Source organism: Rhinolophus sinicus, chromosome 13 (genome assembly GCF_057876585.1).
Source record: "Rhinolophus sinicus isolate RSI-liver-muscle chromosome 13, RSI-T2T, whole genome shotgun sequence".
NCBI lineage: Eukaryota > Metazoa > Chordata > Mammalia > Chiroptera > Rhinolophidae > Rhinolophus > Rhinolophus sinicus.
In genome coordinates, this window is record NC_142513.1 from 26,510,130 (window position 1) to 26,654,308 (window position 144,179).

Genomic DNA, 144,179 nt, shown 5'->3' on the forward strand with positions numbered 1-144,179 from the left:
TGCTGGAAAATTTGAATTAGTCCCAGCTTTTCAGGCTGTTCTGCTCATTCTCTCTGGAAGCTTTCAGAATGATCTTTGTCTTTGTTCATCTTAAATTTTACTACCTGGCAGTGAAGAGGGATGAATACATTCTACATATGCAGCAACATGAAACAATCTCACAACAAACGTGATGATACATACACTGTATCATTCCTTTTACATAATGCTCAAAACCATGCAAAACTAACACTAAATAGTAAATTGTTTAGGGATGCGTATCAATGGTAAGCTTGTGAAGAAAAGCAAGGAAAGGATACACCCAAAATCCACGAGGTGTTTCTCTCTTGGTGAGGGAAGGGAACACAGCAGGAGGTCCACAGGATGGGGGCAGGGGTGAGGGTCTGACATTGGTCATGTGCTGTTGTCCCAGCTGGAGGTGGGAACACAAGTGTACGTACTTTTTCATGTCTATACAGTAAACACAAACATTTGTCTTTGTGGCTGGTTGTCTAGCAATGGCTCACAGGTCAGGATATCGGCAACAGGAGGTGGCAGGCCACACACCCTATGAAGTATCTGTGGTGGTCACTCATGGCTCAAACTGCTCTAGATGAATCAGGGATGGCGATGGGAATGGGGGAGCTCTAAGTTTGCTCTACATGGAGTATACCTAAGCACCTCTAGACTCACCCTCATACCCCAACGCCTCCGACTGAATGAGCCGGCACTAGTTGCTCTCAGACTTGGCTCTGAACCTTTTCTGGAATCTGCACCTCAGCATTTCCCGTCCGTCTAATACTCAGCCTGAAGCGACAGAGGCTGCTCTCAGAGCCTCTGATTCCACTGTGTGGACACTTTCTGGTCACCACTCCATAAAAGGTCCCCAATACCCAGATGTCGCTGACCTAATAAGAGACTCATAATTTCACCCCAAAGTCCAGCATGAGCACGTCTTCTGAGGTCTCACTGCCCCCTCTGACAGCCTCCCAAGGAGCCTGCTGTGGTTCTCCAGGTGTCTTCCAGGTACCCAACCATGATTAAGTCTGTGAACTTGCTTAACTGAATTTTTTACTTGTCAATTTCCCTTCTCTAGGTGATGACTTTTAATTAATGATGTGTTTCTTAAAGACCAGCCATAGAAGGAGGAATGTGAACAGAAGAACTGTGTCCAGGAGAGCTTTTATTTGTACGGAACAGTTTTAAAAATACAGAATAAAATAGCTTTATCTCTACTATTATTCACAACATCTGGTCCAAATATTACATATTTTTAAAATACTTAAACGTTTAATGAAGCCATGTTAGAAAACAATATGAAAATTCTTTTTAAAAACTCCATAAAAGAATTACACATCTCAAAAAACAACCCCACCCACATACCCTCGCTATGCAACATAAAAAAAAAAAAAAAATCCCAGAAAGGTACATAGCCAAAGTCAGTCACAAAAACTCAAGGAAAATATAGACATCTCCACTGTTTTAAGAACAGTCAGAAATTTATTAATATGTCAAACAGAGGTTGTTACAAACAAAAAATGGTATTACTTTGAACTGCCAGTAAGATGGCCACGCTGGTACGGGTGTACTAAGTGCTGGGAAACACACACAGGAATTGTAAGGATGCTGGAAGTTACTTTGTAGTGATGACGAGGCACAGTCAAGAACAGCCTAGGACAGGAATGTGTGTGAGGCTGCTGAAAAGGGATTCCCAGCGCTAACGTGCTTCCTGGGTCCATGGGCAGAAACTGAACACGGGCAAAAATGGGCGGTCTTCTTGCACTACTTGGGTTGTGACTGGGGGGGGGGGGGGGGGAGATGTCTTGTTCCCTGTATCCAAATCACAAGGGGACAGGGCATAACACGTGCAACACGTGAAACTCCAGGCTCTTCTCTAAAGACCAGGGGCAGCTCCCTGCCCGTGCTCAGGCACGTGCACATGACCACGGTCTGCAGGGGGCGTGGCTGGGCGTACACACCAGGCATCCAGCGACAGCCACGCCAGGCCTGCTATCTGTAGCTGAGTGCACACCACGCACAGCGGCCTGCAGGGTACTGCCTTTCCTCGTGCCAGGGCTCCTTATCCACCTTCCATCTGGCCTGGCCACTCTTGTGGCATCGATATTAAGGAAGATTATAGTTGCCAACTTCAGCTCTAAGTTGCTAGTACCGATACTTCAGCAGGGATATGAATTAAAGAAATAACAACTTAGCTTATGGTCACAAAATATACGCAGGGTAAATAAAGTATACACACATACTAGAGATTCATCAATGGAGAAATTCTATCATCACATGACATTGTCATGAAAATCATATCATTCCCTCCCTGGAAAACTGTGACTATTATCCTGGGTAGAAATGTTATTTTACTATATGGAAATACTGCAATATTCATGCATAAACCAAGTTGTCATCATGAAAGTCAGTATTCTACAGTATAAAGCAAATCCTGTGTGTGAATTTGTTATCATGAAAATGGGAAACCAGCAGGACCCATGATGCTTCATTCTAGTTGACCTGGTTAAGCCACTTCTCTTGCCTTGACCCAGTATAGGAAACTTACTAAAAGTTAACACTTCAAACCCTCTTAAGATTCTGTACCAATGAATCTAAGTGTAACTCCCTAGTGAGAATGAAAATGAAAATTGCTTACAAAGACTAGAGACACTTCCCATCATTCTGTGAACCGTGTTTTTTTTATCAAAACCAGCGGTGGGCGTCTCCTTTACCCACACCCTACTGTGATACGGCTGCATCTACTGTCCTTATACTTTCAATTTATTTTGCACATCAGGATGGCACATGTAAATGTAAAGATGGTGCGTAGCTGGTCACTGTGGAAATTGGAGACTGAACGCCCTGCTCAGGGACATTTATACATAAAGTATTTTAAAACATTCTACTGGCCAAAGCATGGTCGCTGTGCAGCCGCAGCAACACAGGCCAACAGTTAAAAGTGGGAAGTGAACAGGGAGAGACCAGGTATGGCCACCATGTCCCGCAAAACCTCCCCTTCAGGGGTGTGCTTAAATCCAAGCAGCAGATGAACACGTTTTTCTTTCAATTAGACTCATACTGTCACATATTTGCTAGTGGGAGGACCCTTTCCTAAAATGGTTGGTGGTTGCTGCACATACAAGATTTATTAGTTATCATGAGACTCCAACCACTCAAGCAAAGGTGAGTTTCACAGGCTGTACAGAAAGTACCAGACTCAATGGAGCCCCTAGTGAGGCTGCCCTCTTTCATCCCCACCTCCTGTCCCCTGCTACCACTCCCCACTCCTGTCCTTGGACAGAGAATCTAAAGTTGCCCCGGTGGGAAGCAGAAGGGCAATAAACCCTTTCCAAAGGTGGCGTGGGTACAGGGTTTCCCTCCCCATCTGAATGCTTGTAGACACTCCTGGCCCAGCACATCTGAAACCTCCCAATAAAACCTAACTCAAGGAGAGGTTTCAGGATGGAGCAGGTTTCTGGATGTTGGAGCACATACCCCGAGTGATACCCCCTGGGCGGGAGATGCCCGGTTAAGTTAGGTTGAAGGGAACATGTTTGTCTCTGAAGTACTGATGGTTCAGAGGCTTTCATTTGAGTATCTGGTCCTTCTGCTTACCTACAGAGCTAGAGTACTACAATTCTCTGAGATGTGTAACAGCTTTCCTCATTTTTCAGAGCTGAGAAATTGGAGATGCTGAACAAAAATACCAATAGAAGGAACTGAGAGCAACTCAGTGTAGGAGGGCTGCCAGCCTCGAGGGATGGCCATCCTCAACCAGTGTGCTGCGAAATAAACTATGCATCAAATATACTTCAAAAAAGGGAACATATAAAATGACACGTAATTTACAATCTAAGTTCTTAATCTGCAGTGAGGTCTTGGCAAACAGTGAAGTGGCTCTGAAGTGTTCTTGGCTGAACAAGCCTTGAAGCCCCCAACTTTCCAGGAGCCAAGGAGGCTGCACAATGATCCCACTGGTGTAGCAGAGGCAACCACAGGGGCAGGAAATGCTCCCTGGCTGCGTCCCACTGATGGGAGAAAGAAACGCCCACTGCCGTCCAAGGCTCAACCAGGTCAACGGACACTTAGGAAGCACAACCCCAGGAAGCGAGGTCACTACTGTATGTCTCAGACTTTCCCTTTGGCTGGAAAACTTCAAACCAAATTCAACTTTACTCACCTTTTTTATTTATTCTCAAAAGAATTTAGTGTTATCTAATTAGAACTCGACAGAGGGGACCTGGCGGCTGCCTTTTCACCACCTTCTGCAGTAACTTAAACAAGAAAGGTATTTGGCCAGGAGATCTAATTTTCCGCTTTGCGAAATCAAGATCCAGTGGACACGCAACATGGCAACCCACAGAAAGTCTCCTTAAGCCTTAACCGCCGGAAATAAGTTGTGACAGAACTGTGGTGATGAATTTACCAGGATGCCAGACCAGCCACTATGGCAGCTCTGTTTGTTACCTGCCCTGGCTTCCCTTCTTCACAAAACAAATTCACGTACAACATACCCCATGGTTTCTGGGCTCTGGTCCAGTAGTCAGTTTTGATAAATAGATTAGGCATTACAGTATTTACACTTTCATGGTGTCAAGCAATACAAAATACAACCACAAGAATGGTTACTGGCCTTCAAAAGCCATGACGACAAGCTTCCCTGATGGTGTCCACAGCTTTACAAATGCTGGTTCTTTCCTTAATGGGAGGGAGAGGGTGGGGCACAAGTAATAGGGGTGCAAGGTCAAGGTCAGAGGGTCACATGGAAAAACACTGATTTCAAAACTCTGCGATAGTCAAGAACACTCAATAGGAATCAAATCTTGTATTTATAGACACACACGACAAGAACTGACATCCACATGACAGCAGAGCCAAGACTCCCACAAACATCTGGTTGGTGTCCTTGTGTGGCGCTCTGTACCCTTTGCCCCAGCCAGGAGTGGTACATGCCAGATAACGTGTCAGCCACCAGGGAACAAGAGGCCAGTATGACATGTGCTGGCCCAGCCTGGGCCAGTGTGGCACCAAGAGAGAGCAGTTGAGAATCAGATACTGATTTCACGGTCCTTTCCCTGCCCCTCCAACCCCCCAAACAGGCTGCCAATCTAATACGATCTGTACAGACCTTACCCATGCACCAATCTGGGCACAGGGTAACCACGTCACTGTTTTCAATCAGGTCAACAGCCTCTCCCTCCTTCTGTACCAGGGAACACAGAATCCTATTTGACCAGTCAGTTGGGACCATGCGAAGGGACTTGCTCCTTGACCACAGGAGGTCTCTGCAGTTCGGGCCAAGGTCAAGCAAAAAGGTCAAACAAAAAACTAGCGGTCCAGGTGCTTCCAGGACAGAAAGCCCCTGGACCCCTGGGGTGGCTTACAGGCAAGCTAGGGGTAGTGGAAGGGGACTGGAAACAAGGAATTGCTGTGGATTTCAAACATCCACTCCCACAGGAGGGCAGGAACTTCAAGTTCAGTGACCATGGCCAGCAGTACACACTCTCCAGGGCAAGGGCTCAGGGCTTAAATAAGGAGAGAAGCGGACACCATATTAGACATGATCACCACCACAACAAAGAAGCATTTGCAACCTGTCTTAGCTCTGGGGTGCGGGATGGAAATGCAGATATACAAACATATATGTTACTGCTCGTTACTCAGCAAGGAACTAGATTCATGCCTCACTGCGGCCAGGCCACAGGCTGAGCTGCGGCTATACCGTGGCCTGAGAGTCCTCGTCTGAACTCCGGCTGTTCGCACTCTTCCTGAGGCCTTTCCACGTGTAGCCCACGAAGGTTGGGCTGATGGGTAAATAGCTGAAGCATCTGTATTTTTTAATAACGTTCATGCCAAACGGCAAATCGTAGGATTCCATGCCATCGAGCGACTTGCTCCCTTTGCCCACGCCCTTCTTCCATTTCCTGATTCCTCTTTCCTCTGGAGTGCCTATGGAACACAGACACACACACACACACATCAAGACAAAGGAACATTTAGTTTAACAGTTCTACCAAGAAGTTAGACTCCCCACCATGCTGCCCCACAGACCGAACCTGCCGGGACGGCACCAAAGCACACTTGATGGCACTCAGCTATCCGGGCGCCCAAACCAGAAATCTAAGACTCGCTGGCCCATCTTTGTTCCTCTTGCTCCACATTCAAATGCCCTCCCGATGCCTTTGCTGCCACCGTGTCTTTCCACATGACCCATATTCTCAACTTTCACTGTTGAGGTCTGGCCCAGGCCACGTCACTGCTTTCCCGGGTCATCCTATCAGTCTAACTGGTTATCCCGTCTTCAGCTCATCGCCTCCTCCCCCAAATCTGTTCTCAAACACTGTGCAAAACACAACAACAAAATGCAAACCTCATCTTGCAAAATGGGGCTCAAAGTATTTGTTATTCCATACATAATGCCTTCATCCCCTGGTCGCGGCCCCGCCCCCAGGGAGACATACCAAGTTTTATATCGCTTTCCTCTACTTCAGCGCATGTGCATGTTGCACTTGTCATACACCCCCTCTCACCCCCCCACCCCAACACACACACTTGTCAGGCTCCCGTGAGGATGAACTTCTCCTGGTGTAATTCTGGGCCACTCTGTACCCTATTGATGAGTCAGGGAGAAAGATCTGGGCCCACAGGGCTCAGCAACTCCTGGACTTTTTAACAGATCCGGTGCAGAGGAGGGCTGCATGTGCTCTTAGCTGTAAGGATACCTAACACTCCACTTCTGTGCCCGAGCCTACGTGATGGGCGTGAGCCTGTGAGGCAGCATTGAGGGTCCTCGGTACTTTCTGACGTCCAAGCTATGCCCTCCCATCGGTGTTTCAGTAACAAAGCTGATTTTAATTTCCATCTCTCTGACTCATCTGCCTTTCCCTCAATTAGTTCTGACTTAGGAGAGAAAGAGGGTGTTAGTTATTGACTCCATAAATCTAACACTTTCCACCTATTCATACATGTGATTTCCTCTAGCCGGATGTGTTCATCCCGTTTCTCAAGCAACCTCTTGATTGAGACTTTTTGGAGGTGGGTTGTTTTAATGGTAAAATCTCAATAAAACCTTCAAGCTCAAGAACAAGTGTCACCCTTCCTTGATGGCAGGTTCGTCTACCAGGGTGCCTACGGCAGCATTTTACAACGGTGCACAGCAGCCTCCTCTAGGAAGCTGGGAAGGCTGCAAGGCAGACCCGTATCACAGTCTAGTTCACCACCTAGTGCTTTGCACAGAACGCACCCAGCTGAGAAACCAGCGTTATGGGTACTGGAGATGCTGCCTCCACACACCTCTCAGTCAGTCACTCATCCTGGCAGAGGCCTGTGCCCACCCTATTTGCTGTCTTTTGGTCTTAGTTGACTGGGGCCTGCCTCAGGAAGGACTCATTTAAGGCGCCCCAAGGAGGAGACGTGCCGTAGGCTGTTACCAGCTGGCTCAGAGGAGGGTGTGAACTCGATGAAACTAAACTGCAGAGTGCTGGGCAAGGCTGTGCAGGGAGGACAGGCAGCCCGGAGCATGCCCAAGGCACCTACTGCCACTTTACCATGAGGAAGGAATTTACTTGCTGTCTCTGAAAAGTTATTCAGCAAGGAGGAAAGCAACCCAGTAAGTTTATTAACAAAAACCTGATTCATAAAAGGAGGCTGAGTGCGTCATCTTAACCACTTTAGAAAAGACAGTTTTAACCAGTGATGGCTTTGAACTGACTTACTCTTCCTGCTTCCCCTATTTATTTGGCAAAAAAAGTAATCCACATATGTAATAAGCGTGTTTGATATATACCACATACCTGGGATGGTGTTATCCAAAATAAAAGCTACACAGCCTCCTACAAACATAGCAGTTGTGAGCAGAACGTTCAACACTTGATCGATTCCTGTTATCCCTAGAAACAGAAAAGAGCAGTTGGGTCGCTAGCAGCCAGGACAGGCCTGCCCTTCCCTGGAAAGGAGCAGTGGGACGAGCACGAATTGCCAGTCGATGCAGTGCACGGAAGTGTAAATGCCCGCTGTGCCTGGATAGATACATTTTTGCCAGTGATGCTTTAAGCTACTGTGAATACCTTCAACAGTGATCAAAAGTCACCTCCATAAGGAAAATTCCTCACAATGGTGCATGGACGATAAATCTAACAGAGTGAAGTTCACCCTATAATGAACTACGAAGCCATTGATAGGATTTACAGACTTTTTTAAAAAAATGGCTGCTATAAAGCTGAAAAGAATTACATAGTGAATAATAAGACAACAAAAATATTTGTGCTATCTGCAATAAAACAAAGGCTTTTCTGAATCCTGTATTACTAATTTGTGTTTAGCTGCTTTCAATTAGGAGCAACTAGATTTATTAAAATATCACATGAATGTGATATATTAAAATGTCAAAAGCAGCAAGAAATCTCCTTGTTATTAGTTCACGTATTTCTCTATTTAAAATACCAGAGGTGCCCAAAAAATGTATACACATGACTTGTATTCATCTTTTGTTATGGGTATATATATTTAGTATTACAATTTTAATACAGTTTTTTCGTTTCTTAAAATGTGTATTTTTTTTTTTTTTTTTGGCATCCTCCGTACAGGAACCAGCAATTCTACTCCTCGATGTATACCCCAAAGAATCGAAAATAGTCGCTTGACCCAATAGAGTCAATCCTCATTATTGGCCAATTCTGTATTTGTGAATTCACCTCCACACTATAATTTCCTTGTAAAGCCAAAAGGGATACGTGTGGTGCTCTCAGTCATTCACGGACACGCACAGAGCAGCAGCGAAGCCGTGATACGCCTTGTGGAGAAAACACGTGTGTCAGATGAGCTGCGTGCCGGCCCCAGTTTACTGCTATTGGCCGCCTCTCCCCGAGCAGCAATAGCTCAGGATGAGCTAATTCCATGCTCACAGTGACTCCCCAGGACACAACCACCACGAATGAGGACTGACTGTCCTTGCACCCCAATGTTCATAATAGCACTAGTCACAACAGTCAAAAGGCGGAAACAGCCCAAATGTCCATCAATTAATCAATGGATAAACAGATTCTGGTATATACATATAATGGACTATTATTCAGCCATAAAAAGGAATGAAACACTTGTACATGCTATTAACATGGATGAATCCCAAAGACATGCTAACTGAAAGAAGCCAGGCACAAAAGGTCACCTATTGTGTGATTCCATTTATAGGAAATATCCAGAATAGGCAAAGCCACAGAAACAGAAGCAGATGGGTGGTTGCCAGGGTCTGAGAGAAGTGGGACGATAGGGATATACTGCTTAACGAGTATGGAATTTTATTTTCAGGTGAGAAAGTTTTGGAAACTAGATAAGAGGCGGTGGCTACACAACTGTGAAGGTACTCAAATGCTACTCAACTGTTCATTTTAGAATGGTTAATTTTATGTTATGTGAATTTCACCTCAAAAAATATAAGTATACACATATACATAAAATGGTCCCTAATTCTGCATCAAATGTCAGCAGCAATAGCTATTTCTTAAGATGGTTCTCCTTTACTCACTCTTCATGACATTGAGGCATTAAAAAATTTTTTTAAGGGGGTTTAAAAGGTTAATCTTGAACTCAAAGTAGCTACGATTCCAGTAGAAAAACATGTACTTTAAAGTATATAGTTCCAAGAAATTGTACAGTTTTTAGCCTTAGTCAGAGAAATCAAAAGGTTTTACACAGAGGCACTCTCCCAAAGGAGAGAGTCCTGGTTAAAAAAAAAACAAGAGAGAGAGACCTTAACATGCCACATCAGTTATGTGTACACACCAGCTCATGTGGGAAAATACAAAAGGGCTTCCAAACAAACTGAGGCAAAATGAGACTGGAATAAAATACATATGAAGGTCGGACAATTAAGGTCGCGAACTTTCCACTGTGTAAGCGCACAGTGGCACGTTCGCGTGACCTGAATTATCCAAGTTCGTAGATGAACGTTCACCGAGACAGTTCCCGATGCTCCCAAGTCCTCTCTGACTGGTGATGAGCTGTTTGTGACCTGGAGGCTGCAGTTCCCACTCCCAAGGTTCAAAGTGTGTGGCTTACCTGTGACAAGAGGGTTCTGCCTGAGGTAACTTGGAAGGACGAGCCCAAAGAAGATGGAAAATCCAAGCACAAAGAGGTTCCGGGAAGAATTTAAATCAATGAACTGTAGGTTGGAGAGTCCAACAGCTGTGATCATGCCTGGGGAGAAAACAGCAGACAGCAAGTTCCCTCAGCTCACATGGACGAGCTTACAGCATGGATGACAGATTGACTCACAACTGTCAAAGACAGACTCCTTACAATGTGCTTTCTCTGTCCCATCAGAAATAAGAATACCAGTGCAGTGACAGGACGTGGGGGTCGGAATGTGACCACCTGGGTCGCTGATCGAAAGGACCCTTGGCCTAAGCACCCCCTGGGCTTATTCAAGGGCATAAACATCCCACTATGCTTTCTTTAGACCAAACGGAAAACTAAGGAATTGGTTCTCCCCTGAAACCTCTACACAAACATTTCAATTAAGTTGGGAAACCCACCCAAATATCTGGCCCCTGATTACAACTAAATGGCACAAAGATCAAATAGAGTCCCATCTTAAAAATGCTCACAGTTTTAAACAGCCCACTCGGAGGGAAAGACAGGTTGAGTCAAATCAATTAGCAATACCAATTAAAGAGACTAAATTTCATCATTATTTTTCCTAGCCCAATATTCTACTTTTGGTTCTACCTTCAACATAAATTCAACTCAGAGAGTGGGGTTGGTTTTTATGTTTTGAAGGTGTATCCTTTTGTATTTTAAAATAGAAATGCATCGTTATGTCCAATCTTACTGAAGGGATTTAGCAAGAAAACATGATCCCTATGAAAACTTAGCAAATGGGAAGAAAGAAAAGGAGCCTGCGAGCGAAGCTGGCCATCAAGGAAAGGGAATTTTACCAAAGAGCGTGCAGAAGAGGGCGCCAAGCACAGGATCCGGAAGGGAGGCGAAGAGGGCGCTGAACTTGCCGATCATGCCCAAGGCCAGCATGAGGGCGGCCCCGTACTGTATCACCCGGCGACTGCCAACCTGCAGGACACACCAGAGGCAGAGACAGGTGCTCAGCACAAATTCCCCAGGCCTCCTGGGGCAAATGTGACAAAGCCCTCATTCAAATCTAGATTTACTGTTACATTTTCTAATTGAGAGGGATCAGTCTCATTTCATAATGAGGAGTGATCTCAATGCACAATTACTACAAACTACAATAGACATCCAGAGTAAAAAGATTCTACCACCTTTCCTCATTCCCATCCTGTCCCCTTCTCCTCCCCTTCACTGGGGGGGTAGGGATGGGGAGTCGGGGACGGGGGTACCAGGACTCGGCCTTTGCTTCTCTGAGCACTGGGTGACGTCACCTCCACGTGGACCTGCTCCTTGGTTTCTCAGACCCTTGGTTTCTAAGGCCCACAGTCGACGGCTGGGATGACCTAGTGTCTCAAATGCAAAATGCAAAAGCTACCCTTTGCCTCTGCTTCTCTTTTGGGTTCCTGAAATCACCCTACATCAAGTTAACCCACTCCAAAGCAACTCCACCTTTCCTGTACATGAATCAGACAAAACCCCCAAAGTTTCTGGCACTTCCTCCCCTCATGTTGTTTTACTGGTGAGTGCTGGCACAGACTAGAGGACACAGACTGCAGAATTCTTGAGCCCTGCTGCCTGGCTGGCATCCCCACTCTACCTCTATCTGTGTGACCAGCGCAAGCTACTTAGTCTCTCTGGGTGGCAGGACCTTCATCTCTATAAGGCTAACCCACATGTTTTTGCTTTGAGGCTTAAATGAGACGACATGTAAAAAGTTTTGAACAACGCCTGGCAAGCATCAGGCTATTTGATGGCCTCCCACCTGGGCTTGCTGCCTCTGGCCTTTTCTCTGCCCACCTGTCCTCTCCACTGAGGTGTAATGACCTTTCTAACACACTGATTTGGGAGGTCAGTGCCCTATCTACGGCCTCTGGTGTTCGTGAAATAAAACACATTTCTCAAGCTCTTCCCAAGAGAGCCAAGCCCACTGGCGAGCTCCCTGTGCCCTGTGTCCAGCCCCAGCCATGCTAGGGGCTTACCGCCTGCTCCTCAGGGTACCAGGGAGGCCCGGGCCAGTCTGTCCAGAACACCCTTTCCCACCCACGTCCCGCTTCTGGCTGGTTCCCAGACACATCCTTCAAAACACTACCCCTCAGCGAAGCCTTCCTTGATTCCACAGCTAGGCTCCCCTCACTCCGGGCTTCTGCAGCACCACATGCATCATTTCCCATCTGTTAAACCTGATCTCTACCTTCTAGAAGCTTCCATCTAGCCCACTGTCACCCAGGTAGCAGGAGGTGGAGCTGGCACTGCATTACTGGCCCTTATTCTGTGCTGCCTCTCCCAGGAAAACACCCTGAGGAGCTAAACCATAACAGAGGTTCCAGAAACATCCACAGGGCTCTAAGGAGAAGATGACTACCTATCTTCAAGTCAATTAAAATGAAGTGAAATTTAAAATTCAGTCCCTTGATTGCACTGGCCACATTTCAAGTGCTCCACAGGCACCTGTGGCTGGGGGCGCCAGTGTGGTACCCACAGGGCAGAACAATGCAACCACTGCACATGTTCTGCCAGACGATGCTGGTCTCCAGCTTCCAGCAGCTTCTCAAAGGAACCACAGATCAGATGATTGAGAGTCAAATCTTACTGAGCAAATGAAGAGGTGGCTGTCCAGCTAAAACCAGTCACAGTTGAGACTGGAGCTCGGGCTTTATTGTTCCACTCCATAGCTCCTCCTATACACCACTGAGTGCAGGGAAGCACTGGCAAGTCCAGTAAAAATGACCTACGGCTGGCTGTCTTACACGATAAGGAAGTCTTTCATTTATAAATGGCTTGCTTTTCAGCAAACAGTTTTAAGGACCTATTACGTGACTAGCACTTGTTAGAGTTGGTGGGGGGGGGGGGTGGTGGATACAGAGATAAGTAAGTCACAAGCTTATGATGAAATTCTGGTACTGCTGCAATTGCTATGCTGTGTGGGAGACCAGTGCGAAGAGTTGGAGAGGGGTCCCCAGACATAGTTTGGAGGGCTGAGTAAGAGTTTACTGGAGAAAAAGAAGAGGGAATCACCTGTGCCAGGACCACCTCCCAGCAGGGTCAGGCACCCCTGTTAGGTGTGCCGGGGGAGGGCCAGGCTGGCCCCAGGCAGTCTAAAACAATAAATCTTATATGAAAACCAGCAAGGCTGATCTGCCTAAGATGCTGCCAAAAATAAAACAAACAATCCCAAGCAGTAACAAAGCCATTTTTGGGTTCAACAAATATTAACGGAGTATCTGTTATATACTCTATTCCAAACACCAGACATAGCCCTGAAGTCTCTGCTTCCTGGCGCTTACACAGAGCCTTTGCATCTCCCTTCCAGCTGCCCACACCCTGGAATCTCCTCCCTACCTCCCTCCTGCCCTCCTTCCTGAACTTCGGCTCTGCCTCCCGGGCCATTGTTTCTGACGTTCCTAAGTCTTCAACAGTGTGGAATACAGCAGAGGAGAAATGAGCGTCCTCTGGACACCACCAAGGAGATACTACAATCAGGGAGATGGTTTTACTCTATTCCTAGAAATACACTTATGGCTTAATATTGAGGAATAGGGTGAAGAAATAAAATGGAGTCACTATAGTCAAGTCACTAAATTACTTACTAAAATCAAATAGGTTGAGGCATGAGGAAACGATTCTATCATTGTTCTAACTAGCTTGGGAACTTCTGGAACTTTCCCATCCTGTGTCAATGCCTGGATATACATACATCTGGACATACACCAGACCTCCAGATAACCCTCTGATTACTCCGTGAAGGACCCATGCATTCAGACCACCTGACTGTTGGGTGCTACCAGACCTCCATCTTTCACACCCTCTGACATCTGCCTGATAATCTTCCTGGACCAATCCTAGGACTACGAATGCAGGACTGATTATTCTCAAGAATATACTTTTTACTATAAGAATTCTTATCTTTCTTCTTCAGAACACTCCTGGGTTTTTGCCTGGCGGTGTCCCCAATTTGCAAACTCTAAGACCCTTGAATAAATCATTTATTTCTAGCCAAAGTCTCCAAATTCTCTTTGAGTTTGTTCAACAATACTCCATAAAGACAGTATCTATAGCTTACTGTGTACCTACCACAAGCTGGGCTCTCTGCTAAGTGCTTCACATCAAGTTATTCATTCCAATGCCCGGCATGCTATCTTGTTGACTAGGGCATGGAGGCTCAGGAAGGTGGTCACCTTGGGAGAAAGTGGTGGAGCGAGGGCTAGACCCCAAAGCAGCCACCTCCCATCATGTCTGCCCGTCTCTGTGGGACAGTCGTTGGCACACATTCAGCAGGAGTCCTGCACATGGCATCTGACCCCCTTAGAACTTCAGAACAAACAATGAGGTAAGCAGCCTCAACTCCTGCTCAAACAAATTAGACTTTCTATGGACGTGGAATGCCGTAACTGGATTAAGGACAGCAAATACTAAAGTTGCCAGGAAATGGAGGCAGATTCCTTAGAAGAGCTGAAGGTCACCCTCTTTTCTAAATGCCCAGGAAGTCTGATACAAGACCCAGACCACTGTTGTTCCCTAGGACTTTCTGCAGTGATGGAAATGCTCTGTATCTCTGCTGTCCCTTGGCAGCCACTAGCCACAAGTGACCACTGAGCCTTTCGAGTATGGCTAATGTGACTGAGGAACTGAATTTTTCATTTTAATTAAACAGCCACATGCCTTGGCTACTGACCACCATATTGGACAGCACAGATCTAGAATCGTTGGATTTCAGACCTCAGTTCTATTCAGAAAAGCGACTTACTTGTTCCAAGTCCTTCAGCCGGACAACAGGCAGACAGCCCAGAACTTGTGCCTCCTTTTCTCCCATCAGCTACGTGACTCAGGCCACAGAGAAATTTCTGCAGCAAGCTGTGCCTCCCCAGCCCAAGGCACTTGTGTAGATGGCTGGATTATAACCCCTTGTGAGTCAGGGCAATGGAACCCAATGCCAGGCTGAACGGATGCCACCTTTGCTTGGGTGAAGTGATTCAGAGGGAAAATCAATTTAGTTCATTAAAAAGCGCTGGCAGGTGGCCTTTCAGGATAAGCTGGCACCATTCACGTTGTAATAAGGGGAATCATTCTCCAGACCACCTCAGTCTTGTTTCAGACGCGAACCTCAATGAGCATCACCTTTACTCCCTACAGTGACCCTGCTGGGGACGAGTTTCAAAGGGATGCAGAAAGGGAGCTGGCTTGTTAAACTGTCTTCCCCGAAGAGTTCCTCCATCTATAACAACTTTGCTTGAGTTCAGATTAGTTATATATCTATAGGTTCATGCAGCAAACTGGCTAAAGACTGAGTGGCTTATGCTCCATTCTGTGTCCATGTGACGGACACTCCGTGCTCAGCGTGTGCTTCTCACCGCTGGCAGCAACAGGACCCAGGGATGGCACTGGAAGTGCCCATCAGCAGCCCTTACGTGCCCTGTGCCAGGAGCAACAGGCAGCAGGTGGAGCCATCTGCACACATGAGGCTGAGCTCTGTGAGGAACTTACAGGGAAACCAACTAACGTGTCAGGCATGTGCTATGGAAGCCCTGCTCCCTCTCACCTGAGTGTGCAGTCAAGACTAACCAAACTTAGTATTTGGTTTACCTTTATCTGGCTACAAAATCTCGCAGAGAGCTTGAGGGAGAATTCTAATTTCAGGGGCCAAACAGTGCCAGAAGGCTGCGGCTTACCCCCAAGTTCTTAGGACACAGGGCTCAGGTAAGGGAGACCTGTGACCCATGCCAGCTGTCCTGGATGGTGCACCAGTTCTAAGAGTCTCTAGCTGCACAACATACAATGGCCGGGGGCTGAGCTGCACGCTTCAACATACTGGCAAACAGCATGCTTTGGCCCTAGGTAACTGGGATATAAAGTTTATTTGCCAGTAATAAATGTGAAAGGCCTAGGAACAGGCACCTTCTCACAGAAGCTGGACTGTGAGGTGGGGCAGCTCCAGGGTTACATGTCCGTGTTTGAAGTTGGGTGGGAAGGAGAGGTAAGTAGATAGGACTCTGAACCCTGGCCCTGTTCAACCTGAGTGACTCACTGTGGCTTATCTAACCCACTCAGTCCACAACTGAGTTCATCTGAGAGAGAAGGGTTCTGCTGCTGCGGTTTGAAAACCATGTTAATTCTTTACTGGAAGATGAATATTTTTCTGTAACAAGTGGTACCATCTCTCATACAGAACTAATACCATCTCCTAACTGGTCTCCCGTTTCTACTTCCTCGCCCACTTGCCATGGTCTACTCTCGTCGTAGCACCCAAAGTGATCCTTTAAAATCAAAACACACAACAGATCAAACAGAGTCTCCCAGGGGCACCCCGCCCCCCCCCCCTCCACTGTCTGTAGCAGCCTACAGGGCCTGCGTGACCTGGTTCTCAGTTATCTCAAAGACCTCACCTGCTCTTACCTGCCCTGGCCCCCACTGGCCTCCTTGCTGATCTGCAACATGCTGACCTGCTCCCAGGGCTTTGCACTGCCTGTGCCCCCGCCCACTCCCCAGGTACCTGCACCGCTCTCTCCCTCCTTGCCTCCTTCAGGTCTTGGCTTCATGCCATCTTCTCAATGAGGATTAGCCTGACCAGCCCACGTAACATTCACCCTCACTCCCCACCACCCACCCTGCCCAATGTGTCTGTCATATTAGTGTGATTACTGTTTCTTGTTTGTCTCCCCCTGCTAGAATGTAAACTATACAAGGATGGGGATATTTTCCTTTTTTATTCACTGACGCATCCCAAGTGCCTGGAACGTTAGGCTGGCACAGGGTTGGTGTTTAATAAAAATTTGTAGAATGCATGAAGAAATGACAGCACCCAAGAGCCTGCCTCCCCAGGCCAGCCAAGGGAGGAGGGACCACCACCAGCATTCCAAACACCCATAAACGAAAAAAAAAAAAGAGGAGGGGGAAGAAGATCTCAGAATTGAAGGCCTTCCTTTTGGAACTCAGGTGGACAGACCAATCAATGAAATGGACCAACGCGTAAAGGCCCAGTCATTTAATTAAAAAAGTATTTGTACCTTAGTAATTCCCAAAACTCCAATGTTGGGACTAGATGAAGTAGAGCCATTCCCGGTACCGAATATGCCATCGAGAACACAGGAGAGACCCTCCACGAAAATCCCCCTAAAATGTAAAGGAATGGGGGAGAAACATTCATTCAATGGGGGAGACACTCTGGAATATGCTCTAAATGGCTGTGAGCCAAGAGCCTGCTCCGCAGATTGGCAGCCTCTGCAGCCCCAGGAGGGGTTAGCAATGCAGAGGCCCAGGCCCCTCCAGACCTGCTGAAGCAGAACCTGCACTTTACCTGGATCCTCCACACGCACTCAATTTTGAGAAGCACCTCTGTGAGCCACACATTAGACACAGGTGTTTAAACAGTGTCCCAAATTAAAGGACTTTAGCCAGAAAGCAGAGGCATTTGTTGGGATCTAAGACAAACATGTGCTGTCCACTGATTTGATTCCTTTACTATTACTACATATAGCTTCATTGGGAAGGACATGCTTTGTAATTCTGTAAACACCGACACTTTTTTAAAAGAATCAATATACAAGTTATATAATCATATGCACAGCTCCACTGGAGAAGGACATTAAACCCAGGGCTGTAACACCTCACAGAACCAATGCCAAGAGATGCTTACAGCAGCCCATTTGATCTCATCACATACAACCCCTTTTGGAGGGGCAGCCGCTGCCTGGGAAAGGGCTGCGGGGTGGTGATGTGCCTATTTTCTCTGAAGCCTCCATAGGGTTCAATTCACTCCCGGCATCCAGAAACTAAAGACCAGGTCTGCTGAGAACCTAAACCCTACAACTCTTAAACCTCCAGATTCTGCAGACTTCATTTATCCTGCTTTTATCTCTCTATATATAAATTGTAATTGTGAATAGATGACACAGCATCTATGCTCAGAACAGTTGGGAAAAGAAGAAGCAAAGGGGACAAACATTCATGACCCCAAACCAAGAAACAAACAATGGCAGTGTCTGATACTTGTTTTGGTGAGTTTTAAGGTCTAGAATGGTCTCATAGAGAATGTCTTACGTGACTGTCACTGTGAGGAAGAAAGGCTGAGAATTCTGCTTGGCGTTACAGAATAGGAAAATGGGCAAAATGAGGGCAGTGACTTATCTAAGGACAAACAGCCAGGGAAGAGCCCTGATGCTTGGCTGCCTTCATGCTGGAACTCTTGGTTTCTTCTTCACGGTTATCCAAACCAAAGAGCAGAGGAACGAGGTCCGGGGCCCAATGAAGAATGCATTTGCTCAGGAACGTACCTGTTTATTGCATGGATGGGAGGTGGTGGGGCACAGGACAGCCTTGCGCAGGCATAGTAGTCCCCGATAGATTCAATAATACTGGCAACGACTGCGCTCAGCATGCCGATGACACCAGCGGCGGAGATGGTGGGCAGTCCCCACTGAACTGTGGCAGGAAAACAAACGTGAACTCCTTACTGTCTTAGAGGGACAAGCAAACGTTATCAGGACCTCAGTGTATTCAGAACATCAGGACTCTTATCAAATCCACTCAGATTTCAAAGCTCACAGAATCTGTTCATATTCAAACCTGAGTCACCAATGCACTAGATGCCTGGGAATAGTATCTGAGTTGGATGACGATGGCCATAAGCAGGATTGGTCTGTTCTCTATCCTTATCTAAAATAAATTGTTTGGCAGGAAGAGGTGGGTGCTTCTCCTCCTGTTTCACAACCAGTGTCACCTAAATTACAATGGAACACAGCCTGCCGTGTTGGGATAGCAATTTGCATGAGAAGGATTTTTAACTCTGCTGTGCAAAGCATGGTACAAACTGATGGTGGCATCAAATGAAAAAGCAGTGAACAGTCACCACCTAAATTTAAATCCCAACAGTAAAGCATGGCACAAGGTATAGTGTTACAGCAGCACTTTTTTTTAGTAAACCATGTTATAGAAAATTTAAGACAGTTTCCTTTAAGCAAAAAGAGGGGGCAGCCGCTGGTTGGCTCAGTTGTTTAGAGTGCAGTGCTCATAACACCAAGGTCGCTGGTTCGATTCCCACATGGGCCAATAAGCTGCGCCCTCCACAGCTAGATTGAAAACAACAACTTGACTTAGAGCTGATGGGTCCTGGAAAAACACACTGTTCCCCAATATTCCCCCAATAAAAATTAAAAAAAAAAAAAGGAAGGAAAAAGAAAAAAGCTTCAAATCAATAAAAATGCGGCTGTCTTTAAAAAATAAAAAAAGAAAAAAAAGAAAAGAGAAGTCCCCAGGTAGCTTCATTTTGAGTATCTGGATTTATTTAATTTTTCATTGGATACACCTTTGGAGGAAAAAAAATCTCGTTTTGGACCTTGAAAGCCATAGATCTTATTTAATAAAATTGCATGAGGAACTTGCATTGTTAGAATGAACAGACTTCTTTGATCAAGTCCCTAGACCTTCCTCCCTTGAAGCCCTGGTTAAAACACAGCCACTAAGAATAAAGCAAAGTGGAAAAAGAAAGATGGACAGATAAAATGGTCTCTTGTGCAGGGGCCAACAACGTAGTGCAAAGAATGGACACTTAAAGATCTAGGCAGTGTAATGGTCAGACATCAAATGAAGGTGACCCAAACGGGTCATAAGAGTGCAAGTTAGAGGTCAAGAAGAGGACAGTCCCTGCCCGGGGAGGGTCTGGAGAACAGGAGACACGTGGAGAGGATGTTCTGAGTGGGTCGCCGCCTGAGCGTCAGCAGACGGGCAGAACCAGGTGAACAGGAATGGGCTGGTGCTCAGCAGAGGGCGAGTGTGGGGTGGGCCAGGCAGGTTTAGGAAGGGCTCGACACGCCCTAGAGGGGTTGGCTTCTGTCTCGTTGGTAAAGGGGAACAACCTCAGGTTTGGGAAGAAAAGATGACACATGAAGTTAAGATGTGCAGAATATGCCTGGAGTGTGTATGAGGGCAGAACTGCTCCCACCTGGGGCTATTTCACCCCATGCGAGCAGAGGACAGAGTCGCAGCCTGTGGTCAGAGAGTCAAGGTACGTGACCACAGATGACACCTCGGCATGCTCTAGGCCAGCAGCAACAGGCAGGTCAACATCTCATCTCGGGTGGGTTTGGAACAGGTTTTCCTCATGCATATGATTTCTTTATTGAGCAATATTCTGTATTTTCTAAATAATTTTTTATAGTTAACTTGTTACTGATGTAATGTTGTGGCTTCATTTTAGTGTCTTGATTTAGGGGAGATAGTCTTATGTTTCCATTTGCTATTTTTCAGAAATTGCCTTTTACTTTCTTAGTTTCTTTTATTGTTTTATTTTTTCCCCTTTCGCCTAAAGTCCTTAATTTTGATTTATAAAATCTTTATTCCATCTACTTCAACATTTTAAATCTGTAATCTCAATTTTTGATCCCTTTCCCTTTAGCCTATATACATACATATGTATTAAAAACCTTGTTGGCTTCCAGCCTTCTATTTTTACTGTTATTTTATCTCTCCTTTACAACTAGACCCTTTAATTTATGTTGTTACTTCACAGCAGGGCTTCTCAACCTCAGCACTGTTGACATTTTGGGCCACAAATTTGTATTTTAACAACCACTCCAGGTAATTCTTAGCATGCTAAAGACACAGAACCACATACTATCTGAAAACTGGTCTCCAGATTAAGCCAAATCATCAGAAAGTCAATAAGACTACATCTTTCTGGCTCTCTGGGGTGGCCTTTTCCAAGGGGGGCTAAGTGTAGAGCAGCTCGTGGTAGTGAAGGGTTGTCGTGACATGGAGCTGGGCAGCACTGGTCTCTCAGCACACGCATAGCTGCTTCTCCTGGGCAGCCCATTCCTGTTTGAGCTCCTCTCGGGAGCCCCCTGCACAAGTGGAAGACCACCCAGCATGTGCCTGGGGGCTTTCTCCTACCTGTCCTCCCATGCCTCCTCCTGACTGCCTCGCCAGTGGGCTTTCAATCTCATTTTATCTCAGATTATAGGTATATTTACAAACCATGTATTTTTCTAAAAGGATAGGTATACATAAATATATATTTAGATCATAGGATCTGATGACAATGTTATTTTAGAAAGACTAAGTGTTTGTAAATGTGTCAAGAACAGAATGAACAACTGCCAATGTTGCCATCATCTGGCATGCTTAGAACACTTATCTTTGACCCAATCTTAAATTCTTGGCTTTTCCTGCTTTCTCTCCTTGTCATTGTAAAGTGCAAAGATGTGACTGCTATTCAGAAGAATAAATTAGCACTGTCTGACTAAACTTGGGCTTTAATGTTAATTAAAACCCCAAGTGTCGGAACAGTCTTCACAACAGAACCACCAAGTATTAATAACCACTGGATTTACATGAGTCACTTCTGGGGAGGGGTCTAAAAGGTAGTACATGTGAATCCAACTGGTGCCTCAGCTGGGGACTGCCCCCCCCACCCCCACTTTGCCAAGAGTTATTCAAGACTTAAATTATAACCAAGATCCATCTTCCACCCACTTGTGAATCAGTTTACCTCTGACAGCTGTGACCAAATTTTTAAAAAGATTATAGCTGCCCATTCAAAGATAATACAAATTTCATCATACTTAGCAGTTTTCTTGCTAATCTCCAGGCCCCTCCCAATCAAGTCTGTTCATTTCGGTGGCCTGGGTCCTGCGTAGCTCTACACTTGCCTTTCTAAGCAGCTGCCCTTGAATCCTAGCCACCAGACCTCACACCTGGCTAGAGACCCTTTGTCCAGGATTTCACCCTTGTGAAACCAAAAGAACCAGTTACTTCCGAGAAGGGAACCGGTTAGTCTCCCTGTGTTAATTATGGCCTTTCAGAGACAGGACCTCCCTTTTTTTTTTTTTTTTTTTGGGGGGGGGGGGTGTCAAATCCTCTAATGACCAAGACCTTCAGGGACAAAGAAGGCTTTTCCTTCTGCAGAGCCTTCTGCCAACTTCCGACTCCTCTCAGTCGGTCCCTTGGGAGCTGCTGGCCCCTCTGGCCACCAGAATACTTACACGGGTACGGGACCTTAAACCACGGGGCTACGAGGAGCACGCCCTGCCTCGCATCTGTTCGAGCGTAGAAGCCATACTTGGCGCTGTCAGGCGGGAAGACGTCTGTCACTGTGAAGATGAAGCAGAGCAGCCAGGACACCAGGATGGCCAGGATGATCTGAGGCAGTCAGAGGAAAAGGCTCCGTGAGGCCCACAGAGGCGGCTGTCGGCGCATCACGTGCCTTCCTGCAGTCTGAGTATCACACCCCACAACCCACCACTGTCAGTGCTTTGCAGACAAAACCTGCCACCGATCTGCTGAAAACCTACTTCTTGAATGGAATTACCTTTAACGAGAGCAGTTTTATGCAGGTAAAGTTACTTTAACCCTAAGTCTGGCTACTAAAATAAAAATAATGGACAGCGTGCCTATAGAGGCAGCGTGGAGTCAGATCTCCCCCAGTCCCAGGAACAATCACTTGTCCTCCTTCCCACTGCTAAGAGGATTACAGAAGCAGAAGCTTCCGCCATGTTTACGTCCATGACAACTTGGGTGATGTCACCTGGGTGATGTCACCTTGGGTGATGACCCTGATGTCACCACACAGACATGGTCCTCCCAGGAAGATCTGCTTAAAACCCTCCTTTCACATAAACATTTTACATAATGAACCAAAGGTGATACTGTCAGGAAAACAAGGTGACTACTCACAGGGAACATTTTGAAAAGCTGTAACTTATATGCAGTCCATCCTTTCTTGGATTTGTAAATTGGGAGAGGAAATTTAACATTTCTGGCATATTGAGAAAACAGTAATACTAGGAAAATTGTCCTGAGGAGAGAAAAAAAATAAACAAGGTTAAAGTTTGCATGTCTGTGTTTTAAAATATTACTCAAATCTTTAATGGCAAAATGACTACATGTATTTAACTCATTTCTCTAGAAAGCTGCTAGTCCTCTTATTTAGGAAATCGTATCTCTTGGCAATGCCATTTTTGGAAAGATATTAGAACTCTTTTTCTTAGCATTAATTGATACAGAAATGAAATTACCATGTAAACGCTTTGGCTAAATTTTCCTTAATAGAATAAGAAAACCCAAAGAATATACACACTGATGAGAAAAGCTCACACTATGTAAGAGAAAAGGACAGGCTACCAGATACACATAGAGCACAGTGTAATTACAACTACAAATTAACTAAAAACAAGCAGCAACCGCACGAGCATGCACGTACACCCATACGCATACGTGAAAACAGTAAAGATGGGATCCAAAATGCTAATAGTGATTGGCTTCAGGTGGCAATACATGCAAATTTTTCCTACTTTTCTGTATTTTCTGATTTACTTATAAAGAGCATAAACTACTTTTAAAGAGCAAATGTAAAGCTTCGGTATTTAAGAAAGCTATACACAGCAGAAGTGGATATTAACGGTAATATTCTTGAGAGGTTTCTGTGTGCCAGACATTACGGGAAGGTTTACCCCCCATCATCTCAGCCGACTGCAGTAGCCTCTATGATCATCCCCCTTAGAGACACAAAGCCAGCAGTCGAAGACCATCCAGCTACAGTTTGCAGGGTGGGGAGGCAAACCAGGCGTCTAGCTCTACAGCCTGGGCTCTGAACTACTTTGACACACGGGTCATAAGGGCTGGGATGCCTGGGCTGGCTCAGAAGTCCCTTTACCCTGAGCCCCACACTCCTAACCCAGCTGCACTGAGGGCTGCAAGAGGCAGCGATGTCAGGTGACTGCCTTGCAGCAGGACCTGACTCAATCTCATCAGTCCACGGCCCTGAGTGTGGCAGGTGTGGGATGGTTTCCCATCACTGAAACAATAAAGGTGTACAATGATGTGTTTCATCACCCATTGGCACTTGCTCCTTTACTTACAACCCGAGGCAGAGCTGGCAGAAGAGTGAGTTCTCCGTCAAAGCTAAGCTTAATTGTTCCTGGGCACAGTTCCAATTACTGAGATGGAATTATCGGCTCCATTGACTGCCGGTCAAGTGCAGCTTCACTGCCACATACCTAATGAGGTGTGGACTGCAGCCAGCTGGAGTGGAGGCTGCTGCTGCTCCCCATCTCCCCACCTACTCGGGCCCTTTGCTGGCCTGCTGATGGGGGTCTCTACCCCCCCATAGAGTCACTGGGTCAGTACTGACTGAAGGTGGAAAACACACACAGTGCTCAAGTTATTCCAATTTTCCTGGGGTAAGTGAAGTTTAACAAAAAAACTATATGGCAGTGAGGGATACTAAAATTGGTTTATTTTAAACTTAGAACATGAAATTTTCATGTTTTAAAAAATGCTACTGACTTATTTCAAAGTGAACACGCTGAGATCCAAAAACACCCCAGGTCTGCTATTATTATTTTAGGTGACACCCCTCCTGGCAATGAGACCTGCACTGTGGTGCTCGCTTTTCAAAGCATGTTTTAAAAAGGACAGGGGACATGTACAGAATCGAAGGAAGGACACCCAGATGTCAGGCCCAAATCTGGCAGCACAAATTAAGTGAGTGGACCGGGCAGATGAGAACTCCGTTTTCTTCCCTCTCGAAAATCCATCTACTTCTAATTTATGTTTATTCTCAAATACAGCTGTGGGGCAAGTAGGGCAGGCGGCCCCACAGCAGAGGCAGAAGGTGGGGGACATGCCCGTGTTCGCAGAGGAGAGAAAAGGATCTGAGCCCCAGATCCTCAGGCCAGGGTTCCATCCACCACAGCTGGCTCTGTCTACCTCACATTCACATATCATTTGCTTGTTGACCTTTCTTTTACTTTTCATATACTATTCAAGAAATGCATACTAAAATGTAGGGAAATTATAAAGGGCAGATAAACAAAAAGAAAGACAAAATCCTGAAGATCACTCATTATTCTATCACTGGGTAACAACCCCACAGCACGTTGGTCTATCAATCCCACACGGTTTCCATTACCGGGCTGTTTATGAGTCATGCTGGGGGTAGAGAGTGAGACTGGACCGCCTGACACCATCGTTGCCCTGGAGCAGCAACTAACCCGAGGTGGAGTCATACTTGACATGCTGCTTCCCAAACAGCTTGAACCCTACTGATGCCATGACCTTGACAGATGGAGGTCTGCACCAGCACCTCACATTAGTGACTGCTTAGCATTCCATCTTATAGACGTACCACATCTTGTTTAACAATTGCCATATGGTTGTGACAACACAAACAACTGTGATGGATCACCCCTCCCTGGCACTTGCCTCAGTATCTCTGTACGACAAGTTCCTAGGACTAGAACGGATCTGGCAAACAGTAAATACCTTATTGAAAAGCTTCTAAGACAATACAAACTGTCAGATACGTATGGAAAGGCTGGGTGAATTTACAGTATCAATCGGGAACCAAGAACATTCATTTGCTACTCTCTGTAATATAGGGTCTTATCGAACTTTTAAATCTCCACCAATTTGTCATCAATTTAAAAAACGTTATCGTTATTTACTCTAATAGTCATTTTTTTACATGTATTACGTAGTTCAGCATCGTTTGCAACAGCAAATATTTTATACAACTGTTCAGGAGTCTCAACTGTGGAATGGTTTAATCAATTACAGACTATTTCATACTGTTTAACATTGTGCAGTTTTATAAAGACTAGATCAAAGCATTGTCTTGGAGAGGTGAGCCCAACAAAAATTGTTGGGGTGAAAAACAAATTATAAAATTATAATAGTAAAGCTGTATATGTACATGTTTGTATTTATGCATAAACAATATAAAAATATGGAAGGATAAATATTTACTTTTTACTAGTTAATCATAAGCAGATTTTTTGAGGGGTGGGATGGAGGAATGGACCACTACTCTACTTTAGATTTGTCTGTTTAGCTACTGCTGAACTTCAAATGACTGGAATTTAAATGTACCGTATTTTGCCACGTATAATGTGCACCCACGTTTTTGGCTCAAACTTTCAGGGGAAAAAAATCTTTCGTTTTAATTTTTTAATTCAAATTTTTATTTGTTTACATTCAGGTAATTGTGTTTTGTATTATAAAGGAACTTGAACATTTATTCTTTTTTTAACATATTAGGGCACAAGAAATTTTACGTAACAAATAATTACAGAACACAAGAACAGATACAATGTACAAGAAATTTTATGTACCAGTAACAAACGTAGGATATTTACGTATCATAGAAGGCCAAGAACGCTTCCTCGTTGCAAGTTCATCAGAAGTTCAACAAAACCAATTATCATATTCCAGGGTATTATTTTGTATATGCATATCATTGATTTTTAGAGTTACACTTTTAACTTATAAGCATAAATAAAAGAATTAAAAACATTTACATAGATACGGAATTAGTACTACCCATGTATAATGCACACCCTCATTTTCCCCTCATAAATTTTTTTTGGGGGAAGTGTGCACTATACATGGCAAAATACGGTATTTGGGGGTATAGATAAAATGAGACTTCTCTTGAGTATTTGGTGATGGTATAGGAGGGCTCATGTTATATTATTTTCTCAACTTTTGAAAACAGGTTTGAAATTATCCCTAAGAAAAGTAATCAAAAAGTCAGTTTTTTCAAGAAAACCAGTTCCCATCAAAGGCCTATACATGATGTGTCAGAAATGAGAATCTGCCTCTAAATGCCACCTCTATTGGAGTGATTTAGGACCCATGTTGTACAAACTAATCCCCCACCACTACACTACTGCTTACAGAATCCCTGTGAATATGCATTTTCATAACTGGGGAGGGTAATCCTTTCTACACACTCATTGGCTGTTTGTATGTCCTTTTTTTGTTAAATGGCTGCTCATATCATATCCTTCATCCATCACTTCACTGGGACCCTCCCTCCTTTAAATTAATCAGTGAAACTATGAATCAAGGACATTGGCCTTTCTCGTGGAATTTGTTTTATTTTCCCCAAATTCATTTATAATTTAGTTTCAGTGGCTTCTGATGTGAGTTTTAAGTGTATCAGAAGTAAAATTTATCAATCTTTCTCTTTTCAATGTCTGCTTTAAGATCTTCCCTATCTCAGGATTAAATATTTATGTAGGTTTTCTTCTAGCACTTTCATGGCTTTATCTTCTACATTTCAGCCTTAATTTAACTTCTTTATCTAAGTTTTCTTCTAGCACTTTTACGGCTTTATTTTCTACATTTCAGCCTTAATTTAACTGAAATGTAATTTGATATAAAGTAGGAATCTAACTTTTTTTCCAAATAATTATCTAATTTTTCCTACATAATTCTTCCATTTCCACTGATCTCAAATATGACTGCATCATATACGAAAATGAATTTTTTCTGGGTTCTATTTCTATCCATCCTGTTCTGCTCTACAAAAAGTAGTCCTGTCCCAGGAACACTCTATTGTTATTAAGCTCTGGAATGTATTTTAATTCTTATAAAGACAAGTCACCATTCCCTCCTTCCTGATATTTTTGGTATTGATCCATATTATTTTATTTTCCGATCTTACCCATTGATTAGCACATCCAAGAAAACTTTAAATCATACTGGTGATAATAAACATGCTTATCTTTGTTTCTGATTTCAATCGGCAGCCCTGACTTAAGTCTTTCACCATTAAGAATGAGGTATTTTAATTAAAATCTTATTCATGAAAGATCCCTAATTTATAATAATACAAGTATTATGCATAGGCTTAGTAAGTGCTGTCTGTTATTAAATAATTACAGAACATTTCACAAAGCGAAACAAAAACAACTGGAAGTCCTCTTGTGTCATTACTTGTTTTAAAAATTTTACTGGTCGGCAAATCAGTCTTGGAACCATTTCTCTATTATGTGATCAACTCTTACAGATGCTCTATAGACACACAAGAGAACGTCCATCCTGTGTGTGGGGTACAGAAGAGTCCATGGCTCTAATAATCAATCTTACATCATTATCAAAGTCTTGGATGTCTTTACTGTCATAAAGGGGTAAGTGGCATCTTTCATAGGCTTGAAGTTCTGTGCAAAAGGAGTGGCGGTAACTAGCAGGACTCTGGCCTCCTCACACACAGGTGTGCACAGCTCTGCCTGGCCTGGGAGCCATGTCTCCTTCAATGCCAACAGATCCCACTGTCAGTCTGGAAGTATTTTTGAGTCTCACCTAAAGGATTCGGCTTCCTAGTATTTCAATTCATGTGCAGGAGGGTTGGCATGGCCTCAGAGGTCAAGAGCTAATAACACCACCGTCTTATCCACTCCCAAAATTTGAAACCTTCCTCTACACATCACTGCCAGATCTGTCTTTGGCATACCTTGACTCTAAGTTACTTTCCAACCTCCAGGTCTAAAACACCCTTCAGTAATTCCCTGGCATGAAGCAAGTAAAGTTTAAACTGGCAGACCCCTCTTACTTACAAAAAAAGGAAACCAAAAACAACAAAAAAATCTACCTCCTAAGTGTATGTAAATGTTCAAAGTGTTCCAAGAGGCTGTCTCTCGATGGTGGGAATGGGGGAGATGGTTACCGTCCACAACTGAGTGGTGCCGGAATACTTACAGCATGGCGATGCCCCAGTGCTTCCCTGCTCTCTCTCCCGCTGCCTGGAAGCCAGAGAGGCCAATGAGGGCCACCGTGGGCGTAATGGTCAGGGGCCCGATGTATTTCAGCAGAGCCCCAGGCAGGCCTAGGAGGCCGATGACCACTTCTATCAGTGAGGACATGATGATAGCCCCCTGGATCTGGAACAAGCGAGGGCACAGACAGGAGAGTAAGCTGCTTATCCATCACGTACCCTAAATGCCACCTCCAACTACAACTGATAATTCTGCAAGGCATCGAGGTATTATATAACAGGCATGATACAGCTGGAAAGTTCGCGGAAACTCCAAAAGAAACCAATGGGTGTGACTGGGGCCTAAGTCTGACCTGACTGACGTAAGACTATTACAGAACTGAGCACTGGACACAAAGCCAACTGGTGTTTTCCACTGATAAATGAAACAGGAGTAACTTATGATTCATTAAGCCACACGACATTCAAAACCAGCTTCAAAGGAACACTATACTGAGGCTTCTTGACTTTAAAAAGTGAGCCGTAGCAGGACATTTAAAAGATACTGTTATTGACAAAAACTCTAAAGGAATGTTTCTATAGTGCAGAATGCTATGCTGGTTCTGAACTAATGGTGAATGATCTTATAGGTTTTGAAAGAGTTGGATAAATTGTCAGCCAGCCATTCTTCATGTCTGAGGACTCCCATGACCCATTCTGTTCAAGTGCACTGTAACTAGACAATTATCTTTAAGTCTTTCCACAAATGCAGGCAAACACTGAGGCCAGAATGAATGGTTCTGCTGCCTGTTGACAAGCCTCTGAAGCTTCTTTCAAGGGAGCCATGCCCCTCGGCTGGTTACACTGGAGGGGGTGAGTGGGCAGGTCTGTGGGGGCACCAGAGCAAAGACAGAAGGAAATAAAAGATGAGAAATAATACTGTCTGGCTGCACAAAGCATTTCTGAATGCTTTATTTTATAGTGATGTCATCTAAATTTAGTTTAACAGAAATAAAGATGTCAGTAGGTGAAAAGAAAAGGGCTTAGTGCAAGCAACTGCAATTTTTTGGGCACAACCAACACTGAAGCTGTGAAGAAACACAAAGCAGCCACAAGCAAACGACACTCATCTTTTACCTCACGTATCCGAGGATACCAGATGTGCTCTGTGTGTAACAGTTCTGTTGTTCCGTTGGCAACTGAAACATCTTGAAAACAAAAACAAAGACAAAATTTTTCTTGGAGCGACACCGATATTTCACAAAACACATTCATTTTAGTTTTAAGAAGAATTTTCTCCCTGTTTTAAGTATATTTGTATCAATACCCATCCCTAAAATTCAACAGTACGGCTTACCATACTGAAAGGTAGATTCCCCAATGCTAATTTAACCAAATTTATTCATCGACTGAGAGCTCCCAGCTTGTCAAAAGCTGACTGAACTGGTGATGCACAATGCTAGTGCCAGCCTCACACAAAGACCAACCTTTGCAAGCAGCTAATTGAAATGCCCAATAGCAAGGCTGCCTGACTGAGGGTGTAAAAACCTAGATAAAGCAGAGGGCCTTCTCCAGTCCCCAAATCAAATCAGTGGTCACAAAGTAACTCCTAGGAGCAAGAAAGGAAGTGAAGGCTGGAAAAACTTTGCTCCTAGAACCTAAAATGGAAGTTTTTTGAGTACAACGGGGTCTGGCTTTTCTCAAATCCCCTATCTTATCTTTTCCTGACCTTAAAGGGTTACTTAAGGATCTTTGCAATCACTATGGGGGTAAAGGGGATGAAAGTCATTTGCAGAAAACCAAAGCAGCCAGATCCTTAAAAAGCAGAGATGTTTCAGAGAAGGGATGCTGACGCAGCAAAGAGAGTGATTACTGGTGGTTCATAAAATCCACTGAAAGAAAGAGGCAGAAAAATAGCACAAATATTTTTCTCTTCCATTTCCATACTTATAAATTTCATTAGAGTAGAGAAATGAGGTCCCTTCTGGTCCTTACTTGCTCTGGGGTTAGGGATGAACGAGTGGATAGAGAGAGAGACAGAAACACGATCCACAGATTGGAGTGTTCTAAGCTGTTTGTTGGTTTGTGTTTTCTGTGCTTGATTCCAGAAAGGATTTAATGCTGCCAAGGGCCTCCCTTTTATCACCTGCATTAAAGGACCCCAATGACATATGTGGAAATAACTGCAATTACCTGTGGTGTTACATTTCCATTTATCTAAAGACAGGATGGCTCGAGCAGGGGCCAGAAATGCAAAAGCACTGGCCTGAAACAGGGGTAACCTAAAAGAAACGAGACCAAAACCATGATCACGGCATCAGGAACTACCGAGGTAGTTCACTATTTGACAGCTTAACAGTCTTTTCCATAGACAAACAGCACATGAGTAAATGCAGGCACACCTGGAAGAAAGAACCCCAGTCTGCAAAGATCTCTTCTGCCATGCAGCCAGGGCCACTGGCTTCTCCATCCACCCCTCCTGCTCTCCCCGAGACAGCCCCAGGGTGGGCCCTGGGGGAGCCCTGCAGTCAGCACTAGCACCCCAACACCGGCCCCTGCCATCGCCACCTTTCCCCTTGGGGTGGGGCATGTTGGCCATTTGGACATCTCTCTTTCCTGCCGAGTTTGTGAGCTCCTCATTAAACATCACTGTATGTCTTCTATTTCACCACCCTCCACCTCCTCCTCCCTTTCAAATTCTTAATGGTTATCAAACAAAAAAATTATCTTCCTGTGTGGTTCCATTTTGTAAGTCAAAAACTAAATCATAGAGGATAAGCATTAAAATCACATTAGTGATCGAGATCTAATGAGGAAAAGAAAAGCTGTAAGTTACAAATCAACATAGATACAATATTCTGCTTAATCATAAAAAAGATTCAAGTGTTCTAAACCTTATTTTTAAAGGACCCAGAAAGAATGCACTCTCCATAAAATCTCCTGCCCATATCCTCAAACTAAATGCAGATACTCTTATGTCATCATTCAATTATATTATAGATACTTCATATTAACTTTATAAACACTTGAGCTACTGAAATTCAAAAGATTTTGTCACTTTTTATTGGGTATGTACAGCATTTCAGCTACAGTTTTATTAAGGTGGCTTTATGGGCTCACACATGAGAACTTAATCACTACTTTTAACATTACTTTCAGGGTAAAATATAAAACTGGCTCTTGCTTGCTGGGCTGGGAACTCCCAGACGTCCAGCTCCTTCTTAAATTATCACCAAGCAGCCTTGTATCAGGGTCCTGGCCAGCAGGACGGGAACCCAGCTGGTTTCCCCCGAGCTGCCCGACAGCGTGTCCTGCTCTGACTGAGAGAGGAACTAGGCTGAGCGGGCAAGCAGCCACTTTACAAGTCCAGAGTCAGCATGTACCATTTTGAGGCAGATGAGGGTCAAGACCCTCTTGTTCTCCTGGCCATTTTTATCATGCAATGATATCAATTGAGTAGGCAGGACGATGACTTTAAGACATGGGAGCAGGCTGCACGGTGCACAGCAGATGCACTGCTGGCGGCCATTCACACGGGCGTGCCCTCTGCCAACCATCCATTTATAATTAATTACCTGTCGGAGGAACCTACGGCATAGTGCTGTCAAAGTGGAAGTGAAGGTCACCTGAAGTGGGCATGTGTATCAAAGGGGAAAACACTGTTTCATTTCAACACAAATTCCTTAAGCACAATTTTTCAGCTATGTACAGAAAGGGTAAAGGGAGGTCAGCATCTAGTTAGGAATGGACGCCATCTCAAACGGTCCAAACGCCATCTATTTTACTGTTTCAAATGTCAAGCAATGCGTCCTGCGGCAATGTAATATGGGTTGCACTTAGCAAGCTCGTCCTTGGGAACGCTGCCATCAGCACTGCACTGGTGACCACTGGATGTGGGCCAGTGAAGACTACTCTGGATCCCACTCCTGGTGACATCAATTATTTCTGACCTCACTCTGAACCTGATCACAGCCTGGACACCTTTCAGGGCAAGCATTTTATGGCTTCACCACGACCAGAGGCCCTGAGAGCACTGATACACAGAAGCTCACTCGCTTTCAAGCCAGGAAGACCCTGGTTCCTTTGAAAGTGGGTGATAATAGGAAATTCCCACATGTGCTGCCCCAGGCAACGTCTCCCGTGATGACGGCTTAGATGTTCACCATTCAGCCATGTGCACTGCCTGCCACCAGCAGTCCTGGCTGGGGGACAAGCGACTGCTTTACAGTAAGCAGTAGTCAGTACCCTCGCAGTGAGGTGTGGTCTCCAGAACTGGCAGCATGAGTCAGTAGCGTTCCCTTTCTGAGGGAAAGTTGCAACAAGAGCATATGACTCCATTCAACAAGAGCTTCCCTAAAAAACAAGCAACAAAGCCAATTTTCCAGGAGAAAGACTAAGTAAGCATGACAAAGCACTTGATAGTCTCATCTCATAAAGTGGCTTTTCAGGCACTTCTCCAGCATGAAGATGCTGGCTCCTCCCTCTGCACCTGACTCACATGTGCACCCAAACTTCCGGTCCTCGGGCTCCCCGAGTAGACAGAACTGCCTGCTCCTTAATTCTGTACTGACGACTGGAAAGGAAAAAAGTGCTCTGCCCTTCTCTACACCTGTGAGCCAAATCTGGCAAACTACCTGCTTTAGTGCATCAGGTTTTCCTGGGACACAGCCACCCTCATTTATTGAGGAGGCATCTACAGCAGCTTTCGTGCTGCGAAGGGAGCGTGGAGCGGTCACAACAGAGAGCACGGAGCCTAAAATACTACTGCTTGTCCTTTTCCAGAAAAAGTTTGCCGACCTTGTGTACAAGGAAAGTTTATCTTAAATATGTGAAGAGGTGATGGGTTTTTGCAGATGAAAAGTTTTTAAAGTTAACAGTGTCACTAGATGTTCAGAGACAGTCTGAGCCTTTGTCATGATGCACTCTCACGTCAGGCTTTAGCCCCTCGACAACAAAAGAACCTAACCAGCCCCAGACAAATGCTTACTTTGTTCAAAGCCCTGCTGGAGGCACCCCATTTCCTCCTCGGTACCCAGGTGACCCCAACCCTTCCCTAGCCTGGCCTCTCACTGGCCTCTTCACAAATCTGCACTGCAGACAAAATGGTCCAGGTTCTTGCCTCTGGGCCTTTGCTCATCCCTTCTGCCATCAACCCATTTCTCATGTTCAATTTTTATTTATCATTCAAGGCACAAAGCAAATACCACCTCCTCCAGGAAATATTCCAGGATCTCCTTCTTGGGATTTATAATGTGTTTCCTCTATTACTTAGGACTTTCTGACCACGATTTCTATAAATCACCTCCAAGTTGCCAGGAAGCTGCTTCATGATTCCTTGAGAGTCACTAGTTAAAAATGGAAATTACTGCATTTCACCCAGCCCTGGTTAGTCAGAGCTGCGGGTGGAGTCCTTGAATCTGGATTTTGAACAATAACTTCTGGGTGAGGCTGAGGCACCAGACTGCAAAGGCTGACAACCCTGGGGCTAGATGAAGGGATTATTCTGGTCACTTAAGAAGCATTTCTTGAGCGTCTGCTTGACACAGACACAATTAAATAAGCAGGTATGACTATGGAAAAAACTATCCCTGGGCCCTTGAGGGGTTTCTGTTGTGTGAAGGAGAATAACCATAGCCACCGTGAAGGGCGGTGAGGTGGGCGATGCAGGGTGCTGTGGGCATCTGTAGGAAAGTCACTTAAGCAGAAGGAGGACGAAAAGCACATCACCACATATGCAAGGGGTTCCGAGTAGAAAAGCATGTACAACATGAGAGTCAACAAATAGACCCAGGAATCCTGGAGAACCAACTGAAGAGACTTTACTGTGGGTGGCAGCACGGGGGCTGATGTGATGGTCAGAGGGGACCAGGTAGCAAACGCCCTCTTCCTGCAGGCAAGAGGAAACTATTGAAGGACCTGCTCTGAAAGGACCGCTTTGGCGGAACTGGGAAAGATGACCGTAACTCCAAAACTCTTCTCAGAAGGCATTCCGACAGGCTGTGGCTGGCTCCATTTGCGGTCTTGGTTTGGCTGACCCCACTAATCCTGCACTGTCGGCTCAGATGACCTGCCATCCCAGGGCGGGTCTCCGTGAGGACATCTTCGTGCTGACCTGCCCAGGTGCCCGAGGACTAGAATTGCCCTGACAACAGGAACTGGGACCGTTTCACCCATCATTGTATCCCCAACACCAACTTTTACTTAATAATTAATTGAAGGTGCTATTTACAAATACTATTTGAAATTTTATTAGACTAGAAATAAGAGATTAAGTCTTTTGGCCATGTTAATTTTAACTGCAAATTTGGGAGAGGACTTTTAGATTTAAAGCATTGGGGAGAGAGAATAAGGAGTAAAAAGTGCATAAATTTTCCAGACAAAACCAGGTAATGCTCCCAGGCACCAGGGGATTGCTGTCCTCTGCTGGTACCATCAAAGAAAATGTCTTAAAAAGTTTAAAAGGCAATGGTCCTACAAGCAGCAACATGAAGGTGTGAAATGTATCTGCCCAAAAACAAGCCATTTAATGACAATAAACAAAAACAGAATTCGTCAACACAGAGTATATACTCTTGTACCTGGCTTCCTCCACCTAGCAAGAAAATCAAGTTGGTGCAAAACCTTTCCTTGCCAAATAAACATTTGAGTCTAAACTGTAGCACAATTTAAAAACAATCTCTAAGAAATGTAGAGCTGACCTGGCTCTGAGGAGCTACAGTTTCATTTTTGAATTTGCTACCAGGAGTGTGTGTCCTAAGTGCTTTAGAAGAAAAGCAAAACACAATTTGTCAGAGAAAACTCTTCTCTTGATTTTTAACATTTTCCAATTGTTTACTGCATGTATATGCCAATCTGTCAGCTGAGCTGTTGGAAAGTAGCTTGCAGACGTGATACACTTCACCCAGTCATTTCAGCAAGCATAAGCATTTTCTGTCCCATCATCGCCTCTCTGTATCACACCCCAGAAATGTGACACTAATTTAATAACGTAACCTAATATTCAGGCCATATTTAAATTTCCGTTTATAAAAGTGCAAATATCTGCCCCACTCCCCCAATCTAATCAGTCCCTATGCTGTGTTTGGCTACCATGTGTCATGTTTAGAGCCAGGTTAAAAATTTTTTTTGGCAAGGAGCCTGCTGGGGTATCGTGTACATCTTACAGCATCACATCAGGACGCATGTCACCTCAGGATGTCCCCCAGACTGTGGGAATTCTTGGTTAGGGTAGTGACTGCTGGAACTCTCCATTTTAAAAGTACCTTTACCCTTCTGTAATTAATAATCTGTAGGGTGAGTTCTTAGACTGTGCAATTATTATATCCCACTAGCTTATTAACATTCTTGCATAGTGGGCTTAAAAATTCTGAGTTTCTAATTTTATCATTCCTTTTGTAAAAAACAGCTTTCCTCTTTGTCCCAACTCTATCTCCCTCTTTTTCTCTTTGGAAATTCACTGTAGATGCATGAATTCCTTCTTAGCTATTTCTATAATTCACTTCCATGACTATCCCTTTCAATAATTAAATTGTCCCAAACTCGCCCAGAGCTGCTCAGTCAAGTAGGTTCCCATTCTTTTTGACATTAACTACCCCCAGGTCTCCTCACTTTTTTGAGCAGTTCCTTGCTTTCCGACACAAGATGTTCCCAGCTCAACTTGTACTTTTCTCAGCTCCGGCCCTGGCGTCAACCACTTCTCTAAGGAGCCCTGGTTCATTCTGATGGAACATAGTATTTCTAAACCGAAATCTGAGCACCGGGGGGAGTCACTGTTCCTGGGTGTCATTCAGCGACTAGAGGTACAATTTTTTTTTAAATTATTAGTATATTTTAATCACGGGTCCTAATGATACCTCCAGTTCAACCCAACACCACTGGATTACCTTCTTTCCAGATTCGTATCTCTCCTCCTGCACTGAGCATCCCGATTTCTCACACCCCAATGTCCTCATTCAGTTCTCCTATCCTATGTCATCATATAACACGTCCCAGGATTATACCAATATCACTATTAACTAGACTACTAAGTGTAAGGTTTCTATTTTTTGTCCTTAGAAAATATTCCATTCACGGTGTGCAAAGTACTATCTTAGGAAGTCTGGGAATTCCTTCCTCTGTGTGGTTAGCAATTTGACATACAGTTAGGTTCACTTGTTTCTGTGCATATATATTCAATTTTAGGGTTTGCTTTTTGTTCCTCCTTTTAGATTTTATGTTTTGAATATGTTGAACACGTGTACAGTTTAAAAATCAAACCATATAAAGAGATATACCAGGAAAGTCTCACTCCCATACAGGTATCCTCCAAACCGCTCCCACTTACCCACTATAGGTAACCACTTTTATTAATTCCTCCCTTATCCTTGTTATTTCTTCTTTCTTACCAAATGTGCGCACGCACGCACGCGCACACACACGCACACATTTTTTGCCATTTGTTTTTTTTCAATATATCCTGAAACTCATTCTACACCAGTTCACAGATTTTTCTCCTTCTTTCTTAGGGCTACATAGGACTCCAATGTATGAAGTACCATAGCAGCCAGTCTCTTATAGATGGGCATTTAGGCTGTTAATATTTTGCAATTACAAGTTACACAGCATTATTTTGCATTTGTGAGCACGTATCTTCAGGGTAAATTTCTACTAGAAGTGAGGTTGCTGGATCAAATAGTAAATGCACATGCAGTCTAGACATTGTAAAATCCCTCTTCATAGGGGTTGAACTATTTTTGCTCCCAACAGCAATGCATAGGAAAGCCTGTTCTCCCACAGCCTTGCCAACAGAATGACTTGTCAAGATTTTATTTTCTGTCAATCTGACAAAGGTGAGAATATCTCAGGGTGGCTTTCATTTGTGTTTCTCTTATTGTAAGTCAATTTGATGATCCTTTTACATGGTGAAGAGCCATTGCATAACTTTTTTGTGAACTGTCTATGTCTTTTGCTCTTTTTTCTATATGATTTTTGATATTTTTCACTTCGACTTTTAAGAGTTCTTTCTGGGGCCGGCCCGGTGGCTCAGGCGGTTAGAGCTCCGTGCTCCTAACTCCGAAGGCTGCTGGTTCGATTCCCACATGGGCCAGTGGGCTCTCAACCACAAGGTTGCCAGTTCAATTCCTCGAGTCCCGCAAGGGATGGTGGGCTCTGCCCCCTGCAACTAAGATTGAACACGGCACCTTGAGCTGAGCTGCCTCCCGGATGGCTCAGTTGTTGGTTGGAGCGCAGGCTCTCAACCACAAGGTTGCCAGTTCAATTCCTCGACTCCCGCAAGGGATGGTGGGCAGCGCCCCCTGCAACTAAAATTGAACACGGCACCTTGAGCTGAGCTGCCGCTGAGCTCCCGGATGGCTCAGTTGGTTGGAGCCTGTCCTCTCAACCACAAGGTTGCCGGTTCGACTCCCGCAAGGGATGGTGGGCTGCACCCCCTGCAACTAGCAACGGCAACTGGACCTGGAGCTGAGCTGCGCCCTCCACAACTAAGACTGAAAGAACAACAACTTGAAGCTGAACAGAACCCCCCACAACTAAGACTGAAAGGACAACAATTTGACCATTGTTCCCCAATAAAGTCCTGTTCCCCTTCCCCCAATAAAATCTTAAAAAAAAAAAAGAGTTCTTTCTGTATTAGAGATATTACATTTTACTTGTGATATGATAAAAATACTTTCTCCAGTTTGTCATTTTTATTTATCGTGTATTTTTATAATGCAAATGTTTCAAAAAAATGCTTTTATATCTGCCATCAAATTTATCATCCTTTGATTGTTCCTGGAGTTTGAGTCCTAGTTCAAAAGTTTAAAAACCCACTTCTACATTAAAAAGAGAATTTACTGTTATTTCACGCTAATAATTATATAGTTTCATGACTCTTGCATTTGGATCTCTAATCCATTTTGAGTTGATTCAAAGAAAACTTAACTAAACGCAACTGTAACCTTTGTCTTCAAGTTCATGTTATTCTGGCTTTACAGATAAATACTAAAAATTACATGAACTATTTTAATTAGTACTTTAAATGAGAGAGATTCCTTGAGAATCTCAGTAGGAAGCAGCTGACAGGCGCCTCTCCCCTCCCAAGCCACACAGCAGGAGGCTTTGTCGAGACAGAGCCCAGGAATTCCAGAGGGCTAGCTGGATATGATTTTGATAACCTCCTTTTCAAACATGATGATACTATCAACTGTTTCAGGTCAAGGGCTATTAGCCTAAAATACTTTTATTACTTCAAGATCTAGCCAGTCACAGAGACGCATGAAGGAATTCCTTGGGGTGTGGCAGTGTCCTGTTGGTTGTAGTTATGTGACATGGGTAAAAACTCATAACTGTACATGTAAAAAAGATAAACTTTACTATATGTCAATTACCCCTCAGTAGATATGCTTTAAATTATGCCTATAAAGTATCTTTCTGAGAGTGGAAATGGGGGAAGGATGACAGCATATACCTTAAAATACTAGCGTTATATTGAATAGCTAATACAAAACACAACATTTAAAAAGGGAAGCGCTTCCCTCCTGATACTTAGTGAGAAGCTCTGACCTTCAGGCCGTGGAATGCTGCTCTAGCCCACACAGCTTCGCCACGGAAGCACCTGCCTGAAAAGGAAGGAGAAGGGGGAGACACAGTGGGGCATGAAGAGGAGGAGGAATTCAGAGCGCGCGGGCAGGGGCAAGGCAAGCGGGACTGGACGGTCAGAGAGAGAAGAAAAGACTGTGGAGAACTACATTCATGAACCCCACGTATACGAAGAGGGGCTGTCAGTCTCCTAGTTCCCGGGAACCTCAGAAACATGAATAGAAACGGTGTGTTAACCGAAGCGGGAAACCACCCAGAAAAGCACACCTGACGGCAGGGTGGCAGGGTGGCCGTGGTGAGCACCCGACGGCCCGCTGTGTCCATCAGGCCCGGCTCCACCGGCATCCCAGCCGGTGTCCCCGCCCACGGCACTCCTCTGCCTCCCCTGTGCCTACCTGCCTCCTTCCCTGCCGGAAGGCCCACTACAATAACACCAACAGGCGAGTGTAGACAGGTGCCGAGGATTAGCTCATTTGATGCTCACACTTTTATTACTAATACCACCATTTTACAGACGAGGGAAGGGGGCTTTGAGAGATAAGGCTGCCTGCCTACAGTCACATGAAAATGGAACGAGAGCCATGCGCCCTGTAAATTCAAAGCTTCCCAATGCAACTGGTTAGGGAAGTGAGGCAAAGCTCCTCCCTCCTCCAAGGTCATTACCTCCAGGTTCTCACTAACCGCCATTTCTTTAATAGCCTATCTAAAACATTTTGAGTTAAATGCACAGCAATTTTTATTATTTGGTGGGAAAAACCCACAACTTGATACCACGTGCCTGACTGACATCAAAGAATGTGAAGTCACCTACGTAGAAATTTTGGCAAAGTTCACCCTCAATCAACCACGCCTATGGCCCCACCTCCTAGTTTACAACAAATAAGGGGGGACTATGGAACAAATCAAATAACACCAGGAAGACACAATCAGACAAATTCAGATCATGGGACACTTGATGAGACAACTGGCCTGGATTCTTTCAAAGAGGGGTGATAATGGAGGGAAAAGGTGGAAACCATTTATTATTGAGACCGGAGCGACACAACAAACAAATGCACCCCATGAACTTGAATGGATCCTGGTTCCAGAAAGTGGAGGGAACAGCCATAAAAGATATTTTAGGGACACCTTGGGAAATTAAATACAGACTGTGTATTAGATGACGTGGTAGAATGATTGTTGTAATGGTTACACAGAAGACCCTCCTTCCTAGGGGAGTATTTAGGGGTAAGCCAGCATGCTGTCTGCAACTTTACTTTCAAGGCGGTCCAAAAAAATGATGTACATACACCCCACATAAATACATATAGAGAGAGAGAATGTGGGGGGAAACCCAGACTCCCTACCTCCATCCCTCCAGTCCTCTAAGTTTTACCAATAGTTCAAAGCACCAAACCTGAGACCTTGGCGAATCCTAAAGCTGCCCCTGTACTCAGTGAACACATAATATGTACCGGGCCCCCAGAACCCAAGGAGATGCAAGACAGGGGTGGGCTCTCTCCTTGAGGCAGACGACTGTTACAGACAGGTTGCTCCACTGGCTACAATGACTCTTTTGTCCCAAATCCTACCTTTCTCAGCAAAGGAAGGTTCTGCGTGTGGACAGCAGGCGTGAGATGGCCTGGAGAGGCTACTCTGGGAGGGGCCACCCCCCCCTGCAGCCTTTTCTTCTGCTGGAGAGCTCAGAGTGATGTCTCCAGAGGCACCTGGAGCAAAAGGCTGGGAGTGTCCCCCCCAAAAAAAAACACAACACCTGCCCCTCAAGGAAGGTTGGGGAAGGTCAGCATGGCAGGTGAAGGGCAGGATCTGGGACGGCCCTGCTTCACCCCCAGCTCTGCAGTGACACCCAGGGACAGAGACCCAGGAAGCTGGGAGCTGCTACCAAGACATGGTCTCTGTTGGGAAAGGGCAGCCAAGGAGAGGCATCAGCGGAGTCCTCTCTGAGCCCTCCCGGGGCCGAGGAGGCGAGGCTACTGCAGGCTGCCAAATACCCTGCCCTGATCTCTCGGGATTTTCAAGGCTTAGGACTAATTCTTGGAACAAGCCCGCGGGGTGGCTGGGATTGACATCACAAATCAACCAGAACCATGAATTGCTGAATCCTCATTCAAGGGAGCTCAATGAAGACCTAGTTGAAAGCAAAGTGCAAGAGATCGAGATCAAGGGACAGGATGAAACGGCGAGGTGGCGGGGAGGAGGAGGAAAAGGCGGGACACGGGGAAGGTGGAAGAAGCAGGCCTGGCAGAAGTCATCTGCCCCCTGCAGGCGGAGGCTCTGGGCAGCACTAAAGCCATGCAGGTCACACAGCTGGGGCTGAGACTCACAACCTCCATTTCAAAACAGTCATGGTCCCCAAAGGAAAGGAATCACTTTCATGCCAAGGGAGAAGGAAGGAGGGTCAATAGCCTGAGCTGCACTAGACACACTCCGTGTGGCCTCAGCCCAGCCCGTAGGAAACATGTCCCCAAAGGAGTGTTTGTGACGTGGTGACATCTTACAGCTGGCAGTCTGAGCTTGCACTCAGGTTTGCAGAGGCATACATCTGTGTCCCCTCCACTGTTTTCCTATCAATTTTGGTTATTTTTCTGGAGAGGAACAGGTGTCCAGGAACTGCACGCCCCTCTCCACCAGGCTGCCCACAGGGAATGAGGAGGAGGAAAGCCCTGGCCACAGCACACAGGTCGGGACGCGTACACTTTCTTCCTTCCTCTGCTCAAGACCTGCAGGTGTCTTAATTTCCTCAAAATAAAGGGCCCACTCTTCACAAGCACGGACCACAGTTGGGTTTTAGGTCCCGGGCACCCACTAAATCCAGTGCGACGGAGTATTAGGTACTCGGCAGGTAAATACACAAAGAAGTGAACAGAACTCACATGCAACACCATAAACCACCCCGCGCTGGAGAAGTCTGAAAATCTGTCTTAGAAATCATGGAAGCTGACCATTAAACCTTTTTCTTCTGCTGCACTAAGCCTAAGGAAATGAGTGCTGAACTACCCCCCAAATACCCACAAAACCAACCAACAGAAATGCACAGGCGATCTGCAATCCTATGGCTGTGACGCTGGGAATAAACCCCACTCTTGGCTACAGTGACACTTCCCTCCAGCACTGTCCCATCCTCTATCCCCTCTGCCCCAATTGCTTTGTCTGTTTATTTGATCCTGTGGTGACGGGGAAATAAATAAATACGTAAGTCTGTTGAAATGATCATTCACAGACTGTGATGAGGGTCTATGTTAGCATTTATCAAAACCAGAACACTTTTCTTACTATTCATACACTGTAACTTCCCAAATGTATTTTAGGAAGTTTGCAATAATCTACAAAATCGCAATAGGTCCATTAAAATAATGGCAAAATGTCATCCCCAGGATACCTTACAAAGAGCCTCCTCTCACTGTCACAAAAGGAAAAAGAACCGCAGAGGTCATCTGTCCAAGGTCATAGAGTTGTGCAGGTCCCTCTAATGTCTCATGTTTGCTTGTTCCACTTCCCCAGGTACGAAGGACAAGAAATCATCCTTGGCCACACACTGTACGCCATTGCTTTACCCTGGCAACGGTAGGTTCTGGCTGCCCATGGGATTACAGTTTATCGTTAAAATAGCCAACAGCTTGATTTACCCAGCACTGGCAATGTGGCTGCCTATGGCTGACCTTGGCACGAGACCAGGGCACAGGGGCACACAATGCATATTTTACCATAAGAAAGGCATCTTTGTTCCCTCTTGAGATAAACCAACAATTCTTAACTACAAGCACTGCCCAAAATTACCTATAGTTTGTGCTACAAGTTCCTTGATGAGTCAGCTGTTTAGGAAAAATAGAAAAATAGACATTTCCCCAGAGAATCAGTGTCCTATGTACAAGGTAAGGTAAGGCTCCTGAGTCAGCCAACAAAAGATTTTTTTAGTCCACTCTGGACTTGAAATATGGACTTTTGAATGCAGTATCAACAGAATGAAAGATGCTGCCAGCCAAATTTAACCACCTGGCTCTAATAAAATGAATCGAGTCATCCTTGGAATGGCCAGAACACATCTCCTTCCCCCAGCAGGTCAATGGTACCCCTGACCCTCCCCTCAGAGGACCCCCAAGGAGACGCTCCCTCTGAGTAAGGGACCTGCTAAGTGTGGTAGCTGCAGGAGGTTCTGAGACCTCCAAGAGCTGGCCATCCCCACAGCCGTGAGTCCACAAGACTCCCTTCCATCAGCAGACCTGCACGGCAGCTGCCATTTCCCTTCCCAGGGCACTGCCTGTGGAGCAGCCAGAACACCCTAACACTGCTCACGGTTCTCCCCATATTCTCCCGCCCCCCAAGTAAGGACAGGCCTCTCGAGGTCCTGGAGGATCCTGACTCATCAGAACACAGCCCGTGACTCCAAAGCCGTCTTCTGTACTAGCTCCTTATTCCCCCAGCAGGAAAGGCAAAGCCCTTCCTCAGACTGTCTCCAACAGAGCAAGTGACAGAAGCATAAGCTTCCTCTGCTGCGCTTCCCTTGAAGACATTCCCATCCCCTCAGGCTCCACCCTATGAGCAGAGCCCCGGGCTAAGGAAGAGGCTGCAGTGTGAAGAGGGCGGAAGAGGGAACAGGAGAGGACAAAGCAAGCCTGCAGGAGGAGGCAGGAAAGAACCGATTCTCTTCCTTCCTCTGCCAGCTCCATACCCGTTTAGGCTGGGGGCAGGGATGCAAAGGTGAACCAGCCAGAGCCCTGGTACCAAACAGGGGAGCACAACCCAGTGGGACAAGACACAAATACAAAAAAGGACATAGTGGAAGAAGAGCCACATTAGAAGAACGGACACAAGATGCATGTGTGGGAACTCAGAGGGGAGAACAAAGGAGGCTTGGGGGCGTCAGGGATGCTTCACAGAGTGGGAGGGACAAGCCAGACCGGAAAGATGAGCAGGGTGCACCAGTAATTGGGGAGCATAAGCACAGGAGGATGAAACAGCAGGGCGGCCGGGGAGGGAGCTCACCCCAGGGTGAGTGCAGGGAAGGGGACAGCAGGGATCAGACACGCTGGAAAGGTGGGGCAGGGTGGGGACACAGAGAAAGGGAGAAGACTAAAGGGTGGATTTATCCCGTTTTTTTTTAACAGGGGAGGGACTACAGCCTGGCAGCACTGAGGAAGATGCAAATGTTGGAAAAATGCACAGGGGGCGCGAGCACAGAGTGGGGCAAGGAAAGTAGCCCTGGAGGCAGGGAGACCAACTGGGAAGCTAGTGGAACAGTCCAGGCCTGAAGTAAGGAAATGGGGGCGGGAGGGGGTATTGGAGAGAGAGCTTGCCCTGCCAGCGGCTGGGATAGAAGCTGAGAATGAGTCTGAGTTTCCAGCTTGCACAACTGGGTGGGAAGTGGTGCCATCCACCAAGAAAAGAAACACGGTGGGGGTTGGGGGTGGGGAAGGCTCAGTAGGAAACCCTCCTGCCACTCCAGTTAGTCCTTCTAAGCAGCCCTAGGTGAATGGCGTTGCTTATATGCCTTCCAGCAGCTTCAGCATCCCAATTTAGCAACCCAATCTCACCTGCATCCAAATGTTGTCTGCAGCAAAGTTGTGATTCCCACGCAGAAGAAAATGGTCCCAATGAGCTGGCTGGTGGCCCACTGGTCGTACCCCACACACATGGCATCGGCCAGCAGAAAGGGCACTGCAATCGTGCCACTGAAGCACGTCAGGTAATGCTGTGGGTGACAGAGAGACAGAGGGGAAAGGGTAAACCCTTCCTCGTCCTTTTTCTGATTTCATTCTAACTCCCTCCTCCATTGTTTTCAAAAAATAGCCCACACGAAAAAACTCTGGTTTTTTTAAGTGCACACTTACATGCCAAATCATATTTCTTTTTCAGCATTTCTCCTTTCTATTACATTTCCTTGTCTTACTCCTCACTCGTATTATTACTTACTACTCACATGACTCTAGCACAGCATAAAGGAAATACTCAATACAAGCACTGGCGGTATTTTACTTACACAACTCTTACTGGGATTATTTGCTTTTTTTCCAAATGTTTTTCAATATCAATTGCTAAAATTATAGGTCTTTCTCCCCTGACCTGTTAACATGAATTGTTTTGCACTGAATCAGTCTTGACAAAAACTCTTGCTGTATCTTTCTTCTGGGATTTGACTTGCCCATACTTAATGTAAGATTTTACCTCTGTATTCTTGAGAAAATCAGTCGGTTTGTGTGGGTTTTTTGTTTTTTTAATTCTCTCAGGTCTGGGGATTAAAGTTACACAAGCTTCATTAAACAGGGGATTTTCCATCTTTTTCTATGGCCTGGCATTGTTTCACAACAATCGGGGAAGGGTTTTGGGAATATGGGAGCTGTGGCAATGCTCCAGGAAAGCCAATCCCACTCTTCCTTTGGGGACCCCACCTCCACTCCTGCGGCTCTGGCAGAACATTCCCAGAACCACTGTTCACTTCCCTTCCTCCCACAGGCCTGCTTATTCAGTTCCTACTTCTACTCTGCAAACTGTAATTTTCTGCCCAGTAGTTCCCCATCTCTGCTCCTGTTTGCCACAATGTATTGCTTGCAGCCCATAAAGCCCAACTACATAACACTAATAGGTGTTTCATGCAGGAAACAGGACATTCCCATCCAGGACTTCTCAGGGCTGCTCACAAGCTTAAGAACACTGTATCGCCAAGACGGGCATGATCCATGCAGGGTTTCCCAATCCCATTTGACTAAGGGTGATTTCTTCTAGAAACATCTATAATATAATGTTTCAAAAAGCAGGTTTCCTGAATCTGGCTCGGGATGCTCAACCCAAGGTCAATTATCCACCAAGACCACTCAGCTCCTTTGGTCACAACTCCTCCTTTATTAGGCACCTTTCAGGGTAGGTTACCAAGTTATCTGATACCTAAGGGTGGTTAGGGGCTAGAAACTAGACCAAAGCATCAGCTGTCAACAGGTACAGCCTCACCTGCAAGTGAATAAACCCATCTGGGCAATAAGACGGACTTTCTCAGCATCTGAAATACCCCAGATTGAACTGCTCAAACTTGAGAAAAGAAGAATGGCAAGTCAGACCTCTGAACAGTCATGGCTGAAACCACCAAGGCACTCACAGGCCGGGGTGTGCATCCTGGAAAAGAGCTTCCCGTCTCGTGCCCTTACTCCCTACAGCCCCACTTCAATCTGTAAGTGGGAAAAGGGTGCCGGGAGCTGGGAGAAAGTGCTGAAGACAAGGAGTCCTACACAGGCTTGTGTCACCTGTGTCACTTCCCACCCCATCCCCAGCCCATTCCCCTTCTGCTCCCCTGGCAGCTTCCCTACTCTATTCCCGCTGGAAACTGCGTCAGCCAAGCAGCTGCTACCACAGCAAAGGTTGCCTTCCTTTAAAAATAAGACTGCACCCTCCCATTTATGCCTAGCCAACAGGGCACTTCTCAGTGTCACCCACAGTCCATGACAGAATTGACCATAATTGTGGATTGGTTAACTATGCCAGGAATGAGAGATGAAATGAACCCTTTTTTCTCTACTCTTCTACTTTTCTCCTCCCTCTATTCTTCCTTTCTGTATCTCTATGATCTTTTTGTCCTTCCTTTCATGTCATTTCTCTTCCTTAATCCCCGAACATTCTCCTTCTTTCATTCCCTGGTTAACCTATTCCTCCTATTTCTTCCTTTCACTATTAAGAAATTGATGTGAATTCGCATTCATCATCCTTAAAAGAATTACTTTATAATAAAGTTGTCAATATATAAAAATCAAAATGGAATTAAAAACAAAACTCTGGACAATTCAAGTATCTGTCGGTGGTTACATCCTAAGGGAACCGTCTTACCTGTAGCCCCAGAAATATGCACAGGTACCAGGGAGGAACATCTTCTATGGTGTAAATCATGTCCGATCTCTGGGGGTCTAGACTGCCGGTGCTATCCAAGGTCTCGGCCAGAGAGCTCTGTGAGCGAGAGGGACAAAGGAGCTGTTTAATAAAAGCAAGGACTAAAGTTAGCTCAGCTAAATACAGGTCGCTGCTACTAAAGAAACAACTTTATAAGGTGGCTGCCATTCTCCCATAAAATTAAGCCTTGGCTACCGCAGATGCAATGCTCAAGCACACTCACTCAGTGGGACACTCAGCCTTCAGAGTGTGGGGATTCAGTGTCCGTTGCCATCGACTCATCCCCAAGAGCACCCAGCTTGCTCAGAGCTTCTCCCCAGGCCTGGGGACCGCCTGCGTGGAGAGGATGCGGTCCCAGGTTGAGACCACAAAGTGATACCTTGGCATGAGCAGTCCTTGGGTGGTGCCCCGAATGAAGATGCAATATAAAATGCTAACCACTTTCAAACAGAAAGCATTAATCTGCCCTACCTAACCCATCCCATCCCTGCAAGGAGAGAGATCTTTGTGCCTAGACGCTGAGTGAAAAGAACACAATTCAAAAGTATACAGATATGTGACTCAATTTTTAAAAAAACAGACTAAAAATGTATTTATAGTTTAGTGGGCAATTTTATTTTCTTCTTGTCCTCTGCCATTACTAAAATTTTTGTAAATGTTAAGTGTTGCATGCTTTTTAAGTCAAAAATCTTTACCAAGACCAGACACTTTAAGGTTATAGTCTAGATATTCCCGGTCAGCTTCAGCATCGCTTCTGAACTCGCCCAGTACTGAACCAAACAGAAAACTCAAAGTAACTTCACGTTCCCCAGTGTAGCCTCAAAACTGCTCTGGATTCTAAAACCCTATGAACAATTTCTTGAAATCTGAGATGTGTGTTTTAAAAAAAGTCTTTTATAACCTGTCAAAGTGCCTACCAGAGAACAAAATTAAAACATGTTTCACACACACACACACAAAAAAATGTTAACGATGACAACATTCTGACCCACGACCGTAGTGCCCTGTCATCTGATGGATTTGGTCCACAGAAAGACGCTGACTCCATGTGTTTACCACTCAATTTTCCATGCACAGGGCAACAGGGATTTTCAAGGGTCAAATACCCTCGAACAAAAGAAGTGACGCAAACTCAGGCTCAACTTCTAAAGCCTAAAGGTAAATGTCAGATGTAAGTTGATATATTTGATCTAATCCAAATGGGACTTGAAAAGGACCTTTCTGAGAGAACTTTTTCTTCCATTTAAACAATGGATATTGGCAGATTTGCACTGTTGAATGGGTTGAAATGGATTGTGTCTTTTAAAAATGTGTTGGTAGGAGTGGTAGAGAAAGTACAACGTGGGTGAGGAATTTCGTATGTGGTGATGCACAGTAAAGAATTAACTCAGCAGGTCTGGGATGTCCAAACCCTGTACATTTCAGAGATAGGTTTGGCCCTTGCCTGGGAGGTAACCTCTGAGTTCTTGGACCATCCTGCCTATTAGGCTGTATTATTTTACCTGAAGCTTTGGACTGCCCCAAATAGTTTATACCAATGACATGATCTACGGTGGGGGCCTTGGGCGACATGGTATCAGTCTGACCTCTGGTGCGGCTGGCCACTAAGGTCAGCCACACAGTGGTCAGTCATACTTACATGACTGATCCCTCAATAAGTAAAACCCTCGACACCAGGGCTCCAGTGAAATTCTCTGGTTGGCAACACTCCTGGAGAGCTGTCACACACTATCTTTGGGAAAATGAGGTGCTGCCCACACGACTCCACTGGAAGAGGGCAACTGCAAGTTTGTGCTGGTGTCTATCGGACCCTTCCCCACATGACTTCTTCCACTGATATTGATCTGTAGCCTCTCTCTGAAATAAGCTATAACTATGAGTATAAGAACTTTTCTGAATTCTTTGAGTCCTAACGAATCACTGAACCTGATTTGGCAACCTCCAACTCAGGTCTTGGGAATCCCTAAACTCAGCTGACCATTCTGCTGACACAATGCAACCAACTATGGATATTAGAGGACTTAGTAATACAAAGGACAATTTAACACCATCACATTATCTACAGTCGCAGAAGTGGGGAGTGTTACTGCTCACAAAGTAACAAAGAGAAATACCTAAAAGTAAAGTACAGTAACACTACAATTAACAGATTAGTATAATCTGTTACAATAATATTGTTAGCAATATTATTCTAATGACTCCAAAACTACTAGTTTTAACTACTATTTTGATTAACAGAAATGAACAGATTGATCTGTCCTCTTTCCAGCCTGGCATGCTAAGATTAAGACAGGTACACATATATACGTTCTCTCTCTCTCTCTCTCTCTCTCTCTCTCTCTCTCTCTCTGTTTTCTCAGTAATGAGGTGGTTCTACAACACAGAAATGGAACTAATGTAAATGTTCATAGGCGGTATTAAGAGGACATTGAATAGGGAACCGTGTGGTCAAGGGCATCAATCAACCCTGTCACACAAATGTTGCACTGCCCCTCGAGACAGAAGGAGCGTGGCCATTGGAACTATGGTACCACATTCAGTTATCACTGCATGAACAATATGAATCATTTTTAAAAATTGCAAAAACAATAACCTCCAACAGCAAGGTTTCTTTAAAAGATGACTACATTAATAGTTTAATGATGTCATTTTGAAAAGCCTTTTCCACCTTATTCTATGGTCTGAAATAATCTAAAGAATGGGAAGATTACCTGTCCTTCAAAGATTAGTACACTCAGAACTCAGCTGTCTGGCTGGAGCCTTCTTAAGATCATTACTATCCTTTCCTATCCCTTCTTTGGTTATTTATCTAGTGTGGCATTTGGGGCGGTCAACTGCAGTCTCTTTTTCTCCAGGAAATAATTTCTTCTAGAGCAGGAGTCAGCAAACTTTCTGTCAGGGGCTGTATGGTACAAATTTTAGGGTTTATGGGCCATGATAGTTCTGTAACAACTACTCAACTCTGCCACAGAGTTTCCAATTGATTATCACAAAGTCACAGTTCTTATTCTCTGGTATATTTCTTATATCTCCTTTTACATGGCTAATGTGCATTTGTGCTTTCTCATTTGTTTTCTTAATCAGGTCCACCAAAGATCAATTTCATCAGTTATTTTTCAAAGAACCAGATCTTGAGTTCCAGTTAAACGTGGCAGATTGGCCACATGTGTCATTTCCTATAAATCCTAAAAACACACAGAAGGAATATGAAACAAAGGAAAAAGAAATGACCTTAACACATCTCTGAACTTTGGGAAGCACGTGCGTGTGTTGTGACCCATTTGGGAGAGGGAAGGAATCCACAGCCTGCGTGCTTGTACAAGCAGCATGTGGAGAAGGCAGCCGACTGCCCAACACAAGCCCAGAAAGGTCCTAAGCTTGGAGGTACAAGACAGAACGGGCATGGGAAGAGGATGGGTTTTACTCCGTGTATCAATCAGACATCCTGTTGTCTACTGCTATCCTCATCCTTCAAGACACAACAATGTATTTTTGAAGAATATAAACCAGAAAAGCATCAGACTCAGGAATACTACGTGGGGTTAAATGCAAGCAGAACATGGGGTCCTCACCTGCTTCCAGAATGCCAGAATCCAGGTTACAGAAGCCAAGCTTATACACATAGGAGGAGATCAGAAAATGCCTTTCTAAAGGAACTGTGATCAGCCCTAGAGACAATATGTTGACATCTAGACCCCACAGTGACAAGCTTTCCGTCTGGTTATTCAGTGGCAAGGCCCACCAGTACACAAACTTCACTCACACACAACGACCCCACAGCCCTATTTTTTATTACCTCACAACGTGGGACAGTGAAGGAAGCCTCCAAAAATAAGAGCCAAGGAAACAGAACAAGAGCAATGTAGTGTGAAGAAAACATGTTAAAAATAAAAAAGCAACCAGTATCTTCACAAAAATAAAAATACTTTGAACCTGAGAGGAAAGAGATACCATTTTTAAAAGCTTTAATCGGTAAATCAAACCAAAAAGAAACAGTAAAAGATGTCTTAGAAACTAAAAAAAACAAGACAGGAAAAAAAAATTCAAAGGAAGGGTTGAAAGTCAAAGATATGTCCCCAAAATAACACAAACAAAAAACCAAATATGGATAATAAATAACAACAGTTTTTAAGTCAGATTAGAAGAAAACAGAATACAGAAATTCATCAAAGAAATAAGAAAATTTCTAAGAACTAAAGTACATGTTTATAAACTAGAAAGACCCGCCAAGTACTGAGTGAATTAATGAAAAAAGATTCAGATATTTTGAAAATTCAAAAAAAAACATCAACTTTATTAAGGAAGACCTTAAAACAGAAATTTAAAGACAGGGAAATAAAACATGAGTTGACAGAATTTGGACAGAAGTAGAAGAAAAAAAAAACAAAAATGAAAGTAGTAAGAGTGCAAGAGAAAATAGCATGAAAAAAAGTAAGAGTCACACAGGCTAAAAATGAAAAAAAAAGAAAACAATGTAAGCGTATAAAATGATTAGAGAAGTGATAGCTAGAGAAAGCAGGCAAAAGAGATCCAAAATATGCGTAATCAGAGCCCTGAAATAAGAAAACCAAACTAGACTAGAACAAAAAAATAAAGATATAATTCAAGACAGCTTTCCTGAAGCAACAGGAGCGTTCATGCTAAATATTGAAAGTGCCAGAAAAAACTGACCCAGAATGGTCAGCATCAAAATATATGTAGCTAAGTAAAGTTCTTAAATATCAAAGATAAATAAAGAATCTGTAAGACAGGCAAAAAGACCAAGATACTGGTAAGAAAAAAAGACTGGCCTGATTTCCTCACATTCAATACCAGAAAATGGGAGAGCAGCAACGACAGGGTATGATTCAATCGTTTTCATTTGCTTTGTATTATACAATTTTTCAAACACATACAAAGGTAGAAAGAATATGGAATGCCGGCCCAATATCTATCCCCAGCTTCCAAAATTATCAACATGGTGTTCTTGTGTTTACATCTGGCCAAACTCTCCTTCAAGCCTAAATGCTATGCTATAGTTAGTCTGAGATAGGAATTTATTCCCATGAGCTAGCCCTTCTCTTGGAAATGACTAGTGTTACTTCTTTAACTTCAATGAACATCTGAATCACATATAGAAATTGCATGACAATGCAGATTCTGCTTCAGCAGGTCTAGGCTGGGGCAGAAATTCTGCATTTAAAACAAGCTTGAACATTTATAAATTTCAACCATAAGAAATACTTCAACACATTCCAAAAAATAATACAGGTAACATTTCCTGATCACAGTAAAACTAGAAATTAATAAAATAATCAAAAACCCTCCTCCACCTGGAAATTTTTAAGTGGATCCCTTAAGGAGCAAAGAAATGCAATCCAAAATAGCAGACTATTTAGAAAATAGGAATAAAACATTAATTATATATGAAAATCCATTGGTTAAAGCCATGCTTAGTGGAAAATTCATAGCCATTGGATTTAAAACTAAAAGACAAAACAAATAAAGCATATGCCTCAACAAATTAGAAAATAAAAGGAAAACTGAAAGAATAAAGAAAAAACAAACTGATGCATTAGAAAACAGGAAAGCAGTTATTTAGAAGACTAAGTAAATCTAAAATTTAGTTCTTTTAAATTGAAAAAAATAAGCTGATCCAGGGAAATGCAAATGGGGCAATGTGGGAGGAGAAAGGGTAAACATACACAATCTGAAACATGAAAATAATCACAGAAATAAAGGTATTAAAAGCATAAAAAACCTATTTTGCTCAGTTCTATGTAAATTAACTGGAAAATCAGAATAAATTGATTTTTTGGAAAAAAAATACCAAAACTGATTTCAGAATAAAATAAGCCCCAAACGGCCAGTGAAACAGAGAGATGGTATTAAAGGAAATGCAAATGTATCAATGTTGAGACAATGAAAAACATTTTCACCCCAACAGGGAAATAAATGTCCAGCATAAATGTACTAGACACTTTTCTTGCCAACCGATCACTATCGTCAGTGAAAGGCACAGCTACAGACGTTTAAAAGCCCCAAACTGTTAATGCTACTTACTATTCATTTCAAAAGACAGTCATTTTTGCCCTGAATAATGGAGGAGGAAGTCCAAAAGCATGATAGCGTATAGCCTAGAAATTCTGGTGACTTTGTGATGAAGGACCCAGGATCTGAGGACTGGATGCAATCCAACAAGTCTATGAATTCAGAAGCGCTTTGCTATAAAGATGTGCTATTTGGATGCTGAGACCCAGGCAAGCCAGGTTGTGGTCCCCACCAGGACCGTGCCCTGCGGGCTGCGTCTTAGCTGCAGACTGTGGGCATGAGTCTACATGCTGACCGTGGCTGCTCTCATCTCTGCTCTCGTCTCTGTGCTCTGAGGAGCAGTTTGGAATCCAACACCACAAGAATTTCACCATCTCAGCATGGCTCTAATTAGCCTCCATAAAATTTATAATAGCTTGACCAAACAATAGCAAATTGGTCAAGATAGCCAAAAATGAAATTTCCATCTCCCAGACTAGAAATTTAAAAAAGAAAGAACCCACACAGACCTAAAAATTTGATTATTCCAATATAATTTCTTTGTCCTTTATCATTTTAGGGATTATACTATAACTTACTGCACTAATACCAAAGATGGGTATTATATTTGCATGTATCAGCTTTCTATTGGTCTGTGACTAGAATATACAGTATACACTATCTATAGTACAATACAGTGGTTCTAGAATTATAATGCCTCGTTATGTAAGTTGATTGTCTTAGTAATTTTCACTGTAACTTAGTCATTTTTAAAAATAAAATCTATTTTTAAAGTCACTCAAATAAAACTCAAATGAAACTGAGAAGTCAGGGCGGTAATGCAATCTGGAAATGTCACATTATTAAACTTTTCATATGTGTTAGGCACAGTGATTGAGTAAAAAGAAAAAAGAAATCCAGGCATCTGGACCCTCTTTGGGCAACTATCTCTTGGTCTCTATGAATATAGTCACACAGACTGACCTGTCAAGGAGATGGGAAATGGCAAAAGATTCTCTCACTTTAGTGACCAAGCTTTGGTCCAAGAGCTTCGTCAAAGGCATTTTCAGTCTACATAAACTATCTGCTAGTTTCTCTCATTCCCTTAGTCACTGTAATTGGCACTGTGTCTGGGACATACGATGTATACAGTCACTTCACATGTATTATTTCATTTAATCCTCACAACAACCCTAGGACAAATGATGTGTTCAGTCCCATTTTAGAGGTGAAGCAACTGATGCCCAGATAGTTTAAGTAATCCCCTCAGGGTCTGAGTCATGATAGCATCCCGACCCAAGCTCTTCTTTTTTTTTTTTTCTTTTTTTCCTCTTTCACAGAATTTACTTTATACGTATTATACCAAACATCTTACACCCTGACACATAAACTCCCTAATAAGATAAAGCAAAGACAAAAGTGTTTATCTTCTGAGAAACAAGATACACCATCACTTATAGTCTTCAAACATTATTGCACTTTAACTTTCATAATTTGACAACGCACACATGAAACAATCTGCAGACAACTAGTTTTAACAGCCAGAACACTTTTAAGCAGACATGACTGTCCTTGTCCTAAATCGTTTATTAGGTAAGAATTTTACAACCATTACTTATACTAGCGGTGACGGTGGAGCTGGAGAGTATCGCGCCTTCTCCAAGCTGCACGGCGAGAACCACCGATGGTATGGTGGAACTTGTGGCCCTTTCCAAGGCCACAGCTCTTGCGGCACGAGGATGTCGGCCTTCTCATCACCCTGCGCTTGGGGACTGGTTTGGTGATCCACTGGGTGTCAGGATTCTGTCTGACAGCTTTATGGAATGGATCAATGACGATAAGCTCACAGAATTTGTACATGAGATCTTCACCAACCCAGTAAGAATTCAGGACTCTCACAGCCCCACAGTGGCGTCCAGCTCGCTCCCACGTGCTTTATTGGGCCAGGGGCCTGTGGTGCACAGAGAGCTAGTGGTACTGCAAGCAGTGCACCCTGAGAAGAAAGCGCATTAACATTGACTGCTTCTTCCTCCGTAGCTCCGGGCTATACTTGTAAGCGCCCATCTTGGCTTACCTGATGGCTGTGGGCAGGTGAAAAGGTAGACCCAAACTCCTAACCACGGGCATCCTGGCTAAGGCTTTTAAAATGTACAGAGATAAGGGCCTCTATCTGGGATGCGCCTTAATTGCCATTAAGACAATTAAAAATTAGTAACTTCTATTCCTCATCACTATTTCCGTTATATGGAGAACACCCCCACACATACCCACACCCACACAGGAGGGTAGAGATAAAACCTCAGACGAAGGACACAACATCCTGACAACAGCAGTGGGGAGTGGGGAGTGGTGATGCAAGTGGGTACCTTTTCCGCGATGCCATTTTCTGTCGTGTAGATTGCCATCAGCTCGGTGTCTTCATTGTCCTGTTCACCACTGGACGTGGCACCCCCATTTATCACCACCTGAAGAGAAACACTCCATTTAGAAGCTGTTTCACCATATACCTCTCGGTTATACGGAAACATTTTTCCCCACAGTCTTTCATGGGTAATTCTCACAAGAGACAAAAACTGCATTTTTCACCTACCAAATTAGCCAAGTATTGGGTGTTCTTAAATGAAACTCTCAACAAGTGTGTGCTTCATCAGTGACCACTGCATGTGTTTTTGATGGAGGAAAAACATACCATGTGTCCCACAGAGGGAGAATGGAGCATCCAAACAAACTACAAGGAGGATCCACCCCCACCCTCGTGCCCTCTAAGGGCAGGGGAGGCTTGGCTGAGGGGCCAAAGCTGCTGTTTCTGGGCGAGTGAGAAGCACCCTAAGCTGCCTTGGTTAAGATCCTTCCCAAGTAATAGCTTGATAAGGACTCCTAATGCGCCATGCCTACAAAAAGGAGATGTGCTCGTTACAGCACTCAAGCCCTGCTCATCACCTGACTCAGCTAACAATGCAGCGGCCTCCGGTCCTGGCTGCCTGTCTTGAAAAAAATAATACTAGAAAGAACTGTATGTGTGAATAACAGCACAACTACCTTTTTAAAATACAGAGGGGGAAAAAAAAACAAAGTATATAAAAATTTTAAATTCTAGTACAATAAAGAGAAGTAAAAGATGGGTAATGGCATAAGAAAAAATACAGTGCAACACATACCGTGTTTCCCTGAATATAAGACCTAGTTGGTCCATCAGCTCTAATGCATCTTTTGGAGCAAAAATTAATATAAGACCCAGTATTGTATTATATTATATTATACCCAGTCTTATATTAAAATAAGACCGGGTCTTACATTATATTGAACTAAGACGAGATCTTATATTAATTTTTGCTCCAAAAGATGCATTAGATCTGATGGTCCAGCTAGGTCTTATTTTCGGGGAAACACTGTAGCAAAGGATCAGTACCAGAATTTCATAAAGAATACCTGCAAATCCATAATACAAACAATCCAAAGGAAATGGGCACAGGGTAGGAGTACACAATTCACAAGAGGAAAAAAATTAAAATATCCAACAAAATACATGAAAAGCTCATTTATAATTATAAAAATGACAATTAAAATTTCATTTTTAACATAATTAGAAGGAAATTTTTTAAAGGTGAATCCGGTGTTGACCAAGGTGTGGGGAAAAAGCTAGTCTAAGTTATCAGAGAGATTATGTTCTTGGTGAAATGGCCTGTGTGAAATGTACATAACTTACTAGCACTGGGATTTGAAACAGACCTTTTCTTGAGGCCAGCAGTTATACTCATAGAAACCTATCCTTCAGAAATATCCATGCTGAATACTTGGAAACAACCTAAGTGTTCATCAAAAAGAAATTGTTAAATTATGGTATATCCATTTCAAGAATAATATTCAGCGAATAAAAACAAACTGATATACTGACAAAGAAAGAACTCCCAGAAAAACTGTAAAAAAAAAAAAAAAGTCATAAAACAATAAGCCTAGAATTATCCCAATTATGCTAAAAAATAAAAAAAATTTAATCATTCCCCCCCCCATCCAAATGCGTTAGTAAAGGATCCAGAAAAGTCACAAACCAATATGAAGGTTGCCCTAGGGGCATGACGTAAGGATGGGCACCTTTCATTTTTTACTCCCAACCATTGTTTAGCATTTGGATCTTTTGTAATCAGTATGTATTTGTGTTATTTGTACATTGCTTTTGTAAATGGATAATAAAAAAGTGTACACCAAAATATTAACAGTGGTTGTCTTTAATCAGTGGGGCCATTTTTACCTTCTCTTTCCCTTTATATATATTGGTAATGTTCTATAATGAGGACAGTTTATTTTTACAACAGGAAGAAATTAAAAAGACTAAAGATCCAAGCAGTAACACTTGGATTGTGGAGGTCCAGAGAGATTTAATCCACTTATTTTTGTAGTTGAGGAAATCAGGCCAGAGAAAATTTTAATTTCTCATTCAAGGTCACATAGATTATAACCCAAGTCTGAAGTTAGTTTTAAAGTATGCCAAAGATCTCGATTAACTGGTACATAATGCTTACAGGGCAAAATGTTCCTGTATCATTTCAAATAAAGAGCTGCTTTTAAAACTATCTCTCTGATGTGCCATAGCTTTTTACATAAGACAACTGGGTTTGTGGTGTTCGTCTGCCTACAGAACTGGCTGCCAGCAAAATACTCCTTCCCAGCCAAGAGCAAGCCCATGACATGGAACTAACTCTAGTAGCTCCGTGCTCCAAGTTATACACAGCAGCACCCAACACACTGAGAAGCCAAGAGGTACACACATGCAGGATGAATTGTCTTAAAACAACAATGATTACTTACTAACTCATCGGACAAACCCAGATCCGATTGAAGGTCCTAGCCTAGTTAAAACTAACCTTCACCCGCATGCATCGCCAGTTGCCGCAGGGAGCGACTGCTTCATGGGAACAGGGTTTGCTTTTGGGGTGATGGAAATGTTTTGGAACTAGACAGAGGGTGATGGCTGCAAAACACTGTGAAAGTGGTCCATGTCAATGAACTGTACGCTTTTAAATTGTTAATTTTGTTGTGTGAATTTCACCTCAATATTTTTTTTTAACTGTATATGAAGCACCAAAGAGGAGATTCTGGCAAGAGTTAGCAACTCCCATTCTTCCATTCACAGACACAATTAAATAAATAAGTACTATTTACATCAAATGCTCCCTATACTAGGAAAAAGCTCACATATTCATTCAACAAACCTTGTTTGGGCAGCTGCTATGCAGAGGTAATGAGGAAGCCGTCCTGCCGCCCCTCACCCTCCCTGGGCAGCTCCACCCAGAGTGGGTGCCAGGTTAATTCTGACTGAACACAGGATGCAGCAGGGCGCCAGGGAGTAAAACACTAGTTTGTTTTACTACTATTTTCCTTTGGTTTATTAAATTAACTGTTCTGATGGTCTGTTTTTCTAAGAAAACATAAAATTTAATTTTAAAAATCAAATGTTAAAATCAGTTTCAGAAAGGTATTGAGCTTCTTTTTTAAGAGAAAGGACAAGAAATGTTCCTGACACTATCAAAGCTTCACATTTTTGAACCTCTATGTATTATTTCAACTGGGAAATAAAACATATCTTGGAAAGTTTCTAAACTTAATAAAAACAGGTTTTCTTTTGTGTTATTCATAGCATCGCAGATAACAGGGAAATCTTGGCATCTTTCATCTCAGGAAATTGATCAAGTTTTCATAAAAAATAAAAAAAACAGCAGATTATTTAAAAATCCAACATGTACTTTCTCCCCCCTTCCCAAATTATTTGAAACCAAACTTGTGGCCTTAAATTTCCCCCCCTAAATTAATATTGTATAATCACTCAATCAGCTATGAAACCAGGTTTTCTCTTCTTAAATTTATCCAGTTGATTTTGTCTCCAACATGCAGGGCTTCCTTGCCTTTGGGTACGGGAGTATATCTATTGCTCAATAAATATAATGGCTTTGTTTTTTCTAAGCTAAGACAATAACGCTTAAGTATGTGTTTCTGAACAATAATAATCTTGAGATGGTCAAATGTACAGGACACAGGAGTGACAGGAGCAATAGCAAGTGTCATGCTAGGAGTGGATGAAAAATTTAGAGATAAGGGGGGTTCAATAGGCATATACACCTAGAAGAAAAGGAAATCTTAAGTAATCGAGGAATGCAAAAGACACGGTCAGAAATGACCACCAGGGGTTGGAAAGGAACAAGACGGGGAGACAGGGAAGCTGTCAAAATGATCCAGGCAAGAAATGACCCAAAGACAACAGTGGCAGCAGGGATGGTGCTGACAGTGGGCCTTAGAGAGTAAGGAAGGCAGGAAGCTTGGGCAACCACGTATGCTGCATTCCTGTCACATCTGGTTCAGCTTGGAGCACAAAGCAAGCACTGAAAATGAGCAGAATGGACAAGATTTCCTTCATTAAGGCCCTTTCCAGGACCAAGAGTCTGTGACTCTGGTCTCACACAAAAGTAAGAGCTAATCAGAAGAAATGCCAATCAACTTTGTAAATCTGCTCTAGGGAGTGGACTGCAGCAGCTCTGTTACTTGATAAACATTCATACCAAATTGCACATGTCCCAGCTATTAGATGGCCTCGCCATTTTGTATCACTAATACCTCGCATTTCATTTAAAACTACCAAAACTGTACTCCAACTAAATGTGAGCTGCAATATAAGGTATGTGTAACCTCCAAACCAGAATACAAAATTAATTTTTAAGAGCAAAAACTCTAGAAAGAAAGAAGCAGGGAGGAAAATAACCTCTTACCATGCATGAAAATCTCCATCTGCATCCCATCTTTTCAATGTTTTTATTTCAAAGCATGTATGGGCATATTCCTTTTCTAAAAAAATTTTCCCAACTGATACATTTTAAACAGAAAGGCTGCTCATCTTTGCTGTTCAATTTGAACTGTCAAGAGAGCATTCCCTGACCTAAATCATGGCCATTGTTGCAGTAGATTTCAAGCTCTTATCTTACAGAAAGAGGGGACCTGAACCAATTGTCTGGGCGGGCGCTAGGAAACATACTCATCTTCAAACTCTTCTCACAATCACATTCGGTTGATTCCAAGACCTAATTATTCTTACAGAGAGAGAACATCTTCCAATCTATTATTACATCCAACTGAGACTTTTGATTTTAAGATCCAACAACTCCAAACCCTCTATTTAGAAACATGCACAAAGGAACTCCACGGCACCTGGTATTAAAGTTATAAGAACAAGAACGTGTTTTAGGCTTCCTTGCTTGGTTTTTTCAAACAGGACTATTTGCACCAAAAAAACTGTGTGCCTTCTTTCCACTGCTGAGAATGAGCATGTTCAAATCTGCCAGCACAGAATCAGGGGCCTACAAAAATGAACGTTACCATTACAGTGGTACCTCAGTGTTCTAACATAATCCGTTCTGGAAGTCCGTTCGCGTTCTGAAATGTTCGAAAACCGAGGCACGGTTTCCCCATAGAAAGTCATGCAAAATTCCAGACCTTTAAAATCAACCCCTAAAACTGCAAATTTAGCATGAATTTTACTATCTAATGATACCATAGATCCATAAAATTTATGGTGTTCATAAACCGAAATGTTCGTCAACAGAGATGTTCGAAAACCATGGTACTACTGTACAGGGTTTCTTCTCCCACCCTTCCCTATGTTTGCCAAGGTCACTTCTCTTACAAGAAGAGAAGGGAAGTGAAAGAAATGGAGGCAAAGGGTGGAAAGGAGAGGAAGAAGAGGGACAAGAAAGAGACAAGGAAAGGGGCATCCGTCACCCTTAGTGCATTCCTACATGGGCACAGCTCTGAGCTGGGGCCTCCCGCCTAACAGCACACCCATCTGGCCACTGCCCCTCGGGTCCCAGGTCGCTTCCAGGAGGGCAGCTCATTCCTACTTTTTAAAGCTCTTACCCCCATCCCCTGCCAGCCTCCATCTTGGCTCCATCCAAACCTCTCCTGGGTTTTCTTCAGATACTTTTTCTATGCCTGGTCCAGGGCTCTTTTTCTGTCATCATCTCCTTTTCTTTCTTTATAGACTTTCTCACACTGAATCACTTCCTTCTATTACTTAATGTGCAAACTCTCCTGTCTTTACTTGTAATTCAATAGACGGGCGTCATCTTTACTGATGCCGATAAAATCCCCCAGTGTTGATGGCGAACAGGGAAAGCCCTCCATTTCCCTGGCTTGCTGGATTACAGAAGTGTTCCAATCTGGCATAAGTGTAAATTCACAGGAAGAGGACGACTGTGGTAACTAGACAAGGTAGGAGGGAGGGGACCCAACTCTTTCTGATCAATTCCATAATCACCCAATTCAAAAATATTCTGTATCTTTTAAATGCTTTACTGTATTTTTCCAAATTTCCCAATATGAGCATGTATTACTTTTATAATCAGAGATGTGTGTGTGTGTGTGTGTGTGTGTGTGTCTCAGAATTTTCATAAAGGATTTTTCAAAAAGTTTCTCTGAAAGAAAAAATGTTTTCAGCTATTTCATACGCTTAAGTTTGCTTGTAACTATGGTGACCATATAATTTATCAGGCAAACCAGGGCCATCGTGACTGCAAAGGGGAACTGTCGTCATATGAACAGTATGAATATGCAGGAAAAACAGGCACGACGCAGGATTGCCCTGGCAGCTCAAACATTGTAACACCTGTGTGTGCCCACTTTACAACCCTCTTCCTAACTGGTGATTTAGAAAACTATTTTCTGTGCTAGCAAATGCCAATGTAAACAGTGGTCAGATCTGATTTTAGCTGGTTATTCTCAGCAATACAGCAGGAAACCTGCTTCCTGGCTGAGGGAAAAGACTCTTCCTTCAAAGGCAAAGGAATGAGTGCTTTCCTGACTGTAAACAGACACAATGTATCACGAAAGAGTAGAATCTTTAATTCTATATTCCTTCAATTCATTACTTCCCCACGCCAACTTGAAAACAATCAAAAAACAGAGTTGGTTAGAGCGTGATGCTGGTAGCACCAAGGTTGCCGGTTCAATCCCTCTATGGGCCACTGTGAGCTGTGCCCTCCTTAAAAAAAAAAAAAGAAAGAAAGAAAACCAAACAAAAACAGCACCCTGTGTTTTATTTGTGTGTTTCTTATTTCCTACACCCAGGTGCCCAATCCCAGGCCTTCTGGACTTCCATTGGCCCTCGCCACCCACATCCAACCCAAAACCAAACCTGGTCAGACCTAGCCCCTCGCAAAGCTGCCTATTCTTCGTCTGCCTGTTTTTTCTCCTAGGAGCCCAAAGACCCCAATTCTCAGTTTCCTGACCCCAACAGGCTTGCTAAACCCTTGACCTGAATACCTTTACACTGTTTGGAGCCCCCACCCCCAGCACCAGCCTCGTTCCCTCCTTACCCCGCCTCAGGCCCACCGTGCAGCACTTTTGCACAAACCTCAACCGCTGTCCGCTGGTACTCACCAGGCAAAGGCCCAGCCCTGGATCAATCTGAAAGTCCATCCTTATTCCTCAATCAGCTCGCTCTCTCAATGCCTTAGTCACTGGCTGGCTGCCTGGGCAGAGCTTCCTCGGTTCCCCTCCTCCCTCAGCAACTAGCCCCTCTGCTGGTCCTCCCCAGCTTCCACACCTCATCGTGCAGCAGAAACAAGTCAAGATGCAGGCATGAAACTTTCCTGTTCACTTTTCAAAGATGAACTCATTTAAACTTGAAAAACTGACTTGTCTCTTCCCCTAGAAAAACTGTGTCGACCTTAAGCCTTCAATAGGACAGAAAACCCATTTTCAAAATTTCACTTTACACAAAGAAAGAAAACAGTAATGCCAGTTGTAAAATCAGTAGAGCGTCTCTCTGTGAATTAATATAGCAAAGACCAAAATGTGAACGCAAGTCAGGTCAACCAGTATACTTAAAGACGTCATGTTCAGTTTACATCCTTCTTACTGAGTGACACTGCAGTGAGGCAAATTCCAGGACCATGTTTGAAGGAACCTGGGAGAGTATTCTTGCCATTAACCTCATTTCCAATATTAAGAGAAAAACCCCTGAGGCAAGTTCTCTCTAAAGAGTGTTTTTCTTTTTTAAACCAACACTTTCGATAACTTTATACACATCAAGTCATAATCGTGTACCTGGAAATATATTAGCACTGAGTACAATGAACGTCCATCATCAGCCTTATCTGACTGATTATCGCTTGTCCAGGCAAAACTACGTGTCTTGGGCGCTGCTGCCGTAATGCAAAGCATGGACATTTGGATTCCAAACAAAAAGTCATTCATTCATTCTCCCACCCTGCAATACAAGTCTGAAGTTGGGTTACAGGCTATTTCATAGGAACACATTGATGGAGATAAAATTAGGCCTTCAACATCCCTCAGGAGAGAGTAAGCACTGAGCTAATTGTACAGCATTCACAGAAATATATGCTTCCTTCCGGGAGGTAATCCCATCAGGTGACTCCAGACAGAGTAGGGCCAAAACCAGAGTCAGCCAACAGGGCTCTCAAAGGCAGACTGTCTCACATGAAAACCTTTTGGTTTTCAAGTTAAGCTTCACTGAAAACATGAGTATTAAAGCTAATCCCGTGCTGATTCAATACAGGAACTACTTGAGAGTGATTTGAGAAGAAAGGAAGACAGGGAGTACTCTTACCGGAAGGGTGAAGAAAGCAGGGTGCTTCGCTTCGTCCTCATATTTGCCTTCGGTTGAACTCCCAGCCTCCATGGATTTGGACGTAGTGTTCTTACCAATACCCATCATTAAGAAAAAATGAGTAGTTTGACCGTTGGACTGGAGTGGCTCAACGTGAAGGCTTTTCAAGCAGGGAGCCCAGGATCAGAGTTGGCTCTTCCAGTGCCTGAAGCACCCAATTCTCAGGCAGAGATGAGCCCCACAAGCACCATCTCTTAGCACCTAGAAAAGAGAAAGCAGCCAAATCACTTCAAGCACACACAACACAGGATACATGGTCATCATGTTTTCTGGATGGAAAAATCAGAGTACAAGTTATACCCAACCATCCAAGAACACATTACTCAATTAATACTTTTCAAGACCCCACTCTCTTTATTCCAGTTATTCACTGATTCTGAATTGTCCCTAGGAGAAGAGAACCATAGTTCAAAAATACCAGAACAGTAAGGATAAAAATAAGTCTTTCTTTGACAGGCATTATGGTCTATGTATAGCCCAGCACTGTTCAATAGAACTCTTTTCTGCAATAATGGAAATTTTCTACACACATCTGCCTTGTCCCCTACTCGTCACTTGCCACAAGGATACTGAGCACCTGAGATAGGGCTACTGCAATACAGAGAACCTGAATTTTTAATTGTATTTAACTTTAAATTTAAATACTCACTTGTAACTAGTGGCAACCATACTACACAGTGATTGGATGGATATTAAAATTCTAAGTTCCCGGGGCGGCCGGATGGCTCACATGGTTAGAGTGCGCGCTCTGAATAACAGGGTTACTGGTTCGATTCCCACATGGGCCAGTGAGCTGTGCCGTCCACAACTAGATTGAAGACAACGAGCTGCCGCTGAGCTTCCAGAGGGGCAGCCGGATGGCTCAGTTAGAGTGCGAGCTCTCAACAACAAGGTTCAATTCCTGCATGGGATGGTGGGCTGCGACCCCTGTGACTAAAAACTGAAAACAGCGACTGGACTTGGAGCTGAGCTGTGCCCTCCACAACTAGACTGAAGGACAATAACTTGGAGCTGATGGGCCCTGGAGAAACACACTGTTCCCCAATATTCCCCAATAAAATTAAATTTAAAAAAATTCTAAGTTCCCTGTAAGTGCCGAATTAAAGGCAGGTGAAGACATTCAAAAGTATAAAAAGAGGAGATAAAACCAAAGTAGAATTGAATGACACACAGAATTCCAGGACGGTGGCAAGATGAACTTTAAATAAGCTAGAAAGCCGCACAGAACATAGTGCCAAAACATTTGATATCGATCAAAATGACAATATAAACCTAAAGAAAAAAATCCAAGCAAAAAAGGGGGGCGGCAAAAAAACGGGCGGGGAGGGGAAGGAAAAATGATTAGAGGATACCGGGAGAGGGGGAACGACATCAACACTACTAGCCCCAAGATGTATCGGACATGCTCAGAGAATCTGATCTTATTTAACAAGGAAAAGTGCAATGCTCCAAGCTAAGAGAAAACCTCAGCAAAAGCCGAAAGCAGGAAATTACTGAAACAATTCTAGGGGGCCAAGTTTCTGTGAAGAGGAGGAAAATCAAAACCTCTGTATCAAACAACAGAAGTATGACTTGGACAATAAAAGAGATCCACCCAAAGAGTAACAAGAATTTGGCTTCAAAAATGAGAGGGCACGAAGAAGCCCTATAAGCATTGGCACATGTACGATAAAAACGTGCCTAGGTATGCCTACATTTTTATGGTGGAAAAAAATACCACAAGCAGGTAGGGGAGAGAAGGGACAGAGAACATTTGCTGGCACTCATTAGAATGATGTCAGACCTTAGCACCAATTAATTTCCTACTGAGAATGAATGAACTTGGCCAAGCTGTTCTACAAATGTGAAGACATGCCTAGAAGTTTAGAAATATAAGTAGAAAACCTCCTGTTCAAGGAATTCTGTTAGGGACACTTTTCATTCAATAAGTACTTTGGATGAGCTAGAGAGGAAGGAATTGAAATATAAACAAATAAGAGAAAGAATTACACCAAATTTAAGAGTTCAATAGTTTAGAGGGCAAAAAGCAAAATAAAATAGTTACCAGAACATTAAGTTCTGCCTCGATGTAATAGAGGAGCTCGGTGTACATATCATATTTTTCTGAGGTGGCTCTTTTGGTTTAAATGTTCATGCACATTTTGCATTCTTGTTTAAAGCAGTGACTCTCAAACAGGAGTGATGTTTCCCTCCAGAGGACATGTGACAATGTCTGGAGACATTTCTGGTCATCACAGCTGGGGGAGAGTTACTAGCATCTAACAGGTAGAGGCCAGAGATGCTGCTAACCACCCTACAGTGCCCAGGACGGAGAGCACAATAAAGAATTATCTGGCCCCAAATGTCAGTAGTGTCAAGGCTGAGAAACCATAGTTGAAAGGTATTTCCCTCCTCCCAAAAATGGCAGCCCGATAGTGTCATGTGGGTCCTTGGCACAATATCATGCTCCCTAAAGGAGACAAGTGCTTGTCTGAGAAGCAGGGACATGCCTGTCACCAGATAGAGCAAAGCCCATTAAGAAGTCTATGGGACTTATTGTAGTTTAGTGACCTTTAAAACAATTTTCCCTTTTTGGGGGCCGGCCCGGTGGCTCAGGCGGTTAGAGCTCCATGCTCCTAACTCCAAAGGCTGCTGGTTCGATTCCCACATGGGCCAGTGGGCTCTCAACCACAAGGTTGCCAGTTCAATTCCTCGAGTCCCGCAAGGGATGGTGGGCTCAACCCCCTGCAACTAAGATTGAACACGGCACCTTGAACTGAGCTGCCTCCCGGATGGCTCAGTTGGTTGGAGCGCGTCCTCTCAACCACAAGGTTGCTGGTTCGACTCCCACAAGGGATGGTGGGCTGTGCCCCCTGCAACTAGCAACGGCAACTGGACCTGGAGCTGAGCTGCGCCCTCCACAACTAAGATTGAAAGGACAACAACTTGAAGCTGAACAGCACTGCCCCTCCACAACTAAGACTGAAAGGACAACAACTTGAAGCTGAACAGCACCCTCCACAACTAAGATTGAAAGGACAACAATTTGACTTGGAAAAAAGGCCTGGAAGTACACACTGTTCCCCAATAAACTCCTGTTCCTCTTCCCCAACAAAATCTTTAAAAAATAATAATAATAAAATAATGTTCTCTTTTCAAGAACAGGGACAAGTGGGTCATTATATTTTTTCTTTATCTTTTCTATTGCTTGTAGGGGATATGAGGACCCACTCTACTAATGCATTGGAAACGGAATCTACTATGTATTGGAAAATACATAAAGTGGAGGTTTTCTATATTCAGAAGGGAAGTTACAAATATTGCTTAGCTCAACTTGTAACCCTGACATACATGGTGTATGTTAATTACTTAGAATTAATCCTTTTCCTACATTCTTAAAGAGTTTTACAACAATTAAAAAAAACAAAAAACTCTTAGCAGAGGCAAAGTTTTCAAAGGGGCAGAATGTCCCTTCATGTGCTCTTCACCTGCTCTATGGCTACTGGTGGGACTGTCGCTTTGTGCGGCTACTCAGATTCCTAGACTAGGGACCTTTTCTTCAGCTATTTATTGGTCCCTTCCTTAAACACGTATTTCAACCTTGGCATCAGCAAGGTCTGTCCTCTTCCTAAAGAGCCTGGATACAGCCTTCAGTGATTACCTCAGGCTCTTCTTCCTTCACCTGGGGCCTCCTATGCCTGACACTCCAGATACAGGTGTTGCCAAGACAACCACCAACAGGTGAGTCCAATGATGCCACTTTCCTGCCACCTCCATACTGACCCTTCCCTGCAACAAATCCCAGCCACATACCAAGGTGCATGACAGAGCATGAAAATGAGTCACCGAGCAGCTCACCGCACAGGCGGTGACGAGCACATTAGCTAGGAGCAGCTAGTCCGCGAGGGTGCCATGTGAGAGGGCTGACACTCGACTCAGCAAGAACACGAGGAGAATCTAAGGGGGCTCAAAGACGATACGGATAATGGTCTGATTTGTGCTCTGGGAAAGTGGACAAAATAGAAGGCTAAGTGAAGACAGGAAGATCAGAAGCCTGGAGTACCTGTGCAGATGAGAAATGGGGGGCTGTAGGGCCACAGCGATGTGGAAGGGGAGGTGTTAAGAAAAAAACTGGAGAGCGGGAAGGCATGTCTCCAGCGTTCTGAGAGGAAAGAAGGTAGCCCTAAAAGTCCACATCCAGACAACCCCCACTACCTATTTTAGCACATACACATCTCATTCTTTAAAACTGTGCTATTTAACAGTGATGTGAGGCTCTACTGCAGAAATTACCACAACTCTGCTGGTGGTCACTTGGAGGGACCATGTCTGTAACGATTACAAATAATGGTGTTGCGTGACAATCCTTCGCACACCCTGATCCCGGAAGATTAAAGGGTCAGCAGATTTTTAAGGCTCTTGAGACGTAACACGAAGTTCTATTCCAGAAAGACCTTCCGAACTGGCAGTCCCACCAGTGGTAAGTGGGACATCTCATCAAAGTCTGACAGCGCTAAATCTGTGCCAGCGGATAACTTTTCAGAGATTTTGCAATGTGTTGATTCGTGAGCTTCTCATGTGTGTTAGCAAGAACAAAGACTCTTTTGTGGTTTCTCTCCTTATGCCCTTTGCCTATTTTTCTATAGTGTTTACCGATCTTTATTTTTTTAAGGATATTAATCCTTTAAGTCTTTATTATATTTGCGGCAAATATCTTATCCCAGCTTTTTGTTTGCTCATAAATTTTGTAGGTGATCTTTCAGAATTATTTTTATTTTTACATAATCAAATCCATCAATCTTCTACATCTTGATGATATAGCCACTGCCACCCTTCACCTCCCCAGAACTGGAAAAAAAAAAAATACAGCATGACAATGAACATACCTAAAAATAAGATCTGCCTGAAATAGCCCTGCCAGACCTTTACCTTGACCACCAGGAGCTTATATTTTCTAGAAGACGACAGGCAAAGAAGATGGTGAAATACTGCTAGATTTTCACAAGACCACATGTCTCTGTTCAGAGACACCAACAAGCTTTGCCGCACCTCCAGCCCCATCACCATCAGCAAGCCAGCAGCACGTGCCCAGGTTAACTTTAGGGAAAACGATAGGACTTACTCATGGAGAAGACATTTACTCTCCTAATCTTATCTTCATGTTTGTTTCAGACACGGACATCCATCGCAGCAGCAGCCACCTCCCCCTACTATCCCATCACTAGGAACAAAGGAGGACAAGTTTCATTCGGACAAGACCACTTTCCATCAAGTACTCTGTACGTTTCTCTACCAGGCGTTTAACTGACCTTCACAAGCTCTACTGGGGCACCCACCCACTCCCTGTGCAAGTCAATACACAGCAGCACCCTCTGGAGGGTCCTGAAGACACAGACCCACATGAACACAAGAGGGGATGGGGCCAAAGGCCACGCAGGGCAGGAAGCTCTGAGAAGGGTTTCTGGGCAGAGGACTGCAAAGCCTGGCAAAGGTGGACACCCTGCTGAGTAAGAAAAATGGAGGAAGCATGGGAAAAGACAGTGAAAGCTACACAAAGAAATGTATCTTTGCAAGTCCCAAAATAACCGAGCATTCCACAGCCAAGTACTCAAGGCAAAGGGGAAAGGAGGGGCTGAGGGATGAAAACTCAGGTTCAGCAACAACAATGAAAATGGTAAGGACAACACAATGAGAGCAGTAACAGCGGTTTGCAGCGAAGCGCCATTGTGTGCCAGGCACATCTCTTCCTTCTCATTATAGAAATGGCAATGATTGCTCCCTAGTAAGCACAGTATTACTTGATTTGCACACCTAACCCCACAAAAATTGAAACTGAGCATCAGAGAAGTTAAGTAACTTGCCAAAGGATGCACAGCTATAAGCAGGGGAAGACGCAAACCTTAAATCAGTCTTCCTGTCCTGACAACGTTTATAGGAGCAAGACAAAACTGTCCTTTTAATGTTCAGTTTACAGCCAACCTCCCCAAGCAAATACAGCCCAGGTCCGCTGGCCTGTAAGCACTATCTGAGTCTGACTTGCCCCGTAGTTTCTGCCCTCCTGGTGATTTCTGAGGGGCCTCTGAGGGGCAAGGACGATTGAGCCCATGCTCCTAGGCCAAGAGCTCCCAAACCTGTGCGGTCCGGCCACTCTGCAGCACAAGCCATCATCTCATCAGCAGTACAACTGCCTCTTGCCCTTTTCTTGATCCATCTTAACGGCTCTACCACTGTCCATACTGCAGCTAGCACAGCCACGCTACAGAAACTATCATGCCGTTTGACGATGATTCACCTCAGAATGGAACCCAAACTCCTTCACAAGGCTGCAGGGTCACCGTATGAAGCTTGGCCCCCAGTATCCCCTCATTTCCCATCTTTCGGGACCTGAAGGGATTCGGTTCTCTTCTCGCCCTCAGGCTCGTGCACATGCAGTCCCTCCAAACTAATCACCCTTTACCTTACTCCATTCCCTTGGGGCAACTCCCATCAGCGTTTCCTCTGATCACCACCTCATTGCGTGTCTGGGAACCATGAAGATGGTTATAACACAGCGAGATAATGTCGGCCTGCCCAGCCAGACAGCTTCAGAACAAGAGGCAGTACCCACAACCTGTATCCTTGGCCCCGAGGGCCCCACCTGACCCCCAAACTTTGTGGCGTGAGTAAATGATGCTTAAAAATAAAGGTAACTGATATGATGTAACGGTCTTTTTTTTTTTAATTTTTTAAATTGGGAAATATTGGGGAACTGTGTTTTTCCAGGACCCGTAAGCTCCAAGTCAAGTCAATGTTTTCAGTCTAGTTGTGGAGGGTGCAGCTCACTGACCCATGTGGGAATCGAACCGGCGACGTTGGTGTTATGAGCGCTGTGCTCTAACCAACTGAGCCAACAGGCATGTAACAGTCATTCTTGCTTAATACTCTGACTAAACTGGTTAAGGAAATTAACAGCCAACATAAACCCTATCTGTCAGTGACACATTAATGTCAGTGGCAAGGCCCAGGGCACCGACATCACTGCTGTCATTCGACTGACAGAGAAGGGTGAGGAAAAGACCAAAGTGTGACCACACCAGGAGTTAAGAAAATGTGGGAGAATCTAGACGCAGGTGGCTAGGCACAAAATAAAGGAGCGAACCTTCTTCGGTGTGGACTGAAACACTTCCCAAATGCTGGCAATAAGCACCTAGATCAGAAGCTGACAAACTACTGCCTGGCCTGGTTCTGGACGGTTGCAGCTAAGAATGGTTTTCACAGTTTTTAAAGGGTTATAAACAACAAGGAAGAAGAACACGTGACAGAGGTCACCTGGCCCACAAAACCTGGTATTTACAAAACAGTCTGCCAAGCCCTAAAGATAAGAGGATGAAAGAATCCTATTTAAAGTGACAATAAAAGCATTAAATACTTAATACATTGATCAAATAAAATGTACATGGTCTTTATGACTAACACTATAAACTATTACTAAAAGCCATAAAAGAGAGTTCAATAACCAGAGAAATAGACTATATTCTTCGATAAGAAAGCTGTAAACATATTCATTTTCCTATACACATAATGTGTGTAAATTTAATAAAAGTCCATTAATACCCCAAAAGGGGAGGAAAGGGGCTTGCTAAAATTCCTGTAGGATAACAAAGAATAGTCACATGTATTTGAAAAAATAAGAGTGTGCTCTATCAGATAAGGACCCTAACGTCAAGTTGTAATAAAGAGCTCAATATAAGCACAAAAACAGACAAACAGATCAGACAACAGAAAACCCACAAGTCAAGGAATACATGAAATGGAAGGCACTTCAAATCATAAGACGAAGTATGGATTTTTCAATTCAACGTGCCAAGACAACCGGCTCACTATTAAGTAATAAAATCCAGAAGTAAAACCTAAAGTTAAAAAAAACAATAAAGGCACTAAATGATTGTATAATGTTAGGGTGGGGGACTCCTTTCTTAGCATATCATTAAAGATGAGAAAGAGACAAGAGGCTGATACATTCTGCAAAAAAAAAAAAAAAATTTTTTAAATTTCTGTATGGTGAATAATCACAAACAAAATTAAAAGGCAAAATATAATAAAACATAAGATAACGTGTTGATATCTTTACTATTTGAAGAGTTTATAAGTCAATAAATAGAAAACAAAAGTCCTTAATATAAAAATGGGCAAAACACATGAACTTCTCATCTTCAATCCCCACCCCAAACACAAATGACGAAATAAATGTTCACTCCTTGTTTAAAAACAATGTATATTGAAATAAGGTACATTTTTATTTTTATCTATGTCGGTTATTTTTAATACCCTTACTTATAAGGAGGTGGAGCAATAGACAAACTCACACTCCTAACAAAAAATAAATTTGCTCATGAGAAGGCAAGTTGGTTACATGTATCAAAAGTTAAAAATATTCATATTCACTTCTAATATTTGACCTAAGAAAATGCTACTTCTAGGAGTTTATTCTAAGGAAATAATTAGGACACACAGATTTAGCTATAAAATTATGCACGTTAACATTTTTAATAAGACCAAAAATCAGGAAAAATCTAATATCCAACACTAGGAAACTGAATGCTATAATTGTGACATGTTAATACAAAGGAACACCATATGTGATGCAAGGAAACAGGTTAAGAAAACAGTATATACATTATAGTCGGTGAAATAAGCTACTGTTTCTCCGAAAATAAGACCTAGCTGGACCATCAGCTCTAATGCGTCTTTTGGAGCAAAAATTAATATAAGACCCGGTCTTATTTTACTATAAGACCCGGTATAATATAATAAAATACAATACAATATCATACAATATAATATAATATAATATAATGAATATAATACTGGGTCTTATATTAATTTTTGCTCCAAAAGACGCATTAGGGCTGATGGTCCGGCTAGGTCTTATTTTCGGGGAAAACACAGTAGTCACAGAAGGACATACACTGCATGATTCACTTATACGAGGTATCTAAGATCGTCACACTCATAAAAGCAGAGAATAGAATGATGGCTGCCAGGGGCTGGGCACGGAGGGTGAAGTGAGGATTTACTATTCAACAGGTATAGTTTGTTATGCAAGATGAGTAAGTTCTAGAGATCTGCTGTACAATTTTGCCTAAGCGAACAACACTGCGGTGTACACTTAAGTTTGTTAAGATAGATTTCAGGTCAAATGGTCTTACCCAGTAATAACAATAGAAGATACCAATTTTTTTAATGAGGCAATGAGTAAAAGGAATTAAAGGCAATTTTATACAATAAAAAAATAGTATGTACAGCACTAACCCACTGTGTATGTGTAAGTGTGCACACACGCATATACACACCAAAATGTTAACCAAAATCCTGACTGGTGGGACACCAAAGAACTTCCTTATTTTCCCCTCCTCTATATTTTCTAAAGTTATTTACTTAACAATGCAAGCTGTGCCCACTTTCTCCTCCAAGAGCCTGACGATGTCCACATCAGCACTCGGGTCTTCCCCCACAAATCCAGGAGCGGCCGGTTCCCCTTAACACGGTAACACAAAGCAGTTCAGTCCTTTCTGTTGAGAGATCAGGACACAGCCCGATAGTTACAGGGCCGTGCTGAGTAAAGTTCTCAAGTCTAAAGTTGTAAAATAACTTTTGTTGTCGAAAAGAATGGAGAAAAGCCAAGATTTTGTCAATTATACTTCGCAGGTAAAGAGAGGAACTGACAATAAAAGAGGTGTACCAACAAATGACCAACACTGCCCCAAAGAAGTGGCCCTCCATGTTGACTCCATGTTGGAACCACCAAAGAACTTTAAAAATACTGCTGCCTGGGTCTCCACTCAGAGAGTCTGATTGAATAGGTCTCTGTAGCCTGAGCATCTAGATGTTCTAATGCACCGGTGCAGCCATGGTTACAAATCATTACCTTAGAGCAAGCAGAAAATCATCAGTCTTAAAAAAAAAAAAAAAAAAAAAAAAAAGTCAACCTCAAAATAAATGTAAGCCTGACAAAGTGAAAGACAGCAATTTGGGAAATTCTACTATAAGTAGAAAAGTAAAATATTCAGATCTTTAACAAACTTTCAATTCCCTAAGCATTGAACCACTACCAGTAATCATGTACAAACGCAGAAGAGCTTTTAATTGGTACTTATTTCATCAGCTATTCAGCCAGTGAATTTCTCTTGTACTTAATGTTTACTATCTGACCATTTCCCCGCTGTCCAGGAATATGTCAAGTCCCTCACTGTGGCTTACCACTGCCACCTGACTTGGAAGGGCTCGTATGATGGTACTATTTAAAGAGGATTTAAGGGCTGAGTTGCTCCTAAAGTTAAATACCAACGAGACCTTTTGTGTTTCTTGGAAGCACAAGCAAACCATAAGAAAACATGTCCTCCCATCCTCAGCACCCAGCAGGCCCCAGTCCAATGCCCTCAAAGACTGAATGAACCAATCACTAAAAGTCCTCCTGAAGGGTAGAATCCCCTTGTGTACAATTTCATCTTTATATTCCCAACTCTTAGCACAGAACAGATACTCAGTAAATGTTAACGATACACACATTTACCCCAAATAGATGTCACTGAATGACTACTACATCAAAAGCATAAATGCATGGCAAATCTTTTAATTTATACACAAAACCCTACAGTTCTCCAAAATGATACGAGAAGAGTAAGAAAGAACAGAGAGAATAAGAATCAGTGGTTCACGTGCCTAAGACTCACTTGGGAAGCTTATTCAAAATGCAGATTTCTTCTACACAAATACTTGTAGACAAATGTTCAAAGCTGTTTTTATTGTAACAGCCCAAAACTCAAGACATCCAAAGGTCCATCAGTAGGTCAATGGATAAACCAACTATGGTGAGTCCATACAAAAACTACTCAGCAATAAAAAGGAAGCAGCTATTGACATATGTAACATAACAAGGAGGAATCACACCGATACTACCTTGAGTGAAAGAAGCCAGACTCAAGACATGCTGCCTGATTCCCTAATCTATAGTGACAGGTAGTGGTGACCTAGAGCAGGAATGGAGGGAGGGACTCCAAAGGCAGAGGAAGGAGCCTTTGGAGTGACAAAAGTGTTCTATACCTTGGTTGTGATTCTGGCAGCTCCATTTGGATGTATATCCATTTGCTGTATCTAAACTATGCCTCAGTTTTTTTAAAACTTCAATTTTGAGGGGAAAAAAAGAATTTAAAAACTCCCATACCCCACTAATTTCAAAAATGTCCTCTCCCCAAAATCTGATGCCTAGACCTGTTTGGGAACCTACATTTTTTACAAATACACAGCGTTCTCATGTTAGTGGTCCTCAGATCAGCCACACCTTTGGATGGGCAACCTGGGGTGGGATAACGCCATTTCCTCAGCTTGCACAAACCGATCCAGACAGGTAGGTGCGAGTATGACTAAGCTAAGAAGGAAGACTTTGGGATAAAGAAACTCAAAACCTCAACTTGCCAAGTGGGAGTTTGGGCCTTACCAAGATACAAACAAGAGCTTTCAGAGGCAGCCAGGTTCAATGATAAAGCACAATTTAAAAGCCAATCTATGGTTCTCTGCTTAAATCCCATCATTAGGAGATTAGAGGGGAACTGCAGTGGCTCCACTAAACTCTGCTCAATGTGAACATTTGACCTAACCGCTTTCAACCCAAGCCAAAAAAAGATTATTGGAACAAATGTCCTCAACTTGTACATGATCGACTCCCTTGAAATGTAATGACTTAAATGGATGCCGAATGCACAGGATCCTGCGTTAAGGAGGTTACACTCCTGATGCTGAGCCTAACTATCGTTACTCCGTTGAAGCAGCAATGAATGAACCTGGAAGACGTGGTTCTTGTTTGATCTTATGATGATGGTTATGCTCACAGGGTGTTAACTGAAAAAAACCAATCATCCTCCATACTTTTCCAAAACACTCTAAGAACTCTCACTCTTTTTTTTTTTTTTCCAAACTGGAAGTCACTACCCACTAGTGGGCCATGAAATCGACACAGTGGAGCTCATCCAGAAATTTTAAAACAATGAAATTTAATGGAACAAAAAACGCCAGAGCACACCTCACAAGAAAAGGGCCACCCTGTTTCAAGGTCAAATACTTTGTACTGTGGGTCAGTCGGAAAAAAGCCTAAAAGTCACCGATGTAACTAAAGCTCTGCCCAGGAACATAAAAGGTATATTCCAAGTACCCCATTGATATCAGGTTATTTGCTGAGCCTTAAACTAACATAACCCATAGAAATAATTTGCTAAATTGGTACAAATGATGGCACTGATAACGCACCACGACGGAGCAAGTACCCAGACTCATGACCTCAGAGTAGCTTTCTTTAAAATCTATCGAGCCCTAAACCAAACCACCTCAATGATGGCAATCAAGAAAACCTCCACTTCACCCCATGAGCTGTGTGAGCATTCTGTCACTGTCCTGGTTTGTGGACTTGTTCTCTTCCGAGGAAGAAAATTTAAAAAGCTGCATAAAACCTGGATTTCTGAAAGAGAACCCTGAGATGGTTGCCAGGTTCCACCTCAGAAACCATCTGCTGAGAACCCCAGGAGGAATAGTCCTTTAGAGGCCGCACCCCTAGGATCCACCAGGCACCCCAAGACAACCACCCTGCTCTGAAGGTGGAAGAAAAGGGCCCCTGGGCAAAGACTGCTAGACCACTTAGGAATCACCTAAACATGTTGTCAGGGACCTCAACCGTGGGCGGGAGAAGACACAAAGCTACTGGATAGATGTGGCAAATATTCCTGGACCATCCATGGGGTGAGGTGGGCAGGAAGAATCATTCCTTACTGAAAGCAAATATTTTACAGAGCATCGAGCCAAGTGCACCAGTGATGAAATGAAACAGAAGATGTTGATGAATACACCCTGCCTGCAGAAGACCCCTTCAGTCTCTTCTAGAGATTTGGTCCATGAAGCCCTTGGTGTAGAATAAGCTAAACTCTAAATCCCAAACTAAACTCTAAATCCTAAAACAGCTCTGAAATCCAGTCAAGACATGTTGTTTTGCTGATGTCACTTTACACACAACCTGAGCCATGAAGAGCGATAGCCATCTATCTAGATGAGAAGACACTGACTCATCAACTGCTCAGTTAGGGGAGAGAGTCACGTGCACAGTGAAAGCTCAAAGCAGCTGACATCTTGTTGATTAGGGGCTTTAAAATACAAAGTTATCAATGATCTTTGTTTTTCTGACCTCATATTGTAGGTATCAGATGCTGCGGCTGATATAATCCGGCAAAAATCTCTTACCCAAACTGCATTTTTTAAAAATTATGACAAGACCTAAAGACTCATCCTTGCTATGCTCCTCCTGCCCCAGGTACCATCCACACAGACCACCTCCTCCAAAAAGCATTCCTGGGTTAGCTGTCCCTTTTCCATGTTTCCATGGCAGACGGCTTCTTGGTCCAGAAGAGACAGGGCATGGACACGGTGTCCATTACATAAAAGGCATTCAAATACTGGAGAAAACCTGAACATTTTTCCATGGGCTAGGCATGCACCAGAAAAAACACCTAATCCCTGACCTCCAGACTTATTCAAGGAAATCGTGAGGCTGGGACACGAAAGGGGAAAGGGAAAGGCGGTGCAGCAAAAGGTAGAGCCCGTGGGCTGGAATTAAAAATGGATATTTGAGGGGCAGCCAGATGGCTCAGTTGGTTAGAACGTGAGCTCTTAACAACGTTGCGAGTTCAACTCCCGCATCGGATGGTGGGCTGTGCCCCCTGCAACTAAGATTGAAAACGGCAACTGGACTTGGAGCTGAGCTGCGCCCTCCACAACCAGATTGAAGGACAATGACTTGGAGCTGATGGGCCCTGGAGAAACACACTGTTCCCCAATATTCCGCAATTAAAAAAAAAAAAATGTATATTTGAGAAAAACTCAAGCAGAATCAAGATGGGTTTTACTGCATTTATTTCTATTTTGTGTTATCAAACATATCACTTCTTGTGCAAATGTCTTTTTCATTTAAACACTTTTAAACGTACTGATCAGTCATTACAGGGGCCACTGAAAAGCTAATTTCATACAGAATTTTAATGACAAGATAAAAACATGCAGAATTGACTGCCTATCATATACAAGATACAAACATGATTTCACTTGAGCCTTACCAAAATTCAGGGAAGGATGCTTATTATCGCCACAGTTTAGGAAACTGAGATATACAGAAAGGCTGATTTACCCTTGGACAAAAGCCAAGGACAAGTGGCAAACGCAGCAACTATTCCGAGAACACGAAGCTGCTCCTGTTTCCTTACAGACTAACAGAACAAGGCTCTGGAGATGAGCAGCCAGAAAAGGCCTGAGTGGTTATGTCTGAAGGTCATTCTGGAAGAGCCAAGGAAAACCCCCCAGTTACTGTCAGGGAATGGAAAAAATGCAGCTTTCTCCTCCTTCACAGCTCCAAATAACCATTGTCATTTGATGTCTCCCCCACTTTCCAGTACAAGAACAGCCTTGGTTAACATCCAGGGGATGGCTCTGCCCTGGCTAAGCCTGCGCCCCCCAGCTCCCAGCTCTATCTTCTCTTATCCAGCACAGCTGATGGCTCATTGGTCACCTTCAGTTACTACTGCCACTCTGCTGGGAGAAGCATTTCAAATAACTGTTCACTCCATGCCTCGAGCTCAATGTACTTAGCAGCCCTCTCCCTGAATTATTCTTCAGACCATCTCTCTTTGGCACATTCCCATCCTTTCCTCTGCTTCAAGGGCCAAAGTCAAATGTCCTTCTCTTACCTGCAGACTGAGGTCAAGCTCCATCTTTTCCTTATTTCCTAACTACCCATTACACCTGCTCAGTTTTGCTGGACTTTGGAACATTGATCGTACTTAGTTTCTTCAACCACATACTTTCTTTCTATTGTCTGGAAGAAATTCCATTTGCAAATCTCTTCTACAATATCCGTTTCCTCCCCATCCCATCCCCACTGCCCCCAAGTCCATCTACCAAGAGTTCCATCTCCTTCTCCTCCCAGATTCTCCCAAGATAAGGAAACAGGCATTCTGAAATTTCACCTACCCTGCTGGATTACCTGCTGGCTGAAGAGCGGACGTGGCTAAACTGCACTGCAATTACCTGGGGCTGGGACCCTGTAATGATTCTCTAGGTTACCCCCAAGTACACAGTGATCGAAATAATGGCTTTTCACTAATCTTCAATAAACATCTCATGCCTGTATGCTAGACATTATTTTTCTGCAAAGGAATATGTTCCTCCTAATTAATAAAAAAAAAAATCCATTCAATACAGAGACGGTAATCACTTAGAATCCTAGCCACAGGTGTATGCGTTTTCTGGTGTCTGAACCTGACATTTTCACAACCCCCAAACCTTAAAAGAATTAAAAAAAAATAGATGTATTCAGCTAGAAGAGACTCCAGGCTCTCCATGAAGTTTGTTTAATGTATGTTCCTTTTTGCTTGTGCACTTACTTTCCCCCAAATCCCTAAAATTCTGCATAAAAGAAAACATAAAAGAGCACACAGCCTGGGAAGTCCCAGGACTGCACCTCACTCAGAGTAAGGTAGGTGAGCACCTAAAAACCACTAAATCGGACGTTAATTGTTGCAGATCAGGTCTTTACCTCCACTCTTTTCTCAAATATTTAATGAAGGGCGCTGCCTTCTAAGAGTTGCATAAATGTTAATGTTCAGTGATTAAATGTTTAAATCACGTCTGACCGCACTGAGAAAGCCTTTGTAGATTTCCTGGTAACCCAGCTCGGCAAACTGGAGCCATAGGCTCCTCACCCACACACCCACACAGCCACAGTCACAGAAAACCAGACCCACGGTCACTGACAGGCGCACACAGTCACAGATGCACACACAGAGACGGACACTCGTGGATCCAGATGCACACAGACAGACACAGACAGACGTAGACACATGCAGACACACAGACACTAATTCCCCAAAGCAGAGCTTATGTACCAAGACATGGTCTTACCTGCAGGGCGAAATCTTTCCCTACAGACAAAAATATCCTTTCGTCGGTGTCCCACCCATCAATTCTGTGCTGGCGCCAGAGCGAGCTTCTAGTGCTCAGCATGAGACACTTCAGGTGCTGAAGGAATTTCGGCTTTTATAACCCACGGGCTCGCCAAAATTGTATAACCACACCACCTCGTCAAAAATGCCATCTTCTGTGTTACACAACAGCCACCACCTGGTTACAAACGGTCACTGCAGGCCTCGAGCGTGGCTTGCTTCCAGTGTCCACCTCTCCAAAGGGCAGGCTGGATATTCTATTGTGGAAACCAAGCTGCTGGGTGATTACATTTCTCAAACCCAAACAAATAAGGGAAATTAAAACCTATCTTTACAAATCCTTCCATTCAGACAAACCAGTCCACCAACACTGCTTTCAGCTTCAGTGAAAAGGGCGATTAATTTTGCTCCCTGGTAATTTTTCATTTCCCCAATTGGGGCCCCAAAGACAACTGTTTTCAAAGCTCAAAGACTTTCAGAGGTTAAAAATAGATCCCAAGGTATGACCTCTTCATTAAATGATAGGCAAAGCGAACAAATCACTGTAATATTGAGAGCTAACTGCTGGAGCCCAGTTGAACGTGGTGGTATCTGGTGTGCAGGTGACAGCTGCAGAGGCCCCAATAGTGAAAGTGCCTATGAAGACACAAAAAAAGGCAAATACACACTGACAACCTAGTATCAGTGAGAAGGAAGATGCCACACCTATCGTCAGACTTTGTCCTTTCTAGTCATGACTCCAGGGCAGAGCCTGTAAGCAAACTGGGCAGTGGGCACCTCTGCCCCTCGGGATATGCTATGTGAGGGCAAATCCCTGCCTCTATCTCCCCAACACCAAATCCAGACAATGACCATGACCATGAGACTCAGATGAGAAACAGCCAAGCAGAAGTGGCAGCAAAACACAGCTTGGAAAATAGAGTCTATGGGATAAAGGCAGAAGAGGAACCAAGAAAACTGGAGAAAAGGAGCTCTAAGTGTCACTTACTTATAAATAATCTTAAGGAAATCAGCAGTGAGCATAAGACGAAGATGCCACTTGACTGGAGAAGCCATAGAAGCAGCTGGGAGAAGGTTGGAAGCCAAGTGCTTTAACTGTGCAGGGGCAAGAGATTCACCACCTCAAGTGCCCAGAACACAGGTCACACATGACTCACCCAACCCATCAGGTCAACATGCCCAGATAGACCAGAACACCCCTTGCTCCAAGATGGGCCAAGAGGAAAAACCCAACATGAAAGCCTATGGAAAAAACAGTCCCAGTTTCTATATCCTGAATACAAGAACTGTATTCAGTACGTCCCATGAAGACATTCATCTCAGAAAGATTCTACTACAGAAACCAAAGAAAATTTCAATTTGAAACAAAGGAGAAAAGAATGAAAAACAAACAAAACAGTTGGTATTTAAAAAACTGGGGTGGGGGGGATCAGACAGTTAGATGAAGAAAATGTACCGAAACCAAGAAACAACAAGCTGGGTTGGGAAAGAATTAATTATAAGGAAACTAAAAGCACAAAATTAACTCAGAAGCAATAAAGAGAAGTGAAACTGTGGAAAACAGCAGAAAACTGAAAGATGGAGGACAAGCTTGAGAAACTCGGGGATAGCCAGAGTTGCTGCCAAAAGGGCTGTGTGAGTTCAGAGACCAGAACCATGGAGGGAGGAAAAAAAGCAAAGAGCAAAGCCAAGGCATGAACAATCAGTGTTTTTCTGAACTGGACTTAAAAAGAAAAAGAACAGGGGCCGGCCCGGTGGCCCAGGCATTTGGAGCTCCATGCTCTTAACTCCAAAGGCTGCCGGTTCGATTCCCACATGGGCCAGTGGGCTCTCAACCACAAGGTTGCCAGTTCAACTCCTCGAGTCCCGCAAGGGATGGTGGGCAGCGCCCCCTGCAACTAAGATTGAACACAGCACCTTGAGCTGAGCTGCCGCTGAGCTCCCGGATGGCTCAGTTGGTTGGAGCGCGTCCTCTCAACCACTAGGTTGCCAGTTCGCCTCCCGCAAGGGATGGTGGGTTGTGCCCCCTGCAACTAGCAACGGCAACTGGACCTGGAGCTGAGCTGCGCCCTCCACAACTAAGACTGAAAGAACAACAACTTGAAGCTGAATGGCACCCTCCACAACTAAGATTGAAAAGGACAACAACGTTACTTGGAAAAAAGTCCTGGAAGTAAACACTGTTCCCCAATAAAGTCCTGTTCCCCTTCCCCAATAAAATCTTTAAAATAAATAAATAAATAAAAAGAACTAAGCAGCCAGTCATGTTGTATGATTCCATTTATATGAAATGTCCAGAATAGCCACATCTGTAGAGACAGCAGATTAGTGGTTGCCTAGGGCTGGGGTGGAAATGAAGACAGGAATGGGGAGTGACTGTTAATGGGTTTGGGATTTCTTTATGGGATGAAGAAAATGTTCTAAAATTTGATTGTGGTGATGTTTGCACAAGTCTGATTTACTAGAAGCCATTCAACTATGCAATTTAAATGGGAGAACTTTACAGCATGTGAATTGTATCTCAATAAAACACTGTTATAAAGAACAAATGGAACAAACTTAAAGATACAAAAATAGAAAAAAACAACTATTCTGAGATAAAGAAAATCCGAGTCTAGAGATTATAAAGCCATACCAGATTCACGCAAAATCAGAGAAGAAACTGATACTTGGACATATCCTGGCAAAATAATTTAACTACAGGATGAAAGTCATAGAAGTATTCAGGGAGAAGGAGAAAATGTTTGGTTTACTTAAATAGTAGCAATAATTAAGATAAGCCCCAAGATTTTCCAAAGCAGCATTAAGTGCCAGAAGTCAATAGAATACGCAGATCTATAAAGAACTAAGGAAAAGATTTTCCCAAAGAATTTTATACCCAGACAAGTTGCCCTTCATGTGGGAAAGCCAAAAATTGCAATCTTAGATATGCATAGGTTGAGAAAAGAAAAAGAAAAAAGCTTAAGGCCTTATTCCAACCACATAAGAAGCAAGATTCAGAGAGACCGCTGATATACAAGGCAGATAATAATGTATGCCAACCAAAACCATGATCAGACAAAACTAAATAAAGAACATAAACCCAGTTATAAAACGGAATGCATGTGTCAAATCATCCTCTAAGCATATGCTATGTAATGTAAAAAACATAATTGATAATAATAAAGCAGATTAAACAACAGTATATCTAATAAAAATTGAAGATGGAATAAAAAGAAGTTAAAGTCTTTCTCCCAGAAAGGAATGGAAAAATACCATTAGATCTTAGCTCTGACAACTGGAGAAACAGGTTTGTTTGTTTTTTATTTAATTTTTTTTACTTAAAGGAAACCACTATTAGAATTTGAAACTGACTACAGGCTACAACAAACCAAACTTGTAAATTAAATTTGTTTTATTAAAAATATTCTCAGATGTGTCAAAAAATAGACCTTTAACAAAGTGAAATAAAAATAAAGCAATATTAATACCGCTTTACTGTTATTTTTTGAATGGCAAACACAACGGAATTCATGCCAGAAAGTATAAAACGAAGAAAAGGTCACTTTAAATTGCCAAAGTATAAAATTCACAATAGAAGTACATCAGTTTTTATGTTCTAAACATTTCACTGAAATAAGACACATAATGGTTAGCAACATAAACGAAATGATCAACAGGTCATAAAATACACCTATTTGTATCCAAGGAAATCGGAGGCAAAAGTATAGAGGGCTACAAACACAAGCTCGATCTCCATATTAATTTTATTTTGTATCAATCTGACCAAAATAATGAATAAGGTTAATAACAGGTATCAAACTTTGCACCCCATAGAAAAGAGCTTTATTTTCAATGAGCTTGTGAAAACTGACCATCATGGCAAATGAAAATTTCAACCTCCACCAAAAAAGTATTTATATTTATCATTGCCTGATCATAATGCCAAAAAGAGGAAAAAAATAATTATCAATCAAGAAAGTCTAACAACTTCAAAATTTTCAACCTTTCTCCCAACTAACTATGGCGCTATAGGTGAAGTCGGAACTGTAAAAACACCCTTACAATTAAGAAAGAATAAGCAACAAAATATCCTAAAGAAATTAAAGAGAGAGAGAAATTATCTAGGAAATAAGCAACAGAATTGATAAATTTGATAAATATATCAAAAAGGGCTCTTAATTAAACAAACCTCTCAAGATCACTGTAGACATAGACCGTCCATTCAAATTGCACAGGGCCCAGACGGCTTCCCAGGCAAGTATCTCCAAGCCTAAAGGAACAGTTACTATGCTACTCAGACAGCTCCAAAGGACGGGGGAAAAAGACGAAAAGCTTGTCCTTTCCTTCCTTTTAGAAATCTAGCATAACCCAAAGTTGACAAATCACAAGGAAAAAGGCTAGTGTGTATTACAATACACATAAACAGGTAGAAGGAAGAAAAAATATAAGATCAACAGAAGTCAAAACGGCATTTAATAAAACTCAACATCAATTTTTGAACAAAACCCTTAGCACATTCTGACATAGGAGAAAAATGTCCTCAAAAAGAACCCCTATCTCATGCCAATAGCCAATGAGATACTTACACCCTAAAAACCCAGAGGGGGCCCATTAAAGCCAGAAACAGAAAGAAGGAAATCTGGTGGCCTCCATTATAGAAGATTGTTCTGGAAGTTCTAACACAGTAAGAAAAAGATTTTAAAGTTCAAATAATGGAAAAGGGAAGACAAAAGAATTATTTACAGGTAATGAATGGTCTATTTACCCAGAAAGAGTTGTCCTTTTTTTTTTTTAAGGCACTAGAAAAGATACTTAAGAAAAGTAGCCAGTTACAAAATGAACATAGAAAACAGCATCTGGTGCAGTAAGTAGCACTGACTCACACAGTGCCCCTTAAAGCCGTGTGCGTATTCATATACATACACGTGCAAGTGTGCTCAGAAAGCAGATATCACTGCACCAAGCACTTTACAGTGATTATCTCTGTCAAATGCGATTACAATTGGTTTTTAATTTGTGCTTATCTGATTTTCTAAGTTTTAGTTACGCTCTAAGTTTTAGTTATGTATTAGGGAACAAAACTAATAGTAGCTCAATTCTTAGTACCTATATAAGGTTAGTAAATTTAGGACAAAAAATAAGGCAAAACAACTAACAAGCTGAATTTGGCCAATACTAAAAGAAGTTTAATTCTGCAGAAATAATCGTACATTTTAAAATATGTACTTTGAGTAATGCAATCTCTGATTTATGTTTTCCCTTTAAGGACAAAATCTAAACTGTAGTTAAAAAAAAAGTTGGTGGTTACTTATTTCTGCTTTTCCAAATAAATATTATATATTGACATTTCAATTTCACCAGAGTAAGGACACTGTAAATTAGCAAAGAAGATTTGGGATTATCAGATGAACAAAAACTACTCTGATTCTATAATAAGCCATCCTGGGGAGGAATAAAATTCTATAAACACTAAAAGCAATGTATTAACAGCACCCTCTAGTGTTACAATATTTAAATGGAACTTGGTAAAGGTAAGAAATAATAAAATGAAATTGTTTTTAAAAAACAATTTTTGGAAAATTTCAAACATACAGAAAAGTAGAATTAAAATACATTTTCATTTGCTAGATGTGACTAAGTATTGGACAATGGGATGTGAGTAGAATGCCCTCTGTTCCCTCTTCCCACTGGATGCAGGAACCATAGGAGCCAGATCACACAAGAAAGGAGCCTCTATTTCACACATAGGTATATGGAAACAGCCATAACTATACCCTAAGAAACAAAATAACAAGAACAACAAAAAACCCACATGTAGAGAGAGAAATTTTGGTAGGACGATACACTGAGAATAGCCTATTACTGAATTTTCAAAAGGAAATGGATCAGTACGTATTTCAAACCTGATTGAATGTTATTTTCCTTCAAATGGAAGGATTGTGATAAAGGGTAAACATCTTGATAAGATGAATAAATTCACTGTTCACGTTGACTATCAAAGACTTTATTAAATTGGCTTCTCTGGCAGACACTTAAAGGATGGCCACTCTTTCTCAATCTCAAAGCATGACCCGGAATGTGTTGACAGCACGTGCCAGAATCCAGCAATGAAAGTAAAAACAAGATTATCCAACATTGAAAGTAAATCCATTGTGAAAACTGTATCCTTCAAACTCAAGATTCACATTACAGTGTGTCCTGGTCAGCACCGTGCAGAATACAAGGGACAGTGGAAAAACGGCACTGGCCTGGGAATCTGGGACCCACGCTGCAGACCATGCATGGTGGCGCCACGTAAGTGCAGGAAAGTCATTATCCACTGGGCCTCAAATGTCTTGCACTAAAAAATAACGGTATTGGCTTACATCTGTGGTTTCTACATTTCCGTTTTTAGTAATGGAAGAAATCTAAACAAAAATACCACCTCTTTATCATTATTTGGTTGCCCTGATACAATGCTCTGATTTTGAGTTAAGGGGGGGGGGGGGATCATTCAAGACCAAGGAGGGAAAAAAAAATCAATTACTTTAGATCATTTTAAAATAAAATCAATTTTTAATTTTAATTCTTTGGGTTTAAAAAAAAAAAAAAAAATATATATATATATATATATATATATATATATATATATATATATGACATATCTATCAGAATGACTAAAAAAAGAAAAACTGCTAAGACAAAACCAAGCGCTGAGAATGACACAGAGTAACCAGAACTCTCATACACACCTGGTGGGCATGTAAAACTGCATGACCACTTTGGAAAATAGTTTGACCATTTCTTATAAAGTTAAAACATACATTTACCTAATAATATGACTCCAGGGTATCTACCCAGAGAAATGAAAACGTATGTTCAAACAAAAATCTGTACATAAATGTTTACAGTGGCTTTATTAATAATAGCCAAAACTGGGAAACATTCACCTTTAACTAGTGAATGGGTAAACAAACTGTGGCATATCTCTTTAAAACCAGGTATCATTTCACACCCATCAGATAAGGCCAGCATAAAAGAGTTCAATAATACCAAGTGTTGGCAAGACTATGGATAAATTCTGTTCCCAGAAATGTAAATCAGTTCAAGTACTTGGGAAAACAATTTGGTAACATCTAGCAGGTTGGAGATGTGTGTGACTGTGATTCAGCAAAACCATTTCTCAACAGACTCCACTCTGTTTTTAACAGTATACAACCAACATATCGATAGGAGAATATAGAAATAAGTTCTGGTATGTTTAAATAGTAGAATAAAACAGCAGTTAAAACAAATGAACTCTAGCCACTTAGGTCAACATGGGTTGAAAATACATTCCTGAATGAAAACGTATATCCTGAATGAGCAAGCAGGTTATAGAACACATACCACACGGGATATTTTATTTAAGGTTTTAAAGCATGCGGTCAGTATTTACATGAGTTTATGGACATATAAACATGTAATACAAAAGTAAACTATGGACTACGAATTTACCTCTGGGGGAGAGAGGAAGGGAAATGAGATTAGCAAAGGATAAAAACAGGGTTATCTAAAATGTTTTATTTTCTTTTTTAAAAGAAATCCCAAAGCAAAGACAACATGCTTAGGTTTATTAGACATGGTTATGTGGTATATGAGTGTTCCTTCTTTCATTTTCTTTCCATAAGAATTTTAACATTTAAAAACAAACTTTTGGGGCCGCCCCGGTGGCTCAGGAGGTTAGAGCTCCATGCTCCTAACTCTGAAGGCTGCCGGTTCAATTCCCACATGGGCCAGTGGGCTCTCAACCACAAGGTTGCCAGTTCAATTCCTCAAGTCCCACAAGGGATGGTGGGCAGCGCCCCCTGCAACTAAAATTGAACATGGCACCTTGAGCTGAGCTGCCTCCCGGATGGCTCAGTTGTTGGTTGGAGCGCATCCTCTCAACCACAAGGTTGCCGGTTCGACTCCCGCAAGGGATAGTGGGCTGCACCACCTGCAACTAGCAATAGCAACTGGACTTGGAGCTGAGCTGTGCCCTCCACAAATAAGACTGAAAGGACAACAACTTGAAGCTGAACGGCACCCTCCACAACTAAGATTGAAAGGACAACAACTTGACTTTGAAAAAAAAGTCCTGGATGTACACACTGTTCCCCAATAAAGTCCTGTTCCCCTTCCCCAATAAAATCTAAAAAAAAAAAATGTGGGATATACATAACATAAAATGTACCGTTAAAAAACAAAAAAACAAACTTTTAACAAAGACGATCTCTGGAAGGATACACAATACACACACACAAGAACTGGTAAAAGTGGTTGCCTCCAGAGAGCAGGACTGAGATCAGATAGGAGGGCGGAGACTTACTTTTCATGTCTGGCCTCATGTACCTTTCAGATTTTGTTCCATGTACATCCATTATCTACGTTTTTAACTATAAATAAATTTGATATCATCGTCACTTCCAATACCACCTCCTCCCAGGAAAAAAAAAAATCTACCTCAAGTATTTTTATTTAAGATAAGGAAAGGCTACTGATTGAGATTCCAGCCCTGACTGTGCCATGAATGAGCAATGCCATCTTGGGAGGTGATTTAACCTGCCCCTCTCTGGGCTGTGCTGATTTAAACACACAAACCTATCTCTATAAACCAGAGATCAGAAGTTCTAACCACGCCACAGGGAGCAATCAGCAATCCTCCTGCAACCCTGGTAGGAAAACATTTAGAATCTCTTAAAATAGTTCCACATACATTATCTGTAGTGATTGCCTCATATCCTCTGGCATAAAGTGGGTAGAGATGTATACAGATAGTTACCTGTTTCTCAATCCTCGATGAGGTAGGAGGACAGGAAGTTGAGCAGGCAGTTATCTGATGACTTATTTTCTTAATGAACTAAGAAGTGGAGGTCATGGTGGAGAGGAAGAAGACTGAGGATGAGATTGGGGAAAGAATGACATAACAGAATGACAAAGAAAAACAAACAACAACAAAATCAATGTTCTAGCTAAGCCTAGAACTTGTAAATGTGTAACAGAGAAAGTCACCTTGATATCCAGTTTCTCTCCAGCAGAGTACAACTGACGAAAACAACAGAAAAATTAAACGGTAGGACTGTGCCACTGAGGAAAGTTGGCAAGTTATGGGGCCAATTGAGAGAGAGGAAATCAAGATGCTGGTAAGATGGCAGTCACATGACTTCCTGTGGAGTCCACTGGAGTTAAAAAAGAAGAGGGTGGCAAGAGCAAGTCAAAGAACACCCAAGTGCCCAAGGAACAAGGACATCTGGAGGAGAACAAATGAGAACTACGAAGGACAGGGTGTGTGCAGAAAGGAGACTCTCCAAGCTCAAGATTCCAAAAGTGTCATCTGGGAAATGACAAGGCCCAGGAGAGCTGACATGAACTGGAAGTAAAATTCCCTAGAAAAGATCAGGCAAAGGGACAGTGAAGTTTGGAGACTGGAAGAGCAAACAATTTAGAGATAATGCTAAACAACACAGTAGAAAGAAAAGTAGTGAGCCAGGAACCAACATTCTCAAGAAACATCAAGAATGGCCAAGAAGTTGGTAGATGATGGCAAAAAAACAATAAAAAGAAGGTGGTAACGCAGATGGGCGTGGACTTCAAAAATGATCGGCATGGTTGAATTAAGGCTGGAGAACACAGCCTACTATTCTCTCTACCTGGAATGCTATAATATCTGGAGAATTCATATCCATATTTCAGATCCCTGTTTAAATTATAAATTCCTCAGCAAGCCTATCCAGACCCCTCAAAATCCAAATCAAATTGCTCACCTCCCTTCACTGTTCCCTCCAAAGCAACCACCACAATTCATACCAAGTATCCTTCTTTATTCAAACTTATGCTCTTCTTGAGTTCATACATGTGTTCAGTAGGTTTGTGAGGCGTCCACATTTTTCTGAATCTATTTGGTTCCTAAGTTTCGGCTAGCAAAAAATAAAATTTCAGAGAGTGAAGGGTATACCTAAAAACGTAACCAGTGAGCTACCAGGTCAGAAAGACAGGGTCTCAGGCATACTGGCTTCAAGACACCTGAGCCACAGACACTTAAAAGCAGTCTGTCTGGCTGTAAAAATTCTTAATATTGTCAAGATTCCTTTTTTATTTTAATGTGATTCTCACTGTCTTGCTGATGGAAATATAATCATGTATAAGCTCTCTTGTAAAAAATGTGACAAATCCAAGGGCCTAAATAAAATTCTAATGTATCATCTACAATTCACTCAACAAATCATAAGACTACTGAATAATTTCTTTTAAATTCCTTTAGCAGGACAGCACTTGTATATACTATGAATGGGAGCATGATTGGTCATTTAACACCACCAATCAAAAGTTAAAAAATACATATAGCCTTTGATCCAACAATTCTACCTTTAAGGAATTTATTATAAAAAAATATAATTAAAATAGGCTCACATTTTTCACTCTGAGAATGTACGCTAAAGTAGTGCCTAGAATAATCCCAAACTGGATTAATGTCTAAAAACAGAAAACTGGTTGGCTAAATGGTAGGTACATGCTTATAAGAGAATATTGTGGGGATTAAAATTGGTAATAGAAGTACTCACTGACATGAAAATGTACTGAGTGTACCATTAAGTGGAGGAAAAGGTAGGTTACAAAGCACACGATAATCCCATTATAGTATGTGTGTACACACACACGCACACACACAAAATGAAGGAAAAACACCAAAATGGTGATCATCTCCAGATGATAGGATTGTAAATGGCTTTTTGCTCTTATTTTTCTACAATGTGTGTATATCATTTTAATCTTTAAACCTAAAGAGTCACTGCCTAAGGACAATACTGAAATAAATATGCAGGCAAGACAAATTAGAATATATGGCACTGAAGACTCATACTTTATTGATGCAGTCAATGTGCTCCCCAAAACAGCAGCAGGGTGAGTCAGCGTTTGCCTGTAACTAGATGTTTAAGTCCCTTATTTCTGAGGCCTTGCTGCCACACCTGAGTAACTAAGGATACCAAAGGTGTGGTCAGAAGGTAGGCATTCTTAATGTTCTACAAACCTGTGTTCAAGGATTCCTGGTTTTCCTGTGTTTCCTTGTATCCTTTTAGTCTCAACTCTTCCAAAGGCCACTTTTATCTGACAATGGTACCGTACTTCACATTTTCCTAGGTCATCCATTCTTTATTTTAACAGAAATGAGAAATAGTCATTGGACCATAAACTTGAACATGTCGACAATTACAAGCTACAAAATATTTGTGATTCTTGGGTAAAAGAGAAAATTACTTAAAAAAAAATTATGTATGTGTATGTGTATATACATATATAGATACACACATACATGTAAAATATGTTAAGAAGAATTTGTTTTCTTCTCAAGCCAGGGAATGAATGAATTAACATCTAGAAACACTGCCTATCGATTTACTTGTTGAAATAGTTCAGAAGCATTTCCAGGCAATGAGAAACCTCAATTTGAGGCAATGAGAAAGGCAAACTGATAGAAGCATCATTCAACTATGAGTACCTATGAATGAAAGTGACTTACATTATGGAATACCCAAAATCCAAAAGCTTACAAGCTGAGAACACACTGCTCAGCCATAGATAAAGCAAATGCAGGCCTTGAGCTGAGCCACCAGCCCCATGTAACTTATTGAGCACTTGAAACGGGGTCAGTCCAATTGAGATGTGCTATAAGTGTAAAATACACAGACTTCAAAAAGAGTTACTATGGGGAAAAAAAGTAATATAGCTCATTAATACTTTTATATTGATTACTTGAAGTGATTTTTTTATCCATTAGATTATAAAATACATTACTAAAAATTAATTTTACCTGCTTCGTTCTACCTTATTTAATATAGCTACTAAAAAAGTACATGTGTGACTCCCATTATGATTGTATTGGACAGCGCTGGTCTAAAAATAGTGGATACCAGGAAAAGAGAAAAGTAAATTCTATTTCAGAGTACACAACCATGGTCATCATGATCAGACCCCATCCAAAGAATGTGTTCTGATACTTTGAGTTCGCTAACACACATACACGGCCCTGTATCTTAGTCCAAGCATCAAAACAAACCCTGTCTTACTCTGCTACACAATTGGCTCTGCGGCCTGCACGCTGATGGAGGGGAGCAGGTGCCACAACCTAATTTCTCACACTCCCAGCACTTGGAGGAGGAGGGAGGGAGCCAGATGTGAGAAAGGCCAAAGCAGAAATCCACGTGCTAACAACAAGCACAAGCTGAAAGGTCATAAAGGGAGCTGAGGCTCTTTGCTGGAAGCTCGGAACCAGCAACGAGAAATCTTAATCAAACACAGGGTCCATCCAAGGGTAACTACTACTCAAATCCAGAGGGGCTTTTTAACTATTGAATTGCAGGTTCCGTTCTGCATGGCAAACCTAAAAAAAGTAATACCTGTACTTAAAAAGAATTACCCTCAGAAAGAATAGGACAGACTTATCGATGAGATTTCACCATACCAAACAGAAAGTCAGCAAACCACTTAGACAATTTATAAACATCTGGTCTTAATCCAACACTAACATGTTGATTGTATAACATATCCAACTGAAAAGGCTGGAGTTATTCTAATATGCTTGGAATTACTTTCATAGTAATCGTTACACAACAACTCTTCTTTACCTTCTTATATAAGCTCTGCAATCATCAGTGTTTACATAGCGTTTTGAAACTACCCAATTTTTCCTGTAAATATTTAATTCTCTTGTTGCTACTGATCCAACTATAAACAACACAGCATTTTTATATAACATGTTTAGTAATGAGAAAGTGGGACAATGACGTCAACAGCACAGTCTATAAACCAAAAACACAAGAATAACAAGACAGCCTCTCGGAAATCCGCTGCCAATAAAATAGAAATTTCTCCCCACTGCTCAAAGTTTTTGGTCCAGCTTATACCCAAGTCCCTCTGCATTTGTGGATCCACTTCTAAAATGAGCCTGAATCAGGCACCTGGTCTGCAGGCTCCAGGAAACGGGCAAAGCCGTGAGTGCTGTGAACTATCACTTACATACTCCTGATAACAAAGATAAAAGGTAGTAACTAGCAAGCCTTCTCTTTTCTGTTTAGGAAGAGCTTAATATTTGGGGCTCTGTAGTGATAATGTCAAAGAAAATGGAATAAACCAATCATTCGGCCAGTTTCCTGCACAGCCACAATAGTCTGAGCGCTGAGGTAGAAATGGAGTACACGTGAAGCAACTTACCATCTAAGTGGACCGACTGGGACAATTAGTGAATTACAGAAACACAACAATTACCGAACTGTGCATGGCAGCTCAGAGAAACAGGAACTCAACAGGACTTGAAATGGTCAGAAACGACTTTTGGGAAGTGGGATCCAGGGTCAGCCTCCAAGGATGGAGAATCCTGAGTGGGAGGCCACCATGGAGTCCAGAGCACACCATGGGAGGCAGAGTAAGTAACCCGTCGCAGGGTCGAAGGACCCTCAAAAGTCCAATGTAAATGCAACACGACTTTAGGAAACATGAGTTTCTGGGCAAGTGATGAGAACAGAAAGAGCCAAGAGCCACTGCTGGACAATATCAAGATGGAAGATCAGGAAGATACTGTTTTAATCCAAGTATAAGGAGCTTGGCAACTGGACAATGGAAGTGACAAAGAAAAAAGGGGATGGACAAAAGGAACGACATCAAAAGAAAGCAAATCAAAGACTTGGTGTCAAGGATGACCTCTAAGAAAAGAACAAGAGGGGGCAGCCGATTAGCTCAGTTGGGTAGAGCACGGTGCTCTTAACAACAAGATTGCCGATTCGATCCCCACATGGGCCATTGGGAGCTGCGCCCTCCACAACTAGATTGAAACACCTACTTCACTTGGAGCTGATGGGTCCTGGAAAAACACTTAAAAAAATAAATTAAATTAAATAAAGCAAAAAAAAGAAAAGAACAAGGGTGTACCCTTCAGAAATAAGTAGGGAAATGAGCTTAATGAGGCAAATAATGACCAAGGTCTGGACATGCTGAATCTAAGCTGGTCTTGGCATGTATGTTTGACACATACCCACCAAAGACCACCAGAGATGTGAGAGACAAGCTCTGTGAAAGAACAGAGCAGAGAAAAGAGATTTGTGAATTGAAATATAAAGCTAGTAACTAAAACTCTGAGAGTTGGGAGACCATTTATTTTTTGGGTATCCCTAGACAGAACTGTCTTCCCCTCATTACCTCCCTCATCGTTAATAAATAAATATTACTTCTAAGAATATAACACATACACTTTGATGATGATAGCTTGAGAAAAGAAAGGCTTTTCTCAAGACTTCAGAAAACAAAAAAAGTGAAATACACAAAAACATTCACAGGGTATCATTAGGTGGTAGGATCCAGAATATTTTCTTCTTCCTAAACTTTGGAATTTCCCAAGCTCCATTTATTTTTTCAAATAGCAAGCATACACTTCATTAGAAAATGAAATTGGGGCGGCCGGTTGGCTCAATTGGTTAGAGCACAGTGCTCGTAACACCCAGGTTGCCAGTTCGATCTTCACGTGGGACACTGTGGGCTGCGCCCTCCACAACTAGATTGAAAAAAACAACTTGACTTGGAGCTGATGGGTTCTGGAAAAACACACTGTTCCCCAATATTCCCCAATAAAAATTTTAAGAAAAGAAAAAAAAGAAAATGAAAGTAAATTATTTTTTTGAAAGAAATGATCCCCTCTAAGCACTTGTGAAAGTTCTTATAGCTATACACCTAAATGGTGACTTTTATTATATGTAAATTAAAAGTAAATAAATAAAAATACCATTGACATAACGTTTTACATCCACTATGCTGAATAAATTTAGTTTTGACAAGACAAAGTGTTTGAGAAAGTGTTTATCGGTAGGAATGCAAATTCCTACAGCTTCTCTGCAGGACAATTTATCAATATCTATCAAAATTTAAAAACTGAACAATCTTATGCCCTATGTCCAATAACTTCACTGCCAGGAATTTACTTATGGGCATTCTCCCTGAAATATGTACAAGAAAGTTCACTGCAGTATTGTTTACAACAGCAAAACATTTAAAATAACCAAAACGTCCACTGAGCTTTGGGATGAGGGAGCAGGAAGGAGGAAAGGGAGGGGGGAGAAATGCTCCTTAGTAACGTATACCTATGTACTTAGTCTCCCTACTTAAATTGCAGAATACCTGAAAAAGAGTGAGAACAGGTCTTACATCTCTTTCCACCCAGGGCTCCAACCTGTGACCCTCACTAGGAGTACCAATAGCAGGACACACTCAAGTGTTTGCTGATTAAAAAGTCAAAAGCACGTAAAATGAAAATATTTACCTCCTACCTTGTAATTAGTATGAGTGGCAAGACTGTGCCTGTTTATTTTCTAGTTTAATCTGTGTGGAATGTGGCCTAAAGAAGTCCATTACCTTATCATTAGCGTTACCCTAACAATTATTCCCAGGATTGCATTTAGACCGTGGCTGACATGTGCAAAGGGTGAAGTCAAGCACAAATGAATTCAAACACTACAAGGCTACAAGCTGTCAGCACAACTCGATCATGAAACGCAGAACGAGAAAGACTGTGTTTCAGACGCACCTAAATGCAGGGACGTGGGCCTGTCCATATGCTTTCCGTTATACACCGCTGAACTCCATTTTCTTGTGCTGCCGAGGTCCAAGCTTGAAATCGCACAGACAGTCCCTGTTAGCCGAGTCAAGACCTAGCGAGAGAGAAACAAATGGTAAGTAAAAATAAAGAGGGATAATAAACCCAGCAGGAGGCATGCCGCAGGAATGGCATCCACTTCTCACTCCTCCATGCCCAACCCTAGAACTTGTTCTATTACTTCTCGCTCTTAAGGCACATCTCCAAGGTCCAAGCCTATCCCCGGGCAGGATCACAGACTGCACCTCTGGTCCCCTTAAAAATCAACTCTCCATTTGGACAAAAGATTTTGGAAGATGTTAGTTTTAGAACACCTAGAAAAAGCAATTTTGCACTCAGTTGGGCTTTCTTCCTTGACAATTTTAAAATTCCATATTTCTCAGCACAGAGCCTTCATTTAAAAAAATGTTGGGCCGGCCCGGTGGCTCAGGCGGTTAGAGCTCCATGCTCCTAATTCCAAAGGCTGCCGGTTTGATTCCCACATGGGCCAGTGGGCTCTCAACCACAAGGCTGCCAGTTCAATTCCTCGAGTCCCACAAGGGATGGTGGGCTCCACCCCCTGCAACTAAGATTGAACATGGCACCTTGAGCTGAGCTGCTGCTGAGCGCCCAGATGGCTCAGTTGGTTGGAGCACGTCCTCTCAACCACAAGGTTGCCAGTTGGATTCCTCGACTCCCACAAGGGATGGTGGGCTGCACCCCCTGAAACTAGCAACGGCAACTGGACCTGGAGCTGAGCTGTGCCCTCCACAACTAAGACCGAAAGACAACAACTGAAGCTGAACAGCACCCTCCACAACTAAGATTGAAAGGACAACAACCTGACTTGGAAAAAGTCCTGGAAGTACACACTGTTCCCCAATAAAGTCCTGTTCCCCTTCCCAATAAAATCTTAAAAAAAAAAAAACAATGTTAAAGATTTCTTTAGTTCTATGTGCCAGATACTGTGCTCTGCTTCACATGTGCCTCATTTTATCTTTACCACAACCCTTGGGACCCACTGGGCTCACACAATACAAGTAAGAAAACCAAGAGCGGTGAGGCCTCCTGGTCAAGGTCCCGGAGCTTGTCAGAGATGTGACAGTACAGGGGCCAGAGCCCATCAGGACTATGACAGCAGAGTCCTGCCTTCAATTATAACTACATTGCCTCCAATGCCACTGCTAGAATAAACTGAAGGTACTGTATTTGTGGAGAAAGCAAAGATTTAATTACTCAAAAATCACCTTCTTTTAAAGCTTCTTACAAATGTATTAATACATTGGGGCAAGGGGGTGCTTCCAAAAAAGCTGGGTCACACTCTGTGTAAGCTGGGTTATCAATAGGTACATATGTTCATTTTATTGTTTATTCAATTAACATATTTTACAAACTCTTGCACCTATGCATACATTTCACAATTTAAAAAAGTAAAAAACAAAAACTCAGAGCCTGACTCCGGAGGCTGTCTCTGCAACAGCCAGCCTGGCACCAGTCGGGAGCCTGGCCCTCTATTATAAAGAAAAACACACAAGGTGATAACAATTTAGCCAAACACCAACATGTTTCTCATTAGAAAATACTTATGCTGTGAATCTTTCTATTCTGCTATTTGTTCTGGGCAAGTTACTTGCATCACCATTCAGCAATGGCCCGGGGGTAGGTAAATACGCAAATGCCATCAGACTTGTACCAGTCAAGCCTTCAATGAGCCTCCAGTGTATTCTTTTAATTTCACAAACTAAACATTGGTGTTTTGCTGTTTGGGACGAAAAAAGATTACTACTCATTTTAAGTAATTAGAATATGAATGGAAAAATTATGTTTCTTCCTAAAACCTGTTTTTCATGCAAGGCAAAAAATTAAAAAAAAAAAAGATTAATTCCCAAAATAAAATCTTTATAACATCAATTCCTTTTAAGCTGTTTATTAAAAATTTACAGAGTCAGAGGGAGGCACAAAGGCAACATCCATCAGTGAAAATTAGTCAAGAGGAGGAATAATGCTAAGAACATGAAAAAAAAAGGAACAAAAGAACAGCTTATTTTCAGTTAAATAAAATCTAATCATATATATTATTCTTTCAAAAACACAAGTTGCACAATATGTATAGTATAATCCCATTTTCATTAAAGGTATAATTATATAGTATATATTTGTGGACACAGGAAAGGGCTAGAAAGGATAAACATCAATCTGCCTTGAAGGGCAGAGGGCATCACGGGTGGTGTGACTTTCAAAATCTGCTTTATACAATCTTGCCAAGTTAGAACTACTTTCCACTATGCATATGCTTTTTTTGTAAATCCCTTAAAGAGCCAAAAAATATTAATTTTATTTAAAAAAAAGAAAAAGGTTCCATAACAGCAAAGCTGCAAATTAACAAAATGTCATTTTAGCTACAAATCATAAAAAAAAATCTGAAAGGACAAAAGTCATAGACCCCCATGAAGATTTACTTTGGGAAAGTATTTTTTTAAGCGGATTGGTAAGTTGAGTGTCTGGAAGGACTGGCTTTCTACTCCATTTAACAACTACTGCAGATCAAACCACAGAACTGGGTCAGAAGTTCTAATACTGGAAAAACACAAATGTATTTTTAAGAAAAGAGTTAAGCTGGAGTCACACAGCAAAAACAAGCCTGAGTTATCAGTGAGCATCCTTGAACTTCTATCAGCACCAGGGGAGCACCCCTCCCCTTCAGACGTTCCATCACACTCTGGAAACATGAAAACCTGCCCTTTGCACACAAGGCTACAGAGCAGAGATCAAAAAGCCCAGGCCCCCCGTAAGCAAGTCAGAGGACACTCAGTCACTGGAGCACAATGACACACCACCTGACTTCCCCCCAGAAAGGCCAGTCCCAACTTACAAGAAACTGTTCACAGTGCCTCTGGCTGTTTAATTGGAGTTTGCAGAAGTACTATAGGCTGTGGCTCCCAGAATTTGACTGCATAGAGAATAAACAGTCACTAAGAAATTTGGGGGAAATAATACGGAATTGTCTTCTTTGTGTTTTACCATTTCCTTACAAAGGGATGTTAACACTTCAGAAATAGGAAGGATGTTACCCCAGGGCCAAACCACCCACAGGCCAGAAACTCTGAGCAGCCAAATCATTATATCAATTCAGCAGATGTCCAAAAGGCTGACAAACACCTACTCCTGATTTTAAAAACAAAAACCTTTACAATGAAAATTAAAATGATACTTGCTGACTGAATATCACAAAGAACATCTTCCGAAAACACGGCGCAAACACAAAACGCAATGTACTCACCACGCTTTTACATTTAGTTCGTACTTTTTCCAAGGGTTTGTTCATTTATATATCCATTCATTCCTATTGTTTATATTGACATATATACCAGATATACTGGTTTTCTAATTTAGTCTCACAACGTACTGTCGACGTAAGAACATCCAAACCTGTAGAGAATTTTTGAGAAATTATTTGAGCCAAGCTGATGACATGCTGGGAAGCAAACTCTCAAAGGCTCCCTAGTTCGTTCTTTTTAAAGGACTTGCAAAAGAAACACATGTATGCACCTGAAAATCTTGATGAACTGGGCAATTTTTTTTTTTTTTTTTTTGAAAACCTGAACAAAAGCAACATGTGAATAGAGAAAGTCACAAAAGCAAAGAACTATGCTTTAAAAAGGTGCCAGGTTCAGACAAATTCACAGGCCAGTTATTCCCTAACATTTCTGGTGAGAAATGGGAAACCTTCCCAATTCCTTCTGGGAAAACTGACAAACAAAGAAAACCCAAGAGAAAAAAACTGTATGTTAACCTTACTTGCCATTCCTAGATTTCTTTTTTTTCAACTTCTGCAAATTTGACAAGCAAAGAATGACATCTGGTTTCAATCTCGATTTCTTTGATCCATGTGTCTATAGTTCTCTTATGAAATGCAAGTGTCTTTTGTCCATTTTTTCAGTAGGTTTCGTTTTTTTCTTATTCATTTATAAGAGCTCCTTGGAAATTAAGGACATTAACACTTGGTCGTATTGCAAACATTTTCCTCCAGAAAAAGCAAATGACTACTTTTTCCATTCTGTTTATACCATTTGAAATAAAGGATTTTTAAAATCTCTCTTAAGTCAAATCATAATTTCTTCTATCACTTTTGTGCTTCGAAGTCCCTCCCAATTCAAGATCAGAGAAATATTCACCATCATTTTTAGCTAGATGGTTCTGGTCAAAATCATTTAAAAACGTTTAACAGCCGTCCCTTTAAAAATACATATCCAGGGCGGCCAGTTGGCTCAGTTGGTTGGAGCGCAGTGCTCATAACACCAAGGTTGCTGGTTTCATTCCCACATGGGCCAGTGAGCTGCGCCCTCCACAACGAGCTGCCGCTGAGCCACCGGAAGGGCAGCCGGATGGCTCAGTCGGTTAGAGCGTGAGCTCTTAACAACAAGGTTGCCAGTTCAATTCCCACTTGGGATGGTGGGCTGTGCCCCCTGCAACTAAAGATTGAAAACAGCAACTGGACATGGAGCTGAGCTGCGCCCTCCACAACTAGACTGAAGGACAACGACTTGGAGCTGATGGGTCCTGGAGAAACACACTGTTCCCCCAAATTCCCCAATAATTAAAAAAAAAATTAACAATGGCTTTCCTTCACTTAATATATTTAATCCCATTATTACAAATAGGATAACAAACATTTAATTCAACGAAAGTGCTCTTCCTAATTACCGGAAGATCTAAGGAGTAATACTTGATTTATAGTCCTGGCAAAATGACCAAGTTAAAAATACCACCCAGTGGCAATTAGTCAGTGGTAAGAAGTCAAACCGTGCTAACAAAAAACGGATTCATTTCTCCCTTAATAAACTGTACCTCAGCATGTGTGAACAAGCAATATTTGGTTCAACTAAACTGAGAAACCTATTTTATGTACTCTTATCCAAAACTTCCTGAAACCTTTCCAAAATTTCTATGAGCGCTCATGATTAGATAATAATCAAATTAGAGACTGGATGTCATAACTTTGAACTCGGAACCAGGGAAGATGTGGAAATGGACATGCTGGAGTTCCAGACAGGCTGCTTCTCCCAGACAGTGTCCCAGCATCTGACCCAGCACCTCTGTGTGAAGACGAAGGTAAGTAAAGGTGGACGGGAGAAAGAACACAAAGGGTTTAGAAATACCACAGCCCTACCCTGTGAGGACAGTGGGGGCACAGAGAGAAAGCAGAGACTCTACCCAGTTGGAGGCTGCACCCAGTTGGAGGCAACCAGAGAACCAGAATCCAGACCGGACATATTTCTCATTATAATCTGGAGAGGAAAATACTGCCAGGAAATGCATAAAAGGTACTTAGTGCCTACTCCCTGCTGTGTGCCACACACATTAAGTTCCTGTCCACAACCTCAAGGTGTGTAACAAGACTAATGAGCCCTAAAATCTAGTTAGGACAAGTGTTTCCAGAAGCCTGGAACACAAAAGGAAGCCCATCTTTTGGAAAAAGCATAAAGGATATAATTAGAAAGTCATTTAAGACTATTCTCAAAAAGTGGAGACTTTTGCATCAAGCTTAATTTTTTGAATACTACTGGAGCAAAAGTAAGAATTACGGCACAAGAGTACCATCAACCCTAAAGAGACATCATATGTGCCCAAAGGGAAAAGCACTAAACACCTCAAGTATCTATCCAAGCTGAAAACTTGAGTGGAAAGCCTGGAAAGACACCTTTCTGGCTATTTAGAGTAAGAACACCCAACTTGCAGGCCATTTCACTTAAAGCTCCCATGTATTGGGGCCATGAGGTTAAAAAAGCTTCAAGTTCAAATGTTACTAATTCAAAGTTGGTGGCTGATTACTTCAAGCATATTTTAGCAGACAAACAGATTTGAAATTAAAAAATAAAATTTTACAAAATCAACCTCTGATAGATTTTTGTTCATCTTTTAGAAAAATGTTTCCTTTGAAACTTTAAAGTTTGAAAAGTGAGATTTTTATTTTGAAAACTGAACTCCAAGACAAATGATCTACAAATAAATCTTACTTCTTGAATACATCATAAAATTACAAGACAAAATGGGAAAATATTTGTAACATGTATTAAAGTGCCAATATCCTTAATGTAAAAAGATACTATAAATCACTAGGAAAAAGACAAACACAAAACTAGAAAAATTGGTAAAGGAAATGAATAAGCCAAACAAAATATGAAATGACCAAAATCTCACTAAAAAGTGTTCAAACTCACTAGTTATCAAAGAAAAGCAAAACAGAACAACGATTCTATTCTTCATGCAAACTGGTAAAATAAAGTTTCAATATAGCGTAATTCCCAGTGTGTTAACTGGGATGCAGTAAGTATCCTGCATGTATGTTATGTATGTGTCAAAGCCTTAAAAATGCAAATGATGACCCTTCCAAAAATGTGGTCTACAAAATAATGAGAAAAATGCACATAGATTTCCGTACAAAGCTGTTCACTATTGTATTATGTTCACCACAGCAAAAAAACGTTCATAAGCTAAATGCCCAACAATAGAAGGATTTGTCAAATAAAACATGATGGATTCAGCACAAATGAGCTGTTAAAAACCATGATTAAAGGGCTATTTAATGACAGTCATTTGCCTAAGATACATTGCTAAGAAAAAAAACAGATTTAAAAAGCTCCTGTATGATCTCTATTTTAAAACAAATACAAATATATGTGTGTGCATATATACATACAAAGAAATTTTACTTTCAAGTAAGCCACACACACACACAAATGTTTAATAAGTAAAATAAGGTATTTTAGGTGTAAGAGTTTTCACCACAATCCTAATATTCTAATACAGGACACCAGTCCCACTTCTAGATACTTTTCCCGTAATTCTGATCACTTCTGACCAATATCCTCTTTACTTCAATTGTAATTCTAACCAATAGCTTCTGTGTTCTTAAATAACAGTCCTTAAAATAGCTGTGAATCTCCTGCATATTCTTCCCAAATCACTCCATTTCCTATAGCAAAAAGGCAGGAGACATAAGAATTCCTGAGACATGAGGAGCAGTGTCGTGCAGGAGACCCTGCTCGCTGCGCCATTTGTCGTGCGGGGAGGCCTGCGGGGTCTCTGCTCCCGCTCCCCATACAAGAACGCAGGATATGGTGAGGCCAAAAAGGAACACCCACGGAGACATAGGTAGGGGAGTCATACCACTATATTCTCTCTGGCGGCACTATACTCTCACTGGAGGCTGGATCCACACTGTCCGCAAACCGCCATCCACACTCGCCAGCCCAGCCGCCATCTTCTTGCTAGGCCCCATTCTTTCTCTTCTCCCTTCTCTCCCTCCTCGTAGCCACAGCAGTTATATTGTGGCCAATGGCTCACTGGTTACAGCTGACGGCCAACTAGCCACAGCTGATGGCCATGCAATCACAGTTGGCCATTTACTACCTGAGCCAACACCTTTCTATGTGAGGCCGAGAGCCTGGAAACTGCTTTTTGGGGCTCTGCCCCCACACTCCACCCCTACAGGCTCTCGCCTCACAATCTACGCGACAAGCGTCTTCCGCGAGGGGACCTGTGCGAGGAGCCTGGGGGTGAATGCAATATCCTGGACACAGCCAGGCTCTCTGGGCACAGCCAGGGTCCCTCAGGGCACCACCAGTGCTTCTGGGCACGGCCAGACTTCCTGGACTTCTTAGGGTACCACCTGTCTTCCCGGACACAGCCAGGGTTTCTCAGGGCACCACCAGTACTCCTGGGCACAGCCAGACTTCCTGGACTTCTTAGGGTACCACCTGTCTTCCCGGACACAGCCAGGGTTTCTCAGGGCACCACCAGTACTCCTGGGCACAGCCAGACTTCCTGGACTTCTTAGGGTACCACCTGTCTTCCCGGACACAGCCAGGGTTTCTCAGGGCACCACCAGTACTCCTGGGCACAGCCAGACTTCCTGGACTTCTTAGGGTACCACTAGTTTCCCCGGGCACAGCTAGGATTTCTCAGGGCACTGCCACTTTCTCTGGGAACAGCCACACTTCCTGGACACAGCCAGGGCTTTCAGGGCACTGCCACTCTCTGTGGGCCCAGCCACACTTCCTGGACACAGCCAGGGCTCTCAGGGCACTGCCACTCTCTCTGGGAACAGCCCGACTTCCTGGGCACAGCCAGGGTACCTTCAGGGCTCAGCCAGACTTCCTGGACTCAGCCAGGGCTCTCAGGGCACTGCCACTCTCTCTGGGAATAGCCCGACTTCCTGGGCACAGCCAGGGTACCTTCAGGGCTCAGCCAGACTTCCTGGGCACAGCCAGGGTATCTTCAGGGCTCAGCCAGACTTCCTGGACTCAGCCAGGGCTCTACTCTCTCTGGGAACAGCCCGACTTCCTGGGCACAGCCAGGGTATCTTCAGGGCTCAGCCAGACTTCCTGGACTCAGCCAGGGCTCTCAGGGCACTGCCACTCTCTCTGTGCCTCTCAGGGTACCCTGCTGGAACAACAGCGACTCACAATCAAGGTGCTTACATATTCTCAATGGCGGCCAGTCAAGAGACAAAAGCAAATATCCCCCAGTTCCACTAACAACAGTTCCCAAACAAACAGTCAAGCGGTCCATTAAATTAGGAATGGAAGGCAATTCCCCATAGTCCACAGTCATTCACCAGGGCTGTCCTGGGGGTGAGGGACGACCTTGACCTCACCCTCATCTCCCACAGAGGACTCAGCAAGCGTTACCTCCTGGGACTATAAGTCCTGCATCCGGGCTGCCTGAGCAGGAACTTCCCCGGCCCACAGGGCTGCAACGACCTTTGCTTTCTCCGGCCTGTGCTGGTTGGGGAACCGTCCACATCTTTCCACCTCTCCACGGGGCTCCATCTCTCCAGCAGCTGCATGGCTTTTCCTGTGCTGGTGGGAGAACCGTCCACCTCCTCCCACCCCTCCACGGGGGTCCAGCTCTGCAGCAGCTGCATGGCTTTTCCTGTGCTGGTGGGAGAACCGTCCACGTCCTCCCACCCCTCCACGGGGGTCCAGCTCTCCGGCAGCTGCTCCTCCTGGTCTTCCTCAGACTGGGTGTTCATACACACAAACTGCTCCACCGTCCTTTGGAGAGCTTTGGCCGGCACCATACCCTGCTCGCTGCGCCATTTGTCGTGCGGGAGACCCTGCTCGCTGCGCCATTTGTCGTGCGGGGAGGCCTGCGGGGTCTCTGCTCCCGCTCCCCATACAAGAACGCAGGATATGGTGAGGCCAAAAAGGAACACCCACGGAGACATAGGTAGGGGAGTCATACCACTATATTCTCTCTGGCGGCACTATACTCTCACTGGAGGCTGGATCCACACTGTCCGCAAACCGCCATCCACACTCGCCAGCCCAGCCGCCATCTTCTTGCTAGGCCCCATTCTTTCTCTTCTCCCTTCTCTCCCTCCTCGTAGCCACAGCAGTTATATTGTGGCCAATGGCTCACTGGTTACAGCTGACGGCCAACTAGCCACAGCTGATGGCCATGCAATCACAGTTGGCCATTTACTGCCTGAGCCAACACCTTTCTATGTGAGGCCGAGAGCCTGGAAACTGCTTTTTGGGGCTCTGCCCCCACAAGCAGTCTCTAGGGGCTCTGCTCTACCCTTGCTCTCTCTACAGACCCGGGACAACTACAAATAACCAGGGGGAAGTCAACAGCAAAATCATTTTATTTTTCGGGAGAACAATGTCAGTGATCATATCAAATGAAGAGAAAGTGCACAAACAGACCTGTAATACGTTCTTCACCAAAATGACCAAATGTTTCACACATGGGGAGCTACAGCTATGCACATTTCCATCCCATATACGTTCAGTTAACTAAGCACAGGCTTTAAAAAGCAGTAAATAGCTGCATTTCAGTTTTTTGAGAGCAATGGTTCTCAACCCTGGCTACAAACTGGCATCACCTGGGAGATATTTAAAAATCCCAACGCTAATTAGGCTGTGCTCTGATCAACTGCACCCCAATCTCTAGGATGAGAGTAGACAGTAGTTTCTTAAGTTCTCTAAATGATTCCAATTTGCTCTCAAGTTTGAGGACCACTAACTTGAAGCATTTTTTCAAACAATAAATAATGACCCATAAGAGTGAGTAAAGAAATCAATTCAGTGGTCTGGGGCCAGCTTTTTTTTTTAGATGGAGAGGGGAGAGGAGAGAGGGACAGGAGACAGGGACAGGGAGAGGGGAGGGAGAGAGAAAAAGAAGGGGGGGAGAGAGAGAGACTAGATCTCACGAAAATTTTCAGTTAAAAATATACAATTCTTGGCAATACTACCCAGATTAATCTACAGATTCAATGCAATCACTATCAAAATCCCATCTGCCTTTCTAGCAAAAAATGACAAACTGATCCTAAAATTCAAATGGAAATGCAGAGGACCCAGAATAGCCCCCCAAAAAAAATCTTGAAAAAGAAAACTGGAGGAGTCACACCTTCCAATTTCAATACTTAATACAAAGCTATAGTAATTAAGACAGTGTATTTACTGGTATAAAAATAGACAAATAAGGGCAGCCGATTAGCTCAGTTGGTTAGAGCGTGGTGCTCTTAACAAGGTTGCCAGTTCAATCCCCACATGGGCCACTGCGAGCTGCGCCCTCCACAACTAGATTGAAACACTATTTGACTTGGAGCTGATGGGTCCTGGGAAAACAAACTTAAAACAAATGTTTAAAAAAAAACAAAAACCCAAGAATAGACAAATAGATCAATGGAAAAGAACGGAGAATCCAGAAAAAAACCTTAACATTTATGTCAGGTGATTATGGTCAGTTGCTTTTCAACAAGGGTGCCAAGACAATCCACAGGGAACGTACAGTCTTCAACAAATACTGCCAAGACAACTGGAAATCCACGTGTACAGCAATGAAGTTGGATCCCTACCTCATACCATACACAAAAATTAACTCAAAATGGATTTAAGACAAAAAACTATAAAACTCTTAGAAGAAAACATTGGGGTAAATCTTTGTGACCTTGGTTTATGTGATGGTTTCTTAGATATGACATCAAAAGAACAAGCAACAAAAAAATACACAAATAGAACTGCATCACAAGGTAAAACTTTTGTGTTTCAAAGGACAGCAGACAGAATGTGAAAGGACAGTCCATAAAACAGGAAAAATTATTTGCAAATTATCAGATAAGAGAATGATATGAAAAATATTAAGAAACCTTGCAACTCTCAAATATATGGTGATGGAAGGAGAACTGACTCTGGGTGGTGAACACACAATGGGATTTATAGATGATGTAATACAGAATTGTACACCTGAAATCTATGTAACTTTACTAACAATTGTCACCCCAATAAACTTTAATTAAAAAAAGAAAAAAGAAATCTTGCAACTCAACAATAAAAAGATAACCCAGTTTTAAAATGGGCAAAGGATTTCAGTAGACATTTCTCCAAAAAAGACATAAATAAATGGCCAATAAGCACAGGAAAAGATGCTCCACCTCATTAGTCGTTAGGGAAATGCAAATAAAAACCACAATGAGATACCTCTTCACACCCATTAGTATGGCTATAGTCAAACAGACAGACAACAACTCGAGTTGGTGAGGATGCAGAGAAATTGAAACTATCACATATTACTGACGCACCACTTTGGAAAAGTTTGGCTGTTCCTCTAAATGATAACATAGAATTTTACCCTCACACAGTAATTCCACTCCTTAATATTTACCCAAGAGAACTGAAAACATGATCAAGCAAAGACATGTATACAAATGTTCACAACAGTATTATTCATTAACAGCTAAAATGTGAAAACAACCCAAATGTCCATCAAATGATTAGTGGATAAACAAAATGTGGTATTGTTACATGTTACAATAAATCACAAACACATTACGCTAGGTTAAAAAGTCAATCACAGGGCCAGCCCGGTGGATCAGGCGGTTAGAGCTCCATGCTCCTAACTCCAAAGGCTGCCGGTTTGATTCCCACATGGGCCAGTGGGCTCTCAACCACAAGGCTGCCAATTCAATTCCTCGAGTCCCACAAGGGATGGTGGGCTCCGCCCCCTGCAACTAGGATTGAACACGGCACCTTGAGCTGAGCTGCCACTGAGTTCCCAGATGGCTCAGTTGGTTGGAGCGCGTCCTCTCAACCCCAAGGTTGCCGGTTCAACTCCCACAAGGGATGGTGGGCTGTGCCCCCTGTAACTAGCAACCGCAACTGGACCTGGAGCTGAGCTGCACCCTCCACAACTAAGTTTGAAAGGACAACAACTTGACTTGGAAAAAAAAAGTCCTGGAAGTACACACTGTTCCTCAATAAAGTCCTGTTCCCCTTCCCCAATAAAATCCTCATTAAAAAAAAAAAAAAAAAGTCAATCACAAAAGACCACATAGGATATGATTCCATTTATATGAACTGTCCAGATACAGCAAATCTGTAGAAATAATGTAGATTAGTGGTTGCCAGAGGCTGAGGGAAGAATGAGGAGTGACTGCTAATAGGTGTAAGGGGTTTCTTTTGGAGGTGATAAAAACGTTCTGAAATTAGACAGTGATGATGACTATGCAACAGTGAATATACTATAATAAAAACAACTGAAGCAAGCATACCCTTTAAAAGAGTGGATTTATACCTCAATATGACTTGTATCTCAAGCTTTATGTGAATTATTTCTCAAAAAATCTTTTTTTTTTTTTTAAGGTTATTCTGTGTCAAGAGTCACTCCCGTCAGTCCCACAGAACCTCATGTGGTTCCTTTAACATAGGATAGTATGAATAAATAACCTTCCCAACTCAAAGGCCTTAATTCAGAGCCATGTATTTCATGACCAAATCACATCATCAACTTAGGGTACCACAACTTATTTTTTTATGAATTAGGAATAGAAAATATCGGAATATACAGCATGTAAGGTTACGTGTGAGTTTTGTGGAAATTTTTTTAAGATACACACATGAATATATACACACATCAATGGAAGTCATTCAAAACAAAACCTGAAAAATGTATTTTACGAGTTAACCAGTTCAACAAACAAAACAATATGTATAAGATCTCAGGGTTGAAAAGAGAAATTGAAAAAAAGTTGAAGCCACTTTGAAGGCTCACCCTAAGCACTGAACTAAACACTAGAAAAAGTGAACTGGCTGAGTGAAGTAATGAGATTCCCTAGCCCGCTGCAGGGTCTCTGAGAGGGTTCAGAGGAGCTTCCTGCTCCCACAGCAGTCAGGGCCCCTGCTGGTACAGTCTCCAGCAGATGGACTGCGAACATAGGAGCTGAGGGTGCAAACACCACACTCTGCACCAGTCAGGCCGTACAGGGAGAACGCAAGCTGCAGGATGGGAACCTGGAAATGCAGGGCCTGGACTCACGCTGCGTATCTAGAAGCTGGTGCAAAAAGCGGAACTTCAACAGAAAGGGTAAAATCGGTATTGCTAACGTATTCAGTTTATCTTCACAGGGACAAAAGAAAAAAGGAAGAGAAACAAGAACCCACAGAACTTCTTAGGGAGAAAACACTTTCAAAGACTTGCGGGTCAGAATCCCTGACGCAAAAGCTATGCCAGCAGTTGCATAATATGACAACGTGGCTAGAAAATAGAAGTCCTTGGAATAAACCTGAAAGATATAACTCATATAATTCCTCCTGGCAAGAAATTTGAGGTCATCCTCAAATCAGAAGGGAAATTGGACTTATTTGGAAAATTACCACAATAACAGGGACAGATTCCACCAAGAATTTCTGTGGTGCACAAAATTTCGGGGTCAGTATCAAGGTGACAAACTTCGTTCATTCAAAAATACCATGTATGATACTGTAATTTAGTGAAAAAAAACATTGAAAACAGGACACTTCTGTAATATTTTTAAGGATTATATACAGTATTTCATTCCAATAAAAATTGAGAAGGACCACTGTCACATTTAAACCTGTTCTCTAAGTACTGTACAATAATAAGAAAAAGAAATGTATAACTAAAAGAAGAAAAAACCAAAATGATCGTTTGCAACAATTATGATTACTAAAAAACTCAAGAGCATCACGACTCTTCTCTGAGTTTGCCCGCACTTTCCTCTCAAGTGTGTACCTTTATTTTCAATAAGTCACTTTCACTTTCATGGAGAAAAAAAAACTCAAGAGAATCAACTACAAAACAAGAACAACAAGAGTTTGGTTAGGTGGTACAGCAGATACAATGCTGTTCCATTTTCCTCATGGACACACAAAATGGCTGTTTCCCATTCCCCTGGCATCTAGGATGGGGCCAACAGAGTGGGAAACATACGACTACTTCCAAGCTTGGCCCATAAAAAAATATTCCATGCCCAACATTCCATGGCAAACTTAGAGGCCACATTTGAAGTCAGTTGTGTTCTAAGATGTAAGGAGCCTAGTTCTCCAACTCATCACTTAGGGAAGGAACAACCCACAAAAATGTGAACAAGAAATAAATTTTTATTTTGTCAGGACACAGATTTTGGCTAGCATTAACTACCCTGAATAACACAGGCGGTCAGTTATAAGATATACAGACTGCCAGCGGTATACTTTCTTTATCCTTGCCCTGTACCAGTTAGGAAATAGTACGTGTGGGGGGAAGGGAGGAGCAAGGGGAAATATTCTCATTCTAAATAGCAAACATTTTTAAGGAAAGAGCAATAAACAAGTAATCTGTAGACCATATATTAAAAAAAAAAATCTAGAAAAATGAGAGATATAAAAGATCTGCATAAATCAAAAGATTTGTGCTTGTGACAGAACAATTCAGTATTACAAAGATGAGAAGGTCTCCTCAAATTAATTTAAACATTTAATGAAATTTCCCATTAAAAGTTATTTTGAAACCTTAAATTGAAAAACACTGGGACAAAAAAAAAAAATCAACAACACAAAAAAGAAAAATACTGGGGATAAAAATTAGGCACAGGCACTAGCAGATAGTAACGCTTACTATAAAGTGATTATAATGATGAAAATAGCAAGGTATTGGCCAAGGAATAGACATAAATGGAACAAAATAGTAAGTCCCATGACAGATCTAAAAAGTCAGCATGATTCAGGTGCTATTTTAAGTTAATAAGAAAAGGCTGAATTAATGAATAAATGGCGCTGGAATAAATGTAGAGGAAAAAATAATCCTCACTTCACACATAAATAGGTATTAGATTAACTGTAGCCAAATATAAAAAAAGAAGTAAGAGAAAATACAGGTGAATATTTATAAAATCTTGGGATAAAGAAGACACGGGAAAGAAGAAGATTGACATGTTTGAATTCAAAGCATAGAACAAATATTTGTTAACAGTATATTTCTCAAACACAATGAAAGTAGGATCAAATACAACATAACTAATAGCATCAACTTTACTCAAAGATGAAGGAGGAAAAATGTTTCATATTAAACCAAGCACTGATGTTTCTGGAGTAGAATTTTAAAATTCTCATTATTTTTAGATAAAACAAAAGATTTAAAAAAGAAGCGTCATGCTTGCTATACTCCCTAACACTTCAAATTATGCATATATTTCCCCATGCCGTACTTTTCTGGAATAATATGTGAAGCAGTGTCTTAATATATAAAGAGCTGTTAATAATAAAATATGAACTCAATAGAAAATTTTTAGCACTGATCGCATACATATATTACTATGAAACGGGTAAACAAACTTGTCCTATAAAGGTCCAGACAACAAATATTTTAGGCTTGCAGGTCAAATGATCTCTTGAATGGGCACGGCAGTGTTTCAATAAAACCTGGATTTACAAAAATCAGAGGCTGGTGGTTCCCCCACCAGCAGCATTCTCATCACCTGGGAACTGGTTAGAAATGCAAATTACCAGGCTCCACCCCCAGACCTTCTGAATAAGAAACTCTCTGGTGTGAGATATATCATCTTAGGTTGTGCCCCCCCCACCACCACCACCATCACCACCAGGTGATTTGTCTTTGGAGACAGCAAAGGATGTAAGCCAGCACTACAGAGGGGACAAGAAAGTCAAGCCAAATTTGAGGCTGAAATCCCAACTACAGAGGAATGTATGAGAAATCACGTTTCCAGCAGTGCTTTCCATCAGAAGCGGGGAGAAAACCATCCAGAGTTGTAATGCCAAGACCTCTGTGATGAAGTGATGGTCCAGAATGAAAGTTAATGCAGGTTTAATTAAAGGAAGTTGGCAGGGAGTGGGCGGGGGCTGTGTGTGGGTATGTGTGGGTGTGTGCTCACGTGAAAAAAGATAAGCCACCTCAAAGATAGACAATGCGTTGAGGTGGGAGGCTATGGAAGGTTCCTACAAGAACAAATGGGAAAACTAAATGAAGGAACCAAGGACCCAAGCTAGGATGCACAGAGGCAAACACTGTAGCCAGGAATGAACAACCTGCGGGATAAGAGGAAGGCAGGAGAGAGAAGGTTTCCGCTCTCCTTTAGCTTTCAGCCTCCTCCCAGTGTACTCCCCTCCAGGTTGCCCCGGAGTTTTCTACAATTCACATCTCAACAGGTCACTCCCCTCCAGGAATCTCTCCCTGGCCTTCCAATGAAAATTCAAGTCCCACAATAGAGTGTCAAAGGACCTTTATGCTCTGTACACTCCCTTTCCACCCACTCCATCTTCAGCCTCCCTCCAACCATCCCGACACACTCCACTCCTCTCACATGCCTCTCCACCTTTGCTCGTGCTGTCCCCGCCCCTCCGTCTGGAATGTGGTTCCCACCTTCCCCAGCCTAATCCTACCTTCAATCCCAAATCCTTGAAAAGCATCCTGGAACATAGAGGCACAGCACGATTAAAGTCTCACTTGGAGCTTGACAATCAGACAAGCCTGGGGTCAAATTCTGACTGCCACTTGGCAGCACTATGACCTTGGAGAAAGGGCTGCCCTCCCACCAAACCTCAGCATCCTCAGCTGTAAAATGGGAAGAATAATAACACCTACTCCACAGAGCTGCTGTGATTAAACGACTTCAGTGAACACAGGAAATGCCGGCAAAACAGCTGGCACCCACCTAATGCTAGCGTCTCTGCCTTCTTCCATGCCAACAGGAACTTTAGAAGCCCAGACAAGACCTGAAAATAGCGGTTCTACCATCGAGGGCCCCACAGATTAGGAGAGCATTAAGAGCAGACTCAAGACCCAGAAGTTAACTTAGGGAAGTTAACCAAGCTCCAGTTCCTTCGCTGATAAAATGCAGACGAGAACCACCTGCCTGCCAATTGTTAGGAATAACAATAATGATCAAAGTGCCCAGCACATAACCAGTGCCACTGGCGCCATCATTACTGCATTGGTTCTATTACATGGGACTGTCTAGTCTTTCCTGGGTCCCCTCGGTTGCTTGGAGAGGCTCCTAGAGAGAAGTACATCTTTCAGATGCTCTCACATTCAGCTTAGAAGACAGGGGGATTCGCCTCTAAGAGTCACACACAGATGAAAGAAAGAGGTGGCTGACTAGTTGGGTGAGCCTACACCAAGCACTTACTGAGATTCCCCAGAACAATTGAAACGAGAAAGCCTGAGGGATCCGCTGTTTGGGGCAAAACCTACAGAAAGAACCTGTGAATGAAGGCTTTTCCGACCACTGTCGAGAGAAAGCCATGGTTTGGGGCGGCCAGGCAAGCAGAGTCGCAAGACAACTCTGACCTCCCCACTGGAGGTGGAAACTGAAGAACTCACTGACGCTGAGAGAAAAAACAATGAATAAGGAAGAATTTGAGTCAACGCGATGGCAAATAGGAAGGGCTGCGAGCTACAATCTATAGTTGCTGAAAAGTTCACGGCAGTGAGAACACTCGATCAAAGTCCCAAGTGTGGTCCTTCATGACATTACACACTGCTCACTACTGCGTCATTACACATCCACACTGAGTCATTTCTGTATGGAGGGTATCTGTCTACCACCACATTGCGTGGGATTTAGGGCACTGGCAAAGGTCATTTTTGATGAATTCAGTTTTGCTTTTTGTGCTATCTTTAGATTCTAGGCCTGCATAACATGCGACACCACTAAACCGTGCGAGAAACGGTTAGTGAAAAAATGAGTAGATAGAACTCTCCTTCATGGAGTACATTTTTATGGAGAGCTTTAAAGGACACACCCAGACCTAAGGTCAGGTACTTGCCTGAAGTCAGAGGCGAGAATTAAGCTAAATAACAATGAGTGTTCCCAAAAAAAGATGTACATTTCCATGGAGGAGAGCCTCCCCAACATACCTGCCCCTCCTTTACCGGGGCATTTGATGTCAGGCTAGCGTGTGACAACGTAAATGCCCTAAGTTGCTCCACAGGCATCAGGGCTACTTTCATTCTAGGTTCCCCGGGTCAGAATTCCTCAAGTCTCTTTCTCACCCTCCACATCTGGTCCATCAGCCATCTCCTCAGCCCCACCTCAGAATCTGATTACTTCTCAGTATCTCCCCAGCCCCAATCCTCCATCTTCCAGGTCTGACCCACCACCCTCGGCCCTGCACTAGCTGGTAGTCCTGCTGCCCTACCCTCCACTCCCTGCCTTCAATCTGTCCTCACACAGCAACAATCGGCACGTCCACGTGAAAAGCTACAGAAGTCCACATCACTCCTCTACTCAAAACCTTTCAACCGCTCCCATCTCTCTCTCAAAGTAAAATCCACAGGCCTTACACCACATGCCACCACATGCCACGAGGCCTTCCACATCTAACTCCCACTGTCTCTCTGAACTCCGAAGTAAACGCTCTTCTCCTGCTGCCTCAGGACCTTTACATTTGCTGTTTCCTCACTGGGAATGCTCTTCCTTCCCAAGATGACTCACTTCCTCCACCTCATCACTCCAAGATGACTCAGGTCTTCCCTGGCTACCCCTTCTAAAATTTCAGCTCCCACCCCAACACCTAATAGCCCCAATCCTACCAGATTCTACCTCAGAGCACGAAGTCTCACCGTCTGCCTCCCTAGTAGTGTGTGAGCTCCATGTGGGCAGGGAATCTCCATCTGGAGCACCCAAAACATGGCCTGTCACACAGTAGCCTCTCAATAAATGCATTAAATGTGTGAAAGGCCTATGAAGAGTATAAGCTGCAAGCGGACCTCAATTTATTGGAGAGCCGACAATCTCAAACCTGTGACAAAATAACAGGGTAGAAACAGCGAAGCCAGGGAGAAAATGAAGAGAGTGCCATAAAGCACACAAAGGGGTTTGTTTAAACCCCATGGCAGTAATGCACAGCTTAACCTGGAGCAGGAATGTTTCCTAGCAAAAGAATAAAAGAAAGCCCAGACACAGGCTCTCTGAGGAGAGAGCATAACTGGAAGAACAGCAGGGAGTGAAAATGAATTAATGAGGTTATCCGGCTTTGGGACTAGTGTTGGGAGTTTTATAGGCAAGGCCTGGAAACAGGTCAGGGAAGAACTGTAAAATGTTTAAATTAAAAAAGCCTAAGAACTGTAAAATGTTTAAATTAAAAAATAAGTTTTTAAAAAGCTTTCATTTACAAGTACAAAGCACTATAAAACTGCAAATTATAACTACTGACTTTTAATTCCCTTAACCAAAATGGGAAAATTCCTTACGCTACCCCGTGGTGCCAGAAATGAGTCCCTAAATGGATCCCAGGTTTGTCTTTAGAGACACTGAAAAGGACAGCAATAACCAACCCAGGATTTCCAAAATTAAACAAACTAAACCTTGGGCTCCTTGAGGGCAAAAGACTGGGTTTTATCCACAATGATTTGATCAGCAGCCTCTGGCACCAAATTAGTGGATGGACCAATGTAAGGCTATGTGAGCTTGTTCCTGGGCTACCTAGTAACTCATTTCTGCAATGCTAAATCCACCAGCCTTTGTTACACAAATGGGACAGCGAGAGTAGCATGAAACCCGGCAAAACGCTTTCCAGTATTCCAGCCAGGTACTTTCACAAGCATTTCTGAAACATCCTCACAAACACAAAAACTCAGTTCAATTAACTGTGCCACAGTCAGAAAGCATAAGTGCCTTTCGACCATGAGGGCGGGGGGCGGGGGGGGGGCTGTCAATACGAAGTTCTTGAAGTAACTAGTTTCTTTAAAAAAAAATAAAAAAAATCATTCCCCAGTCCGAGCAAAGAAACCAAAAGAAAAATGCCCTCGTACTCAAAGAAAGAAGCCATTTTGGCAAAAGAAAGTCTAGAAAGCAGATAGCTCACGCTCAGACTGTCAGGTGAAATAGGCAGCCTGCTGAACACGCCCGCTTGTCTTCTTTTAACTAACAGGTGTGCCAAGAGGGCTTATCCTGTGCTCGCCCACTGCTGGCCTTTTAAAAGGCCAGTGACCAAAAACTATTAGATTTTTGGATGAGTGAAAAGAGACCAGTAGTGATAGGTACACAAGTGACCCTGACAGAGTCAACCATAACCCAGTGCAGAATTCAGAATTTTTGAGCTTAAAGGCAACAGAATCAAACACCAGGGGTAATAAGGTGGGCAAAGTCAGGTGAGAAGGTTGAAAGGCAGGTGCAGACAACTGGAAATGGTGAGGCCCCTGGCTAACAGCATTCAAATGCAAAACCATAATAAAAAAACGGTCCAGCCATCCCTGATTCTAGCCTCCGCCTTTAGAAAGGAGAAACTGGTGGAGGGAGGTCACATGGCCAACTAATGACAGCTCAAACCAGACTGTCTCGGGACTCTAGGTCCCATGTCCTCGCACATCCCCAGCCTTCTCAGCACACTGGATGACCCAAACGTCAGCAAAAACAGCATCTTCCACCTCCTGTCTCTGAGCACTGCAAGAATAAAAGTAGCAGCTACTGCTAACGCCCCAGACCCAGAAATCCCTTATGGGTGACTTTCCTCCACCTCAGTTGCCCTCATTTACCCTTTGCTCTGACAATCAAGAATTTCCCATCAGTCATGCTTAAAACCCCCAGCCTGCAGGCCCAGTTCCTGTCAGCTACCCATCCAAAGGGGAACACAAGAGTCAAAGGAAGGAGAAAATTCTGCGCCCTTAAAGTAGTCATACTCGAAAATGTCAATTTCTCTTTCCAGCACGGTGAAAACAAGGGGAACCCGCGACCCCCGGGGGACAGGCCAGATGGAAAGGGCCTGGGGTCGGAGCAGCTGCTTCTAAAATTACTTGGCGCAGCCTTTGTAAAACAGCAGAAAGCAAAAATGGAAAAAGAGGCACTCACACACATACACATACATACACAAACACACACACACACACACAAACACACACCCCCGCGCGCGCGCACCACCGCCGCTCGCTGCCCCTCTGGATGGCCTTGAATTCCGGGGGGCGCACGGCGCCCTGCATGCCTCCTGCGGAGGAGCGAGGGGAAAGCGACCCCAGAACGCGCGGCCCGAGGGCCAGGGAGGAGGCGGCGGCAGCCAGCCGGGTCCCGAGGGGACCCCACTTGACTCCCCGCGGCGCGGCCTGAGGGCCCGAGAGCGCTGCAGGTCCCGCGGCGGACAGGGGTGAGCGCCCGGGGGCCCGGCCGGGGCCGGCGGGGACTGGAGGTCGCCGGGCATCCACGGGCCCCGCGGCGACCGGCCTGGGTAGGGGACCACAGGCCGCGCCGCGGGGCGGGTGACAGCACGCGGGGGTCGTGCCAGGCCGGCCTCGTGGGCGCGGCGGGCACCTCTCGACCCAGCCCGGCAAGCGCGGCCCCATGGGCCGGGCGTGGGGCGCGGCGGCCCCGCTCTCACCTGGCTGCAAAGCTCGCTGGGCTCCCGTCCTTCCTCAGCGCCGCAGTGCCCGCCGCCACCACTCTGCCTCTGGTCCCCGAGACAGCCGCCTGCAAAATGGCGCCGCGGAGGGGCGGGCCGGGGGCGGGGAGCCGCGGAGCCGACCGCCCCCGCGCGGGCCTTGGGGCCCACCTCCCTCCCCGCCCCCGACCCCCGCCCTCAGACCTCCCCACAAGGGAGAGGGTGCCCCCTCACCCTTGAACGCGCGGCCAGGCATCCCCGGGCTCTCGCCCCCCTCCGCTCCCTGCGGGGTTCTCTGTGCCCCCCCCACGTTCCTTTTATTTCCCTCTCTTGAGTGGAAGTCGCCCCTCTTCTCGTCCCTTCCCGTCACACCTGCTCCTGGGGACCCACCTGGAATGCAGAGCGCTCGCCGGGAGTCTCCCCCTCCTGGTGTCCCCTTTTTACCCTGCCGGACGCTGAGCCTTGTCAGCGCTCCGTGAAGATAATCAAGCGGCTTGCGGGGCATTGGGCTTAGTGGGTTGGATGTCTCAAGGCAATGTCACCCTTTCTCCAGGCCGTCAGGGTTTTTTTAACTTACTGACGAAGAGGTCCTTATTATGTTATTCAAATACGATCGTATAGAACGAGGCGTCTTAGACTCGAATGCCCTAGGATCTTGTTTAAGTGCGGGTTCTCATTGAGGGGGTCTGAATCAGCCCGAGATGCTGCGTTTCTAAAATGCCCCCTCCCCAGGTGACGCCGCAGGGTGAGGGCCGCTGAGCCGAAAGGCTGCAGGGATATCCGTGGCCCAGGACCTTTAGAAGCCTCACCTTGAGCGCTTCTTTAAGACGCAGATGTCTGGGCCCCACCCACAGGGCTACTGAGGCCGGAGATCTGGAGAAAGGCTCCAGAATTTGCATTTCTGACTAGTGCCGAGGTGATGCAGATGCTGCTGCTCTCTGGGGATCACACTTAGCAAGGCATAGCTGAAGATGATCTGAATAAACACGCACACACACACACTCACCACTAATAATTAACACTCATAGTACCTTCCATCTTGAACCCACTGTCGAGGTTGCTATTGAAACTCAATGATACCTGGCTAGTTCCCAAGCAATCTTCGGGAGAGAGCTAAAGAATTGTGGACGGTGTCTGACCTCACAATGGGAGGAGCGGAGTTTATCATCGGAGTTTTCTGCCTGTTTTACAGTCTGGGGGACTCTATGTTATAGGTATTACACATGTCAATATGTGTGTGTGTCCAGCAACTGTGGGAATTTTATAAACGAGGGAGGCGTTGTCTGTGCCTTTGAGAATCAACAACGTGTCATCCCATTTACCTCTCTGATAACGTGTATTATTAAAATACGTGAGTTGGCTTGTAAAATTCAATACACACTGGAAGGCGAAGTGTTTTGATCCCTACTGAAAACGGAGAATATAAGAGATGAAGAGTCTGTGACTAGCACCTAGAAAAAAATTCACACTGTCCTGTACAACATCTAACATCACCACCATACTGCTGCTATACCAGTGAGAGCATTTTCCAGCCAAACTTTTTTTTTTTTTTTTTTTGGAGTACTACCCGTATGTGTTCTGCTCAGCCACAGATGTTGACATCTTCTCAGACAGAAGTCACGGAGCTAACTGTTGCGTCTTCAGTGTCTCCCTCTCCCTCCATAGACATTACAGACTTTATCTCCCTCCCCCTCCCAGAAAAAAATTCCACTGTTTCCTCCCCCCTCCTCCCCTCTTGGCCTTCATGCCTCTCTTCTTTCCTTCTGTCCATCGCTTCTCAGGCCCAGTCACTTCCTGCTTTCTCAGATGTCAACAGTGACCTTCTAACTGCCAAATCCAATTGCCTGTTTCCAGTCCTTTTCTTCTTTGAGGGCTCTGTAACATTCCATTGACTTCTTCCTTCTTGAAACTCTTTCCTAGTGACACTATCACTGGATCTTGCTTACTGTCCTACGCACCCTCCGCTTCCCTCTCAATGATTTGTGAATTGCCAATGCTCACACCTAGAAATGTTAGTTTTTCCTAACACTGCCTTTCTTCCCGTCTTCCCATCTCCTGATGGTTCCGAAATCTGTCTCTCTCCATACCAGACACACATCTTTCCGAACTTCTAGACACACATTTCCAATTGTTCCCCTAAACAAACTCCTGTGGATATTATCCAAGCATTTTAAATACAGCATCTCCACCACTTAATTCATTATTCTCCCACAAACTTGTTTCTTACCTGGGTTCTGTCATTTTGCCACCAGAACCTTTAAAGTCAACTTTGACTGCTTATCCCTCAGCCTCCATGTCCAGTCTGTCACCTGTGGCCAACTGGAGCAGGAAAGTGTATCTGAAATACGCTTCTCTGCATCCCCACCCCAAACCTTTACTTACTCTTCCTTGGGTTGTTGAAAATGCTTCTTTCTGGCCTCTTGGCCTCAAGAATTACCTCCCAAAGTCATTCTTGTTATCACCCTGAAACACAGAACTGACCCCTTCACACCCGTTCTGTAAATCCTTCAGGGCCGGCTGGTCTACAGAATAACCTGGTAAAAAAGAAACAGAATATAGCCTATTTCCCAGAACAGCATTCAAGGCCTTTCACTGTTTAGTCTCCAGTTGCTTTTTTTTTTCTGGACAAAGTTTTTATTGCTGGCAGATTGGAGTTGGTGCCAGGGGATGACCCTGACTTTAGCCCTTGCAGGGTTCTTGTAAGGCTTAAATGAGATCATTTATATAAAGTACTTATTCAGTGCTTGAATATGTAGGTGTTCAATCAATGTCCTTATTTTTATATAATTCTATTATCATCAATTCAAAAAATACATGAACATTTTCCTATTCATTTCCTTTTATATCCTATTCATTTTCCTTTCCTATTACAGCTGATAAAAACAGGGTTTTTTCCTCCATGCTTAAATCAGCAGAATAAATCAAGATTGTTCCATGACCTGGATAATGTGATTGAAATTTTTGTCATTTCCAGACCATGTTATTTTAGAGAGGTAATTGTAGCTTGAGGCTATTCAATCTTCATAAGTGCTTTTCTTTACAATATTTATTTTCAGTATCTCTCTGGAGTCTAGAACTGAGGTCGGCAAACTTTTTTTGTAAAAGGCCAGATAGTGACTATTTTAGGCTTTGTTAGCCAAGAGGCAAAGTCAAGGACATTATACAGGTACTTATATAATGAGAGAAAACAAATTTCCACAAATTTTTTATTGATGAAATTCAAAATATAATCATGGTAATTGAGTGCAATCTTTTTGTAATACAGGGCTCCTCATGAGAAAAACGGAATTGGGGAGGATAAGATTTTGTTGAATTGGAGGTCAAAGTTAGTGTCTCCTATCATCAAATTGGTCACAAATGTTCATCTGTAAAAACCATCCTTTGCTGTTACCAAATAGGCTATGGACAAGCCATCATTGCCTGACCCCTGATCTAAACCATAACTCTCCTCACTTTGACTGTCTCTTCAGGGTAATATATAGGACTGATATAATTTTTAATAGATCTATAATGATAGAAGAAAACAAAATGATGTTCATCTCAAAGTCTTCGGAGAAAGTACTTGGAGCAGAGGGCAAGAGCTTCATCCATACACCATCTCTTGGTGTTGGAACTGCAAGTTTCTGAATAGAATGATGTCATATCTAGTCATTTGTGACTGATTTCTTTCACTTAGTATAATGTTTCCAAGGTTCAACCGTGGTGTAGCATGGATCAGTATTACATTCCATTTTTTTTGTGTGGTAAAATATATGTAACATAAAATTTACCATTTTAACCCTTTTTAAGTGTACAATCAGTGACATCTCCTACCCCACCCCAATAACCTCAAATTCCCTATCTAGCCATTTCCCCCTACTTGCTTCCTGCTTCCAGGACACCACTCATGAGAGGTGCGCTCCCTCAGCCCACCTGCCCTTGAGGGACCCCTCCTGCCAGCCTCTGGACTGAAGATCCCTTGGAGACAGACCTCGCCCAGCTATCTTCATTCGCTGCGTCCTCAGTGCTGACCACTCCTTTCTGAAGCCTGTATTCCCCCTACCCAGTTCTTGCACCTCTTTCCCCTTCTCAGCTCTGCTTCAGTTCCTTTATCCCAAGTCCCTCCTCTCTTCACCCCCGAGGCCATCTGGCTTCTGGCCCTGTTTTCCTCTGAAATCGCCCAGGTAAATTGGCCTTTTCCTCTGAATTGTACAATCCAGGGGATCTTTTCTGAAACATCTTACTGGAACTTTCTGGAAGCACTTGGTATAGCTGGCACTGCGTTCTCCCAGGAAAGGCTCTCCTCCCTTGGCTTTGTGGCTGCATGTCCTACTGGTTGTTCTACTTCACTGACCCTGTTCTTTCTGTTACCTTTTCAGACTCCCCTTCCTCCAGCCCCCTTCAAACACAGGTGTTGGGGGCAGAGGGAGTGTGGCTGTGTCCATTTCTGTTTTTCCCTCAAAAGCCCTTCAGTAGCTTCTGTTCCTTCTACTCGATCACCTTAAACTTTTGTCTGGATCATTCTTACTCATCCTTTAAGTATACCTTGGCTTCTCTTGGAAACCTCCTTTAAACCCCTAGGCTGGTGTAAGGGTACCCTGGGTACCTCCCAGCATTTAGAATGAAATAATATTGAAATGATTTATTTCACTGTCATGCTCCCCTGCCTCACTAATTGTCAGCTCCTCCAGGGCAGAGATTTTGATTTCGTGCTCTTCACATAGTGCCTGCCACATAGTAGGTGCTCAGTAAATATTCAGCAATTTCAGCTGTTTGACTGAATCAACATGGTCTGATCACTTATGGAAGGTGAGATGAGAAGGGAAAGAAAGACTCAGAATTAACCCCCAAGTTTCTGGAGAATTGGAAGCTAAGAGAGAAGCATAGGTTTGAGGCAAAACACAAAAGCCCTTCAATGCCAGCATAAAAAAATGGGTCTTATTCAATAAAGGAGTCATTTGAACCTAGAACCTCATCGACACACTAAGTCTTTAGGGGGGAAAAATAGAAAAAGAAAAAAAAAAATGCATCAGTAACTATACAAAGTAGAAAAGAGGCAAAACTAATCCCAGCTGTTGGAATTCAGGACGCTGTTACCCTGTGGTGGGATAGTGACTAAGGAGAGGTCCGTGGGATCTTCTGAGGAGCAGATCATGTTCTATACCTTGATCTGGGTGTTAGGTACATCGGCATATTCACATTGTGAGATTTCATTAAGCTGCACATTTACTATATACGCACGTTTCTATATGTATACTATGAAAAGTTTTTATTAAGTAAATCCAATAACTAGACTTAAAAAAAATCCAGTTAACAAATTTATATTCAATAAATTAGGTGCTCCCCATTTGAAATAACATGGTCCATCTCCAGAAGTGAAGTGAAGCACTGTCTAGAGCAGACCCTGAGACAGAAGATCAGGCCCAGGGTGGTGAACTTCCAACTTATTGTCTCCAGGAATGTGCAGTGCGGGAAACAGGGATGAGTGTCTACGAAGACTGACAATTAAGTTCATGAACGCATCCTAGGAAAAAGTGCTATATACTTCATTGCTGAATATCACTAGGGTCACCTGTGAAGCACTCCCCTTGGGAAGCTATGCCTCAACACAAGCGCCTACTCCACCCTTCAAAGCAATTTTGGAACTCTTTTTCTGGAATGGCCATCAGAGCTGTCGTCATATTACCCTTGATGTCCTGAATGTCATCAAAATGTCTTCCTTTCAATATTTATCTTTGGGTAAAGAAAGAAGTCACTGGGGCCAGATCAGGTGAGTAGGGAGGGTGTTCCAATATAGTTATTTGTTTACTGGCTAAAAACTCCCTCACAGACAGTGCTGTGTGAGCTGGTGCATTGTCGTGATGCAAGAGCCATGAATTCTTGGCAAATAGTTCAGTTCATCTAACTTTTTCACGCAACATTTTCAGCACTTCCAAATAGTAAACATGGTTAACTGTTTGTCCAGTTGGTACAAATTCATAATGAGTAATCCCTCTGATATTAAAAAAAAGGTTAGCAACATCATTAGCAAGTTCGCAAACTTAATTTTCAGACCTTGTATACTGCAGGATGTGTGAAGTTTTAATTTTGAATATTGCTTTGGTCCCAGAATGAATGAGTCACACAACTCATTCCGCCTCAGAGAAAAGGCACAGGGTCCCTGCCCCACCTCTGCCTTGCTGGGTGACCTTGGGGAAATCATTTAACCAACCTGCTTGTAGGTCTCCTAACATGCAAACTCAAGATAATTTTGTCTGCCCCATCTACCACTTAGGTGGGTGTGAGGATTAAATCGTATAATTACTGTGAACATGTTTTTTGCAAATGTTTTTATAGTGCTTTACAAAATGCAAGATATTAGCATAAGAGTCTTAATCTAGCGTTTGGATTGAGCTTGCAATTGGTTTTAAGCCATAATATCACACGCTTAGTCTTCCCCTAGACTATGTTTGTATTCTGTCTGCATTAAGTTTCATTCTCTTTGTTTTTGATAAGATTTCCAGTTATATAAGGTCACTTGGAAGTCAGATCCTTTGGGTTCAGATTGTTGGCTGCACCACTCACTCATCTGGTGTAAATTAGCACAGCTACTCTTCACTGGTCACATGCTACCTGGCAGGCATAGGTCTAGACACCAGTGACAAAATGATGGATAAGAAACTCACCTTACTTAGCCCCAGTGAGCATGCATACTGGTAAGAATGGGAGAACAGAAGAGAAATCATTGTATATCCAGTGTCTGACTGGGCTCCAGGTGTTCAATGGACTTATGTTCTAAGACATGAGATGGCGTCTAGCAAATAAACAAATAAGAAACAATTATGTTTGTGGTAAATGCTAAAAGGGATAATAAAAGGGGCTGACTGATCTAGGGTAGGGGGCCATCTTAGGTAAGTGTGGTAAAGAAGGACTAAAGAGGGGACATTATTGCTGAGACTTGAACAAGCCAGTTATGCCAAGAGCTGAGAAAAGATCATTCCAGAGAGAGAGGGGATAGTACAAAGATCCTGAGCCAGGAAAGAATATGTCATATTAGATAAATTGAAAAACAGTTGTTGTCATTGGAAAGTGGAATGTAGGAAGGAAAATAAGATGAGATTAGATTGAAGAAAAGGTCATGAGGAGACCAGATAGAGCAGGCCTTCTGAGTATGATAGGAAGTCATTAGGGAACTGGAACAGGGGAGTGACATGATCTTGTTTCTGTGTTAAGATTACTCCACTGCCCTGTGGAAAATGGATTGGAGGGGCCAAGGGCAAAGCAAGGGAGGAGTTACAGTAGAAAACTGGCCTGGCCTGGGGAAAGCAGTGGAGATGATGGGCTGAGTCAAAATATCCTGTGAAGATAAACCTGACGGGGCTTGCTACTGGGCTATAAATGGCAGATGAAAGACAGAGAGCAATCAAGGATGGCCTTGGGAGCATTTGAGATCTTACTCACCAGCATACGTCATCAGCTTGGCTCAAATTATAAACTCGTACAAAAATTCTCTACAGGTTTGGACATTCTTACATGGACATGGATAAGAAGCAAATGACTTCTAGACTACAGGCCCTCAGGCTGAAGACGAAAGGAACTCGAAACAAATATTCAGCTCCAGCTCTAGAGAAGCCAGCAGACAGCACGTCAACAGCACCGTTAAAACATCACCAGGTGAGGCATAGGCAGACTTCACACATTTCCTGACAGTGCCCTGAGAAGCACAGCGCCATTCCCCTGACATTGGTGCCCAATGTGTAGTATCGATTATAATCTGTGCAAGCCTCAGCTAAACCCAAACCAGTGGCCTTCTGCAAAATAACTGGCCTGTGCTCATAAAAGTCCAAGAAAGATCTGTGAATTCATGAACCTGTCCAGACTAAAGGAGACTGAAGATGCTTGACAACGGAACACAATGCATAATCCTGGAGTTTCTTTTGCCATAAGAACAGTATTGGCACAATTGTTAATATCTAAGGTCTATTGATTAGATGATAGTATTGCCTTCAAGTTAATTTCCTGATTTTGCTAATTGTACTGTAGCTATAAGAGAATGTTCATACACGTGGAAGTCTACCTTCAAATGGCTCCGAAACATGATGTGAGTGTGTATTTGTGTGTGCAAAGAGAAAGAGAGAGAAAAGAGACAGTTAATCAAATATACTAAAATGATGGAAACCTGAGTGAAGGATACTCTGCAATTCTTTGTATTCTTCTTGCAAATTTTAAGTCTGAAATTATGTTTTAAAAAACTTTTTGGGAAAAAAAATGGAATCCCAGCCTGACACCAAAAGCAAATCAATTCCAAGTGGATTACAGACATGTGAAATGTAAAAAAAAAAAAAAAAAATGGCTTCAGGGTTTGGAGCTTGGGCAGCCAGGTAGGTGAGGGGCCACTCCAGAGACAGGGGACAGATGAAGGAAGGGTTCAGGTGGGGAACAGTCTAGGAGACTTCAACCTATGATGTCCCCAGGGGAAACAATTGGATAGTTGCAACCTGATTCATTTGTAGGAGCTCAGGAAGGAGGACTGGGCTGGAGTTATGCACATGGGAATCACAAGCCCTGTGGGATATTTAAAGCCAGTGGATTCAACAGGATCATCTAGGGAGAGAGCGTGGCTGGAGAGGAGTAAATGCCCAGGAATGAGTCCCAGGGGCTCCACCAGTACAGGAAACTTCATCTAAGTAGGAGATGACAGTGGGTGAAGAGGACATAGAACGACATCTCCTTAGTTGACAGGGGCCCTCCAGCAATGACACATCCCATAAAAATATTGTGCTCAACCCAGATGGAATGAGTAGAGAGGAAAATCATGGTGCAAAAATGGGTTCATGCACCAAACTGGCCTGGAGAAAACCAAAGCTCCTGGTCTCAGGGGGTTAAACTCTTTTTTCAAACTAAGCATAATACACATACAATAAAGGGCACAGGTTAATGTGCTGGGTGATGAATTCTTACATATGGATGTGCCTGAGTCAGTTATACCCAGATCAAAAGACAGAGTATTTCCAGACTTCAGGGAAGTTCCTGTATGACCTTTGCTATCATTACCTACCTCTCCCATGGAAACCACTATTTTATCACCATCAGTTGGTTTTGCCCATTTTTGAATTTCGGATAAACAGAATTATACAGCATGTGCCCTTTTGTGTCCAGCTGTTTTTACCCAATATTATGTCTGAGATTCATCCGTGTTATTGCAAGTGGCAATAGCTTGTTTTTTTCTTCACTGCTGCCCAGTGTTCTATTGCATGACCACTTATTACTCATTCTCTGTTAATGGACATTTGGATTATTTCAGTTTGGGAATATTATATGCTACAAACATTCTTGTGCAAGTCTTTTGCAAAAGGATTGCATTTAATTTTCATGTAGTTCCAAGAACAGCCTCAGGTAAATACCAGAAGATTATCCTTAAAACTCAAGGAGAGGAAAAGAACACGCTGGTAGGAATGCTCCTAGCTAGGACTGCCGCATATATTTGGGACATACTTATACTAAAAAATTATTTATTATTTATCTGAAATTCACATTTAACTGGGCTTCTGTATTTTTATTTGCTAAATCTGGCAACCTTATCAGACCTGCGCTCATTTTTGCATATGACGGGTATTTAAGAAAATGTTTTTCTAATGAACATGGATTAACTGAACTTCCATCAACTCAGGCCAAGTAGGTCTCCCATGAAAAAAGCTTCCTGAGACATTCAGCCTGGTGTTCTTCATTCTCTGGAGAGGACAGATCTACATTTATTTGTTTGTTCGGATTTCCTTTTAATAACAAGCTTATTCTAGAATCTAGACCCAATATACTGAGATGTGGAATTTCGTGTCAGAAAATGGTGATGGCTGCCTAAAAGTCTAATTTTGAAATGGATTGTTTCTTCTTGCAGTGTTTACAGGCACCTGCCTTCTGGGGCTGTCTCACCACTGTTCTGCAGATACTTGTTTGGACAAGTGGGCAGCCTCTTAGGACAGCCTCTGCCGGAGCAACCTTCGGTCACCACATGTCAAAATACTGTCCCCAAAACTGCTAACTATCCTGTTCCCTCCCCATCGTGTCTTTTCTATGCAATTTCTTTGAACAGAAGATATGTGAAAATAGCTTATCAGCTTATTCAGGGCACAACAATAGAGTCCACAATAATATTTTTTTAAATGTAGATTTTAAGTGATATAGATAATTAAGATATAATTTTTTTAATCTTCAATTTTTATCATGACAAATATTGGTCATAAGGAAATATAAATCAAAACAAGATAGCATGTTGTCTGGCCCTAGGGCAGGCCCCTCCAAGATATCCCATAATGGCATATTGATTACTTTGAATTAAAATCATTTGAGACGCAGCAGGAGCAGGATAAGCTCTCGGAGTTTCAAAATACAGGAAATAACTCTTGGTATGATAGCTGCCCTCCCCACTCCTGAGGGCTGAGAGATAACCTTATCACAAGAGTTAAAAAAAATCCAGAGTCGATAAAGCCTGTATAAACAAACCTTGTAACTCCTTTACTAATTTACTACCTAAACCTAAACCTTGCTTAGATTCTTTTCTAATGGGCCCTAACATTGCTGGTCCTGTCAATTTCTCACAAATTTATTGTTTATTTGTTTTAAAAGTATAAAATAATGCCTACTTCAATCATTTCTTTCAACTTCATTTTGTGATCTGAGCATCCTACTGTGAGTCTCCTGTGCACACATATTAAAAATTTTTTTCCTGTTAACCTAGTCTAGTGTCAATTTTATTTCAGTATTAGTCCAGCCAGAAGAAATGAAGAAGGGGAGAAGGAGGGACTTCTACCCCTTCCTTGACAGTTTTGTCTCTCAAATCAGCAAAAATTTCTGAAAGCATAATACCCAGTATTGGTGCAGATGTGAGGAAATAGAAATTCTCCCACACATTGGTGGGAATTTTAATTGGTACAACCTTTCTGGAAACCTTAGCAATATATGTATATTGTAATACTTTATAAAGTGCTTACCTTTTAATCTTACAAGTCTATCCATGGATGTTTATCTTAAGGAAATCATTATGGATGTGTGCAAAGTTGTATGGACGTGGATGTCTGTCAAAGCATGGCTTGTAATAACAAAAAATTGGAAATCTCCTAAATGTCGAATAACAGGAAATTGTTAAACACATTTCAGCACAAGTGCTCTGCAACCATTTTACTTGATGATATAGAAACATATCAAATGACAGGAAAAATTGTTCATGAAATCGAAATCAAAAGCAGATTAAACTGTACATAAATTATATTACTTTTGGCAGAAAATAACAAAGAATGCTGTCTTATTTATGTGTAAGGAATAAAGAATATAAGGAAGTAAGAAAAATGTAATCTCTCTGCTAACAAGAAGCCCAGAGGTAAAGATGGGTTTGGGTTTGATTAACAGCTTGATGACATTTTTCAAGGACCCAAGTTCTTTTCATTTTTTCATCCCACCTTATCAACATATCAGCCTAACTACCCTCATGGTTGCAAGATGGCTCCATGGGTCCAGGGGTAACATGCATTCACAATAATGTCCAACTGAAGAAGAGGGGCTATTTTTCCTATGCATCATTTTAAGAACAAGAAACTCTTTCCCAATGTCCATCATCAGAACCTCATGTTTCCACTCAGCTGATCAGAAAGGGGTCCATGAGCCCCCCCCCGCCCCCCCGAACCAATCACAAACGTTGTACCAAGGTATGCTTGTGCTGTGAGTGGTCAAGATTTGGTCCCCAAAGCCCTCAAATAGGCTGAGTGGACCTGAAGCCTGTCCCCTCCTAAGCAGCAGCATCCATTTATCTAGCTAGATAGGGCAGGGTGTGAAAAGGTCAGGAAATAGTGCCTTAGATCAGTGGTTTTCAAAGGGAACCATCAGTATCACCGGGGAATTTTTTGAAAAGACAAAGTTTCTAACTTAGAAACTCTGAAGGTGGGGGTCCAGGAATCTGTGTTTTAACAAACCCTCCAGGTAAATATAATGTTTGAAAACTATTGACTTGGATTATTCAGGATTATACCTTTGAATTAGGAATGCCTAAACAGGCGATTTTGGCACATGACTAGGGGAAGACTGACGGACAGTCGCTGTTGCTATGGCGATTAGTTTTCTAGCAAATCTTGGTCTGAGAAGGCTGGAAGCTAAAACTACATTCCCACCTATCAAAATGCTCATGTGAGCTTATGAATGAAAGCTGAATTAGAGAAAGGAGAGGCTAGACTCAAGGAACACCAATTTGCTAGTATGAAGATGGCATAGGGGCTCCGATTCTGGAGGTGGCAAAAGCTTCCTCATGTGCAGCATACTGATTGTGGCAGGGCAATAGGGCCCTTGGTATTCCAGTTCCCAGTGTGGTGTGGGGAGTCATTCAATGTCTTCTTCGTTATTGTAGTTAAACACACACACACACACACACACACACAACATTACATTTATGATCTTAACTATTTTTAGGTGTAAGTTTGTATATTCACCTTACTGTGCAATAGCTCTCTAGAACTTTCTCATCTTACAAAACTGATACTCTACCCATTAAACATGAATTCCTCCTTTCCCTAGTCCCTGGTAACCAACTCTCTACCTTATATTTCTGTGAATTTTGACTAGAGACTTCGTATTAATGGGGTCATATAAGAGTTGTCTCTTTTGGCTGGCTTATTTCACTTAGCCTAATGTCATCAAGGTTCATCGATGTTGTAGCACATGACAAGATTTCCATCTTTTTTAAGGCTGTATAATATTTTATTGTATGTATACACCACATTTTTTTTAACTTTTATTTATTTAAGTGTGTTTTTCCAGGACCCATCAGCTCCAAGTCAAGTAGTTGTTTCAATCTAGTTGTGGAGGGCGCAGCTCACAGTAGCCCATGTGGGGATCAAACCAGCAACCTTGTTAAGAGCACCATGCTCTAACCAACTGAGCTGACCAGTGCCCCTATACAATATATATATATATATATATATATATATATATATATGTATTTTTTTTTTTTTTTTTTTTTTAAAGATTTCTATTGGGGAAGGGGAACAGGACTTTATTGGGGAACAGTGTGTACTTCCAGGACTTTTTTCCAAGTCAAATTGTTGTCCTTTCAGTCTTAGTTGTGGAGGGCACAGCTCAGCTCCAGGTCCAGTTGCCCTTGCTAGTTGCAGGGTGTGCAGCCCACCATCCCTTGTGGGAGTCGAACCTGCAACCTTGTGGTTGAGAGGACGCGCTCCAACAACTGAGCCATCCGGGAGCTCAACGGCAGCTCAGCGGCAGCTCAGCGGCAGCTCAGCTCAAGGTGCCATGTTCAATCTTAGTTGCAGGGGGTGCTGCCCACCATCCCTTGCGGGAGTTGAGGAGTTGAACCGGCAACCTTGTGGTTGAGAGCCCACTGGCCCATGTGGGAATCGAACCGGCAGCCTTCGGAGTTAGGAGCACTGAGCTCTAACCGCCTGAGCCACCAGGGCCGGCCCTATACAATATTTTTTGAATCCATTTATCTATCTATGGACATTTAGGTTGCTTCCACCTCTTGGCTGTTGTGAATAATGCTGCAAAGAACATGGGTGTGCAACTAGCTCTTCCAAATCATGCTTAGAATTCTTTTGGGTATATACCCAGATGGGAGATTTTCTGGGTCATATGGTAATTCTATTTTTAATTTTTTGAGGAATCTCCATGTTGTTTTCCTTGATGGCTGCATCATTCGGACATTTTCTTAAAGGGCCAGATAGCTTTGTAGGATGTATGGTTTCTGTCACAGTTGTTCAAATCTTCATTGTAGTGTGAAAGCGGCCATAGGCAATATGTAAACAAATGGGTGTGGCTGTGTTCCAATAAAACTTTATTTACGTAAAAATTGGCAGAAGCCTACCAGCCTTAGTTTGCCCACCCCTAGCATAGATCCTGTTTCTTCAGCCCTGCCAATGATTCTGTGAGCAATATACATAACTTTCTGCTAGAGTAGATTATGTTGTCTGCCACCAAGAATCCTGAATAATAAAATTTGAATGAATTGGCGCTCTGTTAACAAGAAAGAAAGAGGGAATGACAGTTGGGTGAGCAACCAGTGTAATTTCCTACAAAAGACAGTGTGTACAGTAAAAGAAATAGTAGATGAGGGAGAAGATTGGAAGGGGAGTGTCATAACCAGCCTCCAAAATGGCCCCCAGTGATCCTTACTGCCTATTATTCATACTCTTGTGAATGGTTTACAGGTAGCTCAACGGTTTACAGGGTAGTTCCCTCCCACAATGAATAGGGCTGACTTGTGTAATCAAAGAATATTGCAGAAATGACAGTGTGTGACTTTCAAGGCTAGGTTATAAAAATACTGTGTCTCACATCTTGCTCTCTCTTGGATCACTCACTTTGGGGGGAGCTAGCAGCCATGTCATGAGGATGCTCAAGTAGCTGTATGGAGAGGTTCGTGTGACAAGAAACTGAGGCCTCCTGCCAACAGCCACGTGAGCACATCAGCTTAGAAGAGTCCCAGTCAGACCTTCTGCTGACTGCAGGCCCAGCCAATATCTTAAACTGCAACCTATGAGACCCTGAGCCTCAACCATCCAGCAAAGCAGCTCCAGAACTTCTGACCCACCTAAACAAAGTGAGATAATAAATGTTTATTGCTGATTGGATGTCTACGTCTATGTTTTGAGATCATTTGTTGTATAGCAATAGGTATCTAATAGAAATACAATAAAGTATCAATATCGGTAGTATAATAATTATCTATGGATGGTAAGATTACAAGTGACTTTTAGTCTCTTTGTTGAATTTGAAGTCGTGATGTTTCTGCAATGAACACAGACTTAAATCTTCACATTACTCTTCTCTCTTTGGTTGATTCTTCCCACCTGCTTTTCCACAGCACTCAGGTTAGTCCCCTGCACCATTCTATAAGTTTCTTGGCTGGTCTACACTGTGACGTCTCACTCAATAGTCAGATTTTTTCTGCTCCAGGCTATCCACAAGGCTAATACATGCACAGTTCATTCAGAGGTCAAGCACCATGAAACTAAAGAGAGAGGTCAGACCAAACTCCTGAGAGCTTTGTATATCATTCTCTAAGACGTGATATCTTTGATCAGATTTCCTAGAAGCAGACTTCAGATAGGGTTTGTTTGCCAGTGATATATGAAGGAAAGCCTTCCAGGAGACGTTGGTAAAACATTGGGGAAAGCCAAATAGGAAAGGACCAGGAGCTAAGAGAGGGGTGAGCTAAGGTCCCAGCCTCAGCCTGATCCCATAGGAAAGTTCTGGAGCATAAATTATATCTTCAAATTGGTACCTATTGAAGGCCAGGGAGCTGGGAGCTCATACTCCAGCATCACACTCCAGGACTTGTCAGTCAAGCTCCTGTCCTCTCTGTTTTTAGGCAGAGTTATACGAGTGACTGAGTACAGATATAGGACAGTCCTCTAAAGAGACTAGAGGTGTAGGCCACTGGAAGCAAAAGTACAGAGAAGCCAAACGAGTGACATACAGAAATGGAAAATGGCACCCTGGGGGAGCAGTGAGAGCATCCATTAATACGCCAGGAAGGCATTTACGATGTTTCTTAAGAGATTTACCTCCACTAAGAATGAAGGATGAAGGATGAAGAGGTGGGCAAAGAGATGAATGGAAAGAAGATTACTTAAAAGGTGCTTAAAAAAAAAAGTCTAGATGAGAGTGATACAATTATGCTATGGCAGTGGGGACAGACATGAAGAGCCAGACTGCAAAAACCCTAGTATGTGAGCTTAGAAGAGTTACTTAAACCTCTCTGGGCATCAGATACCTCATCTGTGAAATGGGTCCATTATACTAATAGTGAAAAAATAATAATAGTAGCAGCAATATGTATTGAGCACTTTACTGTGATCAAGGTATTGACTGTTCCAAAGACTTTACAATTGTTATTCCTAGTTAAGCTTCACAACAAACCTATGAGGTAGGCACAATTATTGTCCCCATGTGACAGTTGAAGACACTGAGGCTCAGAGAGGTTAAGTAATTTGCCTAAGATCCCATAACTAGCATCTTTCTCAAAAGATTGTTGAAAAGATTAAATGGTTGTTGCATCCCTTGGACTTAACTTTTCAGTATGCTCCTACAGACTCACCTGCCAGCCGGTGTGGTTCTCTGCCTGCGGGCGTGACAGGACTGGGGAAGACGGTTGGAAGCACTAGTGGTAGGCTGGGTGGGGGTAATTACTCCCACCCCGGAGCAGCCACATCCAAGACTCTCAGGAGTGTTATCTTAACATCCCAACTCTCCACCCATCCTTGTGGTGGGATAACTCGGGGTGCACGTTCTGTGCTGGTTCCCAGAGCTTCTCAAAAGGATTCGACTCCAGTTGCCCACAGCAGTAATTGTTTGGATGGTCCACCCATTCCTGGGTGCTTTCCTTTCCCTTTCTCAGTGTTTCAGTTCCTTCGCTTCCTCAGTCCCTTCCTATCATTTCCCAAACTCACTTCCCAAATAAACCATTTGTTCCTGAATCCTTATCTCAGAATTTACTTTGGGGGAAATCTAAACTAAGACACATAGTAACCATATACACTGTTTCATACTCTGCTTGACTCGCTTAACATAACCCAGAGATAGTCTGGTATCGCTATACCAAGCCCTCCTCATGCTTTTTCAGGGCAGCATAATATCCCATCCATGGCTGTGGGGGAAGAGCCAGGCTCCAGAGCCACACAGCCTGTACGTGATTCATCATCCCAGAAGCATAGCTTTCCCTATCTTGCCCCAGAGGCCTGCCTGTTCTCCCTCTACCCTTTCCTACTTCCAGGATTCCCCCAGGTACCCATTGCCCCAAAATCTGGAAGGCAGCTTTAATCCCTCCCACAACTTCCTAGGCCCATACTCTGTAAATTACCAAATCTACAGACGGCCACTCCCAGATGCATCTGTTTTAGCCTACAGAGTTCATCCTCCTTCCTTCCTCTCCCCCAACCTTTACCTTCAGTTAGAAGAAAACAAGTTTGTTTCATTATTCTCTTTTCAATTAAAAAACAAACAAACCACCTTCTCAAAATTAAGCACAATTTTAAAAACTGGTTGTCAAGATTAAAAAGTCAGGAGATTTCGCATTGGAATCTGAATTTCATGCTTCTTTTGAAAAATCAGAAGTCTTGGCAATACCTCTCTGCTGGCAAGACCGCAGTCTTCAGGGCTGGATCTGAGAGTTCTATCCACACCGGGGTGAGGGTGGGGTCTTTCTGCCATTTGCCAGTCCCACCCAGAGGGCCCCTCACTCATTTATAGGGCCTCCCTGGTCCTAGGGGGTGACTGGATTTGAAGCCCCTGGTTTGGGCCCTCGTTAATGCAGGCTATGAGTATTTCTAAATTGCCTAATGTTAAAATGCTAATTCTGGTTCAGCAGGTCCGAGTGGGTCTCAAGAGTCTGCCTTTCTGACAAGTTTCCATGTGATGCTGATGTCCTTGGTCTATAGACAATTCCTTGAGGAGCAATGGGCTAGTCTCCCCCTTTTCCAGTCCATATTGCACATTATGATGCCCTTATTTTTCTAGAACGCTATGTTTCACTGTTGAGAAAATGCCATTGGTTGTTGAATACCTGTGGCAGTTCCTTGTTACTATTTAATTTTTTATACCACAGAATCTTTTGGCTTCCCAAACACAATGTGATTGCTGGGATCCCCAGTGTATAGTATACAAATGAGGTAGAATAGGGGTGCTACTGAGGTTGAAGAGAGGCCTTGAGAAATGTGACCCCGATATTTCTCCCACCTCACTAATCTTCAGATCCCGTGGCCAAGCCACAGGAATTTAAAACTGTCCAGAACTCAGTTGAAAATCAGAGGCCTTATTCTGGTATTCCAAGACTTGGGGAGTTAAGTAACTTGCCCAGGTCCCAGGATGAAGCAGCTGCAAAAGCCTTGATTTCCCAACCCCCCTGGGCATTCTTGTTGAAGGCCACATTCACACCCTTTCTTCCCAACACCCAGGCCAAAGCCTCCCACTTGACAGCAGGCTTTTCATGCCCTGGTCCTACCTGAGACTCAGCGCAGCTGGGGACAGTGCCCCTATGGCCCCTCCCTACTCTTATCTCTCCTATACACCCAAGCAATCTTTTTAAACAGCTTCAAAGTAGCAAGAAAATGTCTGTCTCTTTCTCCTCTGCTGCCTTGCAACTCTCTCCAAAATGGTACATTTAACCAAAGGTGGAAGACCAGGTAACTGCAGGATAAAATTCTACCTCCTTGACCTGGCCTCCAGGTCTCCATCACGTGGCCACAGCCTCTGTGCTAGGTGAGCCAGGAAAACCTCCTCTGCCCAGTTGGTGTTAGCTTTACCTGAAATCACCTTTAGTGCTCCTGCCTGGCCTGGGGCCCTTTGTTCACCTGTTCCCTACACACTCAGCACATCTTAGCTATTTAATGAGCTTTTTAAAAGTTACAATGAAAAGTCTTTAATGAGTGTAATTAGGAGCATTTGAGAAAAGAACGACTCCTCCCCCACCCTGTGAGACAAATAACAGCTTTTTTCTTTGTACCTTTCTGTGTCTGCCCGACTCCGAAAAGGGAGGACAGATGACTGGCTCTCCTTCTAAAGCTTTGAACTCTATATATTAAACTATACATTTGAAAAATGAGATAGACAATTACCTGGAAAAAAATACCAATTACCAAAAATTGTTCAAGAAATAGAAAACCCAAATAGATTTATACATTAAAGAAAATGATTCCAAATAAAAAATTCTATCTACAAAATACTTCAACAAATCCAGATGGCCTCACAGGCAATTTTATCTCCTTTAAGGTACAGAAAACCTCTATCTTACCCAAACTAAGAAACAAGATTCAACAATTTGTAAGAGGCTAGACACTAGCTACCGCTTACGTAACCCTGACTCCAAACCAGAAAGCATGGTGGACTCTCAGTTTTACTTATACAGATGTAAAAATTATGAATAAACCATTAGTTAACCAAATGCAGTAACGTGGAAAACAAACGTGACCAAGGAGTGTTTATCCCAGGAAGACGAGGATGTCATCTGACCATTAGAAAATAACAATATAATTTACTCAGCTGCAGATTAAAGATGCAAAAACCATATGGTCATCTCAATAGATTCAGAAAAAAACAAGAGATAAGTTCAAATTCTGTAACCATTTTATGAAAACACTTAGTCTTCTTGTTTGAGTTCCCTTGGAAGCAGACCTCACAATTATCCCACCACGGGGTTGAGGGAGCTGGGGGATTTATAGTCCAGTTCCCTAGAGAAAGTCATGGCTTGAGAACTGATTCTAGAGTTATGATTCCCTAGCACATCTGGCCTTCACTGGGGCAAAGCAGACTTCCTAGGTTTTGATAGGATCAGAGGAGGCCTTAGGCCCAGAGAGGCAGATTGAAGCATTTGAATGTGGGCCCAGGCACCTTGAAAGGTCTACAATATGGGTAGGGTACACTCAACACACTAGAAACAGGAAAGAATTGCTTTAACCCGTTTTTTGTTATTCAGAGTTTTACCAAAAACAATAACAACAAAAACAAAACAAATACTCAGTGGTGAATTGCTAGAAGTATTCCCTTTAAAGACAAAAACAAGAATGGCCTCTATTAGTACTTTTATTCACAATAAAGAAAAATTTAAAGAAAAAGAACAAAAGTAAAAAGATTAGAAAGAAAACAAAAATCTGTCATCATCTGTATATTATGATTGTCTTCAGGGACAATCCTGGAGAATGCCACAGTATGGAATTCGTATCTGTACCAATTCCATATACAGCTAATGCTGTATGACAAGTTATTCCAAATTGTAGAAGCTTAAAACAACAAACATTTATTATCTCACACACTTTTCTGGTGAGTAGGAATCTAGAGTGGCAGAGTGATTCCAGCTCAGGATCTTCCGTGAAGTTGTGGACGAGTTGTTGTCCGGGTTGCGGTACTACAAAGAGAGGAAAATCCACTTGGAAACTCACCCTTATAGCCATTACCAAGAGGCTTCAGTTTTTCACCATATGGGCCTGTCCATGGATAGAGCTGCTCACACAACATGGCAACTGAGTGATTCAGAAAGTGAGAAAGATAGAGAGAAAACCCAAGATGGAAGCCACAATCTTCTTAGAATAGTTTAATCTCAAAAGTGACAGATCCCTACTACAACCATATTCCATTGATTCAAAGTGAGTCACTATGCGTAGCTCATATGCGAGGGGAGAGGACTACACAATAACCTGAGTACCAGGAGGCAGGATTGGGGAGGGATCTTCTTAGAGGCTACTACCACAGTGCATAAAACAGGTGGTGTTACAAATACATAGGAAAAGGAGTAGACTCTTCAATAAATGTGACTGGGACAATTGGTTATGCAGATAGAAAAAAGCACCCATCAGATCCCTAGCTTATACCACACTCGAAACAGAGTCCATGTGGATTAAAGTTAATTATTAAATTAATTGAAAATAGATATTAAGTATTAAAAGTAAAGCTTGCAGAAAAAAATATTGGAGGATTATCTTTATGCCAGCTGAACATTTGAATTATCTTCACGATTAGCTTTATGTTAGCTGAACCTATTGTGGTAGTCATTTCACAATATATGTTAATCAAGCCATCATGCTATATGCCTTAAACTTATACAGTGATGTATGTCAATTATTTCTCTATAAAACTGGAAAAAGAACAGCTATCCATTGGGAGATAACGTTTGTAATGTATATAATTGAGAAAGAATTGGTATCCAAAATATTTTTTTTAACCTACAAATAATGAGGAAAGGACACACAACTCAAAAAGTAAATGGGCAAAAGAATGATTTCTATAACCAAAAAACCCATGAAACATATAAATACATGAAATGAAGCTCAACTTCTTCAGTAAGCAGAGAAATACATATTAAAATATGAGGAGATACCATGTACATCCTTCATATTGGCAAAAGTTAGCAAGCCTGGCTATTTTAATCAGGAATGCATTAGGCTACAAGTAACAGATCTAACTAACTGACTCACAGATATCAGATTCTTTTTTTCACATAACAAGGAGTCTGGAAGTAAGACACGGTGGGCATCCATTCAGTAGCTCAACTGCATGATTGCAAGGTAGCTGGCGAGCCTTCAGGCATCTCACTCAGTTTCAAACCCAGAATCAGGGAAGAAAGATCAAAGTGAATGCTTTGATTGTCTTGATTAGAAAAGCAAAAGCTTTAAAATCCTTCCAGCCAACTTTTGCTGTACAAAGTATTTCCAATATAGAAAAGAACAGAAAATGATATAACTCAACACTTCTGTACCTACAATCAATTCATAACAAATGTTGACATTTTGCCAATTTTGCTTCTCATTTTTTCTTTAATAAAACATGAGAGACAGTGTCCAGAACTGTTACATGGCCACCCCAGATGAAAGGGAGAAGAGAATGTGGGCATTTAGTGTAGACAAAAAGGGGTGCTGTAATAAATTTAACTGAAAGTAACCTCCAAGGGTGATCTGATCATAAATTCCTAACTGGGCAGCTCATGGTGGGTAGTCACACCCCAACCCTTTAATTTCTTTAGTGAAATGTTTTTAAGCCAGCCCTGTCCATTGTTCTTGTGCATCTAGGTTAACACACCTTTGAAACGCCAGAGTAATCCTCTTTTTCAGACCCCTGGGAGACAAAGGCATAACCACCCTCAAGGGAGCACATAATCTTGTTAACCATCCTGTAATCCAATCTCCACCTTGCTTTCTCCCATCTTCATGTAATCTTCTCCAGTTCCCTCCTTAAAGTCAAATGCATAAAAGAAACTGCAAAGTGTCATTTGTTGGAACCATTTGAGCTCTTGCTTCTTGGCAACTGTCCATTTTGGCTCAAATAAACCCTTTAAAATTCTCTACTTGTTTGGATGTTTTTATGTCATCATTAGTTTTCCAATATCTATAATAGAAACCAGGCAGAAAAGGTTAGATGGGTATTTGGTTAGCCAGCACACAGTGTCTAAAATACCAATACAATCAAGTGTGTGTGAGGATTTGACAATGGAAGAACGAACGCTAGCACGTGGTTGGCAGGAGCAAATTGACTCCGCCATTTTGGGAAGCAATTTGACAATATCCAGTAAATACGAAAGTCTAAATACAGGGGAGGAGGACAACCCAGAAAATCCTCTCCTAGGTATTTGCAGTTGTGAAACTCTCACACATGTGCACAGAAACCTGAAAAGTTTGTTTCAGCTTTATTATATTATTATTTGTAATAACAAAACAAAAACAAAAAACTGGAAACAGCCTAAATGTTACCCAATAAGAGAATTAATACATTTCACAAAATACAGCCAAAGGAATACTCTACAGCTATTAAAATGAGTAAACTCAGCCTATATGGATGAGTCTTTAAGACAATGTTGAGTTAAAGAGGCAAGTTGCAGAAAGATCCATAGGGTATGATACTATTTATGTGAAATGAAATGCACACAAAACAATTCTGTGCTTACGGATTCTAACATTTGTAATAAAGGTATAAATAATGTACAGGGGAAGAAACAAACCAACTTCATAGCAGCAACTATCTACAGGGAAAGAAAGAGAACTGAGGGGGCAGGGGAGTAGGTATGGGAAGAAATTACACTTCTAATGTTTTAAGGGAAAAAAAGTAGATCTAAAGCAAATTTGTCAAAATGCTACCAGTTGTAATATCCGAGTTGTAGGTGCCAAAGCATTATACTACTTTGGATAATTAAAATATGTCATAAATTAAAAATCAAAGAGAGAAATTTTTCATTTCTTGTATAGCAACACTTCTCCAACTTTAACGTACACACAAATCCCCTGGGATTTTGTTAAGATACAGAGGCTGAATCAGTGACCTTGAGGTGAGGCCTGAGACTCTGCATTCTAACAAGCTTCAGTGATGAGAGTTTGCTGGTTCAAGGACTCCACTTTGAGAAGCAGTGTTACACAAAACTCTGTCCTAGGTCTCCTGAGGTGAAAGTAAGGGGCCCAGCCCAGGAGACCAGAAGCCCCAAAGAATGGAGGCAACAGATGTGAAGGGTGCCTGAGGCTTTCCTGCCTATTTTAGGACAGGCTAGGAGCTTGAAGTGTCCTAAAAACCCTCTTTTAGTCCCTCCTCAGCTGCCTCTAGCACGATTTTTCTGCCCTCTATCTATTCTTTTTGACCTTCTCACTGGTTATCTTTTATGCATGGGTTTGGTTTCAGTGTGTTTTATATCTTTGTAAACCCTTTTCTCATTGTGCTTTAGCTTTGTGATTCTCCCTTGATCTTTTTAAAACTTTCAATCTTGTTTTGCAGAATTTTAAGCTACAATTTTATCCTGCTTTTTCTTCTAGCCATCTCTGGCTTCCATTTTAAACCATCACCATCTCATTGATCTACTTTATCCCTTTATTTTCAGTGGCTTTCTCTTCCCCACCCTCTGCTTTCCTCCCCTCCCCACCAACAGTTTCCCTTATCTTCTTTCTAACTCTTGATTTAATCCTCATTATTTCAATGCCCCATGGAGGCAGTGCCGTATCCTGGTTGACTGCAGGACTTTGGCACCAGGTCACCTGAGTTCAAGTTCTGCCTCCATCCCTGCTAACTGTGGAGACTTGGGCCAGTAGCTGAACTTCTTTGTGCCTCAGTCTCCTCATGTGTAAAATAATAAGAACAATATTTATCTCATAGGGCTACAGGGAGAATGAAATGTGTTGATACATTAGGACAGTGCCTTGCTCAAAATAAGCACTGCAGACATGTTGGCTCGTATTTTTATTTATGCAGTATGGTATTTAGTCTCCAGTGATTCCTGCCTTCTGGTATGCCATTGAATGGCGGGGGAGGGGTTGACTTGTGCAACCAGGAAGATGTAGAAATGATGATGGATGGCTTCTGCGGCTTGGCTTGCGTTATCTTCGACCACTCACTCTGGAGGAAGCCAGCTGCCGGGTCCAGGGTACTGAGGCCTTGTGCGAATAGCCGTGTGATTCTAGAAAGTGGATACTCCAGTGGAGACTTCAGATAACTGCAGCCCCTCCCCCACCCCTATCTTGATTGCAGCCTCCTGAGAGACTGAGGTGGAAGTGCCCAGCTAAGCTGCCCCCAAATTCCTGATCCACCCACAGAAACAATGCGAGATAATATAATGAGTGTTTATTGTAGTGTTCAGCTGCTAAAATTTGAGGTAATTTATTAGGCATTAATAGATAACTAATCCATGTAGCTTTTTAAATTTTTCATTGGACTTGTTTTTTAAATAAAAGTTATTGTCTAACCTCACATTTTACTTATTTAGTCCTCTTTTTTTTTTTTAACTTTCTCCACTTTCATCATAATTTTCACTTTCTTTTTTTTTGTTTTTTTCAAGGAGGGCGCAGCTCCCAATGGCCCATGCAGGAATCGAACCGGCAACCTTCATGTTATCAGCACCACATTCTAACCAACTGAGCAACCGGCCACCCCTCCTTTTTCTGTTAGGACTTATTTTCACAATGATTGGGAAGGGAGTGGGGGACAAACAGAGACTTTTATTCCCAGCTTCTCTCTGGTTCCTCAGCACTCCTTACTCAGCTGGGGTGAGGATGCCCTGAAAGACTCATGTCTCCCAGGAGACTGGGAAAAATAACCACTTTGATTCTGCACAGATCCACAGGGCCCAACGTGCACATGTGATTTGCTGGGATGGTGTTGATGGCTCCTAGCTCACAAGCTTTATGTGTGAAAGCCATGCACCCCTTGCATTGGGGTGGGGGTAGGGGGACAAAAAGTGATGATAATCAGAAGGGGCTGGAGAGGAGTCAGGTGGCCTGGGGTCTCTGCTCAAACACCTGGGAGGCAGCTCAGTCAGGATTTGGTGGTGTCATCGTGGGAGGGTCCGTGGAGGAGCTGGTCTCAGAAGCTTCAACAAACTCCTGGGTTCCCTTTTATGTCTGTCAGGTCTGTCCTTGGAGCCCAGAACAGTGTAGCAGGGGTGGGGATGTTCTGCCTTTTCATTATGGGCCATCTTTCCATCCAGGGGACTCTTGAGGCATGGATCATGGCAGGGACTGCCATGTGACCCTTGGCAGCATGGCATTGCTGTAAGAGGCACGGGCTCTGGAGTTCAAGTGGAGACTCTGCAACTTATGAACTATGCGTCCTTGGCAAGTGCTTAACCACTTTGTGATTTGTTAGCCCTCTATATACAGAAAAACACCAGACCTAACTCATATGGCTATTGTGAGGTTTAAAGGGTGTAAAACATGTAGGATGGGGTCTGGCACAGAGTAAGCTGTCAGGCAAGGTTTTCTCTTCATATGCCCCGTTGGCTGCATATCAGAAGCACCTGTGGATATTTAAAAATCTATGTGTTCAGGCTGCACTTAAATCAGAACCCCTGGGGTTTGGGCCTCAATTTCAATGTTTTATAAAGCTCCCCAGGGAATTCCACGGTGACTAGTGAGCCCAGAAATAAACCCGCACATGTATGATCAAATTATTTTGACAAGGGTGCCAAGACCATTCAATGGGGGAAAGGACAGTCTTTTCAACTGAAAAAATCTGGATATCCACATGCAAAAAATTAAGTTGGACTTTTACCTAAGACCATATATTAGATTGGTGCAAAAGTAATTGCGGTTTAAAAGGTTAAAAATCATTGCAAAAACCTCAATAACTTTTGCACCAACCCAATACAAAATTTAGTTCAAAATGGATCAAAGACCTAAATGTAAGAGCTAAAACTATAAACTTCATAGAAAACATAGGGGGAAAGTTTCATGATACTGAATTTGGCAATGATTTCTTAGATATGATACCAAAGGCACAGTCAACAAAAGAAAAAATATAGATAAATTTGTACTTCATTAAAATTAAAAATGTGCATCAAAAGACACTCTCAACAGAGAGAAAAGACAATCAATCCACAGAATGAGGGAAAATATTTGCAAATCACCTATCTAATAAGAATTAGTATCCAGAATATATAGCAAATGCCTACAACTCAACAACAACAAAAAACCCGATTCAAAAATGAGCAAAGTTCTTGAGTAAACATTTCTTCAACGAGATTCACAAATGGCTATTAAGTATATGAAAAGATGCTCAATATCACTAATCATTAGGGAAATGCAAATCAAAACCACAATGACATACGACTTCACACCCATTAGAATGGCATCATTAAAAACAAAACAAAATAGAAAATAACGTGTTTGTGAGGATGTGGAAAAATTTGAACCCTGTGTACTGCTGACAGAAATGTAAAATAGTGTAGCCACTATGGAAAACAATACAGTGGTTCCTCAAAAAATTAAAAATAGAATTACCAAAGGATCCAGCAATTCCATTTATGGGTATATAACCAAAAGAATTGAAAGCAAAGTGTTGAAAAGATGTTACACCCATGTTCATAGCAGCATTATTCAAAATAGCTAAAATGCGGAAGCAACCTAAGTACCCATCCATAGATGAATGAATTGATCAACAAAATGTGATATATACATCCTTGTATATTGGCTTGATAGGATTTCAAATAAACTTATTTATGACTTAAGTGAAGTTGTTTTAATATACTTGTTTACGACAAAGACAAAAAAGTTGTTTTTAGAAGTTGTTTTGATGTAAGTATGGAGTAAGTTGTGTCGGGTTGTCATCATCCCACATCGGTTGGTAAACCCGTAAATGGCTAATTGATGATGTGTACTGCTGGGGGCTTATCAATAAAAACATGTGGAGAAGCAGCTATGGCAAGGGGAAATTTCTGCTACTATAAATACTGAGAGTTGGTGAGGAGTACTTGAGAATTTCAGTCTGAGCAAAGGTGACACTTTGCTGACCTAAATAAGCTCTCCAAAGACCCTTATAGAATTAGCTCCTGTCAAGGTAAGGGCTGCTTTTTTATCAGCAGTGGCAAAAGCTGCACAGTGGCCCTGTGAAGGAGGATCAGCCTGCCCACAAACACCGGCATTTTTCCCCCCCAGTAATGTGCTCTAGCAGCAAGGGAATTTCATTTTGCGCTGGCGGATGGAAGTCAGCTCATGATTGGTCAAGCTGTTTCTCCTGAGAAAACAATTATATAAAAACGTACCCCTCTGTTAAATTTGGACTTAATTCTTTTCATCTCCCCTTAATACCCTGTTTACTATAATATAAGACTGGGTATAATATAATATAACATAACATAACATAACATAACATAACATAACATAACATAACATAATATAATATAATATAATATATAATAAAGACCGGGTCTTACATTAATTTTTGCTCCAAAAGATGTATTAGAGTTGATGGTCCGGCTAGGTCTTATTTTCGGGGAAACACGGTAGTATAATTAATCTCTCATTTATTCAGAGTATATTATTTCTTTGTTGTGCTTATTAAGAGATATATGCTGTTTGAGACTGGC

At 42.7% G+C, this 144,179-nt stretch overlaps 1 protein-coding gene across 6 annotated transcripts; it reads right to left on the bottom strand.

The window, feature by feature from the left end:
* Window positions 1-1,142: 1,142 nt before the first annotated feature.
* SLC23A2 (solute carrier family 23 member 2) lies at window positions 1,143-117,414 on the bottom strand. Of its 6 annotated transcripts, none has more exons than XM_074317751.2 (17): window positions 117,293-117,414; window positions 95,238-95,361; window positions 63,636-63,896; window positions 55,390-55,488; window positions 46,955-47,095; window positions 44,677-44,834; window positions 30,761-30,849; window positions 29,705-29,775; window positions 28,573-28,754; window positions 22,765-22,885; window positions 22,074-22,230; window positions 18,369-18,516; window positions 17,103-17,208; window positions 10,914-11,043; window positions 10,036-10,173; window positions 7,773-7,868; window positions 1,143-5,928 (listed from the first exon to the last, which is right to left on the bottom strand). In XM_074317751.2, exons 3-17 carry the CDS (start codon window positions 63,741-63,743, stop codon window positions 5,696-5,698), a joined length of 1,977 nt encoding a protein of 658 aa, XP_074173852.1. In that variant the 5' UTR covers window positions 63,744-63,896; window positions 95,238-95,361; window positions 117,293-117,414; the 3' UTR covers window positions 1,143-5,695. The 6 variants fall into 6 exon arrangements, with proteins under 6 accessions (XP_074173852.1, XP_074173855.1, XP_074173851.1 ...); XM_074317754.2 differs by lacking the exon at window positions 117,293-117,414 and adding an exon at window positions 116,903-117,037 and having other exon boundaries at window positions 46,955-47,071; XM_074317750.2 differs by lacking the exon at window positions 117,293-117,414 and adding an exon at window positions 116,903-117,037.
* Between the last annotated feature and the right edge of the window lie 26,765 nt (window positions 117,415-144,179).

Coding starts and splice junctions, on each gene's coding strand:
- SLC23A2 (XM_074317751.2), bottom strand. CDS start 63,743: ATGATGGGTATTGGTAAGAACACTACGTCCAAATCCATGGAGGCTGGG. Junction 44,835..46,954: donor GCATATTTCTGGGGCTACAG/GTAAGACGGTTC, acceptor TGTCACCCACAG/CATTACCTGACGTGCTTCAG. Junction 7,869..10,035: donor GCAGAACCCTCTTGTCACAG/GTAAGCCACACA, acceptor TTCTGTTTCTAG/GGATAACAGGAATCGATCAA.